The sequence below is a fragment of the Centroberyx gerrardi genome, chromosome 5 (assembly GCF_048128805.1).
Source record: "Centroberyx gerrardi isolate f3 chromosome 5, fCenGer3.hap1.cur.20231027, whole genome shotgun sequence".
Classification (NCBI taxonomy): domain Eukaryota; kingdom Metazoa; phylum Chordata; class Actinopteri; order Beryciformes; family Berycidae; genus Centroberyx; species Centroberyx gerrardi.
The window spans coordinates 23,709,420-23,850,630 of NC_136001.1; the positions used below are offsets into that span (position 1 = coordinate 23,709,420).

A 141,211-nucleotide genomic window follows, 5' to 3' on the forward strand; every position below is an offset into this window, starting at 1 on the left:
TTATTTAACAAAATACAGATTTTTTAAATTACGTATATACTCATGCTTGCTTGCTTGTTTATTCTACATTGTTCCGTTTGCTATGACTGAACTCCCAGTTACAAAAACAAAAAAGATTCAGATATTGAAGAACTGGAAAGCTGGATCCTGAGGACCACAGTCTAAACCTTTTACTTTATTTTAGGGTTGGAATATGGAATATTTGACTGAGTTTATCTTTTGCCCTGAAAAAATAACACAGCTCATTATAAGCATGTAGCCCATGTTTTTATCTGAATGGCTCGGTTTGGCTCGAAAAACACATTTATAACAAAAAATCGGAAATAAAAATAAAGCTAAATTATTAAGTGACCTTTGCCCTTACGTGTGAAAGAAGAACTGACCTGGTCGCCATCTGGAAAGCCTCCCATCGTGTCACTCTATTCTGCGGATCTTTTAACCATTAATCATTCATCATCTGACGACCGTCAGCCTCCCAGAGAGGAAACACTCAGCCAGCTGATTTAGTGTGGAGAAATAACCACCCACTCATTTTAACACCCTGGAGAAAAAACATTATACTGTGTGTCTCCTATAGGGACTTAAAATGCGCCTGTGGTACCCAGTAGGCCTAGTTATAGTAGGCTATATAGTGACTGACTCATTTTTTATTTTTACCTCCTATTGTATCAGCATAATATTCCTACAATATTCCTATAAGGACTCATGGTTTTGCTGTAATATGTGTATAGTACAGACAGACAGACAGATAGATAGAGAGACAGAGCGAGAGAGAGAGAGAGAGAGAGAGAGAGAGAGAGAGTTGTCATAGTTATTCACCAACATTCAGTGTAAAAACACTTATCTGTTGTATAATTTATGCTTCATCTTGTCTTACATTTTGTTGTATTTGTTGTTTTGTTGTGCTTTGGCAATGTATACACATGTATGTCATGCCAATAAAGCTCATTGAATTGAGAGAGAGAGGGAGGGAGGGAGAGAGAGGGGGGTCAGAGAGACAGAGAGAGGGAGAGAGAGAGAGAGAGAGAGAGAGAGAGAGAGACAGAGTTGTCATAGTTATTCACCAACATTCAGTGTAAAAACACTGATCTGTTGTATAATTTATGTTTCATCTTGTCTTACATTTTGTTGTATTTGTTGTTTTGTTGTGCTTTGGCAATGTATACACATGTATGTCATGCCAATAAAGCTCATTGAGAGAGAGAGAAAGAGAGATACAGAGGGAGAGAGAGGGGGGGTCAGAGAGACATAGAGAGAGAGAGAGAGAGAGAGAGAGAGAGAGGTCAGAGAGACATAGAGAGAGAGAGAGAGAGAGAGAGAGAGAGAGAGGGAGGGAGGGAGAGGGGGGTCAGAGAGACATAGAGAGAGAGGGAGAGAGAGAGAGAGAGAGAGAGAGAGAGAGGAGGTACTGGTCCTCATGTTGCTCCCTCACTGTGTTTTCAGCACTGGGAGCTGTCCATGGTATTGAATTGCATCAGCGGCTCCGGTCAACAGACAGCAACGAGACCTCAGGAAAACTTCGGCACCTTCAACCGCAGGCTGTTTGATCCAGCAGTGAGTAAAGACAAGAGGGTTTCAGAAATGAGAAACAGCACAAGATGTCTACTTTGATAGCGGACTTCTCCACACAGGAGAGCAGCTGCAGCGCGTCGCTTCCTCGCTCTCTAAAGGTATTTCCCCTGTGATACCCGCACTCTGAGAAGCAGCCAGGTATATCTCACCTATACAGGAGAAAAGGGAGCGCACGTCCGAGAGAGAGACATTTAATTTTTTCCAACTTCGTCTAACCAAGAGGCGACACTTGAGAAAGTCACCGCGCCGCGCCATGCTCCCCGCTCAGGAAGCAGCCAAGATCTACCACACCAACTACGTGCGCAACGCCCGCGCCGTGGGCGTGCTGTGGACCGTGTTCACCATCACCTTCGCCGTGATCACCGTGGTGGTGTTCATCCAGCCCTACTGGATCGGGGACAGCGTCAACACCCCGCAGGCCGGCTACTTCGGCCTCTTCCACTACTGCATCGGGAACGCGCTCACCTCGGAGCTCACCTGCAAAGGGAGCGCGCTGGACTTCGGCTCCATCCCGTCCGGCGCCTTCAAGACGGCCATGTTCTTCGTGGGGATCTCCATGCTGCTGGTGGTGGGCAGCATCGTCTGCTTCAGCCTCTTCTTCTTCTGCAACGCCGGCAGCGTCTACAAGATCTGCGCGTGGATGCAGCTCGCCTCCTGTGAGCATGAGTGTGGTGGGAGTGTGAGATGAGTTTGACAGAAAGTTTTTTTTTTTTTTTTATTATTACTTTTTATTTAATACATTTCATCCATGCCTGTACTTTGGGTGGTCAGGCTGGTTTACTGACAGAAAGTTTTTGTAGGGAGATTCCATCATTTTAGTTTTTACTGGGCTTGGCTTGTGCTCGTGTGCGTGTGTGTGTCTGCGCACCCTGAACAGACACACACACACACACACACACACACACAAATACCTAACATATGTAGTGTCTTTCTTCAGGTATGGGCTCTGGTAAATACAGGCACACACATAGGCTACACACACTAACAGACACAGATATGCTTGAAACTGCATGTGCATTGAGAAAGTATAGGGAATGGGAGAACAGCCACACAAGTTTCACTTGAAACATGAGATATTCTGGGGACCATCCAATGTTTTGGTAACATGAGGCATCCCACAGGAACAGATGTAGCTGCAAGTGAAAGGCCAAAGCCTGTATGAGAGAAATAATGAGATTAACCTGGAGGTGTGTTGTTACATCTTCACTTTCTCCTCTTCTGCCACTCACACCTGCTGTTCAGTGTCTCTGTGTGTGTGTGTGTGTGTGTGTGTGTGTGTGTGTGTGTGTGTGTGTGTGTGTGTGTGCTCCCACTATTTCCGTGCCTGCATATACTATTACACACACACACACACACACACACACACACATACTGAACAGCAGGTGTGAGTGGTAGGAAGAGCGAGAGGAGAAAGTGAAGGTGTAACAACACACCTCCATGTTAATCTCATTATTTCTCTCATACAGGCTTTGGACTAATACATAAATTAAGTATATAAGATGAAAATAAATTACATAACAGTAAATAATATAAAAACAGCCAAATAAACCTTAATAACCCTAATAAACTCTCAAGTTAAAAAGTTGCAATGATCCTGCAGGTGAGACGGTGGAGTGTTTTTTTCCTTCTTAGTGTTCTAGGATGGATGGATTTTTGAAAATGCAATAACTTTAAATGTAAACGCTCAAACCAAATCAAATTTTAACAATGTCTTCATTAAACGTCTTTGATCATGTATGTAGAGGGAATTTTAATTCTAATAATCGTGGACTGGTGTCAACATTTTACTTCAATGACAAAGTTGCATTTTAATGATCATCTATAAATTAGTAACTGACTAACTGAAAGTGAGGGAGTGTGTGAGGGAGTGTGTGAGGCCCGTAAAGTGAAAGTGAGCGGTGTGTGTTCCTGTCACAGTTCTAATGTTTCATCTTGTCACCTGATAGTTCACATGGCACTGTATGCTGAGGTGAGACGACACGAGGCAGAGTCTCTGCCAAGTCAACAATGAATGCACAAGTTTATCTTGGAGTTAAGCTGGTCTGGAGTTGCTAGGCAACTCGTGTATGTGTATATTTCATTTCTCCAGTGGCTCACACTGTCTGGTAGTGTCAAACTTGGAGGTGAGGGGGTTGTGAGCATGCCTGAACACAGCAACAAGACGCTCTTTTGTCCAGGCAAAAAGTAACAAAACAATATAAACATAGTACAGCTTCAATGAAGTGTTGGAACAAGCAGATACAGAATGTGTCTGACATTGTCGCACATTATGGCAAAGCATTTTTTTCCTCAGCTAATTAATTTCCCCCTTAAGTTTTACCACTTAGGGGGGAAAATCAGGGTTCAACAGGGTGCCATGGGCCTTGAAAGGTTGTGGATTTGAGAAAAATATAATAAGGCCTGAAAAGTTTTTGAAAATGAACGGATGGCCTTGAAAGTACTTGATTTTATTTATTAAAATATAGCACCCAAATTCATCAATATGCCTCTGCTCTCTCTGTCACTTCACATCCTGAGGAAAACTCTGTGATGGAGATTTGTGGTACTAAAATAATGATTTAATCAGAATTTCTTGACTTGACAAAATCGTGATAAAAAAAAAAGAGGCTTCTATGATGTCTAATTTTGACCAATGTCATGTCTTACCCCAAACATGCCAATTTTGAGTCCTTGAAGTCATTGAAAAATCCTTGAATTTGATGCCCAAGTAAGTGTGGGATGCCCAAGTAAGTGTGGGAAACTATGATTAGCACATTGGTCATAATAATTCACCCCTGTCTCCACACAGTGATTGACAGACTGTGTAACTAACCACCTTCCCTCTCTCCCAGCCACCTGCATGGTGATCGGCTGCATGATCTATCCTGACGGCTGGGACTCGGAGGAGGTGAAGCGCATGTGCGGCCAGCGGACAGACAAGTACACGCTGGGCAACTGCACGGTGCGCTGGGCCTACATCCTGGCCATCATCAGCATCATGGACTCGCTCATCCTCTCTTTCCTGGCCTTCAGCCTGGGCAACCGGCAAGACAAGCTGCTGCCCGAGGACTTCCAGGTGGAGGGAAAAGGTACCAGAGGGAACGGGGGGTGGAGGGGGGAAACTAACAGAGGGACATGGGAGGATGGAGAGGAGGGAAAACGCCAAGGAAGACACAGGGAGGAGGAAGAGAAAGACACAGGGAGGAGGAGGCTGGAGGGAAAGATGGGTGGAGGAGAGGAGAGGGGAAGAATAAGGGATCGATTGAGGGATGGAGGATGAGGTGAAAAAGAAAAGAGTGAGGTTGGAAGGCAAATGACATGACTCGCCTGGAGGGAAAATGTGAGGTGAAAAAGGGACAGTTAGCATCTCTTGTGAATTGAGGGGTTCATAACAAATGTCAAGCAGGAGAGGTGAAGAGATCGGACAGCCTTCAACCCTTAAGGACCTCTTCGAAAATGTTGCATTGTGTTAGAAATCAACATCAAACTTTTCCTCACCGAGTTGAAATGATTCCACTGGATCCGTAGAAATGTCATAAAAGCAGCAGCTCCAGTCACAATAACAAAAAGTTCCTCTTTAAGTTTGTATTCAGTCTCCAGTAACTTTCAACACACCACACATTCGTAGGGATACAATAATGTTTCTTAACTTGGCCTTAAGGCCTCAGTGTTGGGTATGGAAAGGAACATTTAAGCGTATACGTTAGTGAGGCCTGCATGACATATGGCAAATTCAGCCACTGTTAAGGGCTTTTGTCATTGTCATGATCGACGGCTACGTTATTTTATCTTTGGCTAATGTTATTTTTCTCTCCACTATAGATTGAGCCTGAGCCCCCTGTGGACAACCGAGGCAAGACTCGGAAGATCATTTTAAGAGGAATACCACTGACTTTATGCATTCAAATGTTATTCCAGTGTTTAAGGACAGCTCATTTTGTCCTAGTAATAACTGACGACTATCTCCATAAATTTGCCTCTTGCCTGACAACATTAATGTAAACATATTCAATTTTATCATTACACAACCATTTAAGTTGGCAAACTTCAATGCTTGTTATCCGATAAGGGTGCATGAACAAGTGCTAAGTGTTCATTATAGTTTAAGGGCCAGACCCAATGAGGACTTTCTGGCAACGCACCATCTTGGTAGACATGTATCATCATGATAATACTACGACTACTTGTCTTTCTCCTCTATCCCAAACCCATAACCTGATGATGAAATACTGTTGCTTAGCAAAAATAAAAAATCCTCTTAATGTCTGATAGCATTATTATTTTACACACATTTTCATTCAGGAGCTCCAGATGATGCATTAGGCAAATTCATGTGTCACAATCCCACATTAATTGGCAATAATATACAGAATATTTAATATTAAATCTAAATTAAATGGCATTTGTGTACACCTTGATAATTTGTGAATGCAGTGTCTTAAGAGACGCGTCTTGGGGATTTATATCCATACGCGTTTCTGTATCGGTGGCAGCGTGGAATAATTGAGTGCTATCCTGCGACACAACAGGCTTAGCGATGCACAAAATTAAATCCATTTCAGTCACATTTTGAAAATGTTTATTCTTATTACCTACAGAAAAAGATTTTTTGAACAATCAGATGAAGAGGGGAGACATGGACAGAAAAGGAGAGGGGACCTTGTAGAAAAATAGCAAGCAAAGTGGATTTGGGGGCGATTCAAAGCAATATTACAGCATTAGTATTAGTACAACCCATTCTTTTCAAATGCAGTTCTAACACCTCACTGCACAGGGGCAACGCTATGAAAATAAGCTTTAAATGAAGCTACAACTTTCATACAATCAGAACTCACCCAAACGTTTTTCAAGGCATCTCCAAAAAGTGTAAAAAATCTTCAAACCTTCAGCTTGGCAAAGTTGTTCCTCCAATGTACTACTGACAGTCCCGTCTAGAAACTGTACAAAGCTTATGTTGCAGAGAGGGAGAGAGCAAAGGCCAACTCTTTGGTACACTGTATGTACAGTACAAACTGGGTATGGATCCAGATATGATTTCATCTGACTGGTAGTGTGGAAAATGATATATCAAGCCATTCGTCACAGGCAAAAAGTAATGATATTTTAAAAAAGTGATCCAGGTATGAAACGTGTATCCGGCAGCATTTAGTTGTCATCTGCAGACTGCATGCATGAAAAAGAGAGGAAATCAGGATGTCGTTCACATCACATTGTACTAAGTGCTTTTTTAAAGACAACATTGAAACACTGAAAATAATACCAAAAATTCTGAGATTCCACAGTTTGGTTCCTCTAAAGAGCAGAGCATGGTTTCTGATTAACGAGTCTCTCCCCTCACTTAAATAATACTGAACATTGTTGTTGAAAACCTCCTCTTCCTCTTGCTGGCCTCCCCACTCCTGTAGTTCTGCCTGCCTACAAATGTGCACGTGTTCTGTCAACGTAGATATACATGGGCCATGTTGTGTACTTGCGGGATAAAGCTAACTTACTAACAATGTTACTAGTCTCTCTTCATGCCCGTTAGCATTACACAGTTATTAATTCTTAGCACTTTGCGGACATTTGACAGCAGAGACAGCCAAAAGCGTAAAAGTTGGCATGGCTAACATGACTGACAAAAATACAAAATAGATTTGGTTTACCAAGCATCTAAAAACATGTGGTTTGCATGGGAATTCCCGTCTTCTCCATTTGTACACAAGCATGACTTCCTTTTAAATCTGACAGAATCCATTAATAATATCTGAAAGTACCAGAAGAAAGAAAATAGTGCTCTGGAGAGAAAGAGCTTGAGTGAGATAAAAAAAGAGAAAAGAAATATCAAAGAGAGAAGGTCAGATAACTCAAGTCCTACGCAGCCAGTAAAAAAAGAAAAAAAAAGAGCCATAAATAGAGATAGATCTAATCGAGCAGACCTTGGGTTCCTTCTATGACCAGTGTAATCCATAACCAGGATACAGACTCAGCAGCAGTCTCTCTTTTATTATATGTATGTATGCAAGTGTATGTGTGTGTGTGTGTGTGTGTGTGCGTGTGCGTGTGTGTGTGTGTGGGTAGGTAGCCTCTGAGAGCCATGACAGGAGGATGCAGGCACGATGCAGCCACTGGCTCTTGCAGACATGTCTGTTTGTTTACATTTCTGTTTTTCAAGTCCAGGACCTTCAAACCTACATCATCCCTTCACATCATGGGTCGCGGTGCACATGGGCGGCCTCTAGGAGGCGAGCCAAGGATGGGACAGGCACTGGGCAGCGGTGGTCCTCTTCTCAGGCACCAGGTCCAGCATGGGCAGCAAGAAGCTGCTGAAGCAGTCAGCCTCCTCCTTGGACCACTCGTACTTCTCCACCAGCACCTCGAACAGACCCCACGGCTTCAGCTTGGTGATGTGACGCAGCTCGCCTGAGAGAGAGATGAAGACAGAGTGGAGGTGGTGAAAATACAGTACTTCTTTTGTATATGCTTTTCAGTCTTCAAATTAAAAATCAAATATTAAAAATATCAAATATTGCTAAATTAAAATACTGGATTTTTAATATTAAATTATTTAGTATAACAATATTTTTAATAATTGAATAAATCCAAACCACCACCAATAACTTTCCATAACTAAACACAATTTATTTAGTAAGTTCTGTCCTCAAACTGAACAGATGGCTGTTCCCTTGAGCCGTCAGGTGCTTGGTCTAAAATAGTAACTTCTGCAGAAACACCTGAGTATATTCAAAGGTTGCGTTGGACTAAGTGGCAGAAACAGCTGGTGTCAGGGCGGGTGTGTTTACCTTTCTTGGTGAAAAACTCCTTTGAGTATTTGCCTGCCAAAATCAGCTTCCTGGGAACTTTACCGAGCAGTTCAATGATCAACGCTATGTGGTCTACAGAGAGAAAGAGAAACAAGAAGAGCAATAAGTTAGATAGAACCATTTCAATGATGGGGGAAATTGGAGAATTCAGTCCCTTCTACATCACCGCTAAGAGATATAAACCAAAAGTATCTTATAATGCAGTGCAGTGCATTATAAGATAATTTCTTTGCTATTAATTGAATGAGTGGCCAGGTTCTGTCGAGTTTACCTAGCTGTAAACTTTGAGCTTTGACCACATTTTCTAAATTCAACATGTGACAACCCTTTAACTTCTTGGGAAGTCACCTGATAATCTTATTTCATCATTCCTGCAAATTATATTGTGACAAGGGGGAAAAGGTTAATTGTGTTGTCTAGTTTAGTCTTACTGGACTAGGGAAAACAATAACTTAATTCTGATGGCCTGAACAATCTGTTTGGATGAACTGAAATTTAACTGCAGTTTCTCCTGCAAAGGCAATCAAAGTCTCCATTAGAGCTGCATTAATCCAAAACAAAAATTGAAAATCGCAATATGAACTACTTCAATTTCCAAATCACAAGAGGCTACAATTAGTGAGGGGTGCTCAAAATGAACTCCTAAACATAGTATGCTGGTGCTGAGACCAATTTTTGGCCTATAAATTAAATTGCACATTGCAATAATTGTCACAATTCATTGTCATAGCTGATTTGAAAAATCTGGTTTTCTGACACCAACCTTCATCTCTGGAGTAGTCTTCTCCAGAATGGGGTTCAAACAGATAGTCACCAGTAGCAAGCTCAAAGGCCTGAGGAAACAAGCACACATGACCAAACTGTGACAACAGGTAATGAATCAACTCAATCAATTACAAGTCCAACAGTGTGGTTAATGTCAACTTAGCAAACCTTCACTTACTTGCTTTGTTTTCCTTTGTTTGAGAGAGTGTGTGTTTGTGTCCATGTCATGATCCTTCATAATCCTAAAATGTTAGATGCAACCTTCTCCAGCCCTTCACTGGTGATGACTGCTCTTGGCTGCGTGTGTGTGTGTGCGCGTGTGCGTGTGTGCGTGTCTGTGTGTGTGTGTGTGTGTGTACCCTACCATGCACGCCGTGCTCCAGATGTCTGCTGGCGTGCTGTAGCCGGCTCCCATCAGCACCTCCAGAGAGCGATACTGTCGTGTTTGGATGTCGTCTGTGAAATGCTTGTGCTGGAGGAAGGAGGGAGAGATCACAAATGTAATAAAGTAACAAAGAAAGTGCAAGAATGGAGCAGCTGCTTAAAAGAAAGCTGCTGCTTTAACTGACATTGTTCGATCTGGGTTTTCGACATTCAAAAGACCAGACTTAATCCAGAAGAAAACTTGACATAGGACAAAACTTCCAACTTTAGATAGGCCCTGATGAGAGTCCTTTTTTTTAGCAAAAACGTGCCAACACATATTTGTGCCCTAATGAATAAAGTGTCAGAGTGATGTCTGCACTCACCACCCAGCAGGCATTGCCCAGGTCAGCAATCTTAACCTGGAGTTTGTCAGCATTCACAGGTTCCAGGGGATTCACCAACAGGTTGCCTGATGCTCCTGTTAAAGAGAGGAAGAGATGGGAGAGGAGATGGAGAGAGAAGAGGATGGGAGGTGAAAAAGCAGGGGAGGAATGACCAAAAAAAAATTAGACAGCATGGGAGAAGCCCATGAAAGAGTAAAGCTCAGGACACACTAGAGGATTACCAGGCCGATTAACACCATATTTGGCTTTTCCGACAATCGGCAATGAGACAACATCCCGACAACAGCCAATGAGTGTGAGCATATTTACCAATGAGAGACAAAACAATTTGTGAAATCCATTGTTATGTGTGATGCAAAGTGTTTTCTAAAGGCTTCTGCTGTGTCTCCAGCCTTAGACTGCAGAGGTTCTGGGAAGATGTGGTGGCCTGACTACTTGGAATCAACATTAGCCTTCAAATATTAAGTACAAGTCATGCACTAGTTAAGCGTCATCCTTCCCTCTCTCACTAACCATTCTGGTCTTCTTCATCCCCTCCTCTGGTCTCTCCTTGCGTGTCCATCTCCTCCTCCTTCTTCTCCTCCTTGTCTCCCTCCCTTAGCTCTATAGTGACAGAGTCGGGGCAGAGAGAAGCAGGGAGCTGCTGCGGGTCAAGGTGGGGGTCCCCGGGTGTCCCGTTGCAGCTCTCATGGTCTTGCTTGTTATCTAATGCTTTGTGGTTCTCAGTGTTGTCTTCTGGTTGGTTGGCATTCTGTTGGTCTTCCTGCTGCTCTGTATACTGCTTGGTCCCATGTACCTGGCTCTCCGGGCTGTCCTCGCTCGGTGGGGTGGAGGCGAGGCCGTTGCAGTTCACTTCCATCCCGTTCTCTTCCTCTGCCTCATCCTCCCTCCGTTCCTCTCCCTGTGGCCTCTGCTGGGGCTGGTCCTCAGGGGACGAGTCTATGGGAAAGTGGGAAAGAAGATATTTCTAAGAGTGGAACAGAGCCAGCTGTCTGTGCTGACAGTCCATCCACTGTCCTCCATCTGAATCAGAGATAATATTTAACTAAGGCTCCATCCAACTATTTAACTACGGATCCAGCCAGTCAATCACCTGTGATGGCATGGTTAACGATGTCTTGCAGTGTAGCAGACGTGGAGAGGGTGGCTGAAGAGGGGGTGTCTTCTGTGGTCTCTGTCGTCTCTTCGTCATCCTCCTCCTCCCCTCCCTCCGGTGTTGCTCCTCCCTCCATCTCCTGGATCCTCTTCTCAAGCAGCTCCGCCTGCTTCTTCTGCTTCTTCTTCATCTTCTTCTTCTTGTTCTTGGACATCTTGGCCATCTGGGGAAAGCAGGATGGGAGGAGAGAGAGATGGGGGAGACGAACATTGTGAGTTTGACACAACACTGAGGCCATCTAACTTAAATCTAATATGGACATAGTGCTCATATCACTAGAGCTGGTAAAATAATAAGACTTACTGGTTTGGGTGCTGGGGCTGTGCTCACTGTAAGAAATAGGAAAATCAGAGGATTACATTCCACATTTATCGGCGACATATGTGACATATCCAGCACCTCTCTCTATAATTAGTATTCTGTTCAGGGTGGCTGAGTTGATTCACACCCAGCTGTACTAATACACAGTCTCTGCAGCAGCACCAGGCTCAGTGGGAGTCACACACTCCTCTGAGCGAGCTGGTAATTTCCATAACCAATCCACTGGTGACTCACACTGACACACAGCTACGTGCTTCTCTTTTATTAGAAACTTCCCCATGGTTTAAAGTCCCAATCATCCAAGTTTTCTGAGCATTATGGCATACAGCTGGAAAATAATCTTTTTGCAACTTTGCAACAGTTTTGTGCCCCTTGACAGTGCAATCTTAAGATTAACTCCAGTGGAAAGCATTTATTCATTAAAGGACCCATCACTGATCACATTTGAGTAGCCAACCACCAGGTAAGAAACACATCAATCAAACACTGAAAGGGACTGGACCTGCTGACATATCTAAGTAGCAAAGAAAACCTTCTAGATCAGTAACATGCCAATCAAACCACAAGAGAGACAGAAAGGTTGTGACCTGCAGAACCGGAGGGAGGCGCAGCACCAGTCCTCTGCCACTGGGTAGCTTCTGCAGCCATCTTCTTGATGTAGGGTTCATTGACAGTCAGAAGGATGTTCTCTGGTTTGATGTCTGTGTGGATGATCTTACACTTGGTGTGGAGGTAGTCCAAACCCTGTAGGACCTACAGCACAGCAGAACCACAGAGCAGAGAGAGTGTGAAGGATGATCGCTAGCTTAATATCTTTGCAAATGGCACTGCAGCACCTACAGAGACAATGATTTACAAAAGAAAAAAAGATGGGGAATGCTGCCAGTGCTGTCCATTGAATAACTGACTCGGGTCTACAGGTCATGACACTGTTGAAGTGTATTTACACATACAGTATCTCATTTGTAAAGCTGAAAGATGTTGTGCTTCTTTGACTTATGTACATTACTTTATCAGGTCAGATAGAACGAAAAGAGTGAAAAGAGAATTTCCCTTCTGTGTGATTAATATATTAAATCCAAAAAGCTATATTTTAAAATGAACTGTGCAGATGTACCTGTCGTATGATGCTCTTAACACAGGGCAGGGGCAGGCCTTGATAATTGGACTTGATGATCCACTTCAGCAGGTGGTGGCCCAGCACCTCAAACACCATGCACACATCTGGGGAGATGCAAGGTCAAGGACTAATAGAGTAGGATTTCTCAGATGGCTTTCACCCTGGCTATCCACAGATGGATAGGCACTGGGTCAAGGACACCCAAAATAGATGTTGAGCTTAATTCACTCCCTGTGCTGATGAAACTGATGAATTAAATGAATGTTATGCTTTTCTTTACTTACACCTTACGTTTCCTGGACCAATGAAAGCCAATAAAACAGAAAATGCACACACATATACACACAAACATTCCTACACATATTTGTTAATCATATGCCATAACTTTTCCATGTTTTTTGATGGACAGCTGATTTCAATGTACCAAGTCTTGTGTGCATTATCCATTATAGATTTACTAGCAGCCAAACTTGACCCTGACTATTAGATTACTTGATAAAAAAAGATGAAATAATCTCAATGACCTTTCCAAAGGATTTTGGAAATGGATCATTGTCTATAACTTTTCCAGGCACATATTTCAAATTCCATGACTTTTCAAAGTTTTCCATGATTTGAGCCCTTAACAAACATCCAATATACATAAGCGCACACACACATGCCTCCGCTAAAGTGACTCAGAAGACTTCCCAGGGATGTCTGGGCATGCTGCCTGAACACACAGCTGTAGGCTGGATGCAGGGGGAGAGAGAGGGATGGAGCGAGTGTCACAGCATGAGGTCCTGTCACACTTTAAGATGTGCCAATACACACAGCTAGCCAAACGTCAGAGGAACATCTGTGAACTACTGATAGAGGAGGAGGGTGCGAGTGTGAACAAAAACTGCGGCAGATTTAAGGTCCAAAATAGCAATGACCAGCACTGTCTGCAGTAGAACTTTATAATTCAGTAAAACTTTGGCTTAATAACTGTGCTCGTCATTCAAATTAATGCCAGACAAAATGTAGCCTCCTAGCATAGTAACAAGGATGAGCTACTTTAAATGTCTAGCCTGAGGCAATGCAGTCTTATCATTGGATGTTAAACACTTTGAAGTAGCCATTTGGTTTGGGATGAGTATAATCAGTATGTCCAAGCCATCTAATGGAGACGGCAACAGGAGGGAAGAGAAAATGGAAGCTAAACGCCAAGCTATTAACTCGCCGTTGTTCCATTGTTCACTTCCTTCACAGAGTGACGGGGCATGACAGCTCTTGCAAGCTTTCCGTCCTGTTCGCTAGGGGTAGAACTGATAAAATTGGTCAGTATACACCTTTATTAAGGTCACTGTTTGGTACGTTTTCAGTACAGCACAAACAGATGCCATTGCCCACTCTAAATTAGCTTAGTTCACTTGGTAAACAATCAGTCTCATTAAATATGTAAAGCAGCAGCACATATAATAGCAAAACAGGGAGCATCAGATTAAAGTGACATGAACAGTTACTGCTTAACAAGAAGTCTCTTTCTCAGCAGAGGATACGGGTGCCGTTCATGCCAGAAATCTTGAAGTCATCTAGAAGCTGCACCACTTTCTCTCTGCTGGGGTCACTGGGATCCGTGTTTCTCACCTGGAAAACACAAAACGCACAGCAGGACATACAGTGGGTTGTATGAAAAGATTGCAGGACACTGGAGTATAACCAAGTTTGAAAATCTTATCGATATCCATGTCATGATCACTGTGTGCCTTACAGATTTAAGCAATTTGATCTCATCCAGGGCCGTCTCTGTGTAGTGCTCAGCGCTCTTCACCACCTTCATGGCCACAAAGCGCTTCCCCCTGAAAAATACACACATATATTAATTCAATTTATCACACATGGGCAATTTTCAAACATGCAAGGATAATGTGTAAGGATAATTATAATGGCCAAGGCCTTTACTGAAAAAGTGAATTAAAAAAACCTCTCTGACATTTATTAACTAACAAACAGGAGTGATGCTGTATAGCAATCTACACAGTTGTATAATGAATTTCAAGGCTTTTGTGCCAGGTACCTGTATCCATGGCAACAAGATGTCACGTTGCATTGTCTCTTTTTAGTTATATATTTTCTGACATTTTAGCAATTTGAATGTTATTTTAGGCTATGAATATGAATGGATTTAGACTTTTATTTATTTATTTATGGATTTACGCATTATATTCCCTGGCAATTGTTAGATTATTTATGCTATTTGGGTCCCGGTCTTTATTGGAAGTTTTATGGTATTGAGAATGGACACTTATCTGCTACCTAGTGGCTTGCTGAAATCTTCTCATGTTTAACTGGCAACAACTTTTACAGGCTCCTGCTAGATAGCTGGAATTTAACCACAGCAAGACCAAAACCCTGTAAGTTCCACACAGCTCCATTTGGGGAGTCAACTTACTGGATGTCCCAGGCCAGCCACACAGTGGAGAAGTGTCCCCAGCCCAGCTTACGGATCACATGGTACCTCCCGCTGAACAGGTCTCCGATCTTCACATGGTGATATCCACCTGACCAAAAACAGACACATGAATACACGCAGACACACTTACCACCAGTGGTCTTTGATATTGTGTGTTTTTAGTCCAAAACCAATTTTGATAACCAATTTTGATGAAATTTATCAACATCATTGAAAAGCAATCCTCATATTTGGCTTTCAGGGAGTAATTTTGACAAAAAAAACACTATGACGCCTAGTCGGCCACCAAGTTAGCGATACTTGCCATACTATCATCATAGACTACAATTTTCAAACACACACACATATAAATATACACGCTGGGGTTTCGCAAAAATTGCTAACCCTATCTCCAAATTAAATTTCAAGTAAAAACTTTCTTCATCTGTGTATTATCACTAAAATACAGTATATGGCAATTCTGATACTGAACTATAAATGTCGAAGCACCAGTATTTCTGTTGGACGCTGGTATGTACAAACACATTTGATATCTGAAGACAGACCAAGAGCGAGAGAGATCCTACCCCTGCAGTAGTCGTTGGGGTCCTCCTGCTCTTCGTCATCAGAGCCCAGGATCTCCTCATCCTGCTCTGGGAGGGGAGAGTCTGCCTGGCCAGGCTGAGAGCCGCCTCCACGACCATGAGGCTCTGGTCTGATGAGTGGGGGAGAGAGAGAGGGATGGCAAGGGTGGAGAGAAAGGGAGAAAATAGGAGAGAAAGGCAGACAGAGGTGTGTGGGAGAAAGGAAGAAGATGGGATGGGCAGAGGGAGGAAGGGCGACAAAGGGGGGATGAAAGAAGTTGTGAGATGGAGCGACCAGAGACAAAGAGACAGAAAGAGACATTGAGATGACAGAGTTGACACTTGGTGAGAATGTGCTTCCCCATAATATGTCATATTCACAGGCAAGGCATTTTTCCATCAAGAGGTGGCCTTGCTTCATTTACATTCAAGGCACTCAGCTTATGCTCTTATCCAGAGCGACTTATGAGTGCTGCAGTAGAAAAAGACAGATGGGATGTTTTTTAAAGAGAGTAAGTAGAGTGAGTAGAGAGGTGCGATCATTCAGTGGGAAGAGGGTGATGTGAGGTATTTCTTAAAAACATGAATTTTCAGTCTATAGTGGAAGATGTTTCTGCCAGGAGCGGTAAGGTCACCTGTTCTACCATTAGGAAACCAGGAGGGAGAAGAGTCGAGACCGAGTGAAATGATGATCAGGCTGGAGTAGGAAAGGAAGAGTCCAGCGACCGGCAGTGGCAGAACACAGAGTCCCACACAGTCTGGTGTGTGGGACTAGACCGAGGAGGTATATGGGGATGCAGATCCCTTCACAGCCTTGTTCGCCAGCACTGGGGTTTTGAATTTGATTCAATGACCATGGGCAGCTGGTGGAGGGAGTGTAGGAGGGGAGTGATATCCGAAAATTTGGGGAGACTGAACAGGAGGCGGGCTGCAGCATTCTGGATGAGTTATAGAGGCTGGAAAAGTGTTTCAACACCTCTTAGTAACTGCAGACTAGTAAGTTCTACAAGACATGATAAAGTACCATAGTCATTTCTCAAGACTCAATTCAGCCTTGAACAGTTAAAGCTGCACTAGGCAATGTCACACAAGTGGCAGCGAGAGATAACGGTCTGAATTTTTTACAGTTTTAAGGAATTCATACCCTGAAATAAACTGCACACTCCTTGGACAAAAATTTCTTCTCACTGGCTAGTAGGGGTGGATAAAAAAATAAAATAAAATAAAATTGCAATTCCATGCTCCAACTGCTTCTATGTGTGTAAGAGTGTGCTAGACAGTAAATTCACACTTTTTAGTTGTCAGAGATATGTAAATTTGCCCATCTACCCTAAAACACTGTTAAAAAGCAGCTATTGGCAATGTGCCTTGTGTTTCTTGGCCCATTTTGTTTTTTGTTTGGTGGTTATTATTATTATTATTATTATTATTAATAAATAAATGCAGTGGGTTAAATATAGGCCTAGTGGATGAACTTTGTCCATTAGGTTATTTGTTTTGTGCTTTCTTAGAAAGTAGTCCAGAGATACTATGCAAATCATAATCAATAACTAAAATATACTAAAAGCATACTGTAGCTACAGTATATTCTGTTTCTACTCAAAACTATACACCGATGCTCAACATCATAAATCGTAACTAATCTAAAAGATAAACTGCATACAAAGTTTTTGAAGGTACACACATTAAACTCATTAATTCAGATCTGTATTTTAAAATGGAATCAGGGTGTCAGAAGTCATGTAAAAACACCAAATACAGTTTGTTTGTCAAAAACATTTCCCCGGGGAAGCATTCCCCCACACACCCCTTGTGAGCTACTTGTTTGTGGAAAACACTTCCATGATGCACTGCAGGTGTATGCACATGCAAACACAGACAAAGGACAAAGAAACAGTGCAGTGTAAAAGTGGATCAGCACAGCTAAGTGTCCTGGTTAGTAGAGCTGCTGCAGAGCTGGACATTTTCAACTCTGCCTGTCCTCATACATCTTTCCCTCCTCCCTCCCTCTCTTCACTTGAGATTCCAAGGTCATTTTAGCTGTTGAGACAAAAACCAGCTAGTCTGCTTGTACTACAAGGGCAAACACTGGACTGAAGGATAGTAGGATTTCATTATAACACCTGATGAACTCCCAAAGTATAGCAATAGTAAACATTAGGGTTACACAATACTTTAATACTGCCAACTACTGTTCTACCTTACAACACCAATGGTACCAATATGAAACTGGAGGAAAGCTTTTAGATAGCATCAATATATCTACAAAAGATGCACCCTCTTGTCCAAATTTTGAAGAATATCATGACAACAAAGTTGATAACCTAATCTTTGGCATGGTACTGTGATACTTTGGTTGGTAAAGTATCATTAAGGTAAAACTGCAGCATTGTGACAACCCTAGCCACTATACATAAAGAGAAACTGTACAATTAAAACATAGGTTTTTATAAACATAAATAAGTGAGATAATATGTCAGAATCTCGGCAATATTGATAGCGCTATTTGCTCTGCTACTTGCTTTCAAAATAGATTATGTGATTGGGGTCTTTGACCAGTTGAGGTAAAGTTTAGAGCAGGAGGGCTTTGCTCCATGTTGTCAGTCGGCATGTAGCTGGTGACTGGGTGGGTAGAGGAGGGAGGGGAGAGGAGGGCTAAGTGCATTCTTCTTCCTGTTTTCCTTCAAACTTACCTACTGTGGCTCTAAGCAATGTAAATGGAAGTCCAGGTTGAAACATCACCACACAACCAAAAAAGTATTAGAGTCCTTCGACCAAGACCTAATATCATTAAACATTAATTGTATTGTTGAATAACTAATGGTGATTCCGCAATGCTTAAATGAATAGGCTGTGTTGTGTGAATCTGAACATAGTGGAATAAATTATTAAAATCCAATTCTCCGGTTATCCATATAGGACAGCTCACTGGAGAGTAACACAGACCATGTGTGTTTTAATAAAAAGCCTACATAGGGATTCAAGGTGGAAATAAAATCAGCTGACTGAAACAAAGGCCACCAGCTGGTGAAAGAGCAGCATGCCACTACAACCAGCAGGGAGAGGTTAGTTCTACTGATCCAGCTGCAGAAACGTATTACTAGAGAACACTGCTCAGTCCCCAAGTCAGTCAACAAAAAAACATGCATACCATGCAGGACACACACACACACAAGATAGAGTCAAATTATTCTCCCGCATCATTCTCTTGTTCTTGTTTTTAGTCCATTTAGGAACTGACTTGTTTGTTGCTAGAAAGTAGGTGATTTCAGTTGATTATTTTAAGTGCTCTCTGGTGCTATCCATGGTGCTGAAGAAGAGGCTGCACCTGACACGCTCTCTGCCCACTATATCCACATTCACAAGCAAAAATACTGTTATTATTGAGCAAAAATCTATTGTTGGGGCTCCAAGTGAAATAATCGTAATTTCACAATGCAATGTATTACAATTCATTTTTCTTTCACTGGTTGCAGGAAAAAAAGGGAAATATTCTGTTGCTAATGGTCTTTTGAACTTTAAATAAACAAATAACTTTCTGTCAATGTATAGACAGTGTATGGGATCAGTATTCTCTCTCTCTCTCTCTCTCTCAATCCCAACTATAGCATTTATATAATTGTTGATTTTTTTTTTTTCCATGTTGACTTTTCCATCATGACCAATACTCACAGCTCAGCACTGCTATCTGAAGATGCTTTATGTATCCAGACTGTGGAGAGGCGGCTGTCTGAGACTGGCAGCCACTATACGAGTTGTGCTGTTGGTAATTAGCTGATCATGGCATGCTGTAGAGGTAAGGATGGCCTAGAGCTTATAGCAAGAAAATCTGTTCTGTGTGCGCGCATGCACACACACACACAGCAAACAGATGTTTCATACACAACTTCTTTTTTTCACTACTAAATGGAGACCTCAAACAAACCCACAGCTGTCGAATACAACAAACCTCTGATTTGAATCTATCAAAGCAAACTCTTTTCACCAAGCCATTTACAAAGCACAGCCGCTCTGTGTGTTGCGTATTTGGGCTTTGTGTTTTAGTGAAGCCTAGCTTAAGTTATTAAGTAAAACCTTAGTCAAGTAAAAAGCTTGTGGATGGGGCTCCGGAGGATTTGGAGCTAATAAAAGCAAGCCCCACATTATCTGTTAAGCTGCGGGAGGGTCTAGGAAGCTCACTTTGCCATCCACACTTATAGTTTATTGGTAACTGTGGTTTATTGTTTCTGAGATCTGTAATTTTCTGGTGCATGCAACAAATTCAGTTTGACTTCACTGGATGTGATTTGTTTACAATGTTTAAGTCACAAGGATTAGCACGCCCGGCTAATCAATTCATTGGCTTGAGCCTGAGCAGCAGGACCACTTTGGATGCATCCTGGCAAAAAGGTGTTTACAAAGCTGCATATGTTCAGCTGCCTGCTCAACCCAATTGTTTGTCTTATTGCTCCTAGAAATAATAAAAAAAAAAAAATTACAACATAGGGCTGAAGTCATAGCCTAGGAGGTCGTGGGGGGATTCCAAATTATAAATTAGGTCCTTAAGCTCTGTGACAACAAGCGTAATATTTACAATCACATCAAAATGAAAAACAGGCTTAAGTCCACCAGAGAATTAATCAGCATTTGCCATTACATTCAAGGAAGGTTTTTATGTGTAGGAGGTAACTTAAAAAAAAAATAAATAAAAAAAAATAAACCCTTGGCAGCAACTCGGACCAAAAGATTTTGATTATTATTCATCCTGTGATTCTGCTTCTACACATACCCCCATCTGCTGTGAGATTTGATTCAACCTCTTCAAAGAAAAGGTTACGCTGATGTGGGCGTACTCACAATGTTTGATTTGTTCTGAATGTTTTTCAACCTTGAGATGTGAGGCCTTTAACAAAATCAACAGTTTGGGTCTCCCTATTTTTGACAGGAGCATCAAAGTGAGGAGAGCCCAAAATTCCTCTTCCGTTTTTAGGTGTGAAAAGTGGTAGGTATTTCTTGTTTCTGCTTTTACAGTTCCCTATTAACTGTTAACAAGGTAGCACGATGAACATGTCCATGTGTCACCCAAAGCCATTCTGACCTGGTCTTTGTTCAGGAATTAACAATATGTTCCTAGTTAGACTAAGTGCTAAGTGAAGAGGCAGAAGCAAAGTGGAAGAGAGTGTAAAGATGGAGAGGGTATGAATGAGTGAGTGACAGAGAGAGCAGGCAAGCAATAAAGTGCTCCAATCTTTCTCTGACACTGACTGACTGATTGTGGTTAAAGCAATCTTAGCAGTCGTGAGAACTTTGTCAGCCAACACACTGCATGGCAAAGGCAGGACCAACACTGCATGCACACACTACATACAACTTACTCAACACACACACAAACTTAACAGGTAATTCAGTGACTTTTCTCTGTACCCACTAATACTTCACTTGTGCTTCAAGTGAAAAATTCCCATTCCCTCTTGCTTGCTCTCTCCCTCTCTCTCTCACACACACACACACACACACACACACGTGCACGCTTTGGACTACAGATAACAACAGGGACAGAAGGGGACAGAATGGTGAGGAGGTTAGAGGGACAACGTCAACATGAGAGAAAACGGTGAAAAATATAGAAATATGTACCAGATATTTATGACATAAAAATGACATTTGTCCTTTGAACCATTGGGTGCATTCACACCTGACAAAAAAAGGTCTTAGCAACCTTTAAGATCATGCATATAAGTCTTTCTCTCTCTGACTGCAGTAAATCGACAGTTGGAAAGAGACAGGTCAATGTCAATGCCGTCTCTGATCACCAGACATGACAAGCATGCACACACAAATCAGGGTACTTTTCAAGGACTTCTACAACACTCAAGACACTGTGACCCATCTCAAGACACCTAGAACTGTCTGTGGTTGTCACATTCACGCACACACACACACACACCCTGCTCTTACCTGCAGGAAGCACGGATGCCCATGGGACGTAACAGAGAGAGGAGAGGAGAGAATGCAGGTGTTAGAGACCCTCTCACTCCATCCGCCAGGAGAAAAAGAAGGATCAGAGGACCAGGGGAAAGAGGGGGATAGGGGGTGAAAAGTAGAGTGGAAAAGGAGGTGGATCAGTGCTGATGAGTGAAAAGCAGAGATTGCGGAGGAGTGGTGGTGGCAAACAGAGTGAAAAGGGGGAAAGCAATGGGAAGAAGATGGGAGAAAGAGAATGGAAAGGAGAAGAGTGGGAGAAGACAAATGCAGCGAGGAGAGGAAGAGGAGAGAGAAGGAGAGAAAAAGGGAGAAATGTAGAGGCTCTGCCGCAGGCTGAGCACAGAGGCAGAGTGCTGGAGCGCAGGGCACCACTGCTCACTCTCTCCCTCTCTCTCTCTCTCACATTAACTCTCTCCCTCTGTCTCTGACCGAGAACTCTCCTTGGCTGTCGTCAGACCCCAGGCCCCTCCCCCTTCCCTGAGAGCTGGGACATGATTGGCTGATGCAGCGCAGCACTGCATTGCAGGTGAGGGACGACAGCAGTTCCCCTCCTCCTCCTCTGACCAAAACAACACCAGTCCTCTTTCCCCTCTCCGTCTGTCCATCATCCTCATCACCCCCATCTTGTTCTTCTACCATTCCAGCACTCTTTCACTATCTCTCTCATTGAAACAATACTGTTGAGCCAGTTTGTTTTGCATCCATTATGCCTCTGCCTGTGTAGGCTTTGTTGTTGTTGTTTTTTGCAATGCTAGGTGGCCTGCTTAAGTGTTTGCTGTGCCACCTTAATGAAAATCTGAACCCCTAGATGCATGGGCAGCAATCAGCAGGGAACCCACAATTAAAATTGGATTCTTGGCCTCATGTTTTGATGCATTACAATTCACTATTTCATAATATCACTACATTTTCAAATCAATTCAAATTTATTAACTGTTACGGCCATGCAATGAATCGAAAATCGGTCCTCACCCACAATTTAAGTTGCACGTTGGGGAAGCTTTCAATCAAAGCAAGTCCTGAGAGGATTGGGCACTTCATACGTAAGCCTCAAGGCTCAATTTTTGATAAATTATGTTAACTCTTAGCCATATTATATGTCAGCTTATCGGCCTATAGCATCCACTTTCACTGCTATACTGACAATGCTCAGTTGTATCGCTCAAACTATCCCCGTAATTTGTCGCCATTACATAGCTGTCAAGCTGATATCTAGAACTGGATGGCCCAACATTCCCTTTAACTAAATGCAGACAAAACTGAAGACCTTGTTAATAGTCCTGAACACATCTCAGGCCTTAGAACGGGTCTTTGGCGGTGCCCCTGTCGAGAAGGACAGATGACATCATGCCAATTTGCATCTTAGTGGCATCAGCCATACCTCTTTAAGGTTGTCTGCAAGTTAAACCTAAGAGTCTTGTCAAGACCTTTTTAATGCTAGTTACAATTAAATATGACCAATTTTGCCAGTGAAATGAACATGAATATGAAAATATGTTGTCTGTACAAATCTGCATGATTAGGCTGATTTCTACTGTAAGCAAATTAATCAAGATTACTTAAAATAATTTAATCTTGATTACTTTTAGCTCTGTACATCAAGTCTGTCTATAAGTTTGGATACCTTTGATTCATTTTTTAACCATTAAAAAAGGTGGTTTAGACATATTTTACCAAATAAGGTGCACTGCAAAGATTAAGACACTTGCATTACAGTGCATTACACTTAAAAGTGCATTTATACTATAACACAAACCACCTATCGACAACCGGTGAAAGACAACAGTCTCAATCAATAAAAACACCCTCCCAAGGCAGACTTCTGCCAACTTTTCTACTAATCAAATGGAAACACAAACACAAAAAGCTCTTTGGAAAAAAAGACCTGAGAGTGAGCCATGTTCTGTCCGCTTTCAACTCTGTGTTGAAACAGACCTAAACAAACATCCTTGTGCATAAAATACATAGCATATTTCAGTTACAAAGCTGAAGTATGCAAAGTGGAATACATATAGTCTGTCTACAGTCAAACACGTTTTATAATAACAAAAATAAAATGTCATTGTTAGAATATACTGATGTCTCATAGCAGAAACTCTTCCTCCATCGATGTCATGCATGATCATTGTTGCGTATTCATGAGGACTGGTAGAAACTGGGGGCAGGGCTCAAAAATTATATGCACAATTTTTTCCAAAACCAATTGCATGCCCTTGTAAATTATGTTTATGATGATGCGGAGGCACTGCATTTTTGGCATATAACATTATCAAATCCCCCACATTCCTCCAACTAGATGCAAAAATATTGTAATCATAAGAGGTTGACTGATCAGTTTAGCCCAAATTCTTATGGCTTAATTCATTAGAGGTTTTATTAACATTTGGCAATCAGTGGATGTGAGCGCTGCTATGCGCTGACTCATTATGCTCTTTGCCAAATTAAAACATTCACACCATAATATTATAATACAACGTGTTTCTAATTAATTACATTTCTTCAAAAAGAAATTGTTAATAAAGGAGAGGGGCACAAGATAGAAATAGAAATAAATTCCAAATGAGTAAACAAGCTTATTGTAAATTTTATTCGGTGTTTTAAATTTATGATTGTATTGTATGATTGCGTCCAGGATTCCACAATCCCAAAATCTCCTATGGAAAATAGATTGCAGAGCAGAAATAAATGTTGCAGCACAGTAAAAAAGACAATCCTTGAAATTGTGCAGTACAATTTCCAAAATGCCAAAATGCATGAATTTTATGACGGAGCACAATGTGAACAAAAACCATGGCAGCTGAAAGGGGACAGGTGAGTAAAGTTTAAGTGCTACTAACATGGGTCTTCTGTTAGCTAGTGAATTCACTGCATACAGGCAAGCTGCTAGCTTCTTCTGTCTGACAAGCATAAGGACGCCTGCAGCAGCACTGCCACCTGTTCTGAAACCCCAATGTAGAGGCTGAGTGATATGGCATATTTTAGGTAATTTCTAACAATTTATGCCCATTTTAAATATCCATGAATCGTTGCAGAAAATAGAATGCAGGTCTTTATCAGATTTTTTTTTCCTGTGGAAAACTGAGGGGTCTAATAAAACACAGCACCAAAGACAATAAAATAAAACTGAAGTTTGGTTAAAATAAGGCAGACAACCAGCAAGAGTTTGTCATTGCTGGCACAAAAGAAGTCACACCAAGACAACTGTGGTCCCAGCAGTGCTCACAAATGTAACTTCCCTATTGCACAGATTAATATTAGGTTGCATATGTAACAAAAATGGTCAAACTATACAGCTCTGTACACTTAAAACTACTGATAATGTAACTGTCAAGCACACAAAGAGCCTATTAATTGATCACTGTGGCCTGGGCCAGATTTCCCAATGGACCTTTCTTAAGCGAGTGAGAGTGATTGTGCCAACAAAGACTGCAATCTAATACAACACCACATCCACTTGACGTTTCCTGCTTCACTCCTGTGCACAGATCTGACATGACAGAGAGTGTCAGCATCCCCTGGTTTCTCTTAGCCTTGCTGTTTCCACCCATCCAGTCCTATCAGATCTCTGAAGCAAAACAAACAAGGGTACAGACGAAGGAAGAGCTCTTTGGGCTGGAATGTGGCCAAAGTTTATATCCTCTCTTCTTCCCCTCCCTCCAAATAAAATCAATGCTAAATGCCTGGACAGCAGAATGAAACAGCAGCTCTAGGTAACTGTATTAGGGCTGAAGGTGCTAGGCACTGACAATGTAAATGAGCATGCTGCAGCGCCTGCACCTTAGGACTCCAACAGCGACTGGAACAATACGAGTGTCTCTGTGAAGAGACGATGCTTTTTGCATCCCTAAACGTCCATAAAACAAGCTCAGTGTCTATTTTCATCTTAATGTGATTAGTAAATTCAAATAAACTAAAATGTGCACTATTAAGAGCAGTGCTATACAGGTTAATACTGTTTGAGAGAAAGTTGTCTACATGGAGACAATGTTTAATGTTAAATCCAGACATCGTATAAAGTGGGCCTCCAGGCAGAGATTGCATGACCTGTCAGTCTCAGAGAAAAAGAGAGAAAGAGAGCGCGCATGTAGTAGGACACCATCAACCGTGTTTGCTTACTGCACCAGTTAAACCACTGCAGTCGTTCTCTCACTTCACAAAACAAATCTCCTCTTCCCGCTCTTACAGCTAAAAACTCGGTATCCCCATGGCCTAAAACCACTTTGCCGCCCCCACTTATTGCATTTGTTGGGAAAGAAGGGTAATGGGTAACCTGCGGGGGGAGGAGAGAGCAAGAGAGAGAGGGAGAGATAAAGGGACACAGAGCTGTAGTGGGCTGCAGATGATAAAATGATAAAAGATGTGATGGTTATGTAATGAACTGCAGTTATGGCTGGGAGAGAACAGGGAGATTGGGAGAGATGAAGGCAAAACACAACAGAACAATAGTGCTGTAAATACACTGGAACACTGGCTATTCCATGTTCAGTCTCCTGGGTGCACATGCAGACCTTACACTGAAGGCACAAAAAGCTACAGAAACAAGTGATTTACAAAAAGGAGGAAAATGAAGAATTAGGTTTGGATTGAGAAAAAGAGCAATCTGCATATTGGATATAAAGTTATAAAAATGAGGAGGGCAATAAGCTCTTTCAAAGAGCTGGCTGCCAAATCCACCAGGCACATCATCAATCTCGATCTTTCGTTCCCCAGCTCTCTCACACTCACGCACGCACACACACACACACACACACACACACACACACACACACACACACTAAGCAAGACACACGGGCAGGTAGTCAGGTACCTAGTGGAGCAACGACAGTCAGCATCTGCTCCCTAATTAAAAATGTATCGGCCCATCAATAAGTCAGCCAAGCTCCCTGTAAACTGGCATCGGGCAAACACACACACAAACACTTGCTGAAACCACCACTGCCCTGAAAAACTCTAAACCACCCACATATCCAACAAGTAGGGCAGACATACGCAAAGTCTCACTCTTCCATCTCTCTCTGTCAATCTCTCCCTCTCACACACACACACGCAAGATTTGGTGTGCCACTCACTTGCACCTGAGACCGCTGGCTAGCTTCACCACAGCTGTGTTGATAGAGAAGATCCAGTCCAGCAGCCACATGGCCCAGTGGACACGAGGCTAAAGCTATGTTACCCCACACTAGAACAGACTGCGCAGGGAGAGAGGGGGGCTCAGCGAAGCTAGCCCAAGACAGCTGTGCTCTGGGACAAGGTCTGTGCTCAGCTCCCCTCTCTTCTGACTCTTCCACTGAACACTGGCTGCTGCTTCCTCACTGCACAGCTACCACAACAGAGCTACTGAAACAAGAGAGTGGGAGGGAGGGAGCGTGATCGGTGCAAGGGCAAGAGAGACAGAGATAGAGAGAGATAGAAAGAGAGAGAAGAGTTACAGAAAGAGGGAGGCAGACTGGGAAGGAGGCAGAGAGGAAGGGAGATGGGGTGCGTATTCGGAGACGAGGGGAGCAGAGAGGAGGGAAGAGGTGTAGTTATGTAGGCTCAGGAGGAGAAAAATGGAAAGTGCAGCAGAAAAAGGTGAAGGGAGAGTGTAGGCCTAAGACAGGGGGAAAGGAGGATGGAGGTGTGGCTGTCTAAAAGGCAGATAATGGGAGAGGAGGAAACTAACAAGACTGTTAGTAGTGATTGCAATAATGTGGCAGCACATAAAGAAAAATATTGCAGAGGGGGTGGAGATAAAAAAGGGTTGGAGGTATTGTGAGCCGACATTATTGGCCGATATAGACCTTGCACAGATGCATCGGCAAAGGTTCCTCCGATGAGACACCGATAAAATTCTTCTAAATAATAGTGAAATGGAGCGATGAACACGAAATAAATAGCCTCGACAACTTCACGAGTCATACAGCCAGGCCCATTCACCGCGCTGAATGTATAGATTTGATGGTGAATACTAGCGTGCAAGTTTCTACAATAAAAGACTAACCCTTTCATTCAACTTTCCGTCAGTAAATAAATGCCCGAGCCCTTAATGTCCCTCTTCTGATTAAACATTGTTTAATTCACCAGCTGCAGTAGCCACTTGTTAACTAGCCAGCCACACTGGCTAGCTAGTCAGTAGCAACAAGATCGGTTACCAGTGGTAAAGGTATACCAAACACACACACCTGGACAATGGACACATAACCACACCGGGCACTTTCACCAAAATGGGATGGCAGAACTACATGTTCCCAGCACAATCACTCTCCCTAACTACCATGATCCCTTCCTTCTCTCTTTCAACCACACACACACACACACACACACACACACACACTACTACACTACACTACTACAAACACAGTTTTATGATGCTCCAACAACAACCAATATATCAATGTGTCACCCTCTATGCAGGAATGGAAATGTTACCAACCTCTGGCAAATGTTCTTCTATTTGGGGCCGGGCTGAACCAAAACCACCCCCAAGAGCCACAATTTTAATGTTGTCTAGTTGAGTTCAAGATGGTTAATAGATCAGCGTTACTATAGGGCTAGACTAATGCCCGTCCCTGCTTCTGAGTGTCAGTCATTAAAACTAACCAACAATTGACTGAGAGCCTAGCAGGCAGACAAGTTCCCAGAGCCCCGTCCACTAAGGGGCAGTAGGGAAGATAACAAAAGTGTGTGTGTGTACAGAAAGGAGGAAAGAGGGCTAATCAAGACAACAAGCTCATCAATAATTGGCATGACTCCTTTGAGGCTGTCTGTGTGTGTGTGTAGTGTAGAGTCAAGCTTGAGATAGATTTGCTTTGAATAAACCTACCTTGCTCCCTGTTGTCTAATACTTGGAACACAGTGCACCCTTACACATGGAAACACTACAGCCTGCAGACAACATTTTCAGCCTTGGATCTTAATTTATTTTGATTGATCAATAAATTTATCAAAAGAAAAAAACGAAACTATTTTACATCTAACCAACATGTTGCCTAATAAATGAATAATAAAGAAGAGAAGAGTTTTTGTCTGTTCTCCCCGTGTTCGCATGTCCTCCACGCTTCCTTCCAATGGAGACTCTAAATTACCCAGCTATGAATGTGAATGTGAGCGTCTGTCTCTCAGTGTTAGTCCTGTGATGGACTGGCGACCTGTCCAGAGTGTTTCCCTGCCTTCCACCCCTATGTATGCTGGGATAGGCCCCAACAGCCAGTGCAACCTTGAGGAGAATTAAGCGGGTAGAGAAAATGAATGAATGAATAAGCTACCATAGGAATGTAGCTTTTAACGCTGAAAAGGGGGCATCCTGGTGACTCAGTGGTCTAAGGTGCATATCATGTAACCACAACGTCCTGTGTTTGAATCCAGCCTGGGACCTTTGTCACATGTCACCCCCCCACTCTCTGTCTTTCCCACAATCTTTCCTGTATCTCTTCACTATAGACTATCTTATAAAGGCAAGAACGTCAAAAAATTATCTTTAGCCTGCTACTTCAACCAACCAGAACTATTGTCATATAACATAGATCAAGTATGACAACTTACATCATACTCCAACAGCCTCACCCTCTAATGTGTTAAAATGCAACTAACCAATATAGGCCTGTCTCAGATATTCCAATAGTATACGAATATAATAAGCACTAGAATTTTATATTTTGGCACAATCAATCACTTGTCCTTTTTTTATTTACACATAAAAGCAATAGAAACTGAAAAGAAAAAAGAAAAGACATAAAGTACAAAACAGAAGCCAGAGGCTTATGAACATAGTACAATATAATGACTAAATCATAACAGTGCAGAGAATCAGGACATGCAAGATTAACGTTAATTTAAAAAATCTAATTAAAAATAAAACAAAGCTAACGTCATGTTAACTAAGCTATGGTTTTGTGTGTGTGTTGTGTGCATGTTTGCATGCATGTGTGTGAGAAATACACAGACTAGACCTTTGAGAAAATTACCAATTCTATACAGTAACAGGGTATATAGGTGTGTTGAAGAATACCATTTGGGTCTAGAGGAAACATAATAATTTTATGTTAATCAACAATCCATGTACTGAGCAGGCTGGACAGCCTCAGTCTGGGAGGAAGGGCGGCCTGTCTTGTATGGAACTGGGAATATAAGGCTAGCACATGTATGTATAACCCACAATATGACCATAATGTATATCTTTACTGTGTGTGTACTGTAACTTCTACATTTCCTTTCTAGTGCACTTTTAAGTTGTTTATGCACTGATGTGTATTTTGTACTATGGAACAGCCTGAGTCGACACATTTCTTCCAGGCAGACAGCATACCCCTTAACAGTAGCAGTCAGTTTTCAGCGTAGCATTTCTGCTCAACTAAACTAAATTTAAAAAAGTTTGAGGGACAGATTGTTTTTTGCATAATCAGAAGATATAGCAGACAGCATTAATGTTCCTTTCTCACTATTGACATCTGTTCCAGACACACACGATAATCCTTGGTATGAAGAGGACTGCAGCCTCTCTGAAGCAGCCTCACTCTGAACCGATGGTCAGAGAAACACACTAAACAATAGGCTAAGATTTTTCAAGTCAGCTTCTCAGGCCCACTTTTTGCATTTTGTTAATTCAAGTGGGACTATTCCATGTTCCATCATTTGGGCAATAATCACGTCAAATCATGTATGACAAGGAACAAAGTTTCCTGCCAGGTGATTCAGTGCAACTCTACAAGACCATCAGCAGTACCTGCATGGTCTGCAGTGCACATGAGGCCAACTAACATCAATGGGAATGAGACTCTTATCTCCTGCTCGGTGGAAATCGACTGCGATATAAAAGCAAGCAGAAGATGCATATCATCAACTTACTTTTTGCCAGGTTTTTTGGGCTTCGTCCTCTTCTTCCTCGCCTGCATTGCAAGTACTAGTAAAAAGAGATAAAGTCGTTGAAACACCAACACAGTTCCAAAGCTACCAAGTGTATTTCCAGCGCCAAACTGTTGAACAAACTACTTTATTACGTTATTTTAACGAAAAATAAAACTATTTCATGTTTGGTCTGGCCAGGGCTGCAGGTGTAAGAAGGTCGTAGTGTTGGCTAACATTAGCAACGCTAACTGGCTAGCAGGTAACGATAAGTTAGCAGAAGTGAAAGCCTTTGGAATAATTTAAGCCGGCCTTGGCGGTGTGCTGCCCCATTATATATTGGCATTCGCGCTGCATACATACAGTACTGCTTTTCACTGCCACTATTACAAATGGGTTGTTCGGTATCATGTCAAGTCCTGGTAAGCTTAGTTTGTAGCTTTGAGGACCCAAGAACTAAGTTTTCATTCTAAGGCTGTTGTGTTGGCTAAAAGTTTTGGCGCAGACTTGTTCACTGTCAGATGCTAGTGTAGCAGCTAGCTAGCTCTAGCATGCTGTTGCTCACACAGAGCAAAGCGCATGGTTCACTTTTCCTTTTCATCAGCAAGTACGAGTTCTTGACAATCATTTTGAGAATCAATTTATCAGATACATGTCTATAACTAAAAGCGTGTGTATTGAGTCTTCGATATTGAGCATTTTGGAGTACGTTACCTTTTCTTTCCATGTTGATAACGAGTCGGGAGATAAGCTGCCTTCAAGTGCTGTTGGAAATGTCGGAACTCAGCAGTGAGCGAACGTGAACGTCCCAACAGAGTGGCAAATACCAGTGGGGAACGTCGGGATTTTCTCATACCAGAGTTATGGAGAGGTGACGTTTAGGGGGCGGAGAGCATGAAACCCGTGTCAAAAACTGATGATAAAAGCAATATTTACAATGACTTCCAGCTAATAAATTAAAACATCAATTACATGGATGATGCCCATTTTCTCATTCTGCTGTTGCAGCACAAAGTAGCTCTGAGCTGCTTGTTTTCTAAAAAAGTCACCAACATTACTTTTGTAACAGCATCCATTTTGCTATTATTTCCAACTAAAAACCATTTAAATGTGCTTTGCCAAGTACAAGTTAAAGCTGGTTTATGCTTCACAGGCAAGCCCCACCGTAGGCGATAAATTCGTGTTTTTTTAAATTTTTTTTAATTACCATGTCATGGAGTTGGAGAAATACATTTCAAATTCTCATTCACTAGGCTAACGTTATGACTAAAACTTCAGAAACATCAATTTCACCCCTAATGCACATCCTTTCCTTTTCATTGTGTTGCTTAAAAACCTCTTCACTTTTCCAACATGCATATAGATGGCAGTTCAACAAGAAGTCAGAGAGATGGACTGTCAAAGTGCTGAAGGTGCCAAAGACCTACAGCTATGTGCCTGACCTCCAGGCCAGCATCGTCTGTGAACGACTGGAGTCCGGACATGGGTTACCAAAAACAAGGCCTCAGAGAGAGTGGGAGACCCCAGACTCCTCGGTCTGCTCTTTGCTGTGCCACCACCATCTATAGAGGACTTCCAGCTACAAGCTACCAGAGGTCTTGGTATGTTAGCAGATTTGTCCGAAAAAGTTGCATTATTGATTAGCCTGTCTTACTGAAGTATAGGCTACTAAATATGCTGACAATGGAATGCTGTTATTGCTTTACATATAATCCAGAGATTGATCATCTGTAAGGTTGTCCAGTCCTGCTGTTACTCGGCTGCACAAATGAATCTGTATTTCAGTCTTGTAAACCTTTGCTTGCAGGGTTAAGTGACAAAATCATGAAGTGATATTGATGTGGGTGATGCTTCTAGAGGACCCTGCATCATAGTGATAGAGACCTTGCTCTGCCTGTGTTATTCTGCCGCCTACTGGTAAGAGCATGCACATACAGCCTGATACAAATGTGGTAGATACAGAGACTTGACTAAAATGCACTGTAATACAAGTTACAGGTTTGAAAAATAGTAGCCTTTATTTTCTAATGGTGGTATTTACAGGTGGCTTGGCCTGCTGTCTTGGTACAGAATGTAGTATAGAACATAGTAAAAAGATAGTCCGTTCCAATGTGAATGCATCTCAACCAAAGAAAACAACCAATAAACAAAACAACATTGTATTGACACTGGGAATTGCCTAACTGACAAGATAAATATATTACCTAACCTATGCCATTGTGGTAAAATTACAAAGTATGAGGCTTCAGCATTGACCTTCAGCATCCAGTGAGTAAACGTACACTCCTTCCCACAAACATGTGCCATAAAACTAATGATGGAACCGACCCCCATACTAAACTACGCAAATCAGCAAATGAATAATATGGTTCTAGCATTACTCAAAAAACAGTCAAGTATTACAGAATCACAGAATAACATCAACTCTTGATTTAACACACAAGGAGTAAAATCATACATTAGAAAAAGCACTAACTGAAAAAAAAAAAAAGCATTGCTGATAAAATTTTGAAGACACCGGTATTGTTTGCTTGACATTAGCCATGGCAACTGTGGATATAGCTTGTATGTGATGGGTAAAGCTACTTGGAGGCCCAAAAATTATCTGCAGACTAAAATGTTTCACATACACAAAACCATTGTATTGATAGTAAATGGTTGAACACTTCTCCGAATCAGCTCAGTCAACACTTGTAACTTCTTAGTGGTTTCTCAGTCAATGCAAAATGTTAACATACTATATAATATGTTTATTTTCCTTAGATTCCTTGAACTTCTGTCCTTTGAAAATATTTGGAAATGCTTATAGGGATACTTTCAGAGGACAGTAGCTCAGGGAATATAAAGTAAATAAATACATTAAACTCTGCACATTTGGAATAGATGAGAAACAACTGCAAAATTAGGAGTGCAGTTTGTCAAGTTGATTGACAGCAATATGGTCATCCGCCACAATTGTACATATAGTTATAACAAGAAGTGTTAGTTCTGATACACAAGCAGTAACTGCAGTCACCACGGCTAAGCTGACATAAGAGAGATTATTGATGATAGGTTTGGTTTCTGATATAGTAAACTCTCCATAAATAATAAAAAGAAACTTAAATTCTGACAAATAATATTCTCTTTTACATTGATATACAAATGACATAAAAGATCATAAATACAGGGCAGACTGGTGCCCCCACATTCAATAAACAATAGTAATGTATTTTAAAAATGTAATATATGATTAAAGTACATTGTCAGTTGATGTGATGGGAAACATCAATGTTCAAAAACAATAAGCCAAATCTGGCTTCATCATGCTTAAGTGATAGTTTGTGATAATGGTGACTGTTTTCTAAAACATTCATCTGGGAGCAGAACGGAAGTGTTTAAGAAAGAATTGATACTGAGGAAAGGAGTGGAAGCAGAAAGAGGTTAAGCAGGCAAAATAAGTCTAAAGGGACACATAAGCAAAATGTGCAAATCTCCACACTCTACTTCCGTAAAAAAAAAAAACCCCAAAAAAACAGTAGACATTATAAGCCTTCACATCCAACACTAAGAAACACATGAAGCCTTGAATTTGTGCCACCGAAAAAGTCAGTTTCTTGTTTTACAGATTCAGCCTACTCTATACATATATTTTTATTAAATTACATGTCTTTCAATTGCCATTTTAGGCTAAAATCCAATTATTACTTTTACACGAATATGCTAACTGCTACGATCATTGGAGCACTTATTTATTTACAAATGTGCAGTCATATATACATTTACATAATTCTAAGCATCTAGCATATAATTTTACTGTGTGGGGAGGATAAGCTTTAGACATATCACCGTTTCCAACCTTTCAATCCAACTTTTTTCTTTAAATGTAGTCGTAACTGCTGGATAAGAATTGTGACTCTTAATAAAATACCAGTCAGTGGTTCAGCTGATGTGCGATTACAATTTTTGTGAGTCAAAGAGGGGACACAATATAAACAATAAATATGATATGCTGTCTGAGGAAAAAGAACACACTAAAATGATAAAGAAAATAAGTCTGCCTCAGCCCAGTGTGCGGCAAGCAAAGATAACAAAAAGAGCAAGGTGGGGGCCCAGGTGAGCAGGATGCCGGTTTTAACCCCTGAAATCGCCATGAGCCCCAGAAATGAATGACGGCAGGCACTTGAATGTCATGGTTGTGTGCGTGTGTGAGGAGAGTGGTGGATAGTCAAATGAGATTGATAGTCCTCATAAAGTGTTTCTTGGAAAGAGACGGATGCAAGAAGAAACGCCTCCTCAGGATTCCATCTCGTCTCCGTCAAACGATGGCGGCTCAAAGCTGAGTACCTCCTCATAGGTTAGCCCTAAGAGACAAAAAAAGGCAGGGTATAATATTTCATCACTTTCATCACTTATTTTCAAACCATTCCACAACCAATCTATTTGATACACAAAATGCAAAAATCGGCCTATTCTTCAGCCCAACGGTTCAGAAATTCCAGCAGTGGGGGATGTATGGTATATTATAATTTAAAATAAAACATGAGTATTTAATTATCAATTAAAAAAAGTATTAGTTCAGGCTATCCCTAAAAATGTACGGCCCACCCGCCCACCATCTGCAAACTTACTCTTCCATTCCTCAATCTCCAGCTCGCGGCTTTCGAAGCTCTGGTCATACGGCTCTGCTTCAGGCTCGTCTTCTGGGTCGTGGTACTGAGAAAAGTAAGAGTGGGCCAGAGCCTCAGACGCTGTGATCCGCTTGTCTGTGTCCAGCACCAGCATTTTCTCCAGCAAGTCCACCGCTTGAACACAGGAAGGATGAAGAGACAATGGTGTGTGTGTGTGTGTGGGAGAGAAAGAGCAAGACAGAGAGCAAAGAAAGGACATAAACAAGAAAAAGAGGGACAGAAGATGAGGAAAAAATTAGGGTGTTTAAAAAAAATCATAAAAAATAGAGTGGCAGAAAAAGTTAATATTGAGAAGCTGTTGCTGAATCAACTAAAACATGCATCCATCCCTTAAAAGAATCTCAGATCTAACATAAGTGGACAGGTGTAGCGATGTGTTGTTAAATAGCTGTCAGACCAGCAATTCCACAAAGACTGCAGCACATTTGAATGGGACCAACAAGTCATTAAAGATACCCCTCACCAAATGGCTTAAAATACCACTAGAGGGACTCAGAGAGCCAGGTGCAGCATGAATACTGCATGATGCTGAACAGAGAAGTCAGTAAAGAGTTACCTAGGGGGTTGGCGCCGATGAACACATCAGCAAAGTTCCGCTTGGGCATCTGGGGAAGTGAGTTGATGTAGTTCCTTGCCTGTGAAAAAGAACACAAAGTACTGAACCTTTGACAGAGAAATGCTACCAAAATGGGCAAAAACCTATTTAGAATCCTTTGACATACTTATTTGATTAATTGGATTTGCCTGTTGTAACAGGAGCAATTAAATAACTCCCAAGTTGTGTAAACTGTACCAATCAGGCATGCTTCAAGCAGGTGGATTTACATGGTTAGTTAACACCTAGATCAGACGCATCATCCAGAATGATCAAAGATCTCTCATCTTAAATATCTAATGTTAGTGCGAGTTCATTCTGATGAGTGATTAAGTAAAAAAACATCAGAGAGGCGACAGACACATCAGAATACACTGCACTGGCAAAGCACTCTGGGAAGCCTTGAGAGGACAAGTATGGTGAGCCAGAAAGGAAACAGGGAATTGGTGGAGAGAGAGGAGAGTAAGAGAGGAAAGTCAGCCTGTACGCAGATGACGAAAGAATGTTTCAAAACATTATATCAAGACTAACGATATCTGTCTGTCTTGGATGTAAAACATGAATGTGGGTGATGATTGGTGGACGGCTGTAGCTCGGCCCTCGTTCCATTCGGGGAGGAGCCAAGGCACATGGGAAGGCGGAGGACGGTCTCACCTCATGGCTGGGCATCCTGCTTATGAGGGAGGCCGGGGGCGTCCCCGTCAGGCGCATTATCTGCTGCAGCTGGTTTATATCTATAGCTTCTGAGTCAAGGGGCAACAGTATGGTTGGTTAGGGTGGTTGAGTTTGTTTGGGTGGGGGTTGGGAGGGGTGGGGCTAAGGAGAGGGAACAAATGACAGGGTGAAGATGAGGAGAATATAAGAGGGAGGAAGACAGATGTGTGCTGGGTCTACTCAGACAGTCCAGACACTGTAACCCAGCACTGCCACCGGGGGTCTCACAGTTTGTCCCGCGAAAACATTGGTGGATTATAGGAGTTCACAATATGTGCTGGATAGAAGTGGAAATCAAAGCCTCATGCTGGAGAGCAGATAAAGCCGTTGAGATAGTTCACATCTTCAGAGCAAAACAGGTTCAGCGTATAAGTAGTAGTGCTAGTGCAAAGTCATAGAAAAGACTGACTAACTCATGCCACAGCAACACAGAGGCAACCCAAACGTAAAGCAAGAGGGACAGTGGAACAAAATGGAGAGGGATTGTGATTGACACTCACAGACTCCGAAGAGATTTTCATCAAGAGCTCAGGCCCTGTGGTTCCGACGAGCATCATTATAAGCTTCAACTGATCAATGTCTACCACGCTCACATAAAGGAAAACAGGAGGGATGGAGGGTATTTGAGAGGTAGGGAGAGAGGGGGGAGAGGTAGAAGCTATAACGTGTGCCTGAATGTCCTCTTTCATTCCTTCAAAAGTTAGGAGAACGTGAACCACAGTATTAACAACTCAAAAGTGGATTTCATTATCTCTACTGTGCACTAAACTGCAATGCAGAACTGATACTGAACAATTACAACATAGGCCACTGAATAAAGGTTGAAAGATTCCCAACTAGGCTCATGAATACAACTATTCAATAGGGCAGGATTGTCTGTGGTGCGGTTTAATGAAGCAAAAGCATAAGCAAAAGCATCTGCATTTCCCTCAGACCATGTCATGCTATGTTAGTTGATTGTGCATTCAATACACCACGATGCCTATAATAATGCAATATGCAGGCGAGACATAACAGAAATGAAGGCCAACAGTGAGCTAAATAGTATTTCTCTATTTCTCTAGAGTCTCTGTGCATACTATATGCGGTGTGCACAGCTGTCGAGAACTGCTCACAGATAGTGTGAAAGTGACTCGTTGATGCTAGAGTGTCTTCCTATTATGTGCTGCTCTCCACTACAGCAAACATATTAGCCAGATAACAAGTACCTGTAGTTGCCTAGGTGCAAAAACCTTCAAACTAGGTAAAAAAAATGGTGCAATCCTTGGAAAATTGATGTAGGTGTGCTTGTCACCCTTGCATTAGCTGCAGATGCACATTGGTATCACAAGAGGGTCGCAGAACGCATACGCATTAAGACTCTAAACTCAGCTGAAGTTAGATCCTTTCAGCAAGTAATACCTGACAGTGACACCATAATTTAAATATCAACCTAACTTCACCCATCAGCGGTAACTAGTAATTTTCCTATAATGCCATTCCTTGTCCAGTCTAGAATACAGTGAGTGATGGTAATATAAAAGGTTGGGACTCTGCATAATTAACATGAACTTTTATCCCATGAGAACGGAAACACATATAGGACCAAACTCTTACTTGCTTCTTATCACTAGCATTCGCTGCATTTGTAATGAGCCAGAGGTTTGCAGTAGTCACACAGTGGCGAGAAAGCAGAAGTTATGAGCAGTTATGATGATCACTAGATGGCGGGTGAAAGATGTTATCTAGTAACTATAATGTTATTATTACTACATATAATATTACAAGAAAGAAAGAAAGAAGTGTATGGTCAAATAAGCTTTGTAGGTGGGTAGCTCTGCCACTATCTCTAAGTAATGTAGAGATAGTGAGAGGGCACACACACACACACACACAGAGCATGTGATAAAGGAGTGGATGGCTTGATTGGTAATTTAGAGCAGGACAGGACATACAAACACATTATGTAACAACCACCCCATGCTTTTGATCTTTCAGGGGCCCTGGCTAGTGTGTGCCAATGTCTATATTTGAGGTTGTGTTGCTGTGTGTGTGTGTGTTCAGTGTGTCCTAATTACAGAGAGTATTCATAAGTGTGCGTTTTTGTCTTAAAACATAGCTTTATGCTTTTTTGCTGTGCATGTGTGGCCTTGTGGGTGGGAAACAGGAAGGTGTACTGTTTTATGGAGAAGCAGCGGAGACAACAGTGGGCAGCGTTGAGTCATAGACCACAGGGGACTCTCACTGTTAACTCATGCTCATGCACACTCACACACACACACATACACACACACACCCTTCCTTGACAATTCTGATATGCTCAGTAAATATTCAGTAATGTGCTAAACTTGGCTCTCACTTAAAAGTGCATATTTCTTCACAACCTAAAGCTTGTTACAATGAGGCTGTAAAGTCCCCAATTGGTTTTCATACAAAGACATACAATGCAGTATACAAAACATCACAAAATAAGTGAGTATATCTGCGTGAAAAACTGTGGCATTAGCAGCAAAGCAGCAGTTTGTGTGAGAGTCCGGCAGTGCAGAGGACAGTGGATCTCTTTCAGCCATTCTGTAGATCTAATCGCAAGTCAGTACTGTGCAAGTCAACGCTTTCAACTTGAAGGCCCACGTGGATCCACTAGTCTACGACATCTTTTAAAATCCATCTACTAGCTCTTCAAGGTCTACCGGACATCTACAGGGGTCGACTCTAAGAGGCTATTTTCACCTCTGCAAGGCAATGACAGTGGTGGAAGGATACGGTCTGTGCCAGGGAAGAGCGTTCGTCCGGTAAGTAGTTCAGCCATGATGCAGCCCACCGACCAGATATCCACTGTAACACAGGGAAAAAGAAACATACAACAAATAGCACAGTGAATAGTCTAGAACAGGACACAACTTGTCTGTATCCTATTCAGTGGCTGAGTTCAAGTTGAAGTCTTTTAACAGCATAATGCAGATTAATGTGAATCCAGTAGCAGCTTTTTCATCTTAATCGCACATGGATGTCAGAGAGCCATTTCAATACAATTTCAAGTTTGTGAAATTGTGTATGATATCATGTTAAATTTAATTTCAGTCTTAATAACCTTTGAAGCTGTGTGTGTGTGTGTGTGTGTGTGTGTGTGTACCTGTCATGTTGTAGTGCATCCAGTTGAGCATGATCTCTGGGGCTCGGTACCACCGGGTGGCTACATAACCCGTCATCTCATCATCTGTGTGCCGTGCCAAACCAAAGTCCAGGATCTGAGGGATACATGGGAGTGGGTTTTTGTGTGTGTGAGAGAGATAGAGAGAGAAATATATATAGAGAGAGAGGGAGATGAGGACATACATGAATAAACACCATCCCTTCCACAATCAATCCAATCCAATATATGATGAACCTCATCTCTAAGTTGACTATAGCAGCCTTTTCTCACCTTGAGCTCACAGTCTTCATTCACAGCGAGATTACTGGGCTTCAGGTCCTGGAGAGTGAGCCAGAAAAAAGGCGGGAAGGAGACGTCAAGAGGAGGGCATAGTAGCAACAGAGAGGTATTGTGGTAACATTATCATGTTGTGCATATTGCACGTAGCTTCTTTAATCGGCCATTGGGTGTAGACTTCCCTCTGTCTATGCTTATCGAACGCCTCCAACTAGGACGGCTGATGTGGTATCATTTTAGCCGTCTGAACATAATGAGTGAGGTGGTCAAAAGGAACTTGTAACTGATACCGCTCTAAGAGGTTTGATCAATACACAGCATGTGTTCTCTGATCTACTAGAGCTACTTCAGAGCTCACGTGTATTCATGCACATGTAGGGAGGTTCGTAACTTACTCTGTGGATGATATCTGCAGAATGGATGTACTGTGGGGGAAAAAAAAGAAAAACTTAAAATCTTGTGTCAAATTCAAGTTTTAAAATATTTGGCTACAGCATGGTCAAAGATACAAGCTCATGATCACTACTAGTAATTCACACTACTACATATGATTTGCTATTTTTATATTGACATCATAGCTTGCTTGCTCCTTCTAGTAGTTCATTTCAATTGTAAATGTTAGTGTGTGCAATCTTGTGCCATAGATACAGGAGTTACCAACACTACTCCAGTTTCTGCCAACTATTCCCCTGCTCCCCACTTTCTTTGTGCCAAATTTTAAACCTGCACCTGTTTCAACTTTGAAAGGAAAGCAGATGGAGAACAGCCAAAATAATATGGCACGGAAATGACTCTTTAAAAGTAAGCCCTGTTCGTGAAATACTGCACCAGCTTATTGTTTTATACTTGATTTTATCATGGGCAATAATAAAGGCCTACTGCATAAACACACAGAAATCCTCGACCTCGTCTAAAACAGAAGCCGAGTTCTAGAGAGGATTCTGCAAACCAAACATTCATGGTAACAAACATTGGTTTTTTGTATCCCATCAGAAATTGAGCAAACTGGAAAACTGTAGGATGTTATGCAGTTTCAGTATACTGATGTTGGAGAAGTAGGTTGCTAAACATAAACCATTTTCAATCATTTTCAAATCAGTTGAGTAAAACAGCCTATTGATCAGCAGGGTGTAAGGGAGCGTTCAGTGGGTGTGTGGCTTGCTGAAATATGTTGGTATGCTCACAGACCCAGGTGTGGTGGAAGATAAGCTGACCTTTAACCCCCTGAGGATCTGGTAGATGAGGAACTGGACGTGGTCGTCAGTCAGCTTCTGACACTTGACGATGTTGTTGAGGTCCGCCCCCATTAGGTGGGTCACCAAGTACCTGCAGATCACACAGCCACAGCCAATCAGATTAATTTCATAAAAACATAAAGAGGACAATAAACTCTGCTGTATCCAAATTCTGAAGCATGTCTGTTTTAGTGTTCTTTTATTCATTGTTGTCTTATGGTTTATAAAGCACTTTGTAACTTTGTTTTTAAAAGTGCAATATACATTTATTTTATTGCTAATTGATTATGAAGTGAAACCATGCGGTCATAGCTAGTGGTTCATGCTAAATTCATGCAGATAAGAAACCCTGAATGGGGAAGAAAGCTGAGCCAGTGCAACTGATATGAAGAGGGTGGGAACGTGCAACAGCAATAGTAACCTGTTAGGAGGATTGTTTTACTCATCTGTTCCATAGAAGTCTCTAATTGTCTCTTGACAGTGGAATGTCTATGGCATGCAGCCAATAGATCAGCTGGACTAGGCAATTCCTTGTTGGCTAAAATTAGTGTGTGTCTGTATGTGCATGGTATATTTGCATGATCTTCCATATTACGAGAAGATACCAATATGGCCTGGCAGCATGTGCATGCCAGGATGAGCCACTGGAGTGCACTGGAAGGATTTATTTTACCGTTGTTTTGTCTTTCTTACTGCTTGCAGACAAAAGAGAAGAAGTGTCACATCTTCAGCTGTTATTCAATTTCAGTGCTGTGTGTGTGCAGTTGCTTCACACATTTTCACGAGCGCAACATGCTGATGACGCTACGGCTTGCAGAGAACTCAAGGTCACTGATTGAGTATTCTGTGCTCGCGCACACAGCCTGCACCCCTGGAGACGGCCAAATGGCTGTTACCATGGAGACTGGCTATAATGTGCACAGCGCACGTGTTCACCCTACATTCATCTCGGTAAAACTCGCCACATGATAGACTCACGTGAACTTATGAACTAAAGGATTATGATGCGACTACATAATTGTAGCTATGCTTTCGTGTTAATCTTGCAGCCATCTACTAAGATGAATGGATTCATTGTGAGAGAGAATAAGGGAAACAAAAGCTATAGGAGTGGCTGAGACAGAAGAGGTAGGGAACGAGACTGAAAAAAGGAACACCCAGGAATCAGAGAAACAGAGGAGAGACAAAAAGAGAGCAGTGAGGCAAAGAGAGAAAGTAACTTACACATCATTGAACTCCTCTAAGCTTGTCGCCGGCGTGAAGACATCTAATAGACCAATCACCTGAAGGCAAACAGAGGTCAAAGGTCAGAAAACATAAGCAAAATCTCAGCAAAAACATCAGCAAAAACCAGGAGTGTTCATTCACACTCCTGGTTGTTTGTTAAACAACCAAACGGCCAATTTCCTTTGATGATTTCTCATCTATCAAGACATACGCCTTTACTACCACAAACAGTATTAGTGGTTAGTAGTTTTGTTTCAGTCCTCATATTAGAGTGACCAGCTGCTGTTGGTCGGTGAGGACAGTAGTCTATAATTTTCAACTGAGTGATGTAGGCATTATGGAAATAAGAATACTGCCTGCTGACCTTGATATGATCCTGTCACCACTGTTCACCTACTAGATAAAGTTCTATGAAGTAACTACGAAAAAATGTCTTATTTAGTCAAACAAGCAGACTAGTGTCTAATCACACTATTACAGATTCTAAGGATGCTAACTTCAGTTACCAAGTGGTTCTTTCTCTTGTGAAGCACCTCTTGATCAGCACAGATTACAATCTTATATAAACAGCTTTTACCAAATGTGTGGGACTGATAATAACCGCTGTAATAGATATGATTCCAGGGAGGAGAGGTAGTGAACAAGTTGTGGAGAAATGTCTGCATGGAGTTGATGCTTTTTGCAGTTAGTTAGGATAAGCACCAGTAGTATGGTTAATGATCTGCCTAAGTGAGAACAAAAGAAAGTATTTATTTAGGGCACAAAAGTAGTCATATCAGAATGACTTACGTGTGTCTGGTTTTCGTATGATTGTTGCAACAATGGCCGGTTGTTTCCAATACCTAAGTCCTGAGCTTGTTTACTTTATGCACTCTGATGAAAGTTTGGCAGCTGAAATGTATTAATGTTTCTTTCAATGTGCGTACACGTCATTTGTGGGATTTTCTACCCTATTCTCTTTTTCAAGTACTCCTAAGGGGAAGTCAGTTTATGATTGCACAACAGGAAATCCATGTAGAGCAGAGAACACCAAAAAACAATGTGTGAATCAAGCGATAGAATATAATATTCTGCACGTATGTAAGAGTATGTTAGATAATGATTATGTGCACATTACATAAACTTGTTTTGTATGGTTTCAGTGAGCAAGAAAAAAGAGAGATAACGGGCAACAAAGATATGGAAAACACATAGAAGGATGTGTGTGTGTGTGTGTGTGTGTGTGTGTGTGTGTGCGTGTGTATGTGCGTGTGCGTGCACGTGCGCGCATGCACACATGCATGCATGCTGGTAGAACGCAGCCATCAGTGCCAACCCCGCCCCCGCCCCCGCCCCCTGGAGAGAAATTGAGGTGGGTAAGCAAGTGTTGTAAAAACACAGCAGCAGCCCGCCCACACAGGGCACAATCCCACAGCTTATTGGTGGGCCTGAGCCAAAACAAACAGCTGATTGGTCCACTCAGGCCTTCCAAAATCAAAAACCCAGGGAGTCTCCTGGCAACAGTGTAAGGATAATCTCACAGAAAAACACAGAATCCCTCCTATGTAATGCATAAAGGGTATTCAAGTGGAGGCAATTTATTCACACTTTATGCAGATGGTTTAGAGAGGAAAAAGCTTTATCAAGAAAGGCAACTGTTTTTCTGTTGCAATAAGCAGAGACTGACAACAACATGCTCATCAATCATAACAAAACTGGTGTGTGTGTATGTGTGTGTGTGTGTGTGTGTGTGTGTGTGTGTGTGTGTGTGTGTGTGTAAATAAATACGTTTGTACTATGATTTATGTTATGTTGGTCAGACGTTTTTTGCAGATGTATGTTTGTGAGACACTGTTATACTTCCTGAAGACAGAAAATATGGCAAGAAGTACTGATTCTGAACAAAACTCTGGTTCCGCTACAGACCCGTTTCTCAAATGAATGCACCGAGGCACTTCACCAGCACCAATGCATCATGCAACATTCCAATTCCAATTCCAGGATTGCTTAACACACTGTTCAAGCTGTCCCTGTGGTGAAATAAGGGCTTGAATAGACAGCAGGATCCAGGCAAGGCAATGTTGTGTAAGCGTTGAACTGTGTGGACAGAGTTGCAGCCAGTTTAAGTTGTGCTTTGGCATGAGATATGAAGTTTCATATGGAACTTTGTCAAAACAAAAGGAGAGGGCTGGATTGTTTCAATATGGCTTGGCTTTACTGCCATGCAATGTACTTCAGTGGTCTAAAGCGAGTATCATGTAAACGCGACGTCCTGGGTTCGAAACCGGCCCAGGCCCAGATGGTGTTGAGTGAACTATTTTACAATGTGCAATTCCTTTTTTCCCCTCACAAACAAAAAATGGTTCTAACACATAGACTGTATTAAAAATATGTACACTAACAGAAGCTTCCAAACTTACTCACACACTCATATACACCAGTGACCACTTGACTCGCACCCCACGGCACACAGAAACCCACCATCTGTACTTCAGCCTGACAGATCACAACCAATGCCATTTCATAACTCATGAGCGTCCCCGCAATTAGGTCAGAGTAAGTGAGGCTAGAAGCAGCAACAGCACACAGTGTTATCACCTTGCTGTACTCTAGCTACAACAAAAGGAACCAGGAATTGTGTGTATGTACTTGTGTGTGGGAAGGTGCATGTGTGGGTGTTTATATACATGTGCAATATTTATACATACACTCAGGGACACAGAAAACCATGCCGACAGCAGTGATTGTGGGAGGGGAGTAACAGCAGTTGCCGTTACCACAGTAAAATGATGTCAACCAAAATCACTGCAGCAACAAAATGAGAAAAGCCACCACTAAAACTGATAGGACTACACTTTGTGCAGCATGACGACATGTTTGAAATACCTACAAGGTGACTCACTGCTCACCAAGCTGCCCAGCACAACATGCTTTTAATCTCTCCCTGGGAAACCCCTACTAACAGGGGATCACATTAACCAGATTCCCCCTTGTTTGAGGCCAAGTGTGTGTGTGTGTGTGTGTGTGAGTTCACAATTGTGCCTACTTGAATCAAAAGCAGATTTACACTTACTTAAATGGTTCTACAATTTATTTGCCTGCTCTCCTGTTGTGACTAGTGGAGACCCTGACGTCACACCAATATTGACACTGTTGGTTGAATAGTCACAACACCAATGGTCACATTCGATTCCTGTCTTCAGGGAAAGTTTCTAGTTTTAGAGTTTCCTGTAAACTCCTCCCTTATGTGGGTCAGCATAACCATAGCTACCACCCTGAGGGCATGTCTAAACAGAAAGCCAATTTTCTACTGTAAAATGTCATCATTAGCTACAAGTCAACAAGGATACAGTCAGCATAACAAGGTGAGCAGTGGATGATCTCAGGCCAAGTTGCAGTTTTTGGTTCAAATCAGCAATCCGGTGGCAATGTTAAAAATGCTGGAGAGTGATGCCAGAAAAACTGAAATGTCAAACAAGGCGAGTGTGGACAGTGAAGTGCTGTGGACAGAGGTTTAAAGCAATATTCCACTTTTAACATGGGGGTTATTTAGCACTTGACTGCCATGAAAACCATGATATAAACTAATCACCAAGATTGGATGCAGCTGGGACGAGTTTGTAGCATTCAGATTTTTACTTCCCATTCATTTGAATGAGGCCATGAAAATAGCCTGAAAACTTACAATTAACACGTTTGTGAAGATAGAAGAGAACATAGCGGAGGCATGTATCCCTCCGCTATGTTCTCATCTATCAATAAAAATGCTATTTGCCGAAATTATGCTCTAAAAAATATGACCAAACGTCAGTTGAAAATCACAGTAGCAGGATCTGTTGTTGAATCTGTTCACCAAACTCGTCCAACTGCATCCAATCTTGGTGATTAGTTTATATTATGGTTTTCATGGCGGTCAAGTACCAAATAACCCCCATGTTAAAACTAAGTGGAATATTGCTTTAAGGCCAGGGGGAGCTGCAGGTGACTTACATTCTCGTGCTTCATGTGTTTGAGCAGCCGCAGTTCTCTGTAGGTCCTCTTGGCGTGGATGATGGACTGGAAGGGTCTGGACAGCTTCTTCACCGCTATCTTGAGGCCCGTCTTTAGGTCATACGATGAACTAAGAGAGACACATCAAACACAGACGGCGTCAGAAATTGATAAGACCTGCGTCAAAAGTAGTAAACGCACTGTATCAGGCCAATAACAATTCTCATATCAAATTCTTAAACAGTGTTCCTTAATTCAACTGAGAACGAGATGTTCCACTAGAGTGCGTAGGTGGCCTCAATCCAGTAAGCAAACCAAATCATTGCATAACACTGAGCACTTGGTTTCACTTCATATTACACTCTGCAGCCTGAGGCGGTATGGGAAACATGACAGAACTTGTTGCCAAATATCAGCTCCATTGTGCAGCACAACAGATCTAGGAGTGTGAAAATCAACCATTTGTTTATGGGAAACATAATTAACTGAACACAACGTTGGACACTAAACTAGAAATTGTCTTGCTCCAAGTAAATAGCATACTGAATGTATTTAGCATGGTTAGATCACAGTATTGTTGTATTCAGCAGGCTTATACTGTGTGTACACTTTACAGACACAGCCAGACAATCTTTGTTGAGAAATAGACTAACAGTGTTTAGATGTTCCAGTGGGAGCGGTAAAAAAAAACTCTTAACACGCAGTGCCCCAGACACTGGGAATGGGGCAGGAGTAAATCCAGACTTCCGATCATCGAGGGGTTTGTCTAGAAAAAGACACCAAAGCCTGAATGTGCACAAACATATTTCTCTGCGGCCAGATAAACACTCTGGAAAACATTAAAGGAGCCACATTATAGCCATTTAAATGTCCATGTATAAAGATATTTGATCATGGCTGCTTACATTTTCAAAAATCCTTGTCATTTTTACAGGCAGTTTGAAATGATCTCCAGTTAACATGTAACTGGACGTGGTCTTGATTGGCACCATTTCCTAGTTCCTAAACAATTATTTAAATTCCTCTAGTCAATCTGACTCAGCAGGTTTGCATCATTTGAGATAGGCGGGCTAACACCGCCTGCCAGTCAGTCTGGTGTCGCAGCTCTCCATGTGAGAATTTATTCTTCACATTCATTGAAGACATAACCTATTGACTTCCCTGTCTGTTTGTAAAACCACTCCAAAGAACATTACTCTTATCACGAAGCATTGTACATTTGAAAAACAAATGAGAAGTTACAATGAAGCATTAAAAAAAACTTATATGACAGAGATATAGCTTAAGCAAACACAGTCTACAAACAGTAATTAAGTGTGTAACCAATTTGACCTTGTTTCCCCCATACATGTAAACATGTTTCAACAGCAATAACCATCTTTATTGTTAATGATGATAATGATTCAATATGCATCATATCTATTAATAGCATGAAACTCATTAGAGCGAGGCCAGAGTCAACTCAGAATCAGCACATGGCCTGCAATTCTACTGAAGCTGTACACGTGAGAGCGTGCACGGCTATGTTTGCTCTGGTCCTCATCATGCACAGAAAGTGTGTGCAAGCATTATGGGTGGGAACCTTTGGGAATCTCACTATTCAGTTTTCATTCTGGGGGTCAGGATTTGATTAAAAATTGATTCTTGATCACAATCATCTACACTACGGGCTGATGCATAGATTCTAGATTGCCATTTTGAATTGCCCACTTGGCTAAAGTAGACAGTTAAATTCATTCCAGAGGAAAGCATATTTTACATGTGATCTAAAAAAAACAAAACAAGGAAACATTATATATATATATATATAAAATGTACTTAAACTTCCCTTTTATTAATTAGGGTATATCAACATAATACTGCACAGTGGAACACCTCTTCCCAGGTTTTTAAGAGCATTTGTGTGTTGAACTCACTGTGACGTTTGTGCTTTTGAAAAAAAAGTGACAATTAGTGAAAGTTTTTTGAAACACATGGGCGTGTCAGTTGTGACTGCTTCAGATCCACAGATTTAGCAACATCCGAGTGCGTCTAGTCAGGTGAGCATGTAAAGTTCATTGTTGCATCGTGTGAGTACTTAAAAAACGAATAAAGAAAATTGACAAACGATGTGGCTTTTATCAAGTTAATTTCTCTCCGCTTTGTTTTGACATCCGAAATGCACCCACATATCTGCCTTGAGACTTGTTGAGGCTGGTTTAATGGCATTTGCCATTGTCCATCACTGTCGAGCCAGTGGAGAGGGGTTTGGTCAAAAGGAGCGGAGTCTAAGATAAAAGCTAAAAATTATATGTGCTCTTATTCTATTACTGTAAAATAACATAGGCTACACATTCAAGTATCGGTACTAGGATTTAAAGAATCGACTCTGAATCTGACGAAATAAAATCATCAGAGAATAGAGTTTTTTACCCAGCCCAGCTAGCATGCAGAGGGTGGAAGGGGCACCTCCACCCCCCTTTGATCGATGATTGGGATCCAACTCTTAATAAACACCTATAAACGCAGTAACACCAGACTGTAACATCATAATGCATGAGACAGACACAAAGACAGTATGGTGGCAGCAGAGAGCGAGGCAGATGGGCCTCGCCTCCCCATGGAGAGTGACATCGCTGCATTTCCTGTATCTCTGAGGGAACGCAGCCCAGTTATGATAAACCACATTCCTTCCAGGTCAATCACTTTGTCTGCCACACAAATGGATGACTGCAAGAAATCAGATGAAGAAATCATTTTTCATTTTGGTGAAATGAAGTATTGTTTTTTTCCCCTATTACGTTCTCTATCCATGTAGGGGATGAAAATGAAAGACAGACCTTTTCCTTCTTTTCTAACCTACTTTAACCAGACCAGTTGACTAGGAACGTTTCTTACAGCAATCAGGAGGGAGAGGGACAGTAACACACATTCATACATGGGAGCTACTCAGTAGAACTACTGTCTTGAACTGGTCTTGAGCTGCTCTGTGGCCATTAAGTTAAGTGCCTTGTTGAAGTGCACCTCAACAGTACTTGTTGAGGGGGAGAAGAGAGTTAGTCATTTCCTTTGCCCATATTTTATCAGCTGATTGAGGGATTTGAGCTGTATATGAGTTGCCAACCTTGCAACTGCCCATGAATGGCAACTCAAGATCTTTGTTTTCTCACACGCACTGTTCACGCACTCAGACTTGGGCAGCAGACAGTATGGTGCGTTGTGACACAATGTCTAATGTTTGAGTGCATAGAGCAGCCAATAACAGTTTTATAAACAAAGTCTCAGACACTCACTCAGCTTGTTAGAGACAAACTTATGGCCCTGAGTGCAATGCAACCATAATAAGAATAGTAAGATAAGCAGTGTGCCTTTTCCCGGCAAGTCGGAAATAATCTTCCACACCCAGTGTATGTCCCAACCTTTCAGAATACCTTGAATGTGTCTCACTTCCAAGGAAAAACCCATACTTAGTCAACAGAAGCAATCTCAAATACCTACCAACACACACAGTCTATGAAGCTACAGCTAATTTGCAGGACAAACATGATGCGTCTAAGCACACACCATCCAATTAGTCTGTAATGAATGTAGCCTAAGTGCAATAACGAAGGGCCGTAAAAACGTGGGCTGTAAAAGGAACAACATTAAGAGGCCAGCATCAACAGGGAGGCAAGTAAGCGTCAGCATTATGTTATGACTGACTGAGATGAGGTTGCCACGCTGTCACACACTGTCAGATGAGTACAGCTCAGCTACTGATGAAGGTTAGTCACCAGTGATCTTCGAATGCTAAAATGCTCTGGGGCACTAAAACCTAATCTGTGACCTAATCTGCTATATGCCAAAATGAGGGGTTCTACTCTTCTGACATCAAGTCTATTATAGTTCTTCGAATGACAATTGGAGCTGAAGTCATATTGGATTGCAGGTTTTTTCAACGTAAGCTTCCTGGTGGTTAGGAGAGCTAACAAGTCAGTGCACATTTCTCTGAAGTTAAAACCAAGTGCGTCAGCCAGAACCTGCGCAATATGTCACCAGTATAGCCTCATCAACACCACAGTCTCATCAGCACAATATTATAACGTCTTTAAGGACATATAAAGAATGCTGTGGCCCAAGTAGGCACGCAACCAAGAGGCAACCAAGGAATCCATGCTGAGACAAACTGACTGGAAAAATGTATTGTATTTCCTGCTGGACAAAGAAGTCACTGAAGAGGAAATCACCTTGAAAGCAAACTGAGAAGTGGTCCTTTAACACACCCGTGCAAGATGGCAAAATAAACACTTGCTCACTGACTGGACAGATATATAAAACATTTGAATGGAGTAAGTCACATTCAAGCATGTGAGGCAAAGAGAAGTACAGCAAGCCTGCAGGCAAGGCACCTGTTTTTTCTGCTCAGCTGAGCGACCAAGACCAAATAACACGGAGGCACTCAGCACAGTCCATAACCTAATCCCAGCCAGCAGCATTCACTTTGAACTCTTTCTTTCCTGACCTATCCTGGACCTCCTCCAAGTCTGACATTTGAAGAATGGAGACAAAGGTCAGAAATACGGAGGAGGTGGTAGTGGTTTTCTCAGACGTCCTGCCTCTGAGTGACAGGTTGATGAGGAAAATATTTTTAAAAAATACACACACACACACATAGTGCTTCCCATACTTTTCAGTTGGGCAGAGTTCAAGCTGAGGGCCCGAGGAGAGTCAGGGTGGCAACAACAAAGACTGTCCCAACTGGCTGACTGACTGAGTGTGTGTCAGGCTGACCAACAGCCGTGACACGCTGATGCAGGTAGTATGAGGTTATTAATACTGTTCTGATACCTTCTGAAGAGTTTCAATAACACCTTCCTATTTAGACCACTTTGCGTGCAGAATGTCTTGTAAGCTATCGTATTGCAAAGGCTTTGTGACCAGGATGGGACGTTTCCAAGAGATAAGTTTACATGTGAGAGCTCCTTGCACTGGCACAGGGTGTAGTGAACTACAGGCAACACAGTGGAAATGCCCCAAAGGCAACTATAGAGTAGCAGCAGGAAATAGGGAGAATGATGCTGTCAGCCCTTTTTGTCATCATTGTGGAGCACCAAGGCCAGCTACACCAAGATATTAACCAGAGAGCAGGGATTTAGTGGAGGATAAACCACCGAAACTCAAGTCTACACACCTTTTTTATTTATGGAAAATGGTTTACCCGTCGTTTTAGCCTGACATAAATGGTTATTACGTACATGCATAGTATTAGTACACATCATAGTAAGTAGCATCAAACTGAAGTAAATTATATAAAGATATTGTTGTTTAAGAGGAAAATGCATACATTAATGACTTTCTGAAAATATAATAGTTTTTGTCTCTACTGGTGGTTGTGGTGATGACCAACTTGAGGTCAGTTTACCCACCTTTTTATTCACCACTACATCACTGCCTGAGACACACACACAATTGACGGGTGTCACCTTGTGGGAGCAGAAGAAAAGACTAACAGCACCAAAGTTACAATTACGTTACGATGCGATCCGTGAGTTTGAGATGACTAACCGAGTCACTGCTGAGGCGACTACCTAACCTCGGGACTGTGAGTCATGGGTGTAACACAACGGGCGAAAGGGTGACATCATTCTAGACTCATCATCGTCGGATGGGTTCCTATAGAGAGCACTCACTATGGACGAGGGGGCCTACTTTCCGAAAACCACGTGACTTGCTGGTACTCTGCAGTCTGCACCCGACTGGAAAGTGCACAATGTATGCAACGTGCCAATGAAAGGCCAAAAGTGCATTGTTCAAAGTACCAGTCCCATACGTATATTACTACAATACTATTCTAATCGATGTTAACTGTTTATGTATTGGTAAATGCATCCTCGCCATAAAACGACCATGAATCCTGTCTCATCATGTGGAGGCACCACTTTGGCAGATGATGCAAGCAGGAACATGTCGAGGCTTCTTCGCCACAGTCTAAAAACAGTGAACTCAAGAGAGAATAGCCCTTATTCTGCATAAAACGCATCTAAACTTACTCTTCACGCTGCCATTGTGCCTGCTGGACAATACGTACGATTGTGTCACCGTTTACACGACGCTACGAGCAAATGAGATACTAGGCAAGGAGGCAAAATGTGCACAAAAACAAAATAATCCCCACCCGCCGAAGAAATGCGAGTTACCCCGAAGCGCGCACGATGTGCCCTCAATTTGTTATGGTGAAAGTATGAAATGTAAACAAAAGGCACAAGTATCCCCTTTACTTTCAGAGTCATCCTTTACCAACCAGCTATAGATTGATAAGCAATTCGCGGAGAGGTACGGGCCTCTGTGGGAAACCGTTTGGCCATTATACCAACCGATAGCATTGTGCAATTTGTTGTGTTCTCGGTACTACTCTGCAACACGCTTACCATACGGATCCGTAAGCACCGGAGCCGACGGGGGATAAGTTCTGGTACCGCGCCGGGACCTCCCATACGGTTTTGTTGAGCTCCTGTCGGTAGAAAAGGGGTCTCTCCTTCTGCGACATTCCTGCGGATTTACCGACCCCGCAGTGACAAACAAACCAGTCGAAACTTCTTCTGCCCTCTCCTCTCTCTCCTTCCCGTGTGGCGTGCGGGCGTCCTCCAGTCAACTCAAAACAATCGAGGCGGGCCGAAGTAGTACGCGACTTCAGCCTCCCAGTTGTGCAAATTCTGTGCAGTTGTGCAAAATTACCCCCCGTGCACGTCGGGCTGGACGCGGGTTTGGAGGCAACTTCCTCTAGAAGACACGTTCAGGTCAGGAAGCTACGGACGCTCGCTGGATTTTTCGCCCCCGTTCTCGTTTCGCTGGGTGCGCGGAAACGTGAACGTGGGCGTCGCGGTTCTCTGTCACGGCTCTCCGTCACTGGCAGTGCGCGCTCCCAACAACAATTGTTGTCTCGCGAGAAGTAGGTTATTATTTGGAACGTAGGGGAAATCCTAGAATTCCTACTGTGGGCATGTTAGTTGGAATTTCCCTCTATCAATCAGCGAACACGTTGTTTTACCGGTTCAAATGTAACACACATACTTCAAATGAGAGCAGTCAACAATCTTATCGATGTTATGTGAAATATTTGACTGGAAACTAACCAGGTCATGATCAAAGAAGGCCTAAACTATTACCAATGCAGCAACAAAGAGTCAAATAATAAATCTCCAACACATACATGCCACTTACAATCTCTCAACTGTTTTGTCTTTTATAAAAATATATATATATGTAAAAAAAAAAAAAAACACCACAAACACAGATCTTGTCTGATCAATGCTTTACTGAAAAATCCCCCCAAAACACCAAATAACTTTCTTATTTAGTATAGTAATAAAAAAATAAGGTGACAGCTCAGATAAGGGATTTGACTATAATCCTTTAACTTCATTATTTTTAGACTCAGAATAACAGTGTTTAATTAAGACGGTATGATAAGCATCACCCCTATTTGGCATTGCAGTTAAATCTTCAGGCAGGCCAGACACAGTTACCCAATTCCACATGTAATATATTTAAATATGCTTCTTCTAAAATTATTGTAGTCTTCTCTGTGCAACACTCTGCAATGTTGACAGGAGTTTTACTTCAAGTGACTTACACTGACCAATCTGTGAGGCTAAATATAAACGTAAACCGTACAGTTGGATGCATTGAGTTAGAGTAAATACAATGTGCCCCAGTGTTAAGTGTGTACTTCAAACCTGAAACAAAAATACGAGACTCAGAGAAGCCTAACAGCACTGTTAAGAAAAGGTAAGAGATCCGAAAAAGTAAAATATAAAGTGTACACAAGAACAATTTTATATATTAGCTTTGTTTCTCTTTTCCCCCCCTTGATTGAAGGAACTGATACAGGAAAAACTGCATAGGTGTGACCAAGCAGAATTGATCACTTTTAGTCTGATCACACTTAACCTCTGGTATATCTCTCTTGGTCATACTTTTTCAAATATATACAGTTAGGTTACTCTTATATTCTATACAGGTATAAGGTATAATGCAGAATTTGACCCCTTCGCACTTTGCCCTTGCACATTCTACATCCTTCAATATAAATTATTATGGAGGAGGTTTGGAGACAACAATAAGATGTTACCCAGCAATAAAATGACACCGTGTCACCCAACGGGCTCTCTCCTCTTTATCATATCTGTAGGGTGAATTCAGGACGACCTGCATGTCCGCGGTACACAGACATAGAGGAAGGGAGAAGTCATGATCCCAGTCACCAGAGGGGGGCAGCACTGGCTTGTCTTTCAAATGGGTCCACACAGCGATAGGGCCTCATCGGTCACATAATCCAAGAGATGTCCACAACAAGGATTAACGCATGACCACTCCGGTGAGTCCATCCCCAGCCTGCACCCGTCCAGTCCTTTCCAGTCCAGTCTGATCCTCTCATTTTAGGAAGACCAAGTAGAAAGCCATCGCCAGGCAGGAAATCGCCACGGCGATGTGAAGCCGCGTCCCAATTACTGCAGCTGAGAGCAAGGGATGGAGGATCAAAAGGATGAGTCAAGAAAATTACAGATAAAATGGCATACACACAGAACAAGGAGAGAATAGCAAACTATACAAACAAATGTGTATTATTTAGTTGAGTTGTTTGTGAGCATGAACAAATGTCCCCAAAAGCCAGAAACTAAAGAAGGCTAGGTTCAGACAGGCAGCTCAAATATAATTTTCCACATATCTGATACGAGTCTGATATTTTTTCTAAAACCTGAAGTTCTCTGAACAGCGGAAAAAGAAAAAAACACATAGAATCTATCTTCTTAGATCAGATGTAAAATCACAAATCATAAGTGGTTTGAATGCAACTCATTGACCACTCAGATTGGATTTCCAGTGTTTCCATCCTATCACTACGAACACAACATTTGATATCACACAGTACACTACCAGTCAAAAATTTGGACACACCTGATTACAATGCTTTTCATATCTTAAAGCTATTTTGATCTAAAGGCTTATGCTTAAATGCTTGAAATTTGTTTTTTAGACAAATATAAATAGTGAATTTGATGCCTATGAATTTCTTTCCAAAGCCTTTGCCTTTCCATCAAGGTGGCTACTTTAAAGAATCTAAAATATAAGATAGTTTTGATTTGTTTGACAGTTTTTTAGTCACTGCATAATTCCATTTGTGTTATTTAATAGTTTTGATGTCTTTACCATTATTCTAAAATGTGAAAAATAGTAAAAATAAAGAAAAATGTGTGTCCAAACTTTTGACTGGTAGTGTATGTGACTTCCACGGTACAAAGCCATTGGAAATAATGGGTTTTAGAGAGCAGGGGTGGAGTTTTCCCATCCTATGTCAAAGTCCCTTTAGTCAGCGTGCACATGCCTGCGTTGTTACCATGACAACCAATGATGTAATGACAGCAAATAATTATACTGTTTAAACACACAAATCCAATCTGGTCACTTTTAAATTACAATGTGGACTGTCAGTGACAGTCAGACTTTAGATTTGAAAAACAAATCAGATTTGCCTGCTGTCTAAACAACATAGCATAGGGCTCTATCCTGCTAATGTCATCAAGATATAAAAGCCACAGTGGCTCCATAGACAATCAATGACAGACTAATTTTGTAGGCTCACAGATAGTTTTTATGCCTAAATGTGCTTTATTCTACAGTTGTATCATCAGTTCTGCACCCCAACATGTATCTATCTCCCCAGAAAATCTCTTTGGATGCTCCTACAGACATTTTTACCATCTTTCCCAATTCATTCCTTGCGGAGCATTTCCAGATTTCACATTTTGATGACACCTCATGTTCAAGGATTAGTTCTCTGGTTTCTGGCTTTGAGAGAGTTGTTCAATCACACACATATTGAATGGACTGTCCTATACCATAGGGATAAAATAGGAATAGGAATTCAGCAGAATTCTTAAACTGACAGGATCTGATGTTACTATCTCTTGTGCCATAACCCAAGGTGAGCATTCATATAGAGGCCCAATTCAGAGTTTAACAGAATGATATACTACCATGCAAATGAGTACCATAGAAAACATCAGGCTACACTGTCATAAATCTACAGGACCATAAGAGAGGCAGCAATATTCACCAGCTACCTACTCCAGCTTTCAGGGTGAGTATACTGTTAATGCATATTATGCGTACCTTTGTAGAAGACGCCCCACACCCCTTTCTTCTCCGAAAGCAGCCAGCTGTTGAGGCGAGGCACCTTTTTGAGGTATGCACACGTGCAGATGAATAGCAGTCCAAAGACCAGGATGCCATCGAAAGAGTACACTATGGAAGAAGGGGAGGATAGTATCATATGGCCTTCCCTAAGTTGCCTTACAATGAAGCAAATGCACAGCAGTCTGCAAGCTGTCAAGAGACCGCTTCAGATATGTTAATCAACAGCATTTCAACTTCTCCACTCAGATTAATACAAGAGAAATTAGTTTGCTGCATGAAATAAGACATACAAAAACAACAATCACAGAAAATTCAATACTGTGCATATTATATTACAATGCTATTCCAACAGAAATATAATTGCATAAATAACTACATAAAAGGCACATAATGCGCCTGGTCAAAGTCACACTACACCACTTGAAAGCTGGGCAAGATCATATTCTGTTGTGGTTTGAGTGTGTGTGTGTGTGTGTGTGTGAGAGAGAGAGGCAGGAGATCCAGGACTTCCTAGTCCTGCTCCTGTGGGACAATAAAGTGTCTCCTAGAGGTAAGAATAGTGGAGTGAATGGACCTTTCTTCAGCTTCAGTATCCACATCAGTCTTGTTAGGGGCTCTGTTATTTTACAAACGGCAAGTTTGTTTAAAAGGTTATAATGACTTTGCCACACACCTTGTAAACTCTGGCCACTGTACCGACTTTTACTTCAATATCTTAGGATACTCTATATGAAAAAGTTGCACGAGTTCAAATGCACCTGTCCACCGGCCAGGAACTGCGACTCTAAACAAACACCCGTCAACAGAGCCATTGATTAGCCTCAGTGTCAAGCTGTGTGTCCACTCTGTTGACAAGTCAGTGAAGCTAGTAGCAGACATATAGTGTAACCAGTACGAGGGTGGATACAGCCAGAAACACCTAAATATCTGTAAAGCTAGTTGGTCAATGCCATACTAGTGCAAGTCCAACCTGACCCGACAGTGTTCTTGCTTCGTGCGTACTGTCGTCAGTCGTCACTAGGAAAAGTTAGCATTAGCCCGGGCCAAAGCTAGTTAGCAAGCTATCTTGTATTATTAGCCTGACAAAATAACGGTAGGTCACCAGTATTAAGTAGTCTTAAGTCACTAGCTATTTATTAAGCACTACAAACTGTGCACTGCACTGGAAATTGTAAGATAGATAGTTGATATTACGGTGTTAAAGGTTAGTTAACAAGAAGTAGTCTGCTGCCAGACAGTCTGGGCCACGTCTACAGCTAGTTCCCATGCTAACGCTAGCAATTCGCCCAAGGAAGTCCCAACAGTTTCACTGCTAGCCGCACAATGCAATAAACATACCATTTGTCATATTCGCTGGTTGCTTTTTGGCGAGGTTATGTGACTGTTTCTTCTTTTCAATTAGCAATCCATGTTATGTTAAAAAGTGGAGCTAATGCCTTCTACTTCGCAGCCAGATCAATAATGGATCTCCAACTAGGTTGACATTTCCGGTTTCACTGGCTTTGAATCTTCTTCTTTTACGTGTTGTGCCTGTTAGTTTCATACTTGTTGCATTACTGCCATCTAGTGGATTTTGTGAAATTCAACACGATAAGGATTCAACCTTATAACTTGCATAGCCCCCCCCCCCCCCCCCCCCCCCCCCACACACACACACACACACATTAAATCCATCATATATTTTAATACAATCAAACTGCACTTACAACCATGTTGAACATGATTTGAATCCATCTCTCAATATCCTGTGAAGATCTTCACCTGCAACATCACTAATATCTACCTGATATCTAATATTATAGTCACATCTATCACTCTCTGGCTTTATTCAGATAAATAGTTTTTCTCCCCTTTGACTGCTCAATCTATTCTCATGACAACAAAATTTCAGAATCACCTTTTCAGTCTACATCTCAACAGCTTCAGCCTGCTCTTACCAGAGCAACAACGTTTGCCTGTTCCTCCTTGAATTTGCAATCTGCCGCAAATATATCCCATCTTCTCACATCTTCCATGTTATGCAAGGGGCTCGTCACACCTGCTTACAATGTCCATACTCCTGACACTTGTTGCACCTAAGTAGCTTTAGCTTTAGATTAACCCATTTGTCTTGTAATATTGGACAAGACACACTCAATACGTTTTTTTCTTTTTTACATAACTTTGCTCCCTGTGCCATATCTTTCAATCTTTCAATAGATAATGCTTAGCCAAGCAGGAGTTTAATTATATATGTATTTACCAGACAAACAGCAGTCTGTGTAACAAAGAGATGGTTGTTTTTGGGCCCTGATGGGGATAGTAACAGTGCAAGACATGTTTAGTAGGACAGCAGTATGGTACGCCCTCTGCTCAAGAAGAATTCAACTAGTACGTGTTACACAATTCATTAACACATTCTCTTCCTTAGGAAAAATGAAGATATGTAAAAACTGAAATGGTAGCATTGCATTCAGCTGTAATACCAACAGGATTCATACCATGCACACTGAAATTCTGCATGTGTTGATGGATTCAACACCAAATAAGAATTCAGTGCAAGAGACCAACTGGGTCCACAGTGGAGGGGTACCGAGGCCATATTTCACAAACTCTTAAAGATAATTTATTATCTACGCATGTTGCACTATCCTAATCCCTCCATATGTTCTCCCTCTCTGAGACAACACACAAGTTTGTCTCCTGAGGGTGCAGAGGGAGGGAACAAAGGGTGATAAGACAGTTAATAAGATTTGACCACAGGATAGCAAGGCACACCTGTTCAGCCTCACCCTAACTGCAGCTCACCCTGCACCCAGAGAAGGAGGGTGAGCCTCTGCTGGAGCTGGAGTTATCCGTGTTTGAGAGAAGATACTTTAGCTCGTCTCTCGTTTCTGCTATGCGTCTGTACCAGAGCTCACAGGTAAGCTTGGTTTTGTGATTTGTTAGGTGAGAAAGTGGTGACATTATGTATATTTGGTGCATTTTTGGTAGTGGTGGTGATCATTGATGAAATTAGTATTAACAAAAAAACATGTTTTATCCTAAAGTAGGGAAGAAACAATTACTGCCTAAATGAGCAAGTTGGAGTTGTCTGTGCCCCAAATAATCTGTTCAAAATTGGAAATTGGATAGAAAAGGGAAGGGCAATGTTTGTTTTGGGCTGATTTTTTCAAATAGTTGGAGATCCAGTTTGGGCCTCGTTCAAAATACATTTTCTTGCATTTATTAAGTAATTCAGAATGAGCATTTTGCAAAGATAACCTTGCAAATAACTCATATACGTCCCTCCATTAGGGTGTGATCCCTCAAGAAAACTGACAATATTAATGTAATAAATAGAGATTTCCAGCTACAAAATACTGAATGCTGTGTATTTTGACCACAGCAGAGTGGGGTTTTTTTTGCATCGGTTTGTGTGTGGAAAGATTTGTGAATTCCAGGATGGGAAACTTTATGGCTAAATGTTGAATTTGATGTTTTTAATGTGTTCATACATAATATGTTTGGGGTATTTTAGGCCTTTGAAATGTTGGGGGTAAAACTGAGCTGGTTGTGGGCAGTTAGTAACTTGGCTCAAGTTAACCCTTAGCTACATTTGAAAACTCAAAAACATACAAATATGCAGTGCAGCTGTTAAACTACATCAACTACATAAAAATGAGAAAATTTGTTTTGGTTTCCTTTTTCTGCTGTTCTGTATACAACATGCATACAACAGCTTCAAGTGAAGTTCCATGAATTAAAAAAAAAATACATTTTGAAAATGGAATTTACATATACTTATCTCTTATTCTTTATTCAGGGATCACAGGAGATGGGTCTGCAAAACAGGACAGGTAAGATAAAATCAAACAGCAGAATTGTTAAAGTGAAGCTCATATTGCTTCAGTGAATTTAAACAGATAAATAGCATTATCTTAGAAAAAAAAAAAACATTTTCAGCTAAGTAATCAAATGAGAAGTTGTGTCATTTGTCCTGGGACAAAAGCCCATAATGACATTGCTAACCTTGTCGTGTGGGGACCCACCAAAGTAGGCCAGTGACCCCATTCTGAGTCCTAACCCATCACTTTAGAAACCATTTTTATAACACATTTAACACGCCACTCAGTGAACAATTAAATATCTTGAATGTAACCAATAGTTTTTGAAAGGCTTTCTGCCAATTGAAGCTGAACCAATACAGTTTGCATAGTGTGCATTAAAAAGGGGTGTGTGACTGTGTGTGCAGGCCCGTGTTTATGTGTGTCACAGAGGCATCACTGCAGGATGATCCCATCTTGCCAGGTGATTGAGACTCAACAGCAGCAGGACGGTGACCTCATCAAGCCCAAGAAGCTGCCAAATCCTGTCCTGGATTCTCACCAACATCGTTCCATTCACCGAGAGCTGCTATTCTGCTACAGACGGTGAGGAAACACTTAGCTGTGTGCCTGCTGCCTCCGGTCGGTACAACCAGGTCACCAGACACCCGCATGCTGTCTCGTGTGCACAAATGTTGTATCAGTCAAGGAACTTCTGCCAGAGATAGTGTACCTTAAATCAAAGGAGATGAGAGTGATGCATTCAAATTATCTTCTTTTCCAGTGGTCTCAGGTAGACTCCTTTTTTTTTTTTTTTATTAATCAATATGATTGTTTTGCTGCATCACTTAGTACATTTTGTTAAAGGAGCCCACTGCATATCATACATAGAAAATAATATACTTCAAACAAAAATAAGGAGACATCTTCCGGTTGGGTCGCAGTTAAGGGGAGATGATCAGCTGTGGTCTACTGTTAATGTTATGTGGAGTGAATGTTTTAATGAACAGTATAGCTATAGTAATTTGTATTGTCATAGTTACAGGGAAATCTCCTGGAATCATCTAACACCATGCTGTAAGATGGTGTCCAATAGGTTACCAGAGATTATTTACCAACTAATAAAACATGGATTAAACAACCAATACAAACCTTATGTGTGACATTTCTCAGGACCGGTATGTAATAAAGGCAGGCCAATGTCAATCATAAGACAGAGCTCAGTAATATTTTCCCCACATCAACATGTTAGTTGTCTACTGCTTCAGAGAAGCCTCTTATCCAGACCAAGGCTTCCCCAGCCTGGCTGACCTCCACCCGCCCGGCTGTCCCTCGGTGCTGTGGATGGGATAAGCAATGTGCTTAGGCGGTGTTTAACGCTGATCGAGTCAAAGGCACAACACCTTGGTAGAGATCAGTGGTAATCTCTCAACAGGAGGCCCAGTGATCTCACTATCTTCTGTCTGGGAAAACACCAACCCTGATATAAAGCCATGCACTTATCTACTCATTCAACTGCAAACCCCAAACAATAGCAAATTTGTCTTTTGCCAATATTTCTCAACAGAATTGTTGTATACCAATAAAGTGCAATACAAACAAGCTGCTCATCTTTTCCTAGTGGTCCATCTCCCTATCAAGTGTTTTTTTGTCAATGTGTCCCCAGGGGTTTACTGCCTGGAGACAAGCCTGAGCTGCAGCGTGTGCTGGAATACAGGCAGAGGGAGCAGCACAAGCAGAGAGAGCGGGCCCTGCGGCCTCCCTCCGACCTGGAGCTGAAGCTACGCACAAGGCAGCAGAGAATACAAGTCGTAAGTAAGCCCAGGGGCATGTTGACTGAGAGCAAAGATGGAAAAGTGCACAACCTGGGGAACAGAGCATCTGAAATGATCTGCTGATGATTTACTTTTTGAGTGTGTAAGCAAGCCTGAAGATATTTCCAAATGTAGACTCTTTTTAAGGAGGATGCCCCTAACACTGAGATGGTTCCTGTCTTGCAGTACGAGCTGGAGCAGCTGAAGAGGAGCGAGAACCTGGAGAACGTACCAGAGTTTGTCCATGTGAGGGGAACCCTGAGGCACATCCAGATTGTTTCTCAGTGAAAACCAGAACAAAAGGCAACACATTAGTTCCCTTTGAAGTGTGAATGTGAAGAGGAGTACAGACAGATGTCAAAGGTTACAATGTTATGGGTAGTCAACAGAACGGGAGGATCGTCTTTGATTAACAACTGCAGCCCTTCAACTACAGCAACCATCTCAACTGTAATTTTGACTGAGAACTACATGAAGCCACCATTCGCTCTCCATGAGAAAGAGTGATTACATGTTATGGTTCTCTCCTCTGTCAGAAAAATAAAACATTAATAAAACATTTTTGTATTGGAGATTGGAATAATCAACATGCATCAGCCATACATTGACAGAGTGAAAAATGCTCTATGCATCTTTTAATATCTTTTAGAGGTTTCTGCTGTGGAAAGTGTAAATACTTCAAACCAAAAGACTACCATCTTTTTACAGTAGGATCATTCCTAAAACACTGTATGGTTGTAGGTTAGAGAGCTAACTATTTTATTTCTAGTATTGTATTCTAGTATCAAGTCCTCAAGTACTGTATCAAGTTAGAAAAATAGTCTTTTGTAAAGCATTTTGTCAAATATGTAATGCCTTTCCACAACAAAGGCAAATTAATATACATAAATGTACCATCTGATATTGAATATGAAAATCTACAGAGCAACCTAGAATCTTCCATTCGTATATTCATTCAGACAAAGAAAATACAAGTTGACGAGAATACATAAAAAAAAACATTTAATAAAACATCCAGGCAGGCTGACCATTTGGAAACAAACACTGAAATTGAAGTTGTGTAGGATTAGAGAACTGCTAGTGGAAACAGTGAGAAAATAGTCATGTCATTAATTCACAACACAACATGATAACAGCAGTCATAAAAACGAGCATGGAAGCGACTCTTTTTTTGCAGCATTCCTCAAATATTTAACCACTACTCCAACATACACCCTAATCAAAGCTGTTGCACACATTTCCAGGTTTTGGGACACAGCTAATGACATTGAAGGGTGAGTTCAAGCTGGAGACCTTAACATTGGAAAAAAACATATAATTTTGGACATCAAAATTACATTGCTTGTTGATAAAAAGTGACCAAGTGCCAGCTGGTAGTCTATGTCAAGTTCCTGTCTGAATCTGTACCGTGCTGCAAACAAACATTCACAAATAACTTCTGTGTAATATCACTGTCCAGCTTCTGTAAATATACTGACCATACTTTTAAAATGTGACTGTTGCCTTGGTTATGTAAATATCATCACAGACTCCCCACATAGGATCCAGTATAAGGGACAAGAAGGCCTGCACAACATAGCACATTCAACCATGTTCTCATACACATTCAGTGTAACACCTTAAACCTTTTGTACCATTAATCGTAAACAAAGGCTTTGCATTTAAAATTATCATTCCTTGTCCATTCATTCTGTAAATAAAATGCTAATTTCCCAACATGTTTATAAATTAAAATTCAACTCACAAGCAGCAACTACGTTCACTGTGCTTCTGTTCAAACTCAATACCAGTGTGCTGTGTTTGCTGCATGTCCAGAATAAATTAACAATAAATAAAATACAAAAAATGTAGCAGTCACAAAAACAAATGTAGACATCATGGCGTAGTGAGGACCTGTTATCTGTGTTTCTCCCTCCATTATCTACCTCAGAGCTCACTGAAATAGCCTTTAAACACATCTGATAGTGTTTGAAAACGTTTAGCTAGATGTATGGCAGAGGAAGCACAGATAGAGGTGAGGAGCAGGCCACCCACATGGTAGACTGATGGTAGGGAGAGCACTGACATGAGCATGGGTCCAAATAACAAGGCCAGAAGGGTTCAAAGGTCAAAAAAGGACAAAAGATTAGGGGATGCCATCCTTCCTCTGGCAGCACTGCGAGGGTGGCACACTCCAGTCGTACACATAGGACAATCGCAGCTTGACCTCCTCCTTGCAGAGCCTGCCGTCGCGCTGCAGGGTCTGGTGTTTTTCCAGCATATCCTCCAGGCTCTGCTTATGCGTCACCAAGTATTTGTTGCTGCAGCCGCGCGACTTATACTCCGTGTCGAAGCGTGGGTCATGTGTCCGCCGCACGTCCACCGGTGCCAGCCAGGCGCCCAGCGACACATCCTCGCTCTGCCACGTCTTGAAGTAGCCGGCGTTGAGGTGCACATAGCGTACCAGGTCAGCTGACAGGATGTAGCCACCGCCCAGCGCGTAGGGCAGGTAGTAGTCACAAAGCTCCCAAGCACTTTCCCGCCATTTCCCGGCTGCTTTCACCCGCCCTCTGCCTGAGAAGAAGCCCCAGTACAACCGGCTTGGCTCTTTCCCCTTCAGCTCCTCTTTAAGGAGGTCCAAGCGGGCGAATGTGTCGTCGTCTGCCTTGAGAACAAACTTAAAGTCCACATTTTGGTCCAGCCAGGAGTACATGTGCAGCAGCTTCAGTGTTAGGTTCTCGTACGAGTCCCGCAACTCAGGCAACAGGAGCAGGTCCTTGTGACGCCCTTGCTCGGTGTTGAGGTTCAGAAGGTCCTCATTGGAAAGCCCCTCAGTTCCCACAACAAACATGGCCAGAACATCTGAGTCCCGCTTGGCCAGCCAGGTGCTGCGGATGATACTCCTGCGCTCTGTGTATTTAGGCCCAGTTGTGATGAGGACCACCAGGAAGGCTGACAGGTCCTTGGATCTGGAGGGGGGGTTGTGGTGCTCTGGACGGGGTTGGAGGGCATGGACGCGCGGGGCGAGGCCTGGAGGGTCTGGTCGGTCCTGTTTCAGGGTTTCTGAGGTACATTTGGCCAAGAAGATGAGGACTATGGCAAAGGTGCACACACTGCCAATGACCAGGGCTGTCTTGTGGCGGCACAGCAGGCGTAACAGGTTCATGGTGTTGAGCCTGGGGTTAAGAACACAAGAACACTAATATTAACTCAATTCAAAACCCTGCTTTAATATTACTGTACTTCACTGAACAGTTATGGCATGCTTTACTTTGAATGACAGGCAGGACACATAAATCAACAAGCACCCAAAATTTGATTCTACAGCCAAAACTTTCAGCAAGCGTGATAAGACAAAAATATGTGCCTGGGGTGTGTCGCTCTTTTGTTATGTTGGCTATCAGCGCATGAGCAAGCTATCAAAACAACGACGCTACTTAATGACGTTAACGTTAGCTACCGAGCCAGTTAGCCAAGTAACCTCGCGTTAGCTGCTGCGTATTATGCAGTTCATATCTTTAGCACCACTTGCAAAGCTCAGTCAGTAACCGGACAGTGCAGTGCATGAATGTGTCAATGCAATGTCGAAAACATTAATGAAGTTAAGGCGGTTGGCTAGTTAACTTAGCTAATTAAAAGTTACCTGCTCATTGAATGACGCTTTGTGTGATAGCCAGTAGCCTACGAGGCGAAGGTAGCAGGCTAAGCTAACGTTAGCTATCGAGCTAAGACCCTTATCTGCTCACTTTGTAAGCTTGCTACATTGAAGGCCAAAATACATGACATCCTCATCCTTGGTCTAAACACAAAAGGAAAACCACTGCAGTTTAGCGACGTCGGTTAGGTACAATAAGTTAAATCATAAGCCGAGCCAGGTATCGATGCATTTTTTTATTCCATAGTATAAAGCTGCAGCTGTGCCTGGGACGGGACGGAAGCGGAAATGAAGCCCCCTCGGCGAGGAATATGAAATTACATAAAAACACTTCAGTCGAGGCTTTGCAGCTGCGTCACAAATCTCTTAGCAACCAATCACGGAGGTCCACTGGAGGATTGGCTGTGCTCAGATGATGGCTAAATATTATAACAACCTGGCTACAAAAAGAGAGATATATGAAAATGGTGGTCATGGTGTGGGTATACTGTAGGTCAATTCAGAAAAAATTGACACAGTAAATTATATTGTCTTTAGCCCTAGTCCCTTTTATTATAGTCCCTTCTCCAAAGCATGACAAGTTGTAGCTTGAGGAGTTAGCTCAGTTAAATGCTATGCAATTTTGACACATTTGTGACCCCAAATGGCAGGAATAGGTAACTGTGTGAATTTGAGAACTTCAATACTGAGAAATGATAAACACCACACAGCATCTTCATGTTTACCAGCAGGGCCTGGCGGATACCGAAGCATTGACGGGCAAAAAATCTAACGTATTTGACAAGAAGATGCTCACAAAAAGTGCATCTTCCAGTTTCCACACCTGACACGTGGCCTTCGTCAGGGTTTGGGCCAACACACTTTTCACGTTTTCAGTACTGCAAGTGTTGCTGGAATTTCCTCTTTCTCAGTGTTACCTGCCCATTCCACACAGCTTGTGGATGAAGTTGTGCCAGAATACCTTTTCAACCATAGCACAAAGTGACCATAATGTATCTGCAGGGGTTTGATCTGGTTATTGATTAATATCAATCACTTGATGACTTTGCCGCAGGTGCTGAGATTTCTGGCTTTCAAAGCTCACTTTCAGGCCTGTACTGAAAGTGAGCCTCTCAGTGGAATTTGAAGACACTCCCAGGGTCACCTGAAAGTTATTCATACTGTAGTGACCAGTACAGCTACTTTCCTTGATTTAGAGGTTGTTCTTGATTTGTTGTGTGGTGTCAGGAGCTGAATTTCTAGTTGGCTAGCAGGGTGAACATTTTAGTTTGCCATTGTCATGGCAACATGGGTCTCACATTATCTCCAAAGGGGATAGCTACAGTAAAAGTAGGGATGGCAGCTCAGTTCAGACAGGTTTCTGTGCTAAAAGGAAATTTGAGTGGGAGTTATGCAACTTGGACGGCAGAGGGGCATGTTGTGTTCAAATGCAATGTGGACTGTTCTCCACCAATCTATATTCTATATTCTCGTTGTTATGAATGTTTGTTGATCCATCCATGTCAAATGTTGCTAAGAATGCATCCTGACATAAGTAACAGAGCTCTTAAGCCTGGACTATGTATACAGAAGCAGTCTGAACACTGCTAGGCCTCCTGCTGGTCCTTCAGTATGGCTGAGTAAATGATGATGCACTGAACCACAAATGTTACTGTAGAGGATATCAGGCCAACCTGTCCTGTACAGGACACAATCCAAGAATAAGTCGATTTTCTCCAAAATTGAGATATTGTTAAAAAAAAATGTACCTGAAAAGGTTATCATATCAAATCTATTTAGAAGTTGAGAATGCATGAACTATAATTAGCAAATTAATTCTAGTCTCTATTTACATTTTACTTTTTTTAAACCTTTATTTACCCAGGGAAGATTTGCTGAACATGTATGCTCTCGTGCAGCTGCAGACATTGTTACCTGGGAGTGGCCCAGCACAGCCACAGTCTTCTACTGATTGCCAATAAGCCTTGCTTGCCTTGCTCAAGTGTTGAAAACTTCAGTGATAGTTGTTAAGGGAGAGTGTCACTTATTCACTTATTATATTAAGGAAGAAAGAGAATTACAAATTCAGTAAGTGATGAGAGCATCACTTTTTCTCTAACATTTAGGATTCCACAGCTCCCGACATTTTGGATTGATCGACCTGAAAGACCCCAATCCTAAAACCTACAGCCACAGTACATAGCATAGTTTGCTTTGCTCAATTGAGTTTTTTGTATAAATATAAAGGTAGTGAATTGAACTCATGCCATTTCTATGTTGGAGATGGGGGAAGTGTGTCTTGTGAGTAATTTTGTGTGTTTTTTAGTCAAATTGATATTGATATTCAAAGTCCTATAATGATGTTTTGTTAGAGCCTTACTTGCACACATTTTCCTCAACAAGTTATGTTTGTTTTAAAAAGTCATTCATAATCAGCGTTTACATTTTGAAGAATTGCTTTTTAATTAAATACAGCCATTTGTAACTCATGATGGTGTTGTGTAAATCCATTGCAAATAGCATCTGAGCAAATCAAAGAGCAATTCTGACACATCAATGAAACACTGATGAATGGCAAATACTATGAATATTTTATTATAATTTTCTCATAATCATATATTTTTGCATGAATGTTTCATGAATGAGGATCAATAGTTTGTATTTACATAAGAGCCTGAGGCAGCATGGAGAGAAGAACGGAAGACATTTAACTTGAACGAGAACAATGCAGAAGACCTTTTTTTATTTTAACGCATTATGAGTCACTTCAACATATTTGTTAGGTAGGTATATGCACAATCCTGACTACATGCAGCTGTGTTTCTATGTAGGCAATAAGTAGGCTATACATAAAAGGAAAGTCATCCTGGTGGTTGCATACAAAGCCCATTGGGAAAAGGTTTGACCTCTCCATAAGGAATTGTATATACATTTATAGTACACGGAATTGAATATGGTAATGATAACAAAAAATACATTTTTACAAAGTTTTATTTGATTTCTTGCATTTATTGCAAGGGTCATAAACTATGCCTTGGAAGTAAGAAAATCAAAGAGAATAAAAACGGTGATAGATGCTGCCAGACAATTTCTGGATATCACTGATGTTGCAGGAGAAAATCTTTCAGATGAAATACAGAGTTGGATTTTTTTCATCTCTGAGTGATAACCTGATAACACAGTATAAAAGATTTTTGTGAAGGAATTGGAAATGGGGATTAAGAGAATAGAAATGTAGGGTTAGAATCCCAACAGCCATAAAATAAAAAAGAGAAAAAAGAAATAAGATGATGAAAATGAAAAGAAAAGGAGAAGAGGAAGGAAAAATGGAGAGGGGGAGGAGGAAGAGCAGTTGTGGGGTGACAGCTGCTGACTGGAGCATGCGCGGTTGTCAATAACACCTATGTTCAGCGTTGCTGCGTCAAGTTCATCAGAGATAACGAGAACAATACCGGATATTAAGCAATTTTGCCTTCAAAATAAAAGCAATTATGTCGCTGCTATAGGTAAAAATGGACATTGTGTTAATGCAGTGATTCTCAACCTTTTTCATATCAAGGACCACTAATTTAGTCCACATTAGATCTACAGATCCCCATTTGATGAGATGTTGTCTCTCGGACCCAAATCTGAGAATATTTTTATTGTCAGATATGATTTTGTCCAGAATTCCATGACTATCTGTATTGTAGGTAGAGAGATAACAGTGAAACTATGATCAAAACAGTCATTCTTCTACATTCTCTAACTGTGTTCACTTCTTGTAAATGGAATAATGCTGAAGTTTAACAATTCATCAATTTGTTGGGGACCCCCTGGAACGCCCTCAAGGACCCCTGGTGGTCCCCGGACCCCACGTTGAGAACCGCTGTGTTAATGTATCAGACATTTTTTCAAGCTGTCTCGAATAAGTTTCTCTTTGAGTTTTTGTGAATTTTGAAAGCCTATTATTCATGTCAGAGGTTGTATTCTGTCTGACTTGACACCGGGTCCTCGAGATAATAACCATCCTATAGCCTTGTGTCACTGCTATGGATTAAAATGGACTTTTACAAGATAATAAACGCCCTACCAAGTTGCCTGATACATGCCTGGTAGATATATGTTATCTTGCATTGGCCTATGAATGCCGTGAAAATGAAATTTTATAAAAAATAACAATTGTGTTTTATTTATTACAGATTATTTTTTAAATATCTTCTTTATTTTCACATTGCGTTAAAGCGTTGCAATATAACATATTCGTCAGCAAGAGTTTTCTTTTGAAAATTTTAACCGGAAGCTGTATTTGTTTTTTTATTGCTAGCTTGACACTAGTGCTAGCGAATGTTCAGAATCAGCATTAGCGTTAGCTTGAAAAATATATAGCTAGCTCGTAATATTTTGACTGATAGTATGTCGTCTCATTTCTAAACTTAATATTCAAGAAGCCAACAGACCCGGTCATGTAAGCTCATAACGTCCTCTGTCCGTTGCAGAATAGATTTGTCACATTACTTTACCGGGCAGCTTGTTAGCTTACGTTAGCTTTGCTCAGTGACACTGAAGCAAGAAGACAGTGCCAAGCAATGACGGTTAGGGGATTCTGCCGACAGCCTCGGATATCTCCAGTTTTGCTCACCGTTGTTCTGCTAATTGTGGGTGAGCAGTTGGTGGAAACGTCATCTGAATATGATCCCTATAAAGTAATGGGTGTCAGCAGGAGTGCCAGTCAAGCAGAAATCAAAAAGGCATACAAGCATCTTGCCAAAGAATGGTGAGTGACTGACATCAAGTCCCCAGGCCATCACTGATCAGAAAATCAAGACATCTGTTATCACCACACCTTTCTGCTTTGGTTCCCATGTATAGTTAGGTTAGGTTTACTTCAATGCTGGTCTAATCCAGCTATTTCTAGACAGAATACCTTTTTGCTAATAGAGTATAACCCAGCAGTGAGCTATGGTGTCCCGTGTGTCTTTTTGTAGGCATCCAGATAAGAACAAGGACCCTGGAGCTGAGGACATGTTCATCAAGATTACAAAGTCATATGAGGTTGGTGATTTCAATTCAAGCACAGGAAAGCATCTTGCATCACACGTTATCATGTAGAATATTCTATAAAAGCCCTGTAGGTCCTCTATTTCCATTATTTCTACTGCCAGTGACAAACATTCTCTCTATCTATCTATCTATTTGTCTCTCTCACACTCACAGATTCTGTCCAATGAGGAGCGAAGGGCCAACTTTGACCGCTATGGCCAGATGGAGGACAACCAGCCCTTCGGCCAGTCACAGCACCACGGCTTCCGCAGCTTCCACAACAGCTTCTACTTTGACGAGTCTTTCTTCCACTTCCCCAGGTAAGTTGAGGTCCACACTCATTTTGGTTGGCACATTGTTGTCATTAGCGTGTGGTCAGCCAACATTGGGAAGCAGAAACAGTGAGAGAACATTCTCTTCTTTTTACATGCAATTTCCCAAGGTAAATATAGTCTCATTGTTACCACTTGTTTTAATTGAAAGCCAGCTTGGTTAGCTTGAGCTTTGGTCTCAGTCATTTTTTTCATCCAATATTTTCTTTTTCTTGTGTCATCTGTTTTTGAAATGTGTCATAAATAGATAAAGCTAGATTAGCTCATATTAAATTTACTTCACTTTATCTCAGTTGTGCTCTGATTGTCCCCTTCGTGAAAGCTAGAGTCTTGTGTAAAAAATGAGCATATTTCCAAACATCTATAAAATTCTCAAAATTCACAGATTTTCATAAACGGTACAGAAACATGAAAAGTCAAAAAAAATTATCTCAAATATCTCAGGCAATGCAGTTTGATAATGTCATAGGATTGCAATTTCGTTGATCTCAGGAACTCCTAACTCACAACTAGTAAATTAAGAGAAAATAATACATTTGGGAATTTCAGTGGAATTCCCCTTTTGATGTCTTTTTAGACAAGGTTCGTTACCTCTGCTGAATATATGCCCCGTGTTTCAGGATGAGGGGACAAACTGGAGTTATAGACAGTTTTGTGGTAGGTCACATCCTGATAGGCCTCTGCCTTGTAGGCTGGGCTTGAAAAAGGCTTATTCTCTTACTTAACCTCCTCCTCCAGGTCCAGGGACTTTGCAGACAGCAAGTACCTGCTGCACCATGCGCAGTACAACAGTGATGTGCTGCCGGACAGCCACAGGAGGCCATATCTAATCAAGGTGACCTCTGAGTGGTGCTTTGCATGCATCCACATCGAGCCTGTGTGGAGGGAGACGGTGCAGGAGCTGGAGCCGCTGGGTAAGGCTGCTGTCGCTGCAGGTTGATGTGGCTGAGGTGTCACCAGTCATTCTGCACCCCATACTCTCCCACAGACCCCCACTGTGAATCAGGGTTGGCTTTACTAAAAGCATCATAACACACAGGTTAATGTTGGCTCCATTGCAGGCCATTAAGACAAATGTAATCCTAAGTGTTGAGATAACTCTACGGAGATCCAGCAATTTATTTAATTACTCATTGTAGTTGATTTGCTTTCTGTGGTTCCCTGGAAAAAAGCTGAAAGCCAGGGAGGAATTTGTTATAATTGCCTGGCATTAGTGACGAATTTAAAGTTGTTGAGTTAAAGTTGCTGATTAGAAGTGACTGAGGGTAATACACTGTTTCCCAATGCCTCATGGACTTAGCCTAAAGCTTAATGCATAATATATAAGTGTTAAACTGGACCAATTTCATGCATGTCAGAGTCGCACTATACTAAATACTGAATGGTGAAAGGCCAGTTAATAGTCAAAAACTTTGGAATTTATGTTCAGTAAAGATGTGCATGTTGCGAGATTTTAACCAGATTTAGCTTGAAATTTGGTCAGTCTACTACTGTGTTTGATCAAAGAGTTTCTATCAGAAAGATGTTCAAAATAAGTCTACCTGAATTCCTGACTGTCTCCTCAAGTGAATATCTTGGATGCAATGCACTTTTATCATATCATATTATAAGTTGAAGTCAAGTCCCATGTCACTGGAACGCAAGTCACTGTCAAGGAATTTATTTGTGTGTCCAGCAATTCTCAAGTCGTCATAGTTATGATGAGCCTTGAGTCTCCATCACAGGCACTCGCCCCAGTGCAAAATCTGTATGCATGTAGTCACTTGTGCACATGCTGACACTCTGAATTATTTTATAAGCATATACCATTGCTACTGCAGCTCTGACGTTTTAGTTTAATAATTTCATAACAATACCATGTAGATTTTCTGACATGCACACATACAAAAAATAATACATTTACATCACAGAAATTCACCCTAACCCTGTGATTCTGTTCACTACTTCTGTAAAATAGAAATAATAAGAGTACTTCTTTGTAGCTTGCTATTATTAGCATTGCTGCATTCAGTGAAAATGCCTGCTATGACAAAGCCAAGGATTTGAGAGGAAATCAAAACTAGCATCAAGGCTTTTCATTTTGGTTGGCTCAAAGCCAGATATGAAGCTGCTTAATTTTCCAGCCAGTTGACTTGTCTTCTTTGCCGCTGTGATACACTGGTATAGATACACAGGACTGTGAGATGTCAAAAACAGATGTATGCATATTTTATGAACCTAGTCCATTAGGAAGTCCCACACAAATTTCAAAGACCAGGCTGAAAATCCCACAACATAGTTGTTCTCTGAGGCTTCCTCAGTCTCCAGTCTCTGGAGTGGAGCTGCAACTCGGTTGCAAGAGCTTGCTTTGCTCTTCTGTAACAGTCTGTTTTGACTCTTCCACCAGGCGTTGGCATTGGTATAGTGGACCTGGGCTATGAACGTCGACTGGCCAGCCAGCTGGGAGCCCACCGCGCTCCCTCCATCATTGGGCTTGTGAACGGCAGGGTGACCTTCTTCCACCAGGCTGTGGTACGGGAGCACCTGCGACAGTTCATTGAAGACCTGCTGCCCCACAGGCTGGTGGAAAAGGTAACTGACCTAAACACTATGTGTGCGTTATTTAGTGCATGGCACTTAAAAGCACCCATTTAAGACAGCTAATAAATTTAATGGAATTACTTACATTTTAGAATGATTTCTAGCCCGCAATTACTTTATCTGAGATCAATTGTGGTTTTCATCGAAGAATTGAAGAGTCTGAATATTGGCATTGGTTCTACAGATGGAGCATATAATGTTGAAGGTTGTGTGGATATAGTTAAGATTCATAAGATTCTGGGAGCTTTGTAATCCCTTTTAGGCCTATTGGCAAAGTAAAAGTCAGCTAGTCACAATCACAGTCACTCCACTCATGCATTCTACTCATGGATTTCCGTGACACCTCTCTCCCAATGTATTGGTATTCATTTTAGTAGACTGACATTTTATTTAGAATGAATACATTGTGAACTAATGTGATTTCCACTGTTTATCCAGATCACAGATAACAACTACCTGGCTTTTCTGAGTGGCTGGCATGTGGAGAATAAGCCCAGCGTTCTCTTGTTTGACCAAGTTCCTGTGGTTCCCCTGCTCTACAAGGTGAGAGATGTGTTCTCTCTCACGCACACACACACACACACACACACACACAAATAAACCCCGACAATTCCATGATTGAACAAGCAAGTAGAGCACTAATCAGAGCCCTCATAGTGGAAATGGAGGGAGGGAGCGAGGGAGGGCAGGAGGGCGGGGGGGTGAATGAATTGGAGTGTGGAAGATTTTAATGAAGCCAATAAGGTTTTATTTTGAGTGAAGAGGCCATGGGAGCTGAAACAGATTGAGTTTGGGTCATGCAGACATGAAGTGAAAACTTTGAAGTCAAAGATGAGATAACAGGGTTAGCAGATACTTCAAGGCCCACTGTAAGGTAACAGGCTAGCCGTGCATCATGGGAAATATTGGTACAGTTGGAACACAGTTCTGACCGAACAGATTCCTTGGCTAGAACTACCCTATGTATAAAAGTATGTGTATATAGTGTAGATAAGCAGTTTTCAGTCTGCCTTTAACTCTCCTCTCTCTGTCACACACACCCTTTCTCCCCTATTCCTTCTTTTTTTTTTGTCTGCCCTTTCTGCTTTCATCTTTCCGCTCCTCTCTCCAGTTGACAGCATTCGCCTTCAGGGACTACGTGCGTTTCGGCTACGTGGACCAGGGCGAGACGTACAACACCCGGCTACTGCGCCAGTTCAACATCAACACATACGCCCCCACCATGCTGCTGTTCAAGGAGAACACAGAAAAGCCTGCTGACATCATCCAGGTACACACAACCCACCCAGCAGCCTAGACCACTGCTTTCCTGGTTTAATAATAATGACGCTTAGCCTCTTTCCTGTCATTGGGTTAGATCTGAACATTCTGGATAGGTTTAGGCTTGATGGTGTATAGCCTAAAAAGTGGAGATTCAACCCTTGTTGGGTAATTCTGTCTGACAAATGTAATGAGGGGATTACACTAAGGTGTTGAACCAGGTCCTAAATCTTTTCTCATTATTTATTTGTCTTGGGATAGTATGACATGATGATTCAAATTTTGTATCCATTGCTTACATCTCTCCAATGTTTTTATTCTGTGAAGTGTTACTGATTTTAACCTTAGATACCTCAGTGATCCTAGCACACCTCTTCTCTCTCAAAGTTTTCTTTCCTTTCTTCCCTTTACATCCCTTCATCTTCTCTCTCCCAGGCCAGAGGGATGAAGCGACAGATCATGGATGAGTTTGTCTCCAACAACAAGTTCCTGCAGGTGCCGCGGCTGGTCAACCAGCAGCTGTTTGATGAGCTGTGTCCTGTCAAGCAGTTCCACCGACGAAGGAAGTAAGAGAGTCACAGCCCTCGGTCCTATACTGTACTCTTCAGATGTTCAGCCTTCCTCTTGCACTGCCTCCATTTCTCCCACCCTCTTTTAGTCCCACACTTGAATTAACCACTTGTGTAGGAGGCCTATATCAAAGATGGCGTCCCCTCTGTCTCACCTGCACTTATCTGCTCATGTGGAATTGGTGTAGAAGGGAAAGGAAAATAACAGTGTTATTATTTGTAATCTTTAATGAAATGAGATAACCAATATCTATTCTGTCAAATCTGATATACTATTGTGTTGAATCTTTAGAATCTTTAGAAAAAGCTCCATATACCCCATTCAGTGCTTTCAGCTGAATTAAACACATGAATGGGTTCCCAGGTACTGTGTGCTGCTGATCACAGGCGAGGACCAAGCCTTTGTTCCAGGCAACAAGGCCTTCCTGGACTTCGCCTCAGCCAACTCCAAAGATGTGCTCCGTTTCGCCTACGTCTACCAGCGCCAGCAGCTGCCCCTCTGTCAGGTGCTGCTCCACAACCAGGCTGCACTCTCACCTCAGGTCAGTGGCAGAAACACACACAGTACGCACACATACGCAGCTGCTATGCAAACAACTATTCTATAAGTACATGAAGTGCACATATTGGCTTTAGGCAAAAATCCACGTGAGTACATAAAACGGCCTTGAAATTTGCAATGAGGACTGGGAAAAACAAACATTAATTAGGAATCCAATTTTTGGGTGTATTTTGTCATGTTTTTTGTTGACTTGTGTGTTATTCAACAATGTTTGCTTAATGTGGTTGGTTGCAGACACGTGCGGGCCTCCAAAGTTCATTCTACTGTGGATAGGGACAGGGGTTGGGCTATACAGCAAGCAACTGAAAAAAACAAACAAAGAGACGTCACACAATCCTCTACAGCAACTAAACTAAAATGAACAACTTTGAAAAAACTACTAGTTCAAGACATGGTCTGAATAGGCATTGATAGGCTCAGAGTGCACCAAAAAACAAGGACTGAGTATCTCTTTGTGCTGCTAAGTGTGTTCTTTTTATTTGACCTAAAATACTAGTTCATTGTGGTTCATTGCCCTCCAATGATTTCACTATGAGTTTATCTTGTTAAAACATGTTTATGTTTTTTTCTTTTTTTATATACAGTAGTTTAATACATTTACACTCAAAATCACAAATATGCCCTTAAAATCAGATCTAGGGTGCAAATAAAGCTCTCTGAGGCAAAAAAAAATACTCATCCTCTACCCTGGACAATAAACAAACACCGAGGACAGTGTGCACTTACTTTCAAATCTTTTTTATCCAGAGCATACAGAAATGCAGGTTGTACCGGATTAAATGCTCAGAATTTGATATGTGTCACATTGCCGGTGTCTGCATTCTGAGACTCTGCATAGCCTCAGTTTACAGTAAAAATGCTTTTGAACACCATTGATTGGTAGGTGGTGATTCTGGAGAGGCGAAGCCAGGCTGGCAAGGTCCTGTACCGCTCCGTGACTGGCGGCTGGAACGGCAGCGAAGAGGACAAGCACCGCCTCCACGAACAGCTGGAGCTCCTTCAGAAAGACCCTGCCTACCTGAGCTCAGACACCACCCTGCCAGAGCTCAACAATGAGATGGCCCCCGTAAGACACACACACACACACACACACACACACGCACTCACCCAGCCAGTTGACTTGTGACACCACTGGCACCGGTCCTGGCATTGTCTTTAAAGGTGCACATCAGTCTGTGAGAATGAGCATGTTTCTAACTGGAGCATTTTTGGATTAATCTCCTTATTTTCTGTTTCGTTTTCCTCCTCCCAGATGTTTCTCATTCAGTGGATGAATGCTGCTTATGATTACATCCTTCAAATATATGACGACCTTCTGTACTCAAACTGGTAAGACAACTTATCCAGGCAGCCTGCAGCAATCAGCAATGAAGTGCAATTCCTGTGACATTGCTGAAACAGTCCTTGTTAATGTTCAGTGTGAATTTGATGCAATATTGGATTTTTCTTTTTTCTGTGAGTACAAATTGAGACCTTCATGCTGATGCTTGTATCACCTTTTCCACCTGGCATGTTTCCGTGTTCGTTTTGAGATTGTAGATATGAACAGTAAAGCTAAATGTTAAACCTTCTGTCCTCCAGGCGGGAGATGATGCCCATCCTGTCACTGATCTTCTCGGCTCTCTTCATCCTCTTCGGCACTGTCATCATCCAGGCCTTCAGGTGAGAGGCATGGTCCTTTTCGAGTCTGAGACGTTCCAATCATTTGCACAAACGTTTGACTTCAAATTTAATTTAACAAGTGTCTAATACTTAATGATCCTCACTAGATCTACAATAGAAATTAGTGTTAGTGAGACATTTGTTTGTGTCATTTGTCTTTTAATCCACCATGATTATTTCTGGTCTTGATTCAAGTTGACATAAAATACTGGCCTGATATTGTTGCCCTCAAGGATTCAGAGCGTAGGTTAATTAGTTTCATATCTACCAGTATGACATTGATGATTTCCCTCCTGTGGTCCATTTTCAGTGAGTCAGGTGAGGACAAGCCCCAGAAGCCAAAACCAAAGGAGCCACCAACAACTGAGGACGATGCTTCTAGTAGATCCAGCACTTCAAGGTATGATGATATATCTTTTCCATCCTACTAATTGAGTGTAGCAACCACACAACGTTAACACAAGGTCTTTATGATACCTATAATCCAGATGTTGACAACAAGTTGGTCACACCACTAAAATCCAATATATGGGATTATAGACACTTTTTCAAACTTCTGTGTTGCATTTTGTCAGCATTTTGACAGCTGAACATGGGCCAGAGTATAAAGTTTGTTGAGTTGAGTTGATATTGTTTTTAAGCCTTGGATTACTTGTGCATTTTGAGTTATGGTGGAGAGGAAATTTTGAGAAAATGTTCCATCTAAAAGTCTGTGATGTGTATGCAGGCAGCCATAATTAATGCGCTCCAAAAATTCCTATTTTTTTCCCTGTGTTCTTCCCAAGGGAAATAGGCTCAAGCTGGTAGTAAAGTACTCTGAAATCCCTCCGGCCTCTACTGAGGTGCTTAAATGTATTCCTCCATCTCTGCCACTATCCAGCCTTCTTCTATCCCCTCTCTCTCAAACAAGTAGCTCAGCTATGATTTAATCCCTTTCCCGCTTGCCTTTCCCTCCCTCTTGTCTTGCCTCCTCCTATCCTTCTCTCTCTCCTTCTGTTCATTTGTCCATGCAGCCGTCCTCCCAAGAAGGACTTTGTGGAGGTGACGGAGCTGACGGACATCACCTACACCAGTAACCTGGTCAAGCTGAGGCCTGGACACATCAATGTTGTGCTGGTGCTCACCGACGCCTCCAAGAATGCCTTGCTCAGGAAATTTGCCAAGGAGGTTTTCTCTTTCTCTGGGTAAGGCTTATTGTAGTGGTAACACTGCAGGTCTTAGGAGGTTTAAGGTCTTACTTAGAAATGTACACCTGTTTTTGTGTGTAAGTGGGAGGGGGGGGGGGCGTTGTGTTTTTTTTAGTTTCTCAGTTGTAATTATGCCATTTTTAGTATTTTTGAAAGTTTCTCTGTGGTTATTGTGACCAAAACACTTGATTTTGTGGTCACTTCTTAAAAATAAATGTTATGCTCTTTATTTGTGGAAGAAGTACAAAGATTGAAGATAACGCTGAGTCATCAGACAAAGTATTTGTGTTTTTTTTTTTTAAGGATAAGAGGGGTTTATATGGTAAAAGTTTAGTGATTTGTCACAGTTACAGACCTTTGGAAATATTTGTGGGTAGCTTGATTTTGCAAAAAAATTCAAATTGCTGGAGGCGCTGGTAGACGGTCTCTCCTTTAACATAATTATTGTCCATAATTGCTGCTGGCTCTGCAAGACATGGTATTCTTGATGGCATATTTTTCACTGATCATTGCATGTTCCACTTGTTGATGTTCCCTCTCTCTGCCGCCTAGGACTCAGACCCTTCACTTCTCCTTCCTCAATGCCGATAAGCACCGCCACTGGATGCCCTCCCTCCTGGCCTCGACCCCCGACGCTGCACAGAGCCTGGGCCACTCGGATGACGACGAGGAGTCCTCAGACTACACCGGCCACGTCCTGGCCCTCAACGGCCACAAGAAATACTTTTGCCTCTTCAGACCCGTCTTCACTGGGGACGATCCCAGCGACGCCTCATTCTCCTCTGAGACCTCGTTCTCCTCCGCCAGCAGGAGAAAGTCGCGCTCCAGGTCCAGGTCCCAGTCTCGATCCCGGTCCCATTCCAGGGAGGACGGGGCCGGCCCGAAGAGAGGCTCTACCAGGGCCACCAGCCTAGAGGTCCACCACAAGCTCGACAGGCTGGGACTGTGGATGGAGAGGCTGATGGAGGGCACCCTGCCCAGGCTGCGTGTCCCCACCTGGCCCTGCCTGGATGCAGCCACCAACAACACCTCCACAGAGAGCTGAGGAGGCTGGAAAGGTGTGAAAGGGAAGGTACTAGTTGTGTTCTTGCTTCCTTATTAAGTTCTCTGGTAAGAAATCTGCAGTGCAGCTTAACGGTTTTCAAATGGTTTCCTATGTTCTCTGTCGCACACATAGATTTCAAAACATTGAATTGTAGAAATCTCCAGTTACAGGATGTCAGTGTTTTTCTGTAAGTTGGTGTAGAGCAGATTGAAGATTGATGGCTTAGGGGAGGATGCTGCCACAGACTATTAAGATGCGCTCTTAGACCTAAAGGCTGCATCCCAATCTGATATTCTATACTTCATTTCCTGATTCGTAATAGCTTAAATATTGCCTTTATTTGAAAATATTGGCAGTGGGATTCCTTAACTATAGAGTCTTTCTAAGTTATGTTTCTTTCATATAAGGCTGAGGCTTGTCTAAGACTAACATGCAGCTAATGAATGATAGACATACTTGTCACTAGCTAAGCCCATTTAACAGCTGAGCACCTTCTATCATGAGTTTGTCGTTAAGTGTCATATCCTTTTGGTGGAGAATTCTGCTTCAAATGATCAGATCTTGCCATGGGATTTCATAGGAAGCAGATTGCTAAAATGAAAGGCTTGGAAACCAAGCCCATTGCACTGACTATATAGGTAAAATATTTGTTTTGTAAACTCTAAGGACCCTATTCAATCAAACTTGGTTATTGGCCTATCTTGATTTGCTAGTATAGATCTGACACATCTGTTTTTGCATTCATGAAGGCATATATTAAAACGTGGTAAGCAGCAATAAAGAACTTATATCATTGCATACAGTATAATTTACATTTACGGTATGATTTGTTTTTGTATGAGTTTCTTTTTCTAAAAATGCTGTCTCATTTATGGTTAAATAGGGTTCTTTGTCATGTTTTCTAGTGCTGCTCAGGCCTAGTTGCCATGTATGTTGCTGTTGTTTTGTTTGGGAATTAAATATACTGCATACTGCCAGGTTTGAATTTCGATGAGGTTAGATAGAGGTTTGAGAAGTGACATCCAGAACTTGGAAATCTGCCTTTATATATTTTCAGTTGTTGCTTTTCATTTGTGACTGACTTCACTTTGTCTTTTTTGTTTAAATGTCCATTGTCTGAATCAGGGAGAAATGATGAATCCTACCATGTTCTACTTGCCCTTTTAAGTCTGTGCCCTTAAACCACTGTAAATGTTAATGCATGGAATAAGTAGACCTAAAATCACTGATAAAAGGTGTATAGTTAAATTGCACTGGCAGCTTTTACGTTTCACCCCCTCTTATATGCTTGCAAAATGCCTCTCTCCTTGTTTTAGTCCTTAATTGAATAATTTGCTGCTCACCAAATAATATTTATAGTACACTATAACTCTTCATAATTCATATTTGTGTGTCATTTGAATGTCATTTATATTTGTGTCCCATTGTTGGAGATGAAGTGCAACTGTTATGAAAAGAAACTGTTTTTAACAGTTTATTTATGAAATTATGTAGATAAAGACTTTGATCTGCTTTATTTATTTCATTTTGCCCTCATGCTTCTTAAAACTAATAAATATTTTTTAGTCTACAACAACACAGCATTCAAATTGTTAATGCAGAGGATCAGGAATCAAGACACAATGACTTGTGAAAGAATTTTCCAGGTAACAATTAGCTTGATGTGTTTAATGCATATATACACAGATCAATTAGCTTAAATACCATTTACAATCAACATACCATACAAGAACAAATATTTAGCATAAATATAACACCCACTTATCATGAATGCACATTGACCACACACATTAAATATGATACTTGTCAAGTTCATGCCATGGTGGTTCAAAGTAACAGTACTTCTGTCTTTTGTATTGGGAACCGTCTCAGTACTCATTGGGAATGTTGAACACTTTTTTCATGGACAGGTCCTCTGGGCCGAAGGAGACGGGCAGCAGCTCACTCACATCCATCTTTACATAGGAGCCATCAGGCTTTGATAGATACGCCTCCCAGCTTGACCCAAACTGATGGAAAAAAACCAAAACAAACAGTGAAAATCCAGGATTTTTAGAAGCCTATCCACCTGACCGCTCAACAAAGCCTCTTACAGGATATTCAAAAAGTTTGGATGCTGGACTGTTTTTGTATGTAAGAAACTGGTATCTGGTTTCTGTTAACATTTGTTACTTCTGCTAGTGCAAGTCAATGGGGAATGAAACCTTACACCAATCTCTCAGAAACACAAACACTAGCATGAAAACATATAGTATTCTAAAAGCAGGGCTTGATTTGTGACCACAGACTGGAAATGAACAACTTGTTGGAAAACAAAAACTTCAGGGCCATCAGCTCTACATCATCTTTGATCAAACCAAAGAGCAGCGAAGGTCATACCTCTCTCATGAACTGCCTGCAGCCGCCACACGGGGAGATGAACTGGTCATTCAAGTCACTGCGAAGAACATAGGAGAACAAATGCATTTCAGGGACAAAACTTCAACACTTGGTTATGAAGGCAAGTGTTTCCACCTGGGAAAATGGGTTCATGTTGCTGTGTCTGAACACAAAGGACAGGTGTGGTTTTCACTGAGCCTATGTGAAGTTTTTGGGGTGACGGTAATGCATCATAGGTTGCTCCAATAGTGAATCTAATCGTAGATGTTTTCATATTCCATAGTTCTTTCCAGCTGAGAAACTGCTTCGGCATGGGCCTTGCCACTTGCCACTACCAATTTCCTGTTTTCTACTATTGTTGTTTTGTTCCATACAGGTTTGCTAATAGGCTAATCATCCTTTATTACAAAAGCTATTACTCAACAAGGTGCAGAAACAGCATAGTACAGCTTCAGTCAATGGCACCTTAGTTTCTGCTTGTCAGAGACGCTCTCATGCAACTTTGCTCTTGCCTCACTTTTTTGTCAAGTGACTCACTTTTGACCAAGTGTTAAGGACCCATAGGGGAAAGGGTTTTTGACAAGGGTAAGTGGTAGGGGAAACAGGAGAGAAGGTTGGTTTGTAAAAGGGACAGGAGACAGCTTTGTTTTTGGTGGAGGGCAGGAGGGACGCTTGCCTCAACTTGGGCATTCAGGAGGGAAGCTTGGCTGGTGTGGGGTGTGAGGAAACTGAACACAAAGGTAGTGGGACGTTTGTCATGGTTAGGGAAGACAGGAGTGATGATGCTTGGAGTGTGTTGGGGCAGAAGTGATGCTGGTGTCTCAGAGGAAATACAAAGAAAGAAGCTTGTCTATGGTCAGTATGACTGTGGTCTGTAACGGGAGTTTACCTGGCGATTGCGATGGCCTTGAAACTCCTGTAGCCTTCGGACACTGCCTTGGAGATAGCATTCCTTTCAGCACACACACCCAGGTTGTAACATGCGTTCTCCACATTGCAGCCTACCAAGGACACAACATTGTCAAGTATATTCAGCAACCATCATTATTAGTAGCACCCCACTTGTCATTCTCACTGCACTGAAATATGGTGAATTGGATTTAACTGGAAACATCCTGGAGTTGCGGACAGAGGGCCTTTCACCGTGAGAGAGCCTGTCTACTCATTGACTCAGTCCTGACTGGGCAGTCACTTACCTTAGTGGACCTTTGCACTCGCAGCTGTTTGTTAACCTCCCCCCCCCCCCCGCCCCCAGACATTTCTCCCCAAGGACAAATGTGAAGCTAAACTTTGCACAACCCAGGATGGACACAACAGTTTTGTATTTGGTTTATTGTTGACAATCTTTTGAGCAGCCTGGTGACAGATTTACAGCGTTGTTGACACAGTGACGTTACGCAATGACAAAATGTCACTGTAGTTCAAGGGTTCAGTGTCTGGTCAAGATCTGCTGATATTGAAGTTATAAAATGATTTTATTCATCTATTATTTATTTTTTGATTTCTGTGTTTACTTTTTTACAAGGTAAGTAATGTGCAAGTGTTAGCCGGACAGACAATTTTCATCCATTGACCCTGGGCATGATGTTAAAATGGCCATATAATAGCCTATAGAAATTATAATAAATGATCTATTCAGGATAATGATGGCGGTAGCAGCTTAGGCAACAGGAGAGAGACATCTACATGTCAATATGACACTTGCTTGTGCTCTAAGTCCAAGTGTCAGATTGACATGTCTCTCTACTGCCGCCTAAACTTGTTTGTCTGCTGTCAGGCAATCATTAACATGGCTGAGCAAAACCAAGATCTGATCAAGCTAATGATTAGTTCTTATGTCATTTCTATAGAAAAAAAAATGTAATTGTCAGATAGATGAAATCCAGTTCTGGTGACTATTGGTTACAAAAAATCTCTCAAACTATTTCTTGGGTAATTTCCACAACAAAGCAGGAGTTCCAGGAACAAGCCTGACTCACAGACAAGTTACATTACCCTATATGTCACTCACAGTTTCGTTCCCTTCTTGCTTCATTTATGTTCAAGTTTGTTTATTTCTACAGCCCTTTGTCACATGCATGTTTCAAGGCACTTTACAGAGAACGAGGCTAACTAGATCTAATTGATCAACGATCAGCCATAGGACAGGGTGATACTGGACAAACAGGAAAAGCATAGACATAACAGCCCACCTATTCTATCCATGTGAGGCTGCAGTACTGCTATTCATGAACAATCGTTATGCACATTTTTTTAACACAGTACATATTAGATATTACATAATTCTAGTAGATATCAGTAGATATTTAGTGACACATTATAGTCACTTGATAGTGAGTTGAGTATCAACACTGGACAATTCAAATAAAGTGTGACCAAATAATCACATATGGACAAGCCCATCAACTGATCTCAACAATGTGACATTTTATACATTGTAATATCCTCCTTACCTGTGAACACGCGGTCGTCGTGGGCCAGGAGAGCAGCTCCTACCCTGAATTTGCTATAGGGGCAGTAGGCATGCTCCTTTGCCCGCAGGGACAGGTGGATCAAGTCTTTGACTTTTTCCTGGGGCAACATCCTCAAACCGTGGTCCTTACTCTGCACCCCCTGCCTTCTCAACTTGACTTCCTCCATGCTGGCTATTGGGTTTTGCGTGGTTCTCTCTGAGTCAGTGAGTGAGTCTGTTCTAGCTCAATTTCCTCCAGCTTTATGTCTGAATGGGACAGAAGGGAGGGGAGGGGAGGGAGGGGGCTGCTGCACAGTCAATCCCTTTTGCTTGGATGTCCACCCCCCCATAACAGCATGAGTATATGGGAGGGGTTGCTGTCATTGACAATATTTGTGAAGTTATTCATTTGTGTGCATGTATGATATTGAAGGAGGGTGTGTGTGTGTGCGTGTCTGTGTGTGTGTGTGTGTATGGGGTGGGGGGTGGGTTCAGGATAGTCAGGAAAGTTACATAACACATAGCTGTGACTATGTATGACTGTCTCTATACCGTCTGAGTCACATAGTCTGTGTAAAATGATTAGCCTAACTGCTTTTATTCCTTATCTATTGTCTAGGAAGTTGACAAACTGAGGTTTGTCAGGCATGGCAAAATGTATCTTTTCCAAGACAGATGACCAATAACTGAAGAAACAGTTTGAGAAAATATTCATCTTTATTGTTCCATCCTCTTACTCTTTATTTTGGGCTCTGGGTCAGTGGAGAAATGGAGGCTGGAAAGACCAATGCGACACAAGACATTTCTCTGACATGGGTGTGGTCCAAGGTTTGTGGTGTGATGTTCACGTCACTCTTTTCTAAAGAAACACTAGAATAACTAGGAAATACAACGGTGCATTCAGGTGCATATGTGAGGAACACTGTAATAAGCTGAGTCTTTAAATTTGGACTTTTTTCAGCTGATACTCCAATGGGTTCTCAATCATAGATATACTTTTCAGGGAATAGCAAACATTTTCATTTCCTTTGTGTGTCATTAGGAATTAATTGTTTTGTTTATACTGTCTGAAATTGAATATAAATTTACTTCTATAGAGAACAGCTATTGGGGTCTATATAATAGAGACAAATAAAAAACTCCATTTACTCTCCGTTTAAGCCTGTAGTCCCATTGGGATCCATTACAATCTCCATAACAATACAGAGTCATATTTGGTGCTTTTAGCAGTTGTTGATGGTGCTAGTTGTTCAAAGTCTCACTAGCTGTTGTTCTGGATGACCCAGTTGATCCATCGGAGGTAGTTTCTGACCTTGGTGTAGACACCAGGGAAGTAAGGGTTGGCACAGCTGATGCCCCAGGACACGATACCCTCAAATATACCATTACAGATAAGAGGCCCTCCTGAATCGCCCTGAAGTCAGAAAACGGAAAATATACAATTGTCATAGAGTACTTTGTTTTGGTAATATGACACATTTGAACCTAAAACAAATGTTTGACGTGCCTAGAGGTGGTTGATTGGCTTTTAAATCCCCTGTCTCTGATCTAGAATCAAATCCTGCCAGAACTTTCTCTCCTGTGTCTCCCTCTGTACTCTCCAAATGCCAAAATCAATAAAAATACTTAAAAGTGAGTTGGCTGCCCACCTTTCTTTAAGACAAACACAAGTGTACGATGATTCATCTGCAAGCCTCGCTCTCTCAATTTGGTTTATGAGATTATAAAAGGACTGTAGCAACTGATACTATAATAACTCTTCAAAATGTAATATGCTCCACTAAATGGGTTGCTAATGCAATTAGTTGCTGGATAATGTAAGAAAATCCCATTACTATGTTACCAGGTGAGTATTACTTCATAGGGGGTGTAACATACTGATTAACTGATTAACTGATTAACTGATTATGCAATAATAATATTGGCTAATAATGTAATATCTTGTAAGAACAAGTTATGACATTATTAGTCAGCATTATTAAGACATCATGAGTCTTGTGTCTGTCATGAGTCTGGAAATTATTGCATTAACAGGTTTTACATTATCAGTTGCTACAGGGACCCCAAAAGAAATGACCCAAACAGAAATCAAAGAGGCCACCCAGCTCTCAGCTCTTTCACAGGACCCCCATCCTCCTGCTCATCCTGCAGCCCTGCCCTCCCCTCCCAGACCTCTTTGAATTTTCTCGTTTTCCCCCCAGCCGGCTTTCTCCCTCACCTGACAGGAGTCCTTGCCTCCAAAGCGAGAGCCGGCGCAGACCATGTTGTTGGTGATCCTGAAGTAGTAGTAGTACTGGCAGTTGGGGATGATGTCCACATCCACGGCCCTCAGAACGGGGGACAGGTAGCGGTTGTAGATCTGGGTCACACCCCAGCCGCTGACGGTACACCGGGTATTGCCAGTCAACGGGGGCGTGGTCGGGTCTGGCAAACTGGCCAGCTGGACCATGTTACTGAGGGTCGCTGGCCGGTCCAACTGACCATTCAGTTCATCAGTCGGTCAATCAGTGAGTGTGACAGAAAATATCCATCAATCAGTCAATCAGTCAATTTAACAAACAAACATTCAAAAAGGCGTTGTACAATTTATTTGCATTACTAAAGCAATGTCCTTTTGAGGATTATTGTTCATCCAAAACACCTACTCTTCTGTCTACGCAACTGATTCACAACTGATATACTCAAAGAAATTGAAAGAAAATTGTGTATAAAACATAAAGGAAGGAATAAAACAAGAATAGGTGGAGGGCAGGAATAAAAAGGCCACAGATAAATGAGCAGGTCAAACTTTGATTCAGAAAGGTGTGCTATGTGTCTGGGTTAGCAGGCATCAAAACACCAACCCACAAGGTGTGCCACAGTGATTCCATACCTTGATCAGCGCGATGTCGTTGTCAAATGTCCTGTAGTAGTACATGTAGTAGGTGACGACTTTGGACACGTCGAACACCTGCTCAAAGCCCTCCACAACATCGAAGCTGTGCTCACTCAGCACCACTTTCATCAAGTGTCTCCTACAAGAGCACAGGAAAGGGCTTGAGGGAACAATCAGGATTCCTTCAGATGCCTCTCCAACTGACCACTAGTCAAACCATGCACCATTTCTTTCAAAGTCGGATAGAAGTCGTTTGAAATCATTCTAACACTCATACTTGCTGCTACTACAGTTTACAGCCTGCATGTGATATTGAGAGAAATGGTTGAATTCCTCAGTGACTGAAATACAATCATCAAACTCCTTTGAATGTCATGGGAGGACGCTTATTGGTGATCAAAACAATAGGCTTCTAAAACTACCGATCCTCCCCTTTAATATCCAATCTAGCGACCTGCCATCATGTGAAAGGTGAGACTCCAGTTGTCTGAATGGCAAAACTATGTTACAAATGTCATAAACCTGCATAGGCCTATTCACTAAGATAACATTCCTCATCCCTTCTCTCTTGATCAGCTAAAAACATGACAACACACATGACACACAGTCTGGCAAATGTATGAAATGGAAAAAGAAACTGCAGACTACTGAAATGCACCCATGCCCATATTGTGAGTACAAACACTCAGACAGGAGGCGCTGCTGTTGAGATGCTGCCTACCATGGAAGTATTATATCATCTGCTGCCTAACTACAGTGTGAACGCCACAGGTCTGAAATTGCAGTAACTCACGGTCTCCAGCAGTGGGCGGCAGACACCACCCACTGTGGGTGGATGAGGGTGCCCCCGCAGAAGTGCTGCTTGTTGTACTGGAGGGAGGCTTGGTACTTGATGGAGTAGGGCTGGACCTCTTGACCCCCGATGATTCTAATCCCATACACACCTGAGAGCAGAGGGACAGGGGCTCTGAAAAACACAAGGCTAAATCGATTTCTAAACCGTGTATGCACTTTAATGGAGGCCTCTGTCAAAGATACAACTCATTAAAGTGAAGTTCTTCTGTTCTATTCTATACTATTTAATGGCACAAAAACCAGCTTCAAGATTCCATTTAGGTAGATGTACAGTATATGGATTCAACCCCGTGTAACTGATGGTTTAAAAAGTCAAAAGACTTACAAAAGTGTTTGATTGCCATCTCAGAAGTTAAAAACGTACGGATGCGATCGTTCCTTACCTGCGATGTTGACAGCGAGCAGGAGCAGTGACAGATGACAGGATGGAGCCATGGTCATCTTGTTTGGTACCAACAAGAGAAACACCAGAGGTTGTCATTATCATAGACAACAAACCTCCTTCCATTGTGATATTAGCATATCCATGGAGGGAAACACTTAGATCTATTGCACGCTGTGTGCTGTTATAATGACAAAGTAACATTATCATTTTGTTTGAGGATATGCTGTGATTAAAAAGTAGCAAATGTCAATATTCAAAAGCATGTTCAATCTGAGATCATCTTTGTTCAGTGGTTTACAGTTTTTAGCTACAGTTTATAGTTACAGATTAAGTACAGGTGTTATGGACCAGTCAGTCACTCTAAAATTTTCTGCCTACACATCAATCCCTGATTAATTGCAATCTTTGAGGATAAATCATTGATTTACGTAAAATCATATACTTTTGCAACACTTGCAATGCATGTGACACAATAACCCTCAACCCACAGACCCACAGCTAATTATTCTACCAATAATATCTAATCATGGAAAGATATTGATTATCCAATTGTATCCATTCAATGCAAAGCCCTACTGGCCACCTCACCTTATTGAGAGTCAAGTGAGAAAACAAACGCTGGCAGGCGGTCTGAATCCCACATCCAAACACTCACACACACACACTCTCACACACTCCGCTCGCACCCAGACATAAAGCTTGAGAAGTCTCGCTGTGCGCTTTTATACTGTAACTATACCGTCTCCCTCTCATTGTCCCTTGACATTGTCCAACATATATCATGTAATGAGGCAACTCTGTCTCTGTAACTCTCTCTTTACACACACACACACACACACACACACACACACACACACACTCACACACACATAAACACACAAAGCAGAGACTGACCTAGTACATGACAAAAGCAACAGTCTTCTCTTTTATTAGGTCTCTCCTTCTAAGGCCTTTGTGTTCACATATTCAGCCTATTGTCCACCAATGGGAGGAAAGCAAATCTTTAGGGAGATGAAACCCAACAAGCCAGAGAAATGATAGAATATACTCTTCAGACATGTTGTTGTTGTATCCTGTAATGTTACGAGAGGCAGGACAAAAGGCTGTATGATTGTGTGATTATGATATATTAGCCCTCTATTGCGGTATCAGCCAGTATCAGATACAATATGGAGGTTGGAATTTGCCAGAGTAAGAGACACCACACAAGAGCACAGTTTACTCTGCGTATTCAATACACACACTTCACCTGCACAAACCCTTTTCGCAAGAATCTTATTTTAATTGAAGTGAGACAGGAGCGAGGAGAGACGGCTGCAACACACTTTCTAAATGACTTTGTGTCTTCTGCTGTTTTTCTCTCAAGATGGAGGTGGACAAGATGATCCGGTGAAAGGCAAAATGCACATGTGCTAAAGCTTTGCCATTTAAAAAGGTAAAAACTCCAGCAACACTTGTAGTATATAGAACAACTTTATTGTTAGACCAACACGTTTTGGCTTGTGGCCTTCATCAAGGTCATCATGAAACACATTACAAACAACATTTAAATAGGGTAACAGAAAAAATTAAAAAAGGTAAAAAAATAAAAGACAACCAATCATATACATCCACACACATCAGCCAATGGGGTACCTACAGAGATGGGTTCGGTATGGTCGTGTGGCTTCAGGCCAATCATAGTCCCAGACTGGCAGAGAGGCAAGGGGAGTCTCTGCCAGTCTGGGACTACGATTGGCCTGAAGCCACATGACCATACCCAACATCTTTGTAGGTACCCCATTGGCTGATATGTGTGTGGATGTATATGATTGGTTGTCTTTTATTTTATTTATTTATTTTTTTACCTTTTTTAATTTTTTCTGTTACCCTATTTAAATCTTGTTTGTAATGTGTTTCATGATGACCTTGATGAAGGCCACAAGCCGAAACGTGTTGGTCTAACAATAAAGTTGTTCTATATACTACAAGTGTTGCTGGAGTTTTGACCTTTTTAGACCTTTTTCCCTTCTCCATGCACCTTGGAAGTAGGTGAAGTTGTGCCAGAAACCCCTACTCTGATTCTAAAACTTTGCCATTTGCCAATTAGTCTGATGCAACAGTAACATGCTGTGTAATAACGCGTGACTGCCATGGTTTTTTCCATCTCCCCAGGTGTCTCTCTCATTCAGGTTCCCAGCACTTTTCTCTTTTCATATTGAGTTCCCATGACTTGTAGTATACAAAGGGGCTGGTTGGGTCTCGACGTCACCCATGGCTTCCATACTGTCTGCACTCCCCAAGGTGTCGTTCCAACCGTGAGGGTGAAAAGTGATAGCGCGCGCCTCTCTCCCTTAGGTGCTAATCTGAGGTAACAAAGAGGAGGTGTGTGTGTGTGTGTGTGTGTGTGTGTGTTTGTGTGTCTGTGTGTGAGTGAGATGGATCCAGTCCACAAAATTGCATGTGCAGTATGTCTGAGGGAAGCAGATATGACACCAAAGCATAGCTACCACAGAGTGATTGTTTTCCTCCATGCAGATCCTTGTGTTGATATAAAATAGCGGCATGCACCTCTATCTGGGTGTATGCATCTCTACACTCATATTGTGTTGACAGCTTTCCACAATGAAGCCAGATAGAGTCATTGTTGCATGTTAAAAAAAAAAAAGAGTGAGACGTGGCAGATTGTGTCCTTCAAGGAGGAAGTTTGTGCTCAAACAACTTGAGTAGAGGCGTTATCTTAAAAATGAAGACAATCCATGGAAACAATCAGGACAACGACACTCTATTCACAACTGTCTTTTCTTATTAAAGTTCGGCATTAAAAACATCATCAGACAAAATATTTCCAAAACATTCAGCATATTTGCAATATTTCCAAAACATTTCAAAATATTTGCTTCAGTCATCTTTGCTTTGATTGATTGATTGATTTTATTAATGGATATAGAAGACAATGAATCCAAGGGATAACATGTAAAAGTGAGAACACTTTCCAACATGGTCCCTGATGTCAGAAAAACAGGACAGACAGTAACACATAACATCCATAGAATCCTCTAAAACAACAAGCAACAAAAATCCAAAGACAACCTTAATATAAAAACAACAGACATGAAACTTCAATCCCTGTCCTAGTATCTTCCCTTTTTGTCACAATCAATACGTCCTAACAGCATTTCACAAATCAAAACATAATGATGAAGAAAAAACACAATATGCTCACAGGACCTGCCTGTCATTATCTATCTGGTCATCTTACCCCAGAGATGAGCCCGGACCTGACCTCTAAAAACCCCTCTGGATTCTGACAGTTTGATGCTAAGTGGAAGGCCGTTCCACAGTAAGGTCCCTGTATAAAAAAAGGAGCTCCGAGCTACGCTGTTTACTCGTGGCACCTTGCATGAGCGCACACTAGCCCTGGTGTTGTGTCCATGCTGTGTATGGGCCATGACTATCTGCGAGCCCAGGTAGTCAGGGGCAGCACCACTGATGATGTTATACATGTGGTTGAGTTTCAGCTGTTTCACCCTGAGCTGCACTGGCAACAGGCCCACCTTCTTGAATTCGTTACCTCCTACATGAGTTCTGGGAGATACATTTAGTAAATAACGAATGATGTTATTTTGCATTACCTGCATCTTGTTCCTTAGTTTCGTTGTCAAGCCACTGTACCATGCAGAACAGGCGTAATCGAAATGGCACTGTATCAGTGTTGTTACAAGGAGTTTTTTAATTGTAATGTCAAACTGCCTAGTTCTGCGGTACAGGAACTTGAATTTATAGGCACTTTTGTATAGTCTTTTCTCAGCAATAAATTCACCTGAGAGTGACTGATCCAGAGTAATGCCAAGGTATGTGACACAAGCCTGCAATGCGATTTCATTTCCATTGCATGTAACCTTTATCCTGTTTGCCTTCTTCAGCCTACGCTTAGTGCCAAACAGAATTGACTCAGTTTTGCCCAGGTGCAATGACAGCTTGTTGTCTATGAGCCACTCCCTTACACTTTCTAACTCTCTGCTAAGAGTGACCTCAATTTGGTGGATATTTTTCCCAGCCACCAGTAAAGAAGAGTCATCAGCATACAATAAAAGCTTGCATTTTACTGCAGCCGGCATGTCATTTACATAAATGAGGAATAAAAGAGGCCCCAATATTGAGCCTTGCGTCCCTCATTCATGATATGGAAAAGAACTTGAATGTTGGTAAAGCAGCACCATGATGCCCATCAGTCTTAAATTAGACAGATTCGATGCTGTCTGAGGTGTGAAGGGAAGCTGTTGGGTGTGTGTTCACCAGGGCGAGGTTCAGCTACTTCATTTCCTTCGCCAATCCTTTCCTCGGCTAAAGTCAGGATATGAAGTTACATAGCTGCCACCAGTCCGCAAGATGTCAAGCATGAGTGGTTTCTCAATGAAACTAGATGAATGGGACAACAAATATCTGTGAAGTCAGCTTAGTCTTGGGCCAGGAAATACCTCACAGTGGGAGGCCACACTTAGCTGTCTCTCCCATTCTGCTGGGTGAAGCATCAATTATTCAGCTACCTCTAAATGTGGGACAAGAGAAGGTCAGGCGAGATTCTCCTCCCATGCTGTGGATGATGCTGACTTGCCAGAAGGCTGGTGATGATAATGATGATGATTATGCTAATGATAATGAGTTATTATTGCTGCAGACATAGATTCAGTGATGATTGATGATTCATACTCATACAGAGAGACACTTGTGTGATCTCCGCTGCCTAGAATACCTCTTTGTTGTCTTGAATCAGTCCTCATATTCGCGAATTTCCCCACAGACACACGACAAAGTGCATAGAACACACACACACATGCACACACGCACACACACACACACACACACGAGTACACACGCACACAAACACACACAGTAGGCCATTGAAACATTTCAGCGGGGATAAGCTGCGATGATGACACAGACGGGGCATGCTGATACAGTATAGATGAACCAGCTCGGCACAGTACCCTCGGTTGCCACGGCAACAATGTAAGGCCTTTCGACAAGTCAGGAGGGTCAGGAAAAAAGAGTTGTGATAGTGGTGGGTTGAAGGGGGAGGACAGTTTCTGAAGGTGAACTTTCTCTCTCTCTCGCTCTCTCTCAATCCTATACTGTTGGACCCTGCTCCAGCATGATCCAGGAACAATGAAACTGAAAACTTTTATTTATTTATTTATTTTTCCCAGAGGAAACCCGAGGATAAAGGCTGATGAGATTGACTCCTTTTGTTTCAGGAAGCGGAGTGGATGCTGTGGCCGGGCCAGCAGACAGGACCGGAGGGCAGCGGCAGTGTGGAGAGTTCAGCTGCTGGTATGGTCTAGGATCCAACCCCGACACCTCTACTGCTACCATGAACCTGCTGCTGTGTCTCTGCGGTGTGCTGCTGGAGCTCCTGGCTGTCGACTGTGAGTACATCATTTGCAGATACGTGAAAGTGGACGACATGATGCTTTGTTCAGGTTTAGATGGTGGATTCTGTTGACTTCTGTTCTGTTCACTTGTGAGGGGTCTTTGATGTTTGTGGCCAGACCGGTCTCAATGTCTTTCATTCAACAAACTAAAGAGGGAGTTAGATGGACAGAGGTGGGGCTGTAAGTTTTAAGAATTGTCATCTTTCTGGCGTTATTGTTGCTTATAGAACAGTAGGTACTGTAAGTTATTTCTGAAGCTTATCTTTTGACTAGGATTCCCCTGTTAGCTCAATTTCTAAAGACAATAGTTTTTTTTTTTTTTATCTTCTTTTCCTCTTCTTTGGAATTTATTGTGTTTTTATAAAGGGGTCAACACTTGAGATCACACACACTCCTCTACAGTGTTAAGGAAATTACTATTACTATTACTGTTGCTGTCATGTCTCCTAGCCTGAGGTCCATGTACTGTAGCTGAGCTGTTGCATAATGCCAGGCAGGGCAAGCCCTCACTCTAATGTTTCAAAGCCCAGGGTGAGGTGGTGACACTAGAAGGTCAGGTCATATTGGATTACCTCCATTACGCTGTGGCCTCCCAGGTGACAGAAAACCATTAATTGTTAGCCCAGGTCAATGGGCTTGAGGGGGGATTAGAGCGCCAGACTCTTCATGTCCGCCATTGTTGCCTGAAGCCCTTCCATGATTTATAGGATGGACTTTTTAACCCTGAGCGAAATCCATACCTGTGGAGCGGTTCCTGTAAATGTGCAGGGTGTTTAGACGTTTTAATCAGAGTTTTCACAAAGCACGAAGGAACCATTTCAGTTTCGGATTACATGATCATGTGAAGTTTCTACAAAGGCAGGGGAAGCTAACTTTTTAGGAAAGTTGCTTTTCATTCCACTCCCCAACGGCTTTGCAAGCATGTTTCATCGACATGGAACAATTTCCCACCGCACTTCAACAACTGTATTTCCAGCTGCCACAGCCCCTTTTTCCTCCTTGTCATGTAAAGCACAATGTTTGTGTTTCCATACAGGCCAGGTGCTCATGCAGGGGCGCATAGTGGGTGGCTACACCCCTGCACCCAACTCCATCAAATATATTGTGTCACTGCAGAGCACCAAGGGCCAACACTTCTGCGGCGGATCATTGGTGCACAAGTACTGGGTGCTGACCGCAGCACACTGTAACATCGGGTAAGCATGTTCAATAGCAGATATCAAGACCAGGTTGATGACTTTGCACTGTTGCACTACCATGTTCGTCACTGTCGGGTGAAAGCATACAGTTTTGGTGATTTTCATGTTTTAACTTCAATTGCAGGATTAGCCTACATGGGTTGAGAAAATTCTACAATCCTGAAAAGTGCATTGTCATCAAATTAAAAACAGGGCTGTTTTTCTTAGCTCCTGAAAAGTTGACATTTTGGAGATATTAGATTTTCACCTGACAACATCGATATGTGGATGTTACATACAGTAATGGACAACCTGTCTTTGCAAAAAAAATTGCATCATGATCACGATTCTGAAATATAACATGACAGGAGTGGTGGTTGAACTTTGCTTAATGCAAGGCTCAAATTGTTTTTGAAACACTCGCATAGGCTATTACATTCTTCTGCCAAAAAAACCCATCAAAATAATGCTTGGGAGTTGTTGTTTTTTTCAGTGCAATCTGTAACAGTCACTGTGTAGAAGCTAACATGGCATGATTTCATATTGTGAGCAGATGGCCCAACAGATGTCTAAAAGCAAACACCCATTCTGCTACGGGTAGGTAACGTCAAAAAGAAGTTGCTTAGTCATGATGTAAAGTTAACCGTACAGAGTGTCGGGAAGTCAAAGAGCACACAGACACGGTCGAGTCAGCTGACCTTGGCACATCATTGGGGTGTGTTTGTGTTTGTGTGCGTGTGTGTGTGTGTGTGTGTGTGTGTGTATGTATGTGTGAGGTGTGATCTTGTCCAGATCCAGGAAATGGGTTGTGTTTCTGTCATAGTGTCCCAGCGCGCACACAGTAAGCCATTGTTCCCTGACAGACACACACGTCTGGTAAAGCCCTCTGCTGTCACTTGTAACAAAACCTGAGAGGATAAAAATGTTATTGATTTGGTCTGAATTAACCACATTTGATAATTTTAAAGAAAGAACAGTGGGGTCCTGGTGGCACAATCCATATAGTCACTATGTTGTGGGTTTGTGTCCAGGTCACAGGTCACAACTTGTAACGCATGTCGTTCCCCCTCACCCCCATCTTTCCTGTCCGACGGTATACTATCTGATAAAACCGAAAGTCAATCATGACCAAATATATCATGTTTGCTCCTACTTGTGTTGTTTAACGTGCTGTTTTTGTTTCCTTTTCTGTTCAGAATAGATGTTGATAGTGGCCAATAATGCTCAAATCTGGCATCATATTCTACTTTGTGGATAAATGTGACGTTCCCTTGTCCTTTAGGGCCGAGCACATGATGATAGTGGCGGGCGAGTACACCATAAGTACCTTTGAGGGCACTGAGCAGTACTCAAAACCCCACAGCCTGGTTACCCATCCCCTGTACAACAAGAGCACCAACAATGCCGACATCATGCTCATCAAGGTACTACAGAACAGTACAGGGATTTGCCCGTACCATATTATCAATATTATACTAATAAAGTTATAACGCAGGACATCGAACATGTTATTCAAATAGTAAAGCACATTGTTGGACATTTGTGACAGATTTAGTAGCAGTTATGTACTTTTGTGCTTCCCGGATTGTTTGACCTCATGAACAAGCAACCTGCAACATTAACTGGCTATAATCAATAGTCTCTTTTATCAACTCATGTTACCAACAATTCTTTAAACAGGTTTGAAACAGCACACAGAAAGAAAACACCACATAACAATACATATATCAAATTGTATACTCAGTAACTGTCCTTTTGAATTTCTGTCCAGTTGCGGGCCCCCATGGTGCTGAACAAATATGTGTCGCTGGCCCCCCTCCCCAGGCAGGGCACCGGAATGATAGAGGGCCGGGTGTGTCGGGTGTCTGGGTGGGGCTACACCAGTCTGGGTGGAGGCCAGGCCCCCTTCACCCTGAGGACGGTCAAAGTGCCCATTGTCTCCACTGCAAGGTGTAACAGCAGCGAGTCTTTCAACGGAAACATCACAGCAAACATGATCTGCGCTGGCTACAGCACTGGTGGAAAGGATGCCTGCAAGGTACAAGAGCAGACTGCGAACAGTACTTCTTTAAGTCCTGTCAGTGATGTCAAGCATTTACTTTAAACTGTTTCAGCTGCAAGGCGAGTCGGGGTTTGCACTTTTAGGGCTGTCCAATGGGTCCCAGTGTGACAAACGAGATCAATCAATATTTGAAAAGTCATTAAATCCATTTTGAAGCAGTCAATTCGCCCATGTCTCCAAGGTACTGGTAAGTACTGGCCCGGGTTCCCAATGTGTATCAAATAGCACAAGGTCATCAGCTTACACTGGAGCGAACAATAAGACAGTTCTGGGAAGCTCACCCCCTTGACAGCATGTGGATGTACAGTTCATTATGTGAGCACTGGTGTGGCTACTGCCTTTTATTAAGGAGAGCTGGCAGTCCACCCTCAAGAACTTTATTAGTTTACGATAGCTGCTGCAGGGGAGACAGGAGAGCAATGAAGAAAGAAAGCAACAGCATAGCAAGAGCCAGGACTCAAATGCTACTTGTATGATGAGAGACTTGTAGCCCATACCATTGGACTGAGGACCAAACATGTATATGAAATTTGACATGGAATATAACAGTATATTTAGCCTCAGATTGTTAGCAGTTGTAGATGTAGTAGTAAATTAAAAAGTGCTATTTAAAGCCTTACTAGGCAACTTTGTACTATGTACTACTACAACTATGTTGCATTCCCAAGTGGCAGCAAGAGATAACTGTTTGGATTTTTGAAAGTTTGAAGGACTTCATTACCCTCATGTAACCTGATGTTAGTAAACCGGACATTCCTCAGACCTAAATTTCTTCTTAGTGGCTGATGGGGTTGGAGATGGTGAAAAAATATTGTCGTAGCAGGTTCAGCTATCATTGGTGAGTCCGGCCTTCTTGCTGCTGTTTAGGAGACACTTTTGTATTTTGCTCTTAAGTTTCAATTACATTTACCGGGAGTGTCCATACCCGATACATGACATTAATTTGGGCAAATTGCATGAATTTACAGTGTCTCAGGTAGGGGGGGTGGGAAGGTCTTCTCTGTTGCAGCTTCAATTCGTTAGGCTGAACAGATGGGTGTATTTTTTACAAATAAATTTTGCCTGGTGCAGCTTTAAAGCCCCCCTCTATACCAAGTGACCCAACTTGGCTGAGACTGGGCCAAGCAGCATCTGAACTACAGGAGGTAGTTCAAGCTTCTTGAAACTAAACTGCATCTGGGGCCTCATTTCTCAGAAACCTTTTCTAATTTACTGTATCCTTTAACGCCCATCAAGGATGTTACAACACCTTTACAGTAAAAACTATGAGACACTCAAACCATTGGTTTTTCCATGAGGCACATATTGGCATGGCAACCGAGAGAGGGTGTGGTCTTGTCTTTCCAGGGAGATTCTGGCGGGCCGCTGGTGTGTGAGGGGCGTGTCTACGGTGTGGTATCCTGGGGCAACGGCTGCGGTGATGCCAAGTTTCCGGGAGTCTACACGGCGGTGTCCAAGTTCCGCCGGTGGATAGACCGAACCATCTATAGCGCATACTTACGCTGTGTGCAACCCTAGAGGAAAGCCCAAAACTATGATGATGAAAGTAGCTATGTATTAATGCAACTTGCCTTAAAAGGATCATTGCCCTGAAAATATTTGACCTGGCATGGAGTGTTTCAAAGCTCTTACACGGTTCTTTAGAAAATATATCCAAATCTTCCTGCAGTTTACATCACCTTAAAATGTTTAAAGTGCATCACCATCTAAGGGACCAGGTACATAAAAATGGGGACCACCTGGTGTGAAGTCATATCTGTCCCACAGTGCAAATTGTCCAGTTGTGAACATCTGCCTCTGCCAGCACATTGTGGGGATCCACTGCAATGTGGAATAAGCACTTTATCAGACACATTCCTGAATTCTCACTGTAAGGTGTTAAGTTTATAAAAATTCCCTTTTTATGCAAATAAATTGACACATTTAAAGGTTTTGATCTGTGTCAGACTGTCACTAGTTGTAATAGTAGTATAGTCCAGTGGTAGACTTTCCTACACATTCAGCCACACCATGCACTATAATTCCTGGTTCAAAATCCTTTCAAATGCCTTGAGTGTTTGCCTCTGTCTGTCTGACATCCAAAACTGGCAGGTGTTGTAATTCTAAGTTGTTTTTCCTTTTTTTCCTTGTTTACTAAAGAGTTAAAACACCCCAAATAGAAACCAGTTCTGATGACTTTATCCTGTAATTACAGGGAACTCAGCTGGTATTGAGATGTTCTCATATGAAAGATGAGCCTCTGATAAAATCTGTCAGTGGTAGCATGAGTTCTTTAAGTCTAAAGGGGCGAGGTGTGTCAGTGTCACGACTGTACCTCCTCTATGAATAGTTGACGGCATATTGAAGTTGGCTCCGCTACAGACACAGATATCTAGTTTCATCACCTTTCATTCCTCTGTCTGTAAAATGATATTTGGTTAAGTTCCTGTGAGAAATGATAGTCTATGTCAGGATTTGATACCCATCCATCGCTATCTCCCTGATATCTGTTTTGTAACATCATCCCTTTATGCTGCAGTGCCATTATAAGGCTTATTTATGTAAACATTATAGCCAGCGCTTTAATGAATGGTAAATCCAAGGGGGATTTGTTCGTGCCTCAAGAAAATCCCAGGGGTCTTTGTTTAACAAAGCAAACACTAAGCCAGTTTTCATGCAACCCTCTGATCACATTGTTCGGTGTATCATGTGAGCAGGTTAACGTGAGCAAACACCTTGTCCCCAGAAAAGTTCCCAACTGTTTTTAGTAAAGCACTTTTGAGGACGTTATTAATAACGGATCTCATTATCAACATTGTCAAAATGCCTGGAGTCGGGTCATTTCAAGCCAATTTGAAAAGGGTGGTAATGGGGGAGGAACATTTCCAGGAACATTTCCATGGTATTGTAGTTATTTTCCACTTTTCTATGTAACCTCCATGACTTTAAACCATATTTCTATAGGTTTTCCAACATTTGGGAGGCCTGTCAAACACCAAACAGTGTTTTTTCTCTTTAACATCTCAATTGACTTGATGGTGAAAACAGTGCAGATTTGAAGCAGTCCTCTTGTTCCCAGTATTCCCAATATCTTGCAACCTTCAAATCACCCAAAACCTTTGCACAGTGAAATACATTGTGGTGAAAAGCCTTTAAATCAGCGCAGGTGCAAGCCATGCTCTGCCTCACCACTGCTTCCATTTCACCAGACATCAACGCAGATAGATTGGTTTGCATCCTATTGAAAGGATGTGAACAATAAGGCTGTAGGGATGGAATTGGAAGTACGCCATGGGGCCACTGGTCACATCATAGCCTATGAAAACACTGCCATCCTCTGGTGAGGTCTCACTCGGTGGCTCCATAGCCTGCACATAAACCCCATAGCCTAATAAATCGTAAAATTTGGCATAACAGGTTTTAAGACTAAAAACCTCTGAAGTCGTTGAGTGACCTTTGTCGACGCGTACGCAGCATTTTCAAAAGATCTAAAGTGATTCAGTATTGTGTGCCATCCTTGAATATAAAATCACCATTTGTTTGATTGCATCTAGATCCCGGAGAGTGGAGCATTAGTACACCACGGCTCCAACTGGAAGCTTCTCTAGGCTGCACCAGAAAACCCCCATACAGCTCCCTCGCCAGGTCTCCCTGGGATCCGTGTTTTGCATCGCGCCTCAATTTGCATTTCTTCCTCAGATTTTCCGTGCGACGGGTCCAGCCGCTCGAAACCAGCGGGCGCTCCACGGCTGTATTGTACATGCGCCTCCATTTCCAAAGCAATACGCACAGAAAGACCTCTGGAAATTTTGAATAATGTTGCCGAAGCTCGTCGAGCGGGGAAATTGAGGACATTTTAATTTAATGTTATTTCTGTTGCGCACGGACGGGGACAGACACGTGTCTTCGAGGTAAACAGAAAGGGCTAGATCGTGTCAGCAGGTTACATTGTTTTTTCTTTTGTTTGTAATAGCCGGCCGAGTACAAGCTTGACGTCGAGCTATTCATTTTAGTTTGTGCTCCTTGGTGATAAAGACGCCTTTGGAGATGTCGGAAGTGCTGCCTTTCAACGAAGAAAAAATGAGTCATTATGGAAATGAGGGCGACGAGGGACACCTTTCCTTCACCTGTCGTCTTCAAGACACCAACAACTTCTTCAATGGCTCGCAGAACAAACGCCCGCCGAAACTCGGACAAATAGGCAGGAGCAAACGGGGTAATTATGTAATTAAGGCGTTTTCGTTTGTATGGTAATGTTTTCAATGCGCACATAGCTTGATTGTGGACCACAATGAAGGATCTCTCCATTTGAAGCCAGATATGCAACACCGTTGCCTTGCCATAACCTTCAGCAGAGTGTTAAGAGGAATAGCCTATTCACTGCATGCGTGTAGGATCTATGGGTTTTTAAATATTCTATTCGCATTGCAACACAAGTTGGATGCGCAGTGCGTGCTGTTAAATGCCTCCTGAATGCTGCCAAACAGAGTTGTGCTGAATGCCCCCTCCTGAATGAATGGTTGGCATGATTGAGATTCATATGCCATATCAGTATGATTTGTATTTGCATGATAAGTGCAGGCTTTGTGTGTCTGTTTGTGTGTCCTGCATTCCTGATAGGAGATGATCCTTTAAAAATCAGGCTCACTTGAGATGCACATACCATATCATGCACAGACCCACAATTGCACACACAAGCACAGATTCACGCAAACATGCAGGACTTGCCTCTCTGTAGGCACACAGCGAGAAGGCACATAGAAATTCAAACACATGCACATTCACAGATTTGCTTCAGACACACACACAATCATCTCTCATTCTCTTTTGCATGCTCTTCCTCTCTCACACATGCACACAGCACTTTTGCTCATGCAGTGCAGTGCTGATGGTTGTGGGCTTTCATGCCCTCCTGTCAGTCGTGGTGAATTTTCAAGACGCCACACCAAGATGAGCCCCCTCATTAACTCTCTCCCCTGTCATCCACAGTTGTGATCGAGGATGAGAATGGCGACGACGAAGCGCTGAAAAATGGAACAGAGAAGACCCCCGCGGAGGCTTAGAGCGCTCTCCTCACCACCCCCAAAAGACACTCTTGAAATTTTTTATGGCGATATTTACCAGTTTTAATCCAAAGACACTGTATATAAGCACTTTCTCTCATGTGGCAGCAAGCAGCACTTCCACACCCTCCTCTCCCAGTCAGTCACGGCCATCTGGGTGACACACACTGGCAGGGGCGGGAGATGGTAGCGAAAGAGACCCCCAGGTGGACCCCCCCAACACACACACGCACACATAAACACATATACACACATACCCTCGATTGCAGGGTTTCGCCATTAATCCAAAAGCGGGAGAAGACAACAAGAGGGGGGGGAAGGAGGTGGCAGAAGGAGGCGACGCTGTCGAAATGCAGAAATCAGGGACAGGATACAGAAATGAATATAATCTAAAACCTAAAGCACACACTTCTCCTATATCTTATCAATCAAACCTATGGTTCCATTCTTTCTGCTCTTCATTTTGATCGAGGGCAAATGAATAACAGAGTTTGTAAATATGGAAAGGGTAGCCCTTATTTTCTTGCACAAAGTGAGAAGCGGTAAACTGGTTTGTTGTTCTCTGTCTGTATTGAAGACCTTATTTATTGACCCTTTGGAATACGTCTTTTGCAGTGACTTAAGGCCTGAGGGAGTGTTTTTGTATGTCGAGAAAATTCTGACCGAATGAACGTGATTTCCTTTTTTTTAAACTTATGATTCTCGATGTTGCCTGAGTGTTTTTTGTTACCATACTTTGCAGCTAAAGAGTCATTTATATACAGTGTACCTCCCACCTGTTTGTAAGCTTCCCAGGCTTTCACCTGGATTGGTTGATACTGTAACTTGACTGTACACACCCTATTGATAAACTATTTATATTGCATTGTGCATTATCGTGTGTGCCAAATCTCAAAGAGGGATATACTATACCGGACAACTTGTTCTTTTTTGTGCTTTATACATTTACTCATACAGTTTAGTTGTTTTGTTTGGTTGCCATTTTTTAGGGCTCTTTCTTAAACACTGAAATACCAACTCATGCATGGCAAATATGGAATCATGCATGCATGGCAGAAGTTCTGAAACTCTTGTGTATTCTTGAAACACCTCGTATACAGCTTTGAATGACAAACCTCGAGAAACAGTCTTAATTCTGCGTTGTACTGTACGATTCACTGATTTGTACAGTGGCCTAATATCTTGTAATAAAGATTCTGAAGAAGTACGACTGACTGTTTAGTGTTGATTGTGGTTTGCAATGAGGAATAATCTACTTGATGTTAATTGACTGTTTCAAAACTGTAGTGAGAACACAAAATATAGTTTTGTATCAGAAAGAATACAAACAATAGCAAATGGCGTGGTTGACTCTTGGATATGTTCCTTGTACATTTTCCACTGCTGTCTTTGGATTGCCTATCTGGCCGCCAAGGAGGGTCAAGTCAGTATTTTCCACTGTGAGAAAGTAGCATCCCATTCCTTGGAAAGATCAGATATGGAAGGAGACAGCTACGGCAGGAAAGATGAGGAAATAATTCCCATCAAGAATTTAGACTCCACACATTGTGGTGATTTGCCAAAAGGAGACTTGAGACACTGAGCTTGGACAGTAACAGTCCAATCCCACAGAATGCCACAGTGTGCGAATGATTCAGGAGCCACTGTACACCACTGCACCCCAACGCAACAAATGGCTGTTTGCATCTACAATCTCAGCTCCTCTCCTTAACCAAGTCCTCCCTTTAACTCAGTTGCCAGAGACATAAACGGTGCAGGGGCACCGAGGCATGGGGAACACTGATGAGACGTGACATTTCCAACTCTGCTGTGGTGACTAAATGATTCATGTTGTGTGACGAGCCTCTGTCAGCGTACAGCATCTTACGCCTGGACCGCCGGGATGTGAGCTTGGAACACATACATGCTGTACATACACACGCATAGGCACACGCATGTCCGTTTCAGCTCTAACTGTAAACCAGACTAACATATTGCTAGTCTCTCTCCCTTTCTCTCTCTCTCTCTCTCCACCAGTCTTGACAGACATGAAAGGGGCTGCCTGGGCCGGGTACCATGGTAACAGATGCACCTTGCACTCGATGGGTGCTGCGGTGGGTTCGGTGCAGAATCCTCCTCCCTGAGCCACAGCGTGATACCATCGCTATCTTTAATGGAATGTTCTCCATTCTCTTATCTTTGCCCTCTTCTCTCAAGACCCCCTATTCACTGTGTGGCGTGACCGCATTATCCTGCCAAAATAGTCCCTTCTTCCAAGACGGCAGTCAACCATGACAATGGTGCTACTGCAGTATTGGATAGCAGCCTACCCCCTCATAGAGGCTGATAGCCTGCTATATGTTACATTTAGAGCGCAATGGTTTATGATTTTCTGTGTGGTGGATTCTTTCATCCAAAACAATGCAGTGAAGGCGTGGTGTGGGCGGCCCCAGTGTGGCTCGGCTCAGTCTTAACGCTGGGTCAGTTTCTAAACAGTAGTTAAACTGAGGGTACATAATCCCCCTCAAATCCATAACACACTCCTATACCAAATCAAACTTGTAGGATTTTCCTATTAACATACGCCTGAAAATCTGCTGTGACAATTTGGTTTTGATTGATATATCAGTTTGCCAATATCAGTGTCATCCGCCTCTGGTATGATGGATATTAGGCAGTTTGTTTGATTACAAAACTGATGTATAATTGATCAATATTTCACTGTTTGTCTATGGGAAGTCCTTAACCTGAATCTGCAGTGCAATATTTTGATTGGATTCAACACAAGTATGCACTTTTTTATTAATATTATTAATAATAATTATTATTATTATTAAAAAAATAAAATTAGTATCAGTAGCAGCCTTCAGAAACTCATGTTGGTCAAACTCTAGTGACAATATTTTGTAAAACCAGGACATTTACTGTTACAAACAGCAGCTCGCTGATCTGTTTTGTGCTTTCATTTGTTCCAGTGATGCTTCTCTTGCTCATTTCCCTGCAAAATCTAAGAGCCATTTTGTTAGACTGGGAAGTTAGATACATCAAAAGCAGCTGGGAGGCGATATAATGAAATATGCAGATAGAAAGTAACTCACAGGGGCTATAGAAGGCAGTGGCAATGGTTGGCATCAGTTTATTTGACTGAAATATTTAGAGAAAGTTCTAGACTGGTTACTTAGAAGCAGTAAAATCATCCACCCGAATGTTATATTTCCTTACAAGTACAGCCTTTGAAAAAAAAAAAAAAAATCAATACCTGTGATTAACACTAACAGAAATTGTTCATACTGGTGTGCATGGTCAGTATGTGTTTCAAATTGTTTCCGCTAAAGCTGGACTAGGAATAAAAGCTGAATAAAGCAACAGTGATGTGGGATCAGAGCAGAGGAAGCGGTCTAGCCTGGTCACAATCTGTCTGTTTGAATTCATCCCACATATCCAGTTGAATTTCTCCTGTATGTGCATCCCTTGCAAAAATGTATGACATATAGTATGAGTGACAAAGTGTTGACCCAGTGTGCTTCATGCAGATCTACTTTCTCGCTGTCCATCTCCCTTACCCCCTGCGGCCACGTTGTGCATATTATATCACAGTGGAAATCTTTGAAGAGACATTTGGTGAGCTTGGAATTATAAGGTTCTATCTATATTGATTAAATATACTGTCTATCTTTTGAAATATTTAACCCCAAGTTTTTTTTAAAAACCACACAACTCAAGTAACATTCAAAGATCCTAAATATGTCGATAACTCAATTTTGATATAAAAAAAAAAGTCAGATAGACCATATAATTCCAAGCTCATGATTTATCAGTTTATTAAGATATTATGATACATCTCTGGCTGAATGTATCTACAGGGTCTCTGAACAGTATTCTTGGATAAGCATACAGTTATGTCTCAGTTCAGGTTATGTGTTTATCTCACAAAGCCTCATAGCTAGATAGGGCTTAGATGTTCAATCCTAATGCTATTATCGCAGAGATACAGCAGATCCTGCTCACCTCAGGCTGCCTAGATAAGTTGAAACTCAACTACACACTTGGGGCTGGGTGGCCATCGCTGGCGGGAGAAAGGTTTAAAATGACACATTAGAATAGATAGGGAGTAAGTACTTAAATCTTTCTTATTAAGGCTTTTAAATAATTTGATTGTTATTTGGGTAACATTGTGGCAAATAGGTTTTTGTAGTGGGGACTGAGGAGAGGCAAATCACTGGTGCTGTGAAAGGGGGCAGACAGGAGTCTGGATCCGGATAGCTGTTAGGTTACATAATCTCTGACAGGTAGAAAAGGAAGCGGAAGAAGAAGAAAGGAGGAAGAAGGAGAGGGACACAGAGAGGGAGGCAGGGAGGGAAGGAGAGATGGAGAGAGAGAGAGAGAGAGAGAGAGAGAGAGAGAGGCAGGGGAGAGAGGGAGGGAGTAACAGATAGCATTCATAGGTCACTGACACAAGGAGGGAAACCACACCTTACCAGCTCCTTTTTAGTCACACACACATACACACACACACACACACACACACACACACACACACACACTCACTCACACTCACACACACACACACACACACACACACGATCCTCTGACATGCCCACACAGTTGTCCCTGAGAAAAGCCCCATGCTTTGCTCCTCTCCCCTGAGTCTGACCTTGGTCTTCCCTCTGTGCTTAGCGCAGGGGAAAAGCCTGCTGTAACCCCTAGATGCAAAATCACCCAATGGGAAAATCACCTCTTCTCTGAATCAATGGGCTTTGTATGATGCAGTCCTAGCATGTGTATGGCATGCAAATGGCCATTGGCAACATTTGCATATCATTCTTCTGCATGTGTATGCGTGTGTCTGCGCGTGTGTGCATTTGTGTCTGTGTTCATGTACGGTTGTTGGTGTATTCGTTCATATTTGTTTCTATGTGTGCACGCATGTACAGTATGTTCTTATATGTGTACATACGTGTGTGTGTGTGTGTGTGTGTGTAGGGTGGGCAAGCTCGCTTAGCATTGGGATCAGGTATTGTGTTGCTGATAGAGACTCTGCTGGGAATTCACAAGGACGACCGCTGATAACAGCGAAATGGAAATGCAGTCCTGGTTGGAAAAAATCTCCCTTTAGATACTACAGCAGAATATTCTGTCTGCTCTCAAGTGGGGTTTTTACGTCAAGTTTTTTGGGCAGTGCTGCTGAATCAGAAAAATTGACCAAAAAGACCCTCTCTATGGCCATGTGTGATGGTAAAAAAACACTTTGTTCGCAGTTAAACCTTGATTGCCAATGACGTCAATCTTTCAAGCAAGTTCCCTTTCAGATATTGGTCCAGCTTTTGCTCATCTCCATGAATATACCATGCCTCAGTCCCACCCCAGAATCTGGGGCCAGTTTGCAGTTTGTGTTTTCATTCTCCATATAAAGAACATTTTCTTTATGTTTTGTTTGTGTGTGGATAAGGTAGGAGTCCAGTTTTAACAGCTGGGACTGTTGAGACAGACTGATACAGACAGACAGACAGACAGACAGTCAGACAGTCAGACAGACAGACAGAGAGAGGGAGACCACTCTGCATTAACATGAAACACTCTCGTCGTTTTCCAAGGAAAGTGAGGGAGCTCATGGGAAGAAGAGAGGAAGGAGGGGGGGCAGATCGGAAGAGAGCGGGAGAGTACGAGAGGGAGATGAGGAGATAAGAGAGATAGAGAGCCAAGAGAGAGAGGGGGGAAAGAGAGGGATAAACAAAGTGAGAGTAGAGGAAGAGAGGAAGAGAGAGAGACAGAGGCTCAATATGATGAAATGAACGCCAGTGAGAAACAGTTCAGACCCACCGGATGGTTACTATAGCAACCTCATTCCCAGTCTCTCTCTCTCTTTCTTTCTCTCTCTTTCTCTCCTTCTGTTTATTTCTCTCTCTCTCTCTCTCTCTCTCTCTCTCTCTCTCTCTCACTGCCTAGTTGCTTTGTTGCTGCTGTAAGTCTGTGGAGGGAAACCAACGGCTGAGAGACAGCTTTTTCCATTTTGGTGCAGTGGCATCATCATCGAGGCTGATAAGCAACTTTACATAGTTGTGTGCATTCAGTATGCTGATATTTCTCAGGTGTTGCTCGCTAATTGTGTGTTTGACAGCTCATGTGTTTCACAAGCCCCATCCAACTGGCACACTGGTTTCCTCCCACAGTATGATTCCCTGGACAAGCATATGCGCGTATAAGGGTTAGGAATAAACGATTAGTCATGCATCACCACACTGTGCTCTAGTGCTAGGTCATGGAAAGTTCATTGAAATGACCCCAGAGACAGACTCTCTTCTGACCTCAGTAAGTGCCATGTTTTACCTCTGACCTTGCTTTACTCAAGGACACATGTGTGCCTCTCTCCATCCTGTGTGCACTGTGCAAACATGTGAGGGCTTGTATTGTGGAGCGTGGACTGCTGTATACGCTGAGGACAGATTGAGATGTTATTGGGCGGAGTGTTCTCCTCAAGCTCAGCAGCACTGCCCCGCAGTTTCATACACAGAGTGGGCATCGGATGTCTCCATCGAGATCGTGTTCTCCCCTGCACTGAGCAAAGCCCCCATTAAACACACACACACACACACATGCGCGCGCACACACATATACACACACACACACACACACGCACGCAGATGCACCCAGGCACCATGCATATATACTGTATACACAAACACACACACACACACGCAGATGCAGATGCACCCAGGGACCATGCATATATACACACACACACACACACACACACACAATGATTCACTAGCCGGGAAATATCCAAACTGGGATACACAACAAAGGGAAGAGCTTGTGGGCCCCCCAGCTAACCTCATGCATGGAGATCATTTTCAAAACGGAACAAAATGGTGGGCCATCTCTCCGTGGCAGAGTGGGTCTCCACAGGGCCCCCGGGGCGGGATGGCATGTAACTGTGTACGCGTGCCTCCTGAATAAAAGATGCTGACCTAGATGGAAATCCTCCATTGGTCACTTAATTTGTCCTACATGCGTGATTGGCTCGCGCCCAAACACACAGTGTAATTGTCCAATTGAGAGTGGAGTTGGCCATGTATGTGTGCTGTGTGGTGACATGAGACTAAAACGTTGTCAGCCTCTCTCAAGGCTTGTATAGAGATATTGAGATGTAAAATGGAAAACATATCTTGATGCATCTAACATTGAACATTTGGGAGACGGTTATTAGAATTTATCATATATTTTGTTATCGTATCACGTTTGCATCAATTTTATACCATCCGAGTTGTTTGTCCTTGTTCTTCATATCAGTTTCTTTGTAGTGTGTATGTTTTTCTCTCCCAACCCCCCTTTTAAAAGCCCAATTATTCACCTCCAGGGCTTTATCCTGCATACATTTTCAAAGAGAGATTAATAAGAAAAAACATGAGGAGCATTTTTAGATGCTCCATAGTCAACTGGCATTATACAGCTCACTGATGCAGATCAGAATCATGCAATGTGCCAGTGCTGGACCACGTGGGACTAAACATAGCACATATGTCTGCAGGTCTGTGAGCATGAATGAGCACGACTGAAGGGGTGTTTTGTATCAACATTGTACTGAGCCCTTCTACATTATTGATATGCAATTTGATTGCCCGCCATCAATAAATGATTAGGGAATTGAAAATTGTTGAGCCGGGGCTTGACGGCCTTGAAGCTCTTCAGCCCCTGTGGATGAATGAACTTGGCCACACGATTGTCAAGCTCCAAACTGCGTGAGCAAGTGTTAAAGCCGCCTTCATCTTTTTCAAAATTTTCAAAGGACTCGTGGCTATTTGGCCAACCATGTGTTATGTAATAATCCAGCTGTTTATTGAGTGAAATGGTTGGGTTTAGTGAGAGCTGAGTCTCCCCTGGAGAAAGGTGGGGGCTGGATCCAGATGCTTGTGTTTGCCTGGCCAAACCCAGGGATCCACAAGAGTCCTGTGTGTGTCCCAGCATACTGACGGTTCCCTCTCACCTTGCCACATCATTGATCTTAGTGATCTATGCTGATTAACTCAATTACTCAAAGTTTGTCGTAGAGTGAACATTTTACTTTTCTGTAACACCATTCAATACATGACACAATACCTAACACTTTGCACATAGTGTATTTGGCAGTCCCTCAAATACAGAGCAAAGACCAACAGGTGGGCCCGTACATGCACAGCAATTATAAAACCAACAGGGAAAGAGGGGCCCGTATTCATAGAGGTGTATCAAAATAAACTGCACAAGAGATGCTGAAGAAATGTACTTAATTAAAAATGTATTTTGTAATTTCAAAAAACAGAAAATACGTTTTTGAAACAGCGACATCTTCATCATATATGATGAAGGTTACGTGGATCTTGGCATTGTATGAACAGTAGAGAGTAGATGGAGCAGGACATCCTGTATGTATCTTGTGTCTGGTGCATAAGTAGAGGCCTTCTGGTGCTTGTTTTTATGACTGAGCAGTTTTAGTTCAAAGTTCATGTCACATCATTGAGCTGTTAAGACAGAAACACAAGCATTTGTTTTCCAAAATGTATTTTTTATCTTATTAAAAGCATCATCTTTTAAAGTATATTGTATTTTAAGATACCAAAAGTAGTATCCAGAAGTATTGTGTTGTTATAAATACATACGGTATATAATAAACGATAAAAAAAAAAAACACCAGGCATGATTTGAAAACAGGGTTACAGAAGAGTAAAAACAAATTATATAGCTGAATGCTAATATGCTGAATTTATCCACAGCCAAGTCCAAGTTACTGTGGCTTTAGCCACATTACTGCTCTGGGTAGCTGAGGTTCAACATGCAGTGGCTTATAAGACAATTGTAGTGCAAGGGGTATAGTCCTGACTCTGACAACAACAAAGCCATTTCCATCCCCATTGAAATTCCTTGGTGATGTCCACTCTGCACCATCGGCCTCTCTGGCTAAGCCTCAGGAATACCAACCAGCTGTCCGCCTCTCTCTCCCTCTCTCTCTCTCTCTCTCTCTCTCTCTCTCTCATGCTCTCTCTTGTAGACAGAAAACAAGTGCTGCATCACCATTTTAATTCTGCCGTGGGTGCGCAGGTCTCTTTTTTTCTTACAAGGGATGCATGGAGCAAGCAGTGAGGAGCAGGCGTAGAGTGAAGGATCATGGGTGTGAATCTTAATGACTTCTAGGAGAAGGAAGTGAGGAGCCGAGGTCTGGGGAGAATCCGCCCTTAATCTCCCTCTCCCGCTCCCTCTCCCTCTCCCCTTGTCTCTCTCTTCCTCTCTCTCCTATGGAACATCCAGCCACGCTCTGTTTACGGGATTTGCCTCCCTTTGATTCTGATTAATTAGCTGACGATGGACGGCTAAGGACCTGAGTGCCTCCGTGTTTGAGACAGAGGGAGTGCAAGAGAGAGGAAACAGTCTGGAACCCAGTGTGCTCTCCGTGCTGCATAGTTTCACACATCTGCTGTTGCTGTCACTACCTAGCACCACAGCAAGCAGTTACAATCACAACAGAATGATGCCCATATTGAGAATGAATGTGCAAATTTGAGGTAGCATCTTTTCTCTGGTTATTTGACCAGCAACCTATCATCAGGCGCTGGCCCAGCCAATCAAGACACACGAGCAGCAGATCAGGGCGATTGCGACCAAGAGGGTTCCACCGAAGATAATATTCATTCATTCATTCATTCATTGTCTTTACCCACTTATTCCTATTAAGGGTCATGGGGGGGCCGGAGCCTATCCCAGCATGCATTGTGCAGAAAGCACGCAGGGACGAAGATAATAATCGTGCATTAATTGATCTAACCTGCCAACATGGAGTGCACATCTGCAAGGATAAACATTGATACACATTGTTCTTCATGCTTTCAGAGTAAGAAAAAAAAGTAATCATTTATGATGATCAAACCAGACAATGCAATACTTTCACATGTAACTGCAAACTGGGGGCACACCTGACCACAGGTGAGCTGCTTGCTTGTTGACTATTTCATGGTTCAATCAGTCCCAAGACAGTGCAGTCTGACAATCCTTGGTTATTTAAAAAAGGACCCAAGGGTTGAATTTATCTGTTTTGAATGTTCACTAGTCTTAATTTAGCAGCTTAAACCCTCAAAACATAGTTTTACAAAAAAGCTTTAGAAAAAAATATTGTTTTTATCTATGTTATTCTCATTGCATTTGTATCTAATAATGTTTTTAATTTAATTTTATTAATGTCTGGCATTTTAATTGTTTATCCTAGCAGCTTTTATTTATTATTTGGGGGTGTTATGAGCAGATCATCATTCCACCAAAGGACACGGGTTCATGCCATGGATGTATTAAACTAGGTTCATGCTCCCATGTCAGCAAGAATCCGCCCTGCTGAAGTGACCTAGAGCAAGACACTGAAGCCCTACCAGCTGCAGGGCGCTGCTCTGCAGCTGAGCCTGACCTCTGACCTCCTGGTGGAGGGGAGGCAAGAAAAAAGAGAATTTCCCCACTGATCAATTCAGCATTATGTTTTTACATCACACTATTGTTTTATTCTTTGCAAGGCACTTTATAATAGTTTTAAAATTCTTCCTCTTCCTCTTCCTCTTCTCCTTCCTCTTCCTTTTCATTTTTTTCCTCTTCTTCTTTTTCTTCTTCTTCTCCTTCTTCCTCTTCCTTTTCATTTTCTTCTTCTTCTTCTTCTTCTGTGTTCTTATACCAATCAGACAAAATCCTGCGTAGGACCCTACAAGATCAGCGCTGGCTGACCTATTATCGATTTTGTTACTGCGCAGCAAATGGCCAATGCTCTAATAGAACCTCACATGGATTTCCAGATATAAGTATGGAGAGAATAGAAAGAGAGGTTATCCATGCTAGATATTTCAATAAAGCCACATCATTTTTGCTTTCATAAACAATGACATACAGTATATTCATGAGCATGAAGTAGTGTTGTGCAATCTTCCATTATGTATTCATAGGTTGAGTGTTTATCTTTCTTGTGATTGTTCACACATATAACCTATAGTCCAACCACTGTACTTTGATATGCTTTCTGTCATATTCAGTGCTTAAAATGAGTCCTTATGTGGCAATACAAAGTCCTTCTCTCTGTCTCTTCCAAATTCTCTGGAGACCTTAAACCTTACTTTTACTCTTTTAGTTGCCATGGATACCTCCGGCGAGGCAGCCGATTGGAGGCAACAATAAACTCAGGCTCTTTCAAGCCTTCGACAAATTTGTCTCCAAACTGACGATCTAGGAGTCTCCCTATATTCTCTAACACACACATGCTCATAGTCTCACATGCTTGCACACACCCGCTCACATATGCACGCACATACATGGATACACTCAAGCTGCCACACACCCGGACATACACGTGTTCGGTTCACACATTCTCACACATACACACACACACACACACACACACACACACAAGCCGTCGGATGACAGTGGAACACAGATCAATGTAATCTTCTTGAGCACAATCCAAAGCCACTGTCATCATCTATCTATCTATCCCAGTGGAACAGGGGAAAGGTGTGAAATCAATTCTGTATTCAATTAAGGAGCAGCCAGCCACAGCAGTCTGGCTCCAGAGGTGACCTCGAGTGCTACTCCATGCTCCTTAATAGAGGCCAACTCTAGTTATTAGCCTGGTTTCCACTATGCACAGGGCCAAACTGGGCTACCCAAGGCTTTCTCATTATCTATACCCCCAACCCTCCACCAACTGTGCCGGCAGTCATGATTGCACAGATTTCTCTGCTGGACTGTGGCTTTAGATGAAAACACTTTCAGTTCTGTATTATTCACACACTGAGTTGGCCTTCGTCCTGGTAAGACCCACTTGGCTCTTCTGTAGAAAGGCAGGTGATGTCGAGCCAAAGGATCGTTAGCGCTCCTGGGAATATGAAGCGTCCGATTCCTCTCGAGCCTCTGCGAGCATCACAAGGTCCCTCACTACACCACTCTTCCAAACACATTTTAAAAAGATCAGCTTTGTTGGCTAAAAATGGAACAAAGACTATCTTAGCTCTGAGTTGCTTTTGGGAAACCTAGCCTTAGTGACTTGTAACCATAGAACTTGCAGATGTGGTTTAATGATCATGCATTGAGTCAATGTTGTGATTTAAAAATGCAATGCAGCTCAAGAAAGATGGTTGGGGCGTCCAGGTGGCTCAGTGGTCTAAGGTGCGTACCATGTCACCGCAACATTCTGGGTTCAAATCTGGCCCAGGACCTTTGTCGCATGTCATCCCTCTATCTCCAATCTTTCGATGCTTCTTTTGTCGTGATATGTAGAGTCCTGTGTAGAGAGACCTCATCATTCCATTGAAATGTCAAAGCTCTCAAAAGGGTTTATCTAAAAAAGTGATGCATGTTTATCTCCATGAGTCATTATCCTAATCATAATGTGGTTCACTTGCACAGCGCTGGAATAAGGGGAGGGGAAGTAAACCTGTCCCTCTATATATTGACTGGAGTTGGGTATTTACTTCCATTTTTCCCCTATAAGCTGCTTGATTGAAAATCTCAAATTGGAGTAACTGGAGGGAAAAGTTCCCTGTATAAAAGAATCCAGTCATTAGTCCTATGATCCTGGATAGTCTGGATAGTTGATTTGTGAATATGAACAAATGTTTAAAGAGCTATGGTAATGTGGTGATTCAGAGTGTCCTGTGGGCAGCTGTGGCTCTCAGTGGCGCTGGCAAACTACAGGAAAACAATGTCCAAGATCACATGTTCACATCTGTTCTGCATTAGTGGGCCAGAGGATGAACCTGACGGAGCAGCAGTGTGAAACATGACGTTCGCGCCACCTGGTTTTACTTGCATTATGAAAAATTAAAAAAGCTAAATAATTGAAAAAATCAGTCTAGGAGTGATGGAGTGTGCAGCAAACCAACAGCTTTTATAACTAATTAAAGTGGTTCATATTTGACTGATGTAAACTTCCTGCTAAGTTGAAATACCCCAGCTTCTCCATTTACATTGGATCCTATTCAAATAGAATAAGGACATCTGCTAAATGCCAAAAATGTAAATTCAAATTCAGTGTGATTGGTAGATTTGACAATTTTACAATTTTAAGTACACCTGGATGACCTGGAGGAGTGCACAGATCAGACCAAGGTGCTGCAGCATCTTGGGGAAAACTATGATAGCAGTTGTGTGTGTGTGTGTGTGTGTGTGTGTGTGTGTGTGTGTGTGTGTGTGTGTGTGTGTGTTCAGTGTGTGCAATTCATAACATACTGTTGTTAAGTCTGGTACTGTTGCTATTGTTGTGAATTGTTGTTGTGAATGTGTGTGTAACTGTGTCACTGCACTGACTGTGAGGACAGTATGCTATACTAACCAATTAATGATACTCCCCTTTAATCCAAATGCCATGTATTGGATTTTGGAGTCACAATACCTCTCAATTTAACACTACATCACTGCCTGCTCTGCGGCCGTGCTATGCAATGAGATCTGAATTTAGGACGTTTTGGCGCCACCTACAGGCTCAGCAGAGCAGTGCTTCTTGAAATTCAGTCTCCAGTCCGCGCTGCTGAATCTTACCTAAATATTTTGGATGAAACGCGCTTTTATATTCCTTTAAATTGAACGATTTATTTTAAAAAGTGATCAAGTACCAATCGCACCGACGACTCGCTCTGTAAACCCGTAGGGTGAGGACTGTTAGGAACTATTGTCATTTCGCCCTATCATCCTACCCGGACGTCTGAGCGGTCGTACAGGTGCCCGAAGTCGGTTTCGACACGCCATTGTGGAAGATAGTTACTTCAACGTTACCGACTAATTAACTCTTAGCTAGGTTTCGTAGCTGAGTTATCCAGTTGTCCAACGCGCTACAACGACCGAAGAAACTCTCCCGTGATGGCTACGGACTCCTGGGCCCTGGCAGTGGACGAGCAGGAAGCCGCGGCCGAATCGGTACGCAACACGAGCTAACGTTAACATTAGGCTGCTTTGGCCTGTTGTGTTACTTTGCTAACAGCAGTTGGCTACTCAGCGTTATTTTGTATCCGTTGAACCTGTTCAGATGCCACCTTCGCTGACTGTTCACGATGGTTACGGCCAGGTAGCAGTTTTGACAGTTTCCCTCTATGCGTGGAGACGATCCGGTGGTCAGAGCACCGTTAGCTAGCTGGCTTTGAACAGAGATGCTGCGTGCTCACACACAACTCACATGAGCTGCACTAGCTTTAGCTGTCAGCTAGCTAGCTAATGATGCAAGAGGCTCCAAAATAGCTCCCTACCTAGCACTGAGAAGGAGTCCTGCCGCCCATACGATACAGAGCCTCATCTGGGCAGTCAGACATGTCTGTAACCTTTCATATCTCGCTCTTCACAGATTGGTAGCCTGCAAATAAAAGACAAACCAGAGGAAAATGGTAAGTGCGCAAGGCCAGATTAAGTATAAAATGTAATGGTCAGAAAACCGGTAATCAGAATAATGGTCATAGTTTAAATGTTACTATTCATATTGCAGGCACCACCGCAAACGCAACAGACGCAAGCAGTGCACCTGCAAAGACGGAAGGAGAAGGAGACAACAAGACTTCAGAAGAGGATGACAAAGGTGGGCAGTGTGTGTGTGTGACTGTTCCAGTTCCAGTTCCTTATCTACAATGCTTAGCCCACATTTCCATCCCCTGGTGGCAAACTTGGCTGGATTATTTGTTTCTTTGAGTTCTTCTTCTCAGTCTTGTTGACTACAAAATGACTTGTTTTCCCAGAGGACAAAGCGGCCCAGTCACTGTTAAACAAGTTGATCCGCAGTAATCTTGTCAACACCACCAATCAAGTGGAAGTTCTTCAGAAGGATCCGAACTCTCCACTCTACTCTGTCAAGTCCTTTGAGGAGTTGCGACTGTGAGTGACTCTACTGTCCATCTATCCATTCATCCACCCCTCTTTTGATGCTTGGTATTAGCCTGTGGTATCTTTACTAATTTTGCTTAGCATTAATGACATTTACATGTTATTAGAGTGAATGTTTTGGTATCAATATATTCAGTTCCCATCCCTATCAAAGTCACTGAACCCTACCTGCTCCATTATTGACTCTACATTGTGACATCTGACGATTTTGTCTTCTGTGCAGCAAACCTCAGCTGCTTCAGGGCGTGTACGGCATGGGTTTCAACCGACCCTCCAAAATCCAAGAGACTGCCTTACCTATGATGCTGGCAGAACCGTAAGTATACACTCATACACTCTCTTCACTCATTGAAATCACTGACCCTGAATAGATACTGTATAACTGTATAATTTCACAACTCTCTAAAAAGTCCTTAATGTTTATTTCCTTGTCTTCATTTACTTTTCAAGTGAAATCATTGCTCAGTTTTATTAGTGCGCATGGGTCGCCATGAAAATGCTCACCAACCAGTGTCCACTTTCAGTTTGGCGGGTTCAAATTTTACCGGCGTTTGGCAGGTGTTAATTTTTTGACCCTATCAGCAACCATTTTACCTCTTGTTCCGTCTTTTCTAACGCCTTGTTCCCTCTAGTCCACAGAATCTGATTGCCCAGTCGCAATCAGGAACAGGGAAAACGGCTGCCTTTGTCCTGGCCATGCTCAGCCATGTAGACCCCAACAACAGATATCCCCAGGTTGGTTTCCACCTCCATCACTGCTCCTACTCTCTAGACAAGAATTTGAAATGCGCTGAAGGTTTATTTTTTTCATGATGGAATCAGGTGAAGTGTTGAATCCCAGGTCTTGGGGTGGATGCACATTGTAAAATTTCTGGGAGGCCACAGGTTTCCATCATTTGAATCAGGGAAGGTGGTACTATCTGCCAATCAGGGACCAGAATTGTGCATATTATGTGTGAGAACTTATTCTTGAAAGATATACCCTATTAATGAAACTACATTTATCTGATATTTACCAATGGATCGAGGGAAAACCATTATTCTTATTCTGGCACATAGTACATTTGAAAACAAATTCATGGAAAGTAAATAATATGGGAACTTGTAAGACAATTTCCCGTTTCCAAGCATTTGTCACACTAAGGAAAAAGGTTTCTACATTGTTTGTCTTTCAGCTGGTGAAAGAAAAATAACTACAATTCAAAATGTCATTGTATAAGTTTGATTTTGTATTTCTGGATCATATTCAGACAATTCAAGGAAGAACAAATTCTTATTTGCAGTGATAGCCTGGGAAAATATAAATAGCCAGGGAATATGCCTAGGCCTAAATGCTGTTTTGTGTTTTTTTTCCTTCCTCTCTTTCCATCAGTGCCTGTGTGTGTCGCCCACCTATGAGCTGGCACTTCAGACTGGCAAGGTGATTGAGCAGATGGGCAAACACTACCCAGAGGTCGGACTGGTCTACGCCATCAGAGGCAACAAGCGTAAGGCTCCTCTGATTTGTACATTCCTACATCTACTGCAGCGTAGGAGAGGATGAAGTTGGGGTTTATGTGACTACAATCCTATGAAGGGCACATTGCTTATCCACTCATGCCCAGCAAAACCACATTTTAGATTGATTTGTGATCCTCATCATCACAATCACAATGTAATGGTTTGGCATTCAAGGCAAAAATTAGGTTTTGTATTTCTGACCAAAAAGACTTGAATACACAACAGTCATATTTGTGACTTCTAATATCAGAAGTAGAAGCTTATGAGGAGCACTTGGAGGCAGCATCAGACACTGCTAGTCATTTGAGAGAAGCACTCACTATGAAATGAAAAGCAAATTCTGGCAGCTTAAAGACGTAACTACACTATTTTGCGACTTCAGAGTGCTTTATGGAGTTACACCTCAGAGCCTCGTTTGAGTCTTACTATTCCTTCCATTCGTGACTGGAAGCTCTGCAGTGCTTGTTTGCCTTTTGAAATCAGAATTCTTTAAAATGGGTCTAAATACCAAGTTTGAGTGATCCTGATCTGATACTTGGCAAATGGAGTATTGTACTGTTACCATTTGGCTTGTACTTTTCAGTTAACTTGCAACTTAGCCTCAGAAAATCTAATTTAAAAATAGCTGTAGCAATTGTCAGAATATCTGAAAAGAGAGATGATTTTGAGAGAGCTGATTTTGTGTGTTTGTTTCTTGTGCCTGCTCCAGTGCAGCGGGGCATGAAGCTGCAGGAGCAGATAGTCATTGGCACACCCGGCACCATGCTGGACTGGTGCTCCAAGTTCAAGTTCATAGACCCCAAGAAGATCAAGGTGTTTGTGCTGGATGAGGCTGACGTCATGATCGCCACACAGGGCCACCAGGACCAGAGTATCCGCATCCAGAGGTCAGAATACACACCTACATTGAGAAGAAACAAACCTGCACACACTAATTCAACATATGAATGAAGGACTGAAAAAAGAGACTGTCATGTGAAAAGCTGGGGGGGGGGGGCACGGCACCTGGAGACATACAGCTTCAAACATTAACCAGTTTTACCTTTTCCAAATGCTGCAGTCACCCCAACTGTTGACCTTTCCCTTCTCTCCTCCCTGCCACCCAGGATGCTGCCTAAAGTCTGCCAGATGCTGCTGTTCTCAGCCACCTTTGAAGAGTCTGTGTGGAACTTTGCCCAGCGCATCGTGCCTGACCCCAACATCATCAAGTTGAAGCGAGAGGAGGAGACGTTGGATACTATCAAACAGTACTATGTGTTGTGCAACAGCAAGGAGGAAAAGTTCCACGCCCTCTGCAACATCTACGGAGCTATCACCATCGCTCAGGCCATGATCTTCTGCCATGTGAGTCCACATAGAAGGCCTGACCTTCTCGTTTTTTTCCAAAATGGTTGTCCATCAAGTCAGATTTTTAGTGTTTCCTCCAAATGACTTGGAACTTGGTGGTGAAACGCTGGTCTCATTAGTGAAGTTTCGTTGTTGAGCCTTTGTTCTCTGTGGTCCAGACGAGGAAGACGGCAGGCTGGCTGGCAGGGGAGCTGTCCAGAGAGGGCCACCAGGTGGCGCTGCTCAGTGGAGAGATGCAGGTGGAGCAGAGGGCCGCTGTCATTGAACGCTTCAGGGATGGCAAGGAGAAGGTCCTGGTCACCACAAATGTTTGTGCGCGAGGTACGTACCGTGTGCAGGCAGGAGGGCAGAGTCAACATCATGCCATCAAATTACTGTTACATTTATTAACAAAAGCCTTTCTAACAAAGTTCATAATGAACTGCTTCATGTGCAAGACGGTCGCAAATGTAGGGCAGGATTAGTGTTGCACAACGTTTTGGGTGAATTTAGAATTGGAAAAAGTGGGCACAAAGGAGGCTCAAGGAACAGGACATAACAAATGAAACATAACATAAATGAAACAGTTTGTGTAATATGCAAGGATATTTTGCGAAAGGTAAACATGATAATATGCCATACATCTTCAAGGCAGCTGACATTCATTGTACAAAAGAAGGAAAAAATTATCCTAATATAAAATATCTTATTGCATATTACAAGGAAGCTTTGTTTAGTTAATTGAATGCATTTGAGACACTGGAAGGGAATGGAATATTTGAATATAGAATGGTTATCACATTGCAAAATTGAATAGGTGTGTGTGCCTACAATATATAACTAATATATTTTTTTTTAACATTCTCTCTCCTTGTCTTGCATTCAGGTATCGATGTTGAGCAGGTTTCCGTGGTGATCAACTTTGACCTGCCAGTAGACAAGGATGGAAACCCAGACAACGAGACGTACCTGCACAGGATCGGCCGCACAGGTCGATTTGGCAAAAGGGGACTGGCCGTCAACATGGTGGACAGCAAGTTCAGCATGAACATCCTCAACAGGATCCAGGAGCATTTCAGTAAGCCCAACAGCAGCTACACACACACACACACACACACACACACACACACAATACGTTTTTCTTACTTGTGCACACACAGGATCAGATTGATATGCTATGCTACTTGTGGTATCTTGTCGATAAGCCCAACAGTTTATGTAACTGTTAACATTGTATGTCTTATTCTTTCTTCATTGTTTCAAAAACATTCGCTCATTTCGGTGACTTGTGTGACTTGTCAGCCCTCTAGTTGAACACTATCGTTTTCTGTGGTCTCTCCCTCTACAGATAAGAAAATTGAAAAACTAGACACAGATGATCTGGATGAAATTGAGAAAATCTCCAGCTAAAGAGAACGGCGTGATCGCATGAAGGACGCCGACCCAACTCCCCCTCCCCTCCACCCTCTACAAGGACTGTACGCTCCTACAGTGTTTTTTTTTAGTCGTCAGAGAAAAGAGCAAAGCCACAAACACAGCATATGTTTACACGTGGACATGTCTTTTCTCGGCCGGTTGTTTTTAAGTCTCTGGAACATACCCCGTTTCACTCTTTGTACTTCTCTAAATAAAAGTCTATAAGTTTATCGCTGTGTATCGTGATGCTGCAGAAGCAGGCATAATCGGCTCTGTTTTACCGTACACATATGGATATATAAACACTTTTTGGCGCTTGCTCTAGTGGTGACATGATACAAGCTGTTACTGTCCTCAGAGATTTTAATGTTTGTGTTGGATATTAAGTTAATCACAAGAGCCAAAACCAGATAAGAACCATTCCTATGTGCCACAAAGTTGCTTGTTTTGAAGAATAGGAACATACTATAATTGAATGTAACTATATCATGCAAGCTATTATAGCATTTATTGTGCTCTATTGTGACAAGCAAAACTCGAGTACAAAGGGTGAAGTTGGGTATGCTGTACCAAGTGGTAGTTTAATCATTAAGATTACATTGTTGGGATGGTGATGGTTGGGGTTCAAGGGTCTATGCAAACTTTTCAACCTGTGATAACTATTATCAAATACTATCAACCTTTATTCACAATGACAGACTGAAAAATTAATCCTCAGATAACCTCAGTTTTAGCATCAGGGTTTGTAGTCAAATGCCAAATAGGATTCCTAGAGTAATAGACTACTAATTCCAAGTCATGGACATTTAGGTATTCCTGTGTTCACTCAGTTGTCGATCGCCAACCACGCATCATCTTGCAAGCATTTTATTTTTTTTTTATCACTTTTAGAATTATTATGGCCGTTGGTGCCACTACTGAGCAGTAATCATTTGTCTTTTTTCATTGTCGCCGTCTCCTAAACCCACATTTTATTCAAAACGCAGCCATTAAGGTCTGATCCAATTCCCTTGTGTGTCACTGTCCCGCACAATCTTTTGAATCAGGGTCTCCAGTTTGACTTCTGTTCAGCTACATTATTCACCCAGGCTGTGCTGTCATTAATAAGGATTGTGAGGTGAAAAAATACGCAATGCCTTCCTCAAGTGCATTATATATATATATATATATATGATTTTGTTATTGACATTCAAAGACATTGGGCTTAATATTCTGACTAACACTTGAAATTTTGATCATATATTGAATTATGGACGTCTTTAGGATGTGTGAATTATCTATCTTCTTGAAACCAAATGCTGATTTGACTTGAGGACCATCGGACCTATGCCAATCAGATTCACTGTGTTACTCCAACATGGTTGCATGGATAGAAAACGTGTACTTGTGTACATATTTAAAACATTAGGTCAAAGAAATGGTGTGTGGCTGAATGACTGCTTGTCACTTCTAAGAAGTGCAAAAACATTCCTTTTGAGGTTCAATTTTGATAAGATGCAGCACTTCATGATCACAGAGAGCCTAAATCAGTTAATGTTGCATTAATGGGTGACTATACAAAATTAAGGAAACAGTGCGATGGCTAGTGCATTTGATTACTGCACTGAAGCATTAAAGGCAATGATCGGTCAATCTGAACCTTCTACAAAACTCATCTGGCTCCCACTGGCATTGAGTAGCATGCTAGTGCTATTCTGGTTTAATGGACTATTGACGGATGACTTGCTGAAAATCATTATAATGAATGAACGGATGCAGCCAAATTTTAAGCAAGCTAGAGTGCGCTGAAAAATAATGAACAACATGTCTGTGAAGTCTTTGAAGTAAAGAAGCAGTGTATGCAGTTTCATTTGGACATTTGGATGTATACTTTATCAGTGGGAGTGTATTCTGAGTGCACTTTGTTGATCCATAATGTAATACCACTGTATGAGACAGCCATGGACGCACACAGCAGCTTTGGCTACAGGACTTAACACTCCTCTCCACATGTTGTATACCTTGTTCGATAATTGTCAAAACCTACCAAAAACGAGTTCATAAATGTATACATAGGCATAAATATTGCCTAACCAGGTTTATAAAGCAAGTTGTCTTGATGTAACATGAAGGTGTTGCGTAGACACGACAGGTTCAAGGTGTGTGGTATTCTGTAGCTGAGCTGCGTTCATGGACACAGTCATGTATTTCTGAATATGTTTAATTAAAAGAACACAGATGTTCATCTGTACTTGGTGTACTCAGTCTGTCTTTACGCTTATTTGAATATTCGATGTATGCTGAGATAGAGCCATGAAAAAAACAATACCCAATGGGGCCAATAATGACTCCATGACACTGACTTTGAAAGGCTCAGGCACCGGCTCCCATGGGGTGATGTTGCAGTCCGCACACTGCCTCGCTTTGCGTCCGGGATAGAAAAAAATGATACATATGAATATAAAAACTTTATTACATTCGGTGCATACAATAGCATGAATGAACACGATGTTCATGTAGGACTAGTCCTCTGGGTTTCCACTGGAGGGAAGCTGCCCCTCTGAGGTCTGCTGTGAAGGCTGCAGATCTGGGGAGGGCAGAGAGGAAGATGGAGAAAACCATCATGTCTATATACAGGGGGAGGACAAAATGAAGTAACTACATCACAACTACAGGCAGCTGACAATCACCACTTTTATATGTGAATTTTCAAAGTAACATGAGGCAACTTAACCGTTTGAAAGTTCAAATAGTGGGTGCCTGAACTGGAAGGGGATCATAAAAACTGCAACAGTTTTTAATGTGTCAAGGGCAACAGGCTCAAAAATCATGACAACATATCCCAAACAGGGATAGATGGACACTTCAGGTGATAGTTACTAAACACCACGAAACTGCAGCCTTAACAAAAAATACTGACCTCTCTGACAGTCAGCAGAAACTGTACATTATGAGCTTCACAATTTATAGCATTTATGGCTGCCTTTTGGAACTTGGTACAACAATTTGATATTGGAGTTGGTGGGGTTTTTGATAAAAGGCTTGTAAAGTTGAACTGTTTGGAAACCCTTTCGTCTGAGGGTTAGTCTGACTCCTCCCCTCAATAGGGAGCAACCCCCTCACCTGTGTCTCTGTAGTCCACCCTGGTGAGGAAGAGGCCGTGGGCCGGGGCAACCAGGCCCTGGGGGTAAGCCAGAGAGTCCCGGGCCTCCACCAGCTCCTTCAGCTGCGGGACGGAGAGCTGCCCCTGGCCGACCGCCACCAGAGCCCCCGTCATCCTGCGCACCTGCAACACAGGGTCAGCAGCTGGGTGGAGCCACACAGCATCACCGGCTAATCAACAGCTTTCAGATAATATGTACTAATTTCACTGAAGGCTGCACTGTGCAGGTGGGAAAACGGTATTGGCCCAAAAGATAAAATAATGACATTTTTAAAGGACCATTTTATATTGAATGATCAGTATTTCTCAGCCATCAGCAGCAGATGGCGCTATGTACTCACCATGTATTGCAGCACCTTCATGTCTGTACATTGAACAGAAAGACACCAGAAATCTTACTGGGATCTTCAGGACAATAAGACAACACTAACCTGTTTATAGAGAAAAGACCTGCTTTTAAAGGTCAGCTCCCACAACTGGATCTCTCTGGAGAAAAACGACAAAATCAGTGTTAAACAAAAAATGTGCCACTCTCATGCCCATAACCTAAATGCCTGGATTAGATGACATTTGCACAAATTATTAGCATACACAACATATATAACAAATATATATGGCTGCCCCCACTACAAATGAACAGATGTAAGTAACTAAGTAAGTAAAACTTAATGTATATAGCACCTTTCTAAACTGTGGTTACAAAGTGTTTCACAACAAACAGAAAAATAACAATAACACATAAAACAGTAGAACTAGAAATACAGTAAAAAACAGTAAAATAGAAAAACAGGGAGAACAGAATACAAGAAATAAAACATGAGTCTTAAGTAGTTGTTTAAATCTGATATCAAGGCGAAGGCTGTTCGAAAGGGCAGCAATAGCAAAAGCACAATCATCCTTTAGCTTTAGTCTTGTTGATTCAGGACCAAGAGTGCCTGACTTGAGGGCCTCAGGGACCTAAGAGTATCATTTAGGCACAATAATTCAGAAATATACGATATGTTTGTTTCTTTGTGTTGCCCCTCACATTTAAGCAATAAATGCACAGCGGTCTGCGAGCATATTCAAAACCCTTCTCACGAATCACAGTAATAACATCAAGCCCTGAAGGCATGACAGTCTATTTGGCATCACTGACTGAATGTGCAATACCAAAGAAAGGTTAAATACTGCCAAAGGGGCTGAAGTGTCACTTGAAAAGCAAAACACAATCTGGAACGGCTGTCAGATGTAATATAGGATCTCTCAGTCACACATGGACAGCCATAGCGGAGTGTGTAAGAGTCAAAACGACACCTATTTTCTTCTTTTTATTCCACACTTGCCACACTTCTTAGCTCTTATGCTCATTTTAATAATAGTACATTTTATGTCACATTTATATGCCAGACATTTGTTAAAAACAGAGCAATAAAAAAGGATAGCAATAAAATGAATACCGGAAAAATCAAATCAAAGCTTGTCTTTAAAAACGTGTCTTAGACTTGGTCAGGAGGGTCCTGCCTGAGGATCCCAGTCTGCACTGCAGCTCTCGAAGGGTTAAAAGATCTGAGCTGCAGCTATAGGAGGCAGACCTAGCCAAGCCCTGAAAGTCATCAGTCATTCATTTTGACTAAAAAAAGAAATGTCTCTCATGTCTATTATGTGTTAAGACCTGTCTCTTCCTTATCTCTCTTTTGTTGATATTTGAATACTTCGCTCCACCGCGAGGACAGAGGCTCCTACCCGTCCAGAGTTGGAGGCGGATGTGACATTCATGCTCATGCCAGACATCTGATAGAGCCCAGAAGCTTTCCTCATGCACAGATTTGTTTAAATGTCACATGCTGAATGCGCCACCGCAGCTTAGGCCCAATAGGATTATACGTAATGCCATAGAAAATATGAACGCAGTTTTTTTTTTTGGTGCAATTTGACATTAAGTTTCACTCTTTTTCCTAGTGTATGTTGTTCCACCAACTGAATCACAGCAGCCCTCTGTTTCCTAAAACTGATTGGCCGACAGCCTTTAGGTTTTGGGGAGAGAAGAGTGAACCGAGCAAAACGGAACATGGTGAGAATTGGGTCAAATGCAAATTTGACTCAGCGCTTGCTGTCTGATTACATTTTATATGTGAGGAGTGCAGGGAGTTTTTTTTATACAGCATTGCTGCTGGGTAATGGACTCTGGGTGAGGGATAATATGTTTGGATTTGGGTGGAGAAAGCATGTGTTACATGTTGCACCAATCACCTCTGTGTGCATCTGTGTGTGTGTGTGTCTCGTCTGTACAACTGCTCAAATAGACAACACACACACAGCCAGGTGTTAATAGATAAAAATAACTTCTATTGTGACATATTGTCTTTAAGGTACATCTGCATTTTGGTTTCTCCTGCTCTGTCTCCATGTGATTCCTGTCTGATAGAGAGAGAGACTGATGGGTGGATGTCTGCTCTGTGTGGAGCCTAAAAAAACCACCATCACTTCCACACCTGCACATCTGGAACTGCTTTGAGTGGTTAATTGTGCCCCTTAGATGGATTGACAAGCTGACACTTGAGGGGTTCACGTCATATCAGATGAGGCGAAAGCACAGATATTTTGTTGCTGCAACTTGGAAGCATTCATGTGTTTAACTCGATGGAACGGCTACGTCCAAAATCATTTTTACATTTAAAATCAGTCATAAATCAACTGCAACAGATATTGCTTGCTTTGCATCAGTACAGTTGATTGTATTAGTGTGAATATAACTATAATAATTTAGATTTTTGATACTTTGCACTGCTGACATCGGAGGATTTGCTGCCGTGTTTGCCATCTGTGACACACTCAGCAATTCATGATGCCAAGTGGGAGATACTGCAAAAAAATCCCACATATCCTACTTCTGCCAACACAAAACACTGGGATGGAGTGCTGTTCACTTATGTATGACCTGCTATGCAATGAACCAAATAAGAGCCATGAGATCAAACATTTCTGGGGAAAAAAAAAAATAATCCTCTCTTCGTCCTTGTCGAGTCAAGACCAGAAAACTCAATTTGGCCTCACACACCACAGCGCCCTGTTTTTGGGATCAAAAATGTAGTTCAACCTCTGGCTCTTCAATAATTCACCACTCAGTTTCCCCTCGTTTTATCACTGTTACTTAGAATAGTGACCCTCATAAAAAAATAAACACTCAGCTCGACTGCAGGCTTTCTATAGGACCAAAACCTGACTGAGACTAAAGTTAGCCTACATCGGGCCATTGATGGGAATTTTTTAAAGAATGACAGAGGAAAAGATTTTTGGTCTAGTGAGAATGCAACCAGAGGGTTTGGGATGAACGGTGTCAAAATAGGACATCGTCATTTTAGCACATATCAGATTAGTCAGAAAACGTGTGTAAAATATGTGCAGATTTGTAACGCCTGATGCTCATGGCTTGTTCATACGCCATGTGTGTTGGGGTTAAGGGACTGTGTGACATTTACTCTGAGAACTGCTAACACTCCACCCATGTCCATATTGTGCACCATATTTTCAGGGTAAATAATTAATGCCCATGAAAGTGGTATTTGGCATGCAGAGCGACCCCCATGGACATGTAATCTTCCAAAGCTCACATGCCCCGCTCTCTCCCAGCCCCCCTCACCCATCTCTGCTGTGGATTATGCTCGGTCCTCATTGTCCAAGATACATACAGGCACGGTACACACACACACACACACACACACACACACACACACACACATACATAACCAACAAACAAAAACAAATACATTGCTACCTTTATGATCCAACATGCATCAGAAGTGGACATGCTATTTCTGGCACAAGCACTTTGATCAAGTGGAATAGCCTTTTACTCGTCCCAGAGCATGAATCACTTGCCCATAAATAGTAAGCAGTACTTCTTATAATGTAACCTATGTTGCATTAATAAAAACAAATGCTTTTAAGTTATGTATTAGATATGATTTCAGTGAAAGTAGTATGGGGTGTTCTGATCTGGATAGGATTCAGTTCTCAGAGAAACTCATTTGGTCAGGACTCTCCTCGCTATCATTTGGACACGATTCATTGTGAGTCCAAATCACAATCTGATGTCTGGTGTGATTTTACCTAAATATCACATCAGACATACCAGGCAGTCCATCGAGTCAAACTGAAGCTTGGCAAGAGAGAGCGGGTAATGAGATTTTCTAGGCTGCACATGCATGGTGGAGTGGAGTGATTGTAAATGATTCAAAACTTTGGCCAACTTGTTGTGCATCAGTGGATGAAAGATTGAGAAACACATTACATCTATCTACCCAGAAGTGCAAAAGCATATGCATATCGTTTTTTTAGACATCTTTCAGTGACAACTCATATCCATAAAATCTTTTAATGAATTTCTATAGAGTGTGCACTGCAGCGTCAACATGTAATCCCACAGGGTTGATAATTTAAGAGCCTAACACATTGGTTTTGAACTTTGGTGTATCTGTAGATGACTGTGATCAGTCTATTAGAATGTAGAGTCTACCTGTGGAAGTGTGTGTGTGCGAAGGCGCTTCCCGGCTCTATGCGGGCCACGTCCAGGGTCTTGACGGGGTTTTTAAAAGGCATGTCGGAGCTGAATGCCCTGAAGCTGCTGAAGTCATGAGTCCCAACCAGCAGGCCGGCAGCCTGGCGCATGGCTCCCACATCCAGCTCCCTGACACAACACACACAAGAAGAAGAAGAGAGGCTTTCAAACAACAGCAGGGACAAGTTGGGCCTGGTTGCTGATCAGGGGTTCATGGCAGTTTTCTCACTGATGGTTTGGGTTAGGATTGTCGATGGAGCAGCTGATATCTAGTCAGCGCTGATGGGAAACCTCACCACTGAGTATTGTGGGCGTATAGCTGAGCAAAAAAATGGAAAAATTGCTCTATTTTCCATAATCAATGATCACAAATACCAAGCATTTCCTTTGGGTGTAAAGGATAAGCAAGAGGTAAGCAGCTGAGGTTAATGGGCTTCTTATATCAACTTTTGGAGGCTCCTTGCGATACTGCAACCTGGCTTGAAAGTGACCTGTCAGGACACAAAGGTCAAGAAGTGGGGATGTATATGTGAGTAACACAGGTATCCAGGCCTCCATGTTCCTGCTTTCAAAGCCGAGCAATTTATTAGCTGACTTATATAATGTAAAGTTCTATGTGGCTTTGCTGGGTCTAATCTTTTGAAGGACGGTGCCACGTGAGAGAGTGAAGTGCCAACCGCAGCCACATTTGAGGGAGAAAGAGAGGGCCTGGCGCTCCAATTCTCCACGGTACCACGCTACTGTCACTGCTTAAATATGATGTGGCAGAGAGGGAGAGAGAGAGAGAGAGAGAGAGTGAGTGTGCAGGGACATGGATGAGTGTTCTGAGCGTTGCACTAATTAAAGTCTTGAACATGAGAGTTAGTTATGAATGAGGATGAGGGACGGCACTGCAAAAAATGCCCATCTTAACAGCTCATTTGATCTTAAAATCATTTTTTTCTGAAAATATGTGAAAAAAAACCCCCAAAAAAACCATCTACAAATGGGAAAAAATTATTTTACATTATTTTTTATTTTACTTGTTTAAAGCATTTCAAGAATTGTGTTGCAAGATAATGTCACTGGATTTAAAAACATCCTGGGAAAAAACAAAACACATTGGAAACAAGGGAAATAATCTCACCCCAGTGGCAGATGTTTTCCTACTTGTTTTCAGAAAAAGAAGACTTTAAGACTCAACCCAACATTAAATGAATTGCGAAGATTAGCATTTTTTGCAGTGGGGAGAGATGGAGAGAAAAGAGGCGTGATGACGAGGGAGAGGCAGATCAAAGAGAGAATGGAACGAGGCTGCTGAGGGAGAGACGCTCAGGGCTGGAAGGAAGAGATGGATGGTGAAACGGAGAGGAGGGAGAGCAAGGCAAAAAAAGAGGCAAGAGGGAAAGATGGAAAGAAGCAGAAATGGAGAGAGCAAGAGAAGAAGAGAGCGGAGAGAGAGAGAGTGGATGGAGAGAGGGAGAGAGAGACAGAGAGAGAGAGAGAGGCAGAAAAAAAAAATCAGGGAAATGTGCGTGGGTGTTGTTCTGCATCTGTATAAGCCTGCAGCTTATCTTGCCCTACTTTTCCCCAAAAAGTGAAGAGAGGAGAGAAGAGCACACAAATGCTCATGTATCTCTGAAATGTGCTTTTTCACGCTCCCTCCTTCCAATCACAGCCAAAAGAACAAGAACAGCATCCAAGCTACTACTATTTCATCTCTCTCTCTCTCTCTCTCTTTATCTCTCTCTCTCTCTCTTCTTCTCCTTTGTTTGTTTTGGGATGTCTGCTCAGATAAACCACTTTGTTTGACTGGCCCTAATTTGCAGCTCTCGCATGGCACGTGTGGATTATTCATGTGTTTAATGTGCCATTGTGTCAGCGAGGCTTGGCATGAGCTTATTGTGTGTGTGTGTGGACATACTTGTTAGTTTCCTCTGAGCTTGATTTTTATTGTAGAAAGGAATTCAGCACACACACAGACACACAGACAGACACACACACACACACACAGACACACAGACAGACACACACACACACACACAGACACAGAGTTTTGTTAAGCAGACAGCAGTGCTGGAGGAGGGATGGATGAAAGGAGAGATGTGTGAATGCAGGGAGGGGCGGTGTGTAAGCCGGGACGACTCACGTGTTGCGGAGGCTCCAGCACAGACTGCAGTCTGTGAGGGGGAGCTGGTGGTGGTGGGACACTCCCAGGGCTATCCGGTAGACGTAGGTCCGAGACCGGGCGCCGAAACGGGCATGGAAGTCACCGGGCACCCGGTAGGCACGGGTGATCCTGGCAGTGTGTGGAAATGAAACAGTTGTTGGAATCAAGAAAAGTCATACTCCATTAATCAAGGTTTAAAGTCAATCAGATGATAATACATACTTACAGCCAGCTCTAGGTCTGAAAGTCTGTAGTCATTTAAAAAGCAAAGACATTCATATAAAAGAAAAATGAATGAATGAAACCAAAAGCAAAGAGTCTGTTGAATGTTTGAACAAAAAAAAAAAAAATAAATAAAAAACACAGACATCCTTCTGCATGTTTTTTTTTTTTAACCCTGCTTCTTTTTTCCTCGGACTGAGTCATGCCGTTAATGCCCTCATTTATTTAGCGCCAACAAGTTACTGCCAGGAAGAAAACCAGTGCAAAAGTCACTGTCCAAAATGCCAACGTGGCAGCTTTTCTCACAAAGGCACACCCATTGTCAAAAGGCTAAAAGGCCTTTGAATGTCGCTGCCAAGAGCCCCGAGGAGCCGAGGGCTTACGCTAACACGGTTAGCATCACAACAGAATCAAAGGCCGGCGCGCGTTTGATGTGAGTCCAGCAGGGGCAGGGCTGACATCGGCCACTTCCTCTAGATCTGCATATGCACAGGCAGTATACACATATAATGGGTCTAATTTATTCAGACGGGATAATGATCATTTCCCTTGAAGATTAAAATTAAAAACAGTGGGGATCAATCCATGGTACATCCTGGCTCTGTGTGAGGTCTTACAGTAGAGACACAAGAGCGTTTTCCTTTTGATGTGATCCATTTTGTGCTAAATTCTTGTTGCTGAAATCATGAACAAAGCAATTTTAATAAGCAATAACACATCAAAGATTTACACGGCACCTTAACAAGAGGGGTTTGAATATTTTGTCTGTGCTGTTAAGTTAGTCAGAACTATTTTCTGCTTCCAAGCTCTTGTGATAATGTTGTTGAATGAGAAACCAAACGACTCCCACTCCAGTATGGAGCCAATTGTCCCCATGGTGGTGCTACAGCAATTACTATAATCTAAAAACTGCAATAAATTAGTGGTACATCCTATAGAGCTCTATTATTCCCAATATATATGTAAAGAAGAATCTTTGCTTCACTGCAGCTTATAGTCAATTATGAAGTCAATCGCTGTTATATCAAAAACTGTGAAACTAATTAAAGCCAACTCCTTCACATTTTACATTCAAAGGACACCAAACTTGCTATACAGCATCTTCAGACGCTCACCAATAAACAAGTCACATAGTTTCTTAAAATCTCAAAAACTGAGCCCATAGTGCATGAAAACTTCTGACTGTAAAAGATACTGTTCACTGTAAGTTCTCGCTTAATAAATGCTGAATATCCATGAGAATAAATTACAAAGTTGCCCCAGGTGGCTGCATTAAACTTTTGACAACATTCACTCTTAGTCACGGTGTGAAACAACCACTAGTCCACCCACTTCTCAGCTGGTGTAATGAATTTGTGACTTGCCATTGGTACCAGAGGTTGTGAGATTGAATCCAGGGAGGAGCTGAAGAAACATGACACCAACGCTAGCTGTGATTTGGCCAAAGATGTTACTTCTGATCTTTCAAATTATAATTGTTTTATTCCAATATCTTTCATATTCTTCTTCATACTTTTTTCTTGTAACTCTTCTTTTGCTTCTGACAGTATATCAGGCCGGCCTCGTTCATTGCAAATAACAATTTAGTTATTTTTTTTAAGGAAGGACATGCTGCTACCCCTACTTCAATATTTAATAGACTTGAAAATGAAGTGAGATATGAAAGAAATGATAGAGAAATGTGGCAGCAGAAGTTGGAATTCAAACCCATGGAATCACAGTATGTGTGTCAACTTCCAGGTTCCCACCTGGTAGAGTAGAAAGAAAGATAGAGATGGGGGGGTGAGCGAGAGGAGGTGGTGTTGTTGCCTATTATAACTGAGCAGCATAATACAAAACTTGTCTAAAAGGCTGGTTGCAGGACCGTTCTTCGCACCTTTCGGCAGATGATAAAAGTACAACTCCACACAGTCCCTCTTCAGTAAGGAAGCAATAGTGCAGGAATCATGCAGTGACAAGTGGGAAATCTTTAATGCTTACAGCTGTAAACTGAAAGAACAAAGACCTGCAGCCAGCTGTGACACTGATTGTGTTTACTTTACTGGATGTGGCTGTACAGAGGATACTAGCACCCTATAGTGTTTCTGTGCCTTTATCTGCACATGGCTGTGCAAAGTGGCTGAGTTTGTACACATGGAGCATGCAGTCATTCATGCATGCATCTGTCATGTGCTGTTCCATGTATGAAAGTATGAGTTTATGTGTGTGTGTGTGTGTGTGTGAGAGTGAGTGAGTGAGTGAGTGAGTGAGTGAGTGAGTGAGTGAGTGAGTGAGTGAGTGAGTGAGAGAGAGAGACAAAGAAAGAAAGAGTGAGGGCGGGACAGAGTGTATGCATATATGTGTATGTGCCTGTGTATACCAGCATCAGTGCAATGCTGATCAAATTGGCATGTACTGTATGTGTCCTTTTCTGTATACAGCAGTGCAGGTCTATCTGTGTGTGTGCCTGTGTGCACAGTTTGGGAAACTAGGTTACGTTTCCTTGGGAGGAGATTGGGTGTGACACATGGCAGAGGAAACCCTTGCGTCTGCCTTCAGCGCCTGCCCCAATATGAAGTGACAGCCTTCGCCTGCCCCCCAAACCACACACACACACACACACAAGTGTACACACATAAAATTTTCAGAAGCAGTACACAAAGCATGGCCTCACACATTTGGGAACTGGGGCATTGTTTGGGGTGGCACCATTTTGCTATTCAGCAGTTTCCCCTTATGGGAAAAGTACGGTTCATTTTAGGCTAATTGAGGCCCATTTAGATGAGGGAAAAGCTTTTCACAGCTGGCACAGAAAAGAACTGAGAAGTGGTTCAAAAAGGATTATCCGCACACTGGATTAGAGCTCCTTTCTTAATACTTTATTTAATGCAGCGTTTTTCGACCCTAAGGTCTTCATCAGGCAAACACCTATGTGAGGAACTAAGGGGTGCATACAGACGCCCCACCGGTGACACCACAAGTGTCACAGGTAATCACATACATGGTGATGCACAAACTGTTACAGACAGTAACAAGATTACATTCTCAAGGCTATAGCAATACGGTATTCACGGTATCAAACATGACTCACCGCACCTTTGCTTTGTTTGTCCTTGTTGTGGGTGTGTAGGTACAAACATCCCATAGGCTTAAGAATGCATAGGACCCACACTCCAAGATCATATTGTTCTTGACATATTTATTGTATAAAGTGCAGAATATGATCAAGTGAAGAATTTTCATTTGTTATAGTGCGGGTCCTAGCATTCTCAAGGTTATAGTAGACCCCTACACTAAATACACGGAATATAAAAGGCAGATTAAGGCAGTGAGTTGTCATGAGTCTGTTATCCAGCACCTGGCCTAAATACAGGCTGGATGCACACACCTCTACTACCCTTTCACAGAAGAGAACTGAACCCTAGCTAAAGACATGTTTTTTGCAGTCTACTATCTGGGTTTGGATCTTGCTTCGGCGCTCGATCTCGAGAGGCAGCAGACCAAAGCTAGGAGCCAGAAGCCAGATTCTGATTGTTGCTGCTGCTGCTGCAAAAAACAGAAAATCTCTTTTTGGCTAGATCCTGCTTCCGAAAGAGATGTGAAAAGATGGTTTGTGGTAGCAGATGTGACACACTGACAGAAAAAAAGAGGGGTATGGGGTGTTAAATAATCATGACAGATCAAGAAACAAGAAGCACTAGGGAGGCCGTAAAACTCCTGTCCTATCTGAATATAGGGAGTGTGTGTGTGTGTATCAGTGGGAGAAGGGGAATCTATAGTAGGTGCTGGTGGTTGAATTTTCCTCTACGGTGTAAAGCAGTTCAGAGGCCAGGAAAAATAGTCATTAATAATGCTGCTTTATGAAGCATCTTCATACGTGTTGAGGTATGAAGGCTCCTCAACACAAAAAGTAGGTTTGTATGTTTCTCAGTATATGTGTGTGTGTGTGTGTGTGTGTGTGTATTAATAGGGATTCCACTACTATCCTAATCCTCTCTAACCTTCTCTCCGCAGGTTTATGGATTAGCGCTCGGATGCTCGGGAGCTTCCCTTCCCTTCCCTCCCTCCTCTCCACCTCTCTCCCCGCTGGCTTGTTCTGCTTCACACTCTCAGTCCTCCATCTTCATGTGTCAATATCCATCTGTTTGGCTCTCTGACTCTTGTCTTTGCTTCTTCCCTTCTCTCCCCCTCTCTCTTTTGATCCTCTCTCTCACTTGCTATCTCAACCTCTATCAGTCTCTTTCCTTTGTACCTCTCCGACAGTGATGCTGTGTTCACTTCAGACCGTTCCTTTATTCCTGTCCCTATCTCTTTTTATCATTTGACGAATTTTCTTTTATGCATAAAGCCCATGTACGCCTCAAAATGATATCTTTTCTATTTGGGGACACATTCATCGCCATAATGATCAAGGGCCCATTTTGTTGTTTGGTGGTGTATTTTTCTTATTCCTGCAGGTAAGTGGCCAAACATAGACAATGTGACGTCACGTTGATGTATTTGCAATGCAGCTACAATGTAATTTAATAACAGCTATCTAAAACATCAACAGTAGACATCAGATTTTGGTGTCAGTCCCTCAGACTCAAAGAACTAGGGCTTCTTTCTAGAGCCGCCATTTTGGACTGACGTTTAACAATCATGCCGGGAGAAAGCCATCATAGAAGAGGCACAGAAACCCCCAACAGTAGCCTCAATAGACCATAATTCAATGCAGCCGCAAGACGTGTTGTGTTTTGCGTAAGGGGCAGGAGTCTCACTTTTTCTAAACTCATAGACTCCTCTTCTTACTATACTATATCTATTGCTCTCTTCACCTACAGCTTAATTCAACATGTCAATGCTTGTTTTCTGGGGTTGTTGTTGAATGGCCTTCTGGGAAATGTAGGAAATCACCAAATTAAGTAGAAGAGGAAGGTTGAGGAAAGGTGGGTACACCAAAAAGTAAGTTCATCACAAAATAACATTGAACATCATAGATTGATCACACATTACAGTGTAACTGTATCTGAGGGTGGACGTTTCCTGTAAATGCTCAACAAGTGAACATATGGCATTTAACAACTCTTTATCTAACTGTGGGAGTTGACAGGGAGTGGATATTAAGCTCAGCCATATGCACAGAGATCTACTGTTATTTGTGATGTATTACAGGAAGCATGCCTTCAGGTTTTAGTGGTGTATCTATGCAGAGCTTTAAACACAAAGCCCCAGGGCTCCTCAGGAACACCAGTCCCTCGGGATTTAGACATTGCAGTAGTTGTGATTTTGATTTTTTTTTTTTTTTTTTATTATACAGCTCAGGTTTTTTTTATCATTCCACTCCCATCTGAGGAGAAGCTGACTCACCGGATTTGCTCTGTCTTCAGGTGGAAATTGAGGGCCTGAACAAGGACGTCCTCAGCGAATGGCGGCTTGTCGTTCCTGCGCTGGAGGTCGAAGTGGGCGGAGTTAGAGAGGGCGTGGACGCCGCTGTCTGTTCTGCTGGAGATAGACAGAGAGACTGGGTTCAGTGGCTTCAAACTCCTGATCGCATCCTGCAGAGAGAGAGAGAGACAGAGAGAGAGAGAGAGACACAGAGAGAGAGAGAGAGAGATAAAAAGTCATGGTTAATTATTACATTATTGAATCGTTACTGTTACTTATGTGGAATACAACAATCTAGTTAGTTTTTGAAAGGAACTGTTAAAACAGCTCATAGCTTTCCACAATTAGCCTGACAGTGATAAGCTACATTAAAGCAAAGAAAATTAAGACATCAAAAAAAAAAAAACAATCAGCATCAGCAGTTTGCTGTCATGAGAATTCCCATGGTCGTCTTTGCTGTGTTATCAGAGCTGCTCTCCCATCTGTTGACGCCACAAACTATGAAGTCAATCCACCATGTGGGATCAGTGTAGGCAGGGAAAATGTTTAGTCATGGGTTTAAAGAGGCAAACCACTGATAACCCCAAACACTCATTTTACTGGGAGTCATACTCTTCATGACATCCATAAATTCAGTACAACACTCCACCAGAGTATATAAGAATCACACATAGCAGGCTTGGGTTTTCCTTTCTTTGTGTGTGTGTGTGTGTGTGTGTGTGTGTGTGTGTGTGTGTGTGTGTGTGTGTGTGTGTGTGTGTGTGTGTGTGTGGTGTCCATGACAGGCTAATGCATCCACGCATGCTAAGACTGATGGTCGCCAAATATGGCTCAAGACACTATATAATGGAACAAAGATGACTCCAATCATGCTACAAACACACACACATCTACACATCTATACTTCGATGTTCATTTGCCTGACTTCTCTTCCCTGCTTTTACAGCCTCAGTCACAACCATTGTGCTAAACAAGCCATCATTTTACAGCAACAGCAACAAGCAGACTGATGAGTTGAATATCTTCTGTGATCTCTGGGATAAATGCTCCTATTATTTACGTTTGTTTGTCAGTTGGTCGAACAGGCTCTACTGAATCAAGCAAATCTATCAAATATTCGGTTCGACCAAACAAGATCACCCAGTGTGGTCCAATGGCCTGCTGTGTACTGCATGTGAAGTAGGTCAATTTCCAATTTTTAATTTGTAGAAAAATGTCTTCCTTGTTACCAAATGACATGCCAAACAAAAGAATCTGCAAGGAAATGATAAGAGTCAAAGGGCCCACAAACATCAAACACAGTCATCTTGATTTACAATTCTGCCCAAAACACTTGAATCTAGATTCATCAAAAGTCTCTCAGAATAGGAAAGCTAAAGGATGATCTAGGTCCAGGTGTTACCAGCTCTTCCCTTTCATTCAAGGCAGTCAGAGGACTTCAACATCCTGCATGCAATATCTACTTTAAAGGATTGTGAAGTTATCTTGATAGAAAAGCACATGATGACGGACATGATGGTCTCCACATATGCGGGATGTGATGATCTGGCTTGAGTTTTCCCTAGTGCCAGGATTATCTTTCATCCATTACTAACAAGTTAAGACATCACCCAATTACTGCTTAATACATTTTGGAAATACCCTGTTATCACTGACGTTAAACGTTAAAATCATTTCCCAAGTTCCCCCATTTATAAAAGGCAAAGGTCACAGAGAAAACATTATTTCAGTTGCTGTGATCGCATTGGAGAGGCAACCAATGGATTGAAAAGTTGCTAATAGGATGTTGAGAGTGTCAACAGCTGTGATGAGCGTCTCCAATTTTTGTTTACGTTCCACAAAGTGAAGTGTGCACATTTGTTACGTATTTCAAACCAATGAACAGCAGCGATCTTTGCTCTAAAATGCTTTCTGGGGATGCCAGACCCTGAAAGAGCGAACTGAGAAGTGATTCGGGCCTAGGTCAGCGTTATATTAGCAGACACTTTTGTTTCAGACCCCTTTTAGCCTCTATTCACTGTCTAGATGTGTATCTGTGAGTTTAAGTAAAGGACTTTGCTGTGGGGCAGCTAGCCATCTGCAGGGTGAGGAATGCAGAGGATGCAAAGTTAAGATGAATCTGTTTCCTGCTGAAGGCCTGGAGCCCAGCTGCACTCTGGAGGAGCTGAATCACAGCGGAGCACGTTAGGGTCACATTATACAATTCATGTAGCTTTGGACATGGAAGCTATTAAGCAACATCTGTGTCTGCATGCATTTATGAATCAAAGTGGAAGTGAGTGCACTGCTGTGTACGAGCATGTGTGTGTGTGTGTCTCTCTCTCTCTCTCTCCTCTCTCTCTGTGTCATGTGCTTTAATCCACATGACAAACAGGATTCATCTTTAAACCAGACCACTGAAACCTCTGCTTGCGTTCCAGCAGTCTGGAACAACTTTAGAACAAAGGTCAAATGTCATCGAAAAAGTTTATACATCCTGCTGTGTGTCTGCTATCTGTGACTAAGGGTCATGACCGGGGTCGGGGGGTAATGGAGACGCAGATTAGAGCAGCATTCCTCAAACTGTGGGCCGGAGACTACTGCCGAGTGGTCCTTGGTCTAGTTAGGTGGCACAGATACAGGCAGTAGGTGATTTGTTCACTTATCCCCCTCTCCCCTTCCTCCACTACCCAGACAACAGCAACCGGCATGCAGATGATTGAAAACTGTGAGCGAAGCCCTCCTGCTCCAGAGTTTGGTCAGATACCCAAGCCTCAAAATTTACAATGAAAGGAAAATAGCAATAACATGGGGATTACTTTTGATGAATTCAAACAAAATGTCAATTCATAAAACTAACCGACAGCTGCTTTAAGAAGAGGGATGCCATCCTGCTTCAACCCCCTAAAATCACCCCATTTACGTATTTTCTAATATTTGCCAGTTTTAGCTTTAATGTCAGTAAGTAACTTTTAATATAAGTAACACTGTTTTCTGGTCTGCAGGACAAAAGCGCTTGCTGTTCCCCAAAACCAAAAGGAAAAGAAAGAAAGACAGGAATAAAAACCTGTATTGGAGGGTATTTGGTTTTAGACTTAAAGTGTGCACTCACCTCCAAGTGGTTCTGGACCCCCAGCTTCACCTGCTGGTGTGGAGGCACCTTGACTGCACCACTGCAGGGGGAGATGGATTTAAAATTAATTAGATAGATAGATAGATAGATAGATAGATAGATAGAACATCTGTACATACATTTGCCTATATTTTAAAACGTAACCAGCCATACACACGTATATCCTACCTGTATTTTGTTCCAATGTATTGGAAAAAGATGAGATAACGTGAACAGCTGTGCATTGTCTCTCAGAATTTCTAACACACTTCTTGATCGCATTTAAAGGAGCGTAACGTTACGGCTAAATGCTCCTTGTTATGGGTCTGAATCTGACACACAACATCATGTCTGTGTTTTCTGTTTTATTGTTTCAGGTGAAATGTTAACGTTAAGGTTAAGTTGAGTTTGATAACCACACTGACTGACTGAACCACCTCTGTTGGAGCTTCGCATTCACGTGTTCGGACTACACAGAGGACAAGCGGTGGACTACAGCAAAGACAACACATCCGATAGAGGGTCCACGAGACGTATCTTCGCCTGTAGCGCCATTTGTAGTCCGGAAGTAAGGGACCGAGGACGTCACTGATAGTTTTCTTCTTTCTTGATCTAACCCTCGTATAGGCATCTTTTCCTCTGAAGACTGACTTGGCAGAAGAACCGACCACAGCCCGTGTCGAGCTAACCAGCCCCAAGTGTCAAAGAGACTCATAACATCCAGCAGACCACGCAAACGTGGGACATCTTCCCTCTAGCCATCTTGGACCACGGCTTTTGACCATAAGCTGCCTGCACAGAATTAGACTCCTCTTGCTCCTACGACGAGTGTGCTAGCTGCAAATGAACTAGAAATTGCAAACCCTTTAATGCAAGCTACGACAATTTTCTGCTAAACGCTTTCTTTAAAATATCAGAAGAAGGACTTTTTCCACCGACAAGGACACTCTCCTCTCGCTCTTTCGGCAGTCAAACTTTCGCGTCCCTTTATGATTTCGTCATGAGCACTGACAGAGGGGTGTGTCCGTCGCTTCCAGCCATCTGCCTTGCAAACCAAACCGGTGAGGAGCCAGAGACTATGTAGATGTGTGAAGATGGGTTACCGGGGAGTAAAGACAGCACCAGCGACAGACCGGCTCGAGCTCTGTGAAAGCCAGCGCGCTTAAAGTGGCAAATTATCCAAGAATCTCACGCATGACGTTTGCTGAAACTGCCACATGTTGCAGATAAGAAGCTCTTTATCTTATGATTTCTGAATTTCGGTATAATCTAGGCCTAATTCTTGAGTAGGTGCCCATTTGGAGTCTGGATACTTGAGCAC

The 141,211-nt window shown here is 42.2% G+C and overlaps 13 protein-coding genes across 14 annotated transcripts; 6 read left to right on the forward strand and 7 right to left on the reverse strand.

The window, feature by feature from the left end:
• The first annotated feature begins 1,825 nt into the window (after nt 1–1,825).
• Nucleotides 1,826–5,062, forward strand: lhfpl5a (LHFPL tetraspan subfamily member 5a). Its single transcript, XM_071894412.2, has 3 exons — nt 1,826–2,228; nt 4,404–4,640; nt 5,025–5,062. Exons 1-3 carry the CDS (start codon nt 1,826–1,828, stop codon nt 5,060–5,062), a joined length of 678 nt encoding a protein of 225 aa, XP_071750513.1.
• Nucleotides 5,063–6,116: 1,054 nt separating this feature from the next.
• srpk1b (SRSF protein kinase 1b) lies at nt 6,117–31,021 on the reverse strand. The gene is made up of 16 exons (XM_071894519.2): nt 30,985–31,021; nt 30,274–30,328; nt 15,490–15,617; nt 14,903–15,011; nt 14,222–14,309; nt 14,010–14,097; nt 12,484–12,590; nt 11,954–12,119; nt 11,349–11,374; nt 10,983–11,208; nt 10,403–10,828; nt 9,869–9,963; nt 9,484–9,591; nt 9,118–9,187; nt 8,334–8,426; nt 6,117–7,953 (listed from the first exon to the last, which is right to left on the reverse strand). Exons 1-16 carry the CDS (start codon nt 30,995–30,997, stop codon nt 7,769–7,771), a joined length of 1,983 nt encoding a protein of 660 aa, XP_071750620.1. The 5' UTR covers nt 30,998–31,021; the 3' UTR covers nt 6,117–7,768.
• Nucleotides 31,022–32,262: 1,241 nt separating this feature from the next.
• On the reverse strand, nt 32,263–52,877 carry LOC139907966 (mitogen-activated protein kinase 14A). 2 transcript variants are annotated; one of them, XM_071894508.2, is made up of 12 exons: nt 52,476–52,877; nt 46,090–46,219; nt 42,118–42,176; nt 40,873–40,984; nt 40,054–40,083; nt 39,653–39,700; nt 39,362–39,476; nt 38,992–39,063; nt 36,190–36,269; nt 35,497–35,575; nt 34,881–35,054; nt 32,263–34,613 (listed from the first exon to the last, which is right to left on the reverse strand). In XM_071894508.2, the coding sequence occupies exons 1-12, from the start codon at nt 52,592–52,594 to the stop codon at nt 34,546–34,548; spliced, it is 1,086 nt and encodes a 361-aa protein (XP_071750609.1). In that variant the 5' UTR covers nt 52,595–52,877; the 3' UTR covers nt 32,263–34,545. The 2 variants fall into 2 exon arrangements, with proteins under 2 accessions (XP_071750609.1, XP_071750611.1); XM_071894510.2 differs by lacking the exon at nt 36,190–36,269 and adding an exon at nt 36,750–36,829.
• A 472-nt stretch (nt 52,878–53,349) lies between these two features.
• tmem167b (transmembrane protein 167B) lies at nt 53,350–57,724 on the reverse strand. Its single transcript, XM_071894514.1, has 3 exons — nt 57,583–57,724; nt 56,221–56,352; nt 53,350–54,563 (listed from the first exon to the last, which is right to left on the reverse strand). The coding sequence occupies exons 1-3, from the start codon at nt 57,590–57,592 to the stop codon at nt 54,481–54,483; spliced, it is 225 nt and encodes a 74-aa protein (XP_071750615.1). The 5' UTR covers nt 57,593–57,724; the 3' UTR covers nt 53,350–54,480.
• Nucleotides 57,725–60,043: 2,319 nt separating this feature from the next.
• Nucleotides 60,044–62,154, forward strand: LOC139907903 (protein FAM107B). Its single transcript, XM_078283879.1, has 4 exons — nt 60,044–60,062; nt 60,481–60,635; nt 61,696–61,840; nt 62,030–62,154. The coding sequence occupies exons 2-4, from the start codon at nt 60,496–60,498 to the stop codon at nt 62,129–62,131; spliced, it is 387 nt and encodes a 128-aa protein (XP_078140005.1). The 5' UTR covers nt 60,044–60,062; nt 60,481–60,495; the 3' UTR covers nt 62,132–62,154.
• A 707-nt stretch (nt 62,155–62,861) lies between these two features.
• Nucleotides 62,862–65,694, reverse strand: b3galt6 (UDP-Gal:betaGal beta 1,3-galactosyltransferase polypeptide 6). Its single transcript, XM_071894512.2, has 2 exons — nt 65,466–65,694; nt 62,862–64,998 (listed from the first exon to the last, which is right to left on the reverse strand). The coding sequence occupies exons 1-2, from the start codon at nt 65,471–65,473 to the stop codon at nt 63,969–63,971; spliced, it is 1,038 nt and encodes a 345-aa protein (XP_071750613.1). The 5' UTR covers nt 65,474–65,694; the 3' UTR covers nt 62,862–63,968.
• Nucleotides 65,695–69,799: 4,105 nt separating this feature from the next.
• On the forward strand, nt 69,800–81,195 carry dnajc16l (DnaJ (Hsp40) homolog, subfamily C, member 16 like). The gene is made up of 15 exons (XM_071894506.2): nt 69,800–70,212; nt 70,424–70,490; nt 70,653–70,798; nt 71,549–71,724; nt 73,197–73,381; nt 73,829–73,933; nt 74,502–74,660; nt 75,086–75,216; nt 75,584–75,761; nt 76,665–76,847; nt 77,034–77,110; nt 77,363–77,443; nt 77,754–77,843; nt 78,457–78,627; nt 79,183–81,195. The coding sequence occupies exons 1-15, from the start codon at nt 70,025–70,027 to the stop codon at nt 79,673–79,675; spliced, it is 2,430 nt and encodes an 809-aa protein (XP_071750607.2). The 5' UTR covers nt 69,800–70,024; the 3' UTR covers nt 79,676–81,195.
• A 167-nt stretch (nt 81,196–81,362) lies between these two features.
• cdab (cytidine deaminase b) lies at nt 81,363–84,724 on the reverse strand. The gene is made up of 4 exons (XM_071894513.1): nt 84,508–84,724; nt 82,944–83,055; nt 82,055–82,112; nt 81,363–81,684 (listed from the first exon to the last, which is right to left on the reverse strand). Exons 1-4 carry the CDS (start codon nt 84,692–84,694, stop codon nt 81,544–81,546), a joined length of 498 nt encoding a protein of 165 aa, XP_071750614.1. The 5' UTR covers nt 84,695–84,724; the 3' UTR covers nt 81,363–81,543.
• Nucleotides 84,725–85,767: 1,043 nt separating this feature from the next.
• On the reverse strand, nt 85,768–88,677 carry LOC139907929 (trypsin). The gene is made up of 5 exons (XM_071894456.2): nt 88,620–88,677; nt 88,175–88,325; nt 87,379–87,520; nt 86,725–86,982; nt 85,768–85,920 (listed from the first exon to the last, which is right to left on the reverse strand). Exons 1-5 carry the CDS (start codon nt 88,675–88,677, stop codon nt 85,768–85,770), a joined length of 762 nt encoding a protein of 253 aa, XP_071750557.1.
• Nucleotides 88,678–93,974: 5,297 nt separating this feature from the next.
• Nucleotides 93,975–98,793, forward strand: LOC139907904 (trypsin). Its single transcript, XM_071894414.2, has 5 exons — nt 93,975–94,029; nt 95,072–95,231; nt 96,496–96,637; nt 96,985–97,251; nt 98,623–98,793. Exons 1-5 carry the CDS (start codon nt 93,975–93,977, stop codon nt 98,791–98,793), a joined length of 795 nt encoding a protein of 264 aa, XP_071750515.1.
• A 2,274-nt stretch (nt 98,794–101,067) lies between these two features.
• Nucleotides 101,068–103,474, forward strand: LOC139907955 (calcium/calmodulin-dependent protein kinase II inhibitor 2). The gene is made up of 2 exons (XM_071894483.2): nt 101,068–101,470; nt 102,244–103,474. Exons 1-2 carry the CDS (start codon nt 101,302–101,304, stop codon nt 102,315–102,317), a joined length of 243 nt encoding a protein of 80 aa, XP_071750584.1. The 5' UTR covers nt 101,068–101,301; the 3' UTR covers nt 102,318–103,474.
• A 12,534-nt stretch (nt 103,475–116,008) lies between these two features.
• Nucleotides 116,009–123,630, forward strand: LOC139907914 (ATP-dependent RNA helicase DDX19A). The gene is made up of 12 exons (XM_071894429.2): nt 116,009–116,207; nt 116,629–116,668; nt 116,767–116,856; nt 117,014–117,149; nt 117,382–117,474; nt 117,791–117,893; nt 118,531–118,645; nt 119,368–119,545; nt 119,765–120,002; nt 120,164–120,326; nt 120,871–121,062; nt 121,333–123,630. The coding sequence occupies exons 1-12, from the start codon at nt 116,151–116,153 to the stop codon at nt 121,392–121,394; spliced, it is 1,467 nt and encodes a 488-aa protein (XP_071750530.1). The 5' UTR covers nt 116,009–116,150; the 3' UTR covers nt 121,395–123,630.
• Nucleotides 123,631–123,834: 204 nt separating this feature from the next.
• On the reverse strand, nt 123,835–140,266 carry pusl1 (pseudouridine synthase like 1). The gene is made up of 8 exons (XM_071894484.2): nt 140,080–140,266; nt 139,891–139,951; nt 136,782–136,969; nt 131,211–131,360; nt 129,041–129,211; nt 124,974–125,028; nt 124,503–124,665; nt 123,835–123,966 (listed from the first exon to the last, which is right to left on the reverse strand). The coding sequence occupies exons 1-8, from the start codon at nt 140,133–140,135 to the stop codon at nt 123,902–123,904; spliced, it is 909 nt and encodes a 302-aa protein (XP_071750585.1). The 5' UTR covers nt 140,136–140,266; the 3' UTR covers nt 123,835–123,901.
• Between the last annotated feature and the right edge of the window lie 945 nt (nt 140,267–141,211).

Excerpts from the sequence above, each read along its gene's own strand:
- LOC139907914 (XM_071894429.2), top strand. The coding sequence starts at position 116,151 with ATGGCTACGGACTCCTGGGCCCTGGCAGTGGACGAGCAGGAAGCCGCG. Across the intron at positions 116,208-116,628 it reads AGGAAGCCGCGGCCGAATCG|ATTGGTAGCCTGCAAATAAA; the intron begins GTACGCAACACG and ends CGCTCTTCACAG. Across the intron at positions 120,327-120,870 it reads CACAAATGTTTGTGCGCGAG|GTATCGATGTTGAGCAGGTT; the intron begins GTACGTACCGTG and ends TCTTGCATTCAG.
- LOC139907966 (XM_071894508.2), bottom strand. The coding sequence starts at position 52,594 with ATGTCGCAGAAGGAGAGACCCCTTTTCTACCGACAGGAGCTCAACAAA. Across the intron at positions 40,985-42,117 it reads TTAGAGGAGTTCAATGATGT|GTACTTGGTGACCCACCTAA; the intron begins GTAAGTTACTTT and ends TGTGATCTGCAG. Across the intron at positions 36,270-38,991 it reads GCTCTTCCCTGGCACAGACC|ATATAAACCAGCTGCAGCAG; the intron begins GTATCCTTCCAC and ends CAGAAGCTATAG.
- LOC139907929 (XM_071894456.2), bottom strand. The coding sequence starts at position 88,677 with ATGACCATGGCTCCATCCTGTCATCTGTCACTGCTCCTGCTCGCTGTC. Across the intron at positions 88,326-88,619 it reads GCTCGCTGTCAACATCGCAG|GTGTGTATGGGATTAGAATC; the intron begins GTAAGGAACGAT and ends CTCTGCTCTCAG. Across the intron at positions 87,521-88,174 it reads GCCGCCCACTGCTGGAGACC|GAGACACTTGATGAAAGTGG; the intron begins GTGAGTTACTGC and ends GTGCTCTTGTAG.
- srpk1b (XM_071894519.2), bottom strand. Across the intron at positions 15,012-15,489 it reads CCCCAACGACTACTGCAGGG|GTGGATATCACCATGTGAAG; the intron begins GTAGGATCTCTC and ends GTTTTTGGTCAG. Across the intron at positions 12,120-12,483 it reads TTAAGAGCATCATACGACAG|GTCCTACAGGGTTTGGACTA; the intron begins GTACATCTGCAC and ends GCTGTGCTGTAG.
- LOC139907903 (XM_078283879.1), top strand. The coding sequence starts at position 60,496 with ATGATCCCATCTTGCCAGGTGATTGAGACTCAACAGCAGCAGGACGGT. Across the intron at positions 60,636-61,695 it reads CTGCTATTCTGCTACAGACG|GGGTTTACTGCCTGGAGACA; the intron begins GTGAGGAAACAC and ends ATGTGTCCCCAG. Across the intron at positions 61,841-62,029 it reads GGCAGCAGAGAATACAAGTC|TACGAGCTGGAGCAGCTGAA; the intron begins GTAAGTAAGCCC and ends CCTGTCTTGCAG.
- cdab (XM_071894513.1), bottom strand. The coding sequence starts at position 84,694 with ATGGAGGAAGTCAAGTTGAGAAGGCAGGGGGTGCAGAGTAAGGACCAC. Across the intron at positions 83,056-84,507 it reads CGACGACCGCGTGTTCACAG|GCTGCAATGTGGAGAACGCA; the intron begins GTAAGGAGGATA and ends TGTCCTTGGTAG. Across the intron at positions 81,685-82,054 it reads GCAGGCAGTTCATGAGAGAG|TTTGGGTCAAGCTGGGAGGC; the intron begins GTATGACCTTCG and ends TTTTTCCATCAG.
- tmem167b (XM_071894514.1), bottom strand. Across the intron at positions 54,564-56,220 it reads GTGGGGCGTCTTCTACAAAG|CTGCAGTAATTGGGACGCGG; the intron begins GTACGCATAATA and ends CCTTGCTCTCAG.
- lhfpl5a (XM_071894412.2), top strand. The coding sequence starts at position 1,826 with ATGCTCCCCGCTCAGGAAGCAGCCAAGATCTACCACACCAACTACGTG. Across the intron at positions 2,229-4,403 it reads GTGGATGCAGCTCGCCTCCT|CCACCTGCATGGTGATCGGC; the intron begins GTGAGCATGAGT and ends CCTCTCTCCCAG. Across the intron at positions 4,641-5,024 it reads CTTCCAGGTGGAGGGAAAAG|AAATCAACATCAAACTTTTC; the intron begins GTACCAGAGGGA and ends GCATTGTGTTAG.
- LOC139907955 (XM_071894483.2), top strand. The coding sequence starts at position 101,302 with ATGTCGGAAGTGCTGCCTTTCAACGAAGAAAAAATGAGTCATTATGGA. Across the intron at positions 101,471-102,243 it reads AATAGGCAGGAGCAAACGGG|TTGTGATCGAGGATGAGAAT; the intron begins GTAATTATGTAA and ends TGTCATCCACAG.
- dnajc16l (XM_071894506.2), top strand. The coding sequence starts at position 70,025 with ATGACGGTTAGGGGATTCTGCCGACAGCCTCGGATATCTCCAGTTTTG. Across the intron at positions 70,213-70,423 it reads AAGCATCTTGCCAAAGAATG|GCATCCAGATAAGAACAAGG; the intron begins GTGAGTGACTGA and ends GTCTTTTTGTAG. Across the intron at positions 75,762-76,664 it reads AGGCTGCACTCTCACCTCAG|GTGGTGATTCTGGAGAGGCG; the intron begins GTCAGTGGCAGA and ends ATTGATTGGTAG.
- LOC139907904 (XM_071894414.2), top strand. The coding sequence starts at position 93,975 with ATGAACCTGCTGCTGTGTCTCTGCGGTGTGCTGCTGGAGCTCCTGGCT. Across the intron at positions 95,232-96,495 it reads GCAGCACACTGTAACATCGG|GGCCGAGCACATGATGATAG; the intron begins GTAAGCATGTTC and ends CTTGTCCTTTAG. Across the intron at positions 97,252-98,622 it reads GTGGAAAGGATGCCTGCAAG|GGAGATTCTGGCGGGCCGCT; the intron begins GTACAAGAGCAG and ends TTGTCTTTCCAG.
- pusl1 (XM_071894484.2), bottom strand. The coding sequence starts at position 140,135 with ATGCACAGCTGTTCACGTTATCTCATCTTTTTCCAATACATTGGAACA. Across the intron at positions 136,970-139,890 it reads GGGTCCAGAACCACTTGGAG|GATGCGATCAGGAGTTTGAA; the intron begins GTGAGTGCACAC and ends CTCTCTCTGCAG. Across the intron at positions 123,967-124,502 it reads GGTGGACTACAGAGACACAG|ATCTGCAGCCTTCACAGCAG; the intron begins GTGAGGGGGTTG and ends TGCCCTCCCCAG.